Source organism: Xenopus laevis, chromosome 9_10S (genome assembly GCF_017654675.1).
Source record: "Xenopus laevis strain J_2021 chromosome 9_10S, Xenopus_laevis_v10.1, whole genome shotgun sequence".
In the NCBI taxonomy this organism is placed as follows: domain Eukaryota; kingdom Metazoa; phylum Chordata; class Amphibia; order Anura; family Pipidae; genus Xenopus; species Xenopus laevis.
In genome coordinates, this window is record NC_054388.1 from 59,640,009 (window position 1) to 59,775,655 (window position 135,647).

The 135,647-nt window shown below is 38.2% G+C and overlaps 5 protein-coding genes and 1 long non-coding RNA gene across 11 annotated transcripts in view; 4 read left to right on the plus strand and 2 right to left on the minus strand.

Annotated features, from left to right (window-relative positions):
* Window positions 1-43,870: 43,870 nt before the first annotated feature.
* On the minus strand, window positions 43,871-72,124 carry nmi.S (N-myc and STAT interactor S homeolog). Of its 4 annotated transcripts, XM_018238775.2 has the most exons (12): window positions 71,969-72,124; window positions 70,822-70,893; window positions 63,251-63,322; window positions 61,751-61,822; window positions 59,736-59,795; window positions 58,691-58,849; window positions 56,696-56,812; window positions 55,690-55,852; window positions 51,636-51,742; window positions 51,361-51,547; window positions 50,128-50,234; window positions 43,871-46,334 (listed from the first exon to the last, which is right to left on the minus strand). In XM_018238775.2, exons 2-12 carry the CDS (start codon window positions 70,879-70,881, stop codon window positions 46,143-46,145), a joined length of 1,296 nt encoding a protein of 431 aa, XP_018094264.1. In that variant the 5' UTR covers window positions 70,882-70,893; window positions 71,969-72,124; the 3' UTR covers window positions 43,871-46,142. The 4 variants fall into 4 exon arrangements, with proteins under 4 accessions (XP_018094264.1, XP_018094265.1, XP_018094266.1 ...); XM_018238776.2 differs by lacking the exon at window positions 63,251-63,322 and having other exon boundaries at window positions 71,969-72,122; XM_018238777.2 differs by lacking the exon at window positions 61,751-61,822 and having other exon boundaries at window positions 71,969-72,114.
* An 84-nt stretch (window positions 72,125-72,208) lies between these two features.
* On the plus strand, window positions 72,209-93,580 carry LOC108702955 (protein mono-ADP-ribosyltransferase PARP15-like). 3 transcript variants are annotated; one of them, XM_041578011.1, is made up of 13 exons: window positions 72,209-72,262; window positions 77,856-78,016; window positions 78,574-78,636; window positions 79,603-79,779; window positions 80,879-81,051; window positions 82,335-82,455; window positions 83,171-83,233; window positions 83,319-83,495; window positions 86,090-86,262; window positions 89,562-89,700; window positions 90,626-90,771; window positions 91,804-91,978; window positions 92,876-93,580. In XM_041578011.1, the coding sequence occupies exons 2-13, from the start codon at window positions 77,902-77,904 to the stop codon at window positions 93,160-93,162; spliced, it is 1,809 nt and encodes a 602-aa protein (XP_041433945.1). In that variant the 5' UTR covers window positions 72,209-72,262; window positions 77,856-77,901; the 3' UTR covers window positions 93,163-93,580. The 3 variants fall into 3 exon arrangements, with proteins under 3 accessions (XP_041433945.1, XP_041433944.1, XP_018094267.2); XM_041578010.1 differs by lacking the exon at window positions 72,209-72,262 and having other exon boundaries at window positions 77,758-78,016; window positions 90,629-90,771; XM_018238778.2 differs by lacking the exon at window positions 72,209-72,262 and having other exon boundaries at window positions 77,759-78,016.
* On the minus strand, window positions 79,432-111,189 carry LOC121398766. The gene is made up of 2 exons (XR_005964517.1): window positions 110,870-111,189; window positions 79,432-79,646 (listed from the first exon to the last, which is right to left on the minus strand). It is a non-coding gene; the product is annotated as an uncharacterized LOC121398766 (long non-coding RNA).
* On the plus strand, window positions 102,898-114,213 carry LOC121398765 (protein mono-ADP-ribosyltransferase PARP15-like). The gene is made up of 7 exons (XM_041578013.1): window positions 102,898-103,013; window positions 105,761-105,899; window positions 106,902-106,964; window positions 107,213-107,389; window positions 110,757-110,926; window positions 111,749-111,868; window positions 114,064-114,213. Exons 2-7 carry the CDS (start codon window positions 105,785-105,787, stop codon window positions 114,103-114,105), a joined length of 687 nt encoding a protein of 228 aa, XP_041433947.1. The 5' UTR covers window positions 102,898-103,013; window positions 105,761-105,784; the 3' UTR covers window positions 114,106-114,213.
* Window positions 114,070-118,557, plus strand: LOC108702263 (protein mono-ADP-ribosyltransferase PARP15). Its single transcript, XM_018237751.2, has 7 exons — window positions 114,070-114,126; window positions 114,207-114,383; window positions 114,638-114,798; window positions 116,165-116,198; window positions 116,581-116,726; window positions 117,393-117,567; window positions 118,126-118,557. The coding sequence occupies exons 2-7, from the start codon at window positions 114,302-114,304 to the stop codon at window positions 118,407-118,409; spliced, it is 882 nt and encodes a 293-aa protein (XP_018093240.2). The 5' UTR covers window positions 114,070-114,126; window positions 114,207-114,301; the 3' UTR covers window positions 118,410-118,557.
* Window positions 118,558-127,677: 9,120 nt separating this feature from the next.
* The window catches only part of tnfaip6.S (TNF alpha induced protein 6 S homeolog), a 13,169-nt gene continuing 5,199 nt past the window's right edge, over window positions 127,678-135,647 (plus strand). Inside the window, exons 1-2 of the mRNA XM_018238779.2 lie at window positions 127,678-127,920; window positions 131,328-131,465. Coding sequence (XP_018094268.1) covers window positions 127,827-127,920; window positions 131,328-131,465 — 232 coding nt within the window. The 5' untranslated portion in view covers window positions 127,678-127,826. The remainder of the gene's footprint in view (window positions 127,921-131,327; window positions 131,466-135,647) is intronic.

Sequence of the window (135,647 nt, forward strand, 5' to 3'; positions counted from 1 at the left end):
CCATAGGGAAGAAACCACAAAATGTAGAATATATAGTGAATAAAGTACCCCCTCTTGTAAAATATAAGGATATTATAAGTTACCGAGGAGTTTCCTGACCATATAAAAACACCGAGCTAACTTCTGATATCCTCATATTTTGCAACTGGGGGTACTTTATTTATTATAATACACAAATTTCAATGAGTTATGTGACTGAAATGACATCACTACTCACCGTTTATAACTGATGACATCAGAACTCACCGTTTATAAGGATATAATTTACAGGATATTCATGACTTTTGTGTATTATATACTAATAAACATCTAGTTCTTCTAGATTCTAAATACCATCAGAATAAGAATGATCATTACATTGACACATTTCAATTGTTGCGCAGAAAACAAGAATAGCCTATTATAAGGCATCAAGGTTTTGTCTATAAGCAAATGGAAAGTAAAAAGATTAATGTTGGAGATGGAGTAACAAAATAGAGATTGCCAGTACACCCCATTCCATACTTAAAGAAATCCCATTATGTTTATGTCATTTCAATAATTTTGACAAAATACAGAATTGGGGTCAATCATTGTCCAGAAATGCAAGACTGTGTTGTTTTTTGTTCTTTGTCGTTATGTGACAATAAATGCAACTACAAATTGAGAATTTTGTCTTATCTTTTCTTTTCTCACTTTTGTTCATGTCGGGAAGCAAAGGAGCTATTCCTTTCAGAATTGTTCTGATTTTGACATGTTTCCTGACACTGATATTCTGCCGCCTGTCCTAACCCCAGTCTGTTATTGGATATTGCTCTTCAGCTGGCTGCCATGACAATGGCACGGCTACACCTGCTTATTCTAGTCTTCCTGAGTAGTCTGGTGCTGTATTTGAGATTCACGCTGCAGTACAGAAGCTGTCAAACTCAGATCTTCTTTTTCCTGGTACTCTGTTAATTATTGCCTCTTAGATGTGGTCACTCTGTTGGAGGGTTCACTATTATGTGAGAAAGTGAGAGTTACCGAGCACTTCAGGTATCAGCAGCTGACCAGTAAGCCTGACAATTATTCAACAAATACTTGAGTGCTAACATAATAAAGATAACTGTATTTAAAAAAATAATAATAATAAAAGTATCACTTCTCTGCCATTGCCTGGACAAGCAGTTTTAAATAAAATCCTAGACCAAAGCAGGAGAGACTCACATCCACTCTAGATTTCATGGAATAAAAGGGCATATGTTGCATCTTTACTTATTTTCTCCATCATAATTACTCAATCTTTTTGACTGCAACTTTATCAACATTTAGTTAAATAGTTGCATTTAGTGAATCAGTGTACAAATCACATTACAATTGTATCAACATTTCTCTTTGTTAATATGTATAAAAATGATTCTCACCGCCACTCCTTCAGTTCCCCACAGTCCCCCACAGTCCACTGTTGTTTGGCTTAATATCACCATATACCATAAGCATGGAAAAGAAAAATCTCACTCACATATACCATTTACCTAAATGATGAAAGAATGAAACATAAATTGTATTTATGTATTTCTACGTATTTATAAGCATTAACATTTATATCTGTGGCAATTCATAGCATTGTTTGAAGTGCAAAAAGAGGGTTGTTCCTGTTTTTGGACTCTGCACATAATAAGGCAGGGCGGAACTAGGGGTTGGCAGAAGAGGCACCTGTCTAGGGTGCAACGAGAGGGGAGCGCTGGGCAGGTTCCTGTTAAAGGGCCTTCTGCCTACCTCTAGTCCATGTTCCCCTCTGCCGCTTTACCCTCCCTCCCCTTTGTCACTCTCCCCTTCTTCCCCTCTGTCACTCTCCCCTCCCTTCCCCTGTCACTCTCTCCTCCCTTCCCTCTGTCACTCTCCCCTGTCCTCCCCTCTCCCACTCTCCTCTCCCTCCCCTTTGTCACTCTCCCCTACCCTCCCCTCTGTCACTCTCAGCACCCTCCCTTCTGCCACTCTCCACTCCCTCCCCTCAGTCACTTTCCCCTGCCCTCCCCTCTGTTATGGCGCATACATGCGCACACGGGGGGTAGCAAGTTGACCATCCAGGTTGCCTAGAACACCTCCCTGGTTGGCTTGGCCTGGCCCTGTAATAATGTATCTATCATTACACGACACCAGAGGAGTCTTTTACCTCCACACCTCCATTAGCAACTAACAAAGGCTTGAGCAAGATCTGAATAACCAGAAGCCAGCTTGGGTAGGGTGCAGTGGGAGAGAGCAAGTTTTTAGGGGCAAGGAATCAGTGAACGGGTAAATGTGATTGATAGGAAGGGTAACCAATGAAACATTCAAATTACACATTTTTTATAAACCAAGGGTGCAAGTCACATGCTTGCTATCAACTCCAGCGTGATGTGAAGAGAGCACATGTGCGCTTTTGACTCCCGAAGCAGACCTGCCAGCCAGCAAGACTAAAGGTAGGAAGATGCATCTGAGCTGCAGGAGCCTTTACAGTTAGCTCTGGTCAATAGGTGCAGCCAGGGTCAGACTGGAGCATTTGGATTAGCAACCATATTGCAAAAATTACAAACTGAAGAGCTGCTGAATAAAAATCTAAATAACTCAAAAACCATAAACAACAAAAAATGAAAACCAATTGCAAATTGTCTCAGAATATCACTATTTACATAATTCTAAAATTGATTTAAAGGTGAACAACCCCTTTAATGAATGGGGTTTTATGTGTAATAGACAGTGGGAAATTGTGTGGGTCCTCAACTACCCTTTCCCCTATGAACCTGCAAACGTGTACTTTTCAGAAAGGTTTGTTATTTGTCATAGAGAAAATGTTACTGTAAAAATAAATTTTGACCACAACAGCTGTTACCATGATGCCCCTACCTCTTGCATATCCCTAGGAATGTGCCTTCCATGCGTAGTGGGAAAGCAGTTCTTGACAACTGCCGAGAATGAAGACAGGTTAAGAACAGAACAGAAGAATATGATTCCTGCAGGGATTTGCTGAGCTTGAGATTTATACACTATGACTTTTTCATAAAGGATTTATAATGCAAGACATTCATAGAAATAAACATTCCGTTAGTGGTAATTTATAAAATAAAATAACAGAAAAATTGTAATGTAAAGTTTTATGCTGTGATCAGTATTTAATATTGTAGTTTCACATTTAGTATATGGCTAAACATTAGATATTATTAAAAAAAAAAGAAGGTAAGACGTCTGGATATCTTTTGGGGTTTTTTTTGTGGCTACTCGATATTAAAAGAAATTTTTTTTTATTGAACTTGCACCTGGCTATCTTGCTTTTCTTATAAAAAATGAAAGAAATGTGATTCATTGCTTTAAAAAACATTTGGAATAGGAATGGAAATAAATGAAAAACATTTTTTTTTATTATTATTGCTTTTTCCCAGCAGTATACATTAATCAAGAAACAGTGAAATGCTTGGATAACATTAAATCCACATTTTATGTATAATAATGTTCTTGGTAAGGATTTACCTTATGCAAGATGGACTGGTAGATTTAAATAAATAATTACTAGCTACTTCTGGGGGGTTGGGGTTGGATATCATTATTTCTATTTTTCATGTCTCAGTTTGAATATTAGTTTTCGAGAAATATTATCCTAAAAGTCGATTCATCAAAGGGTTATGCAGCAGTAAAAAGTTGTGGGACATATATTACGAGGTATAAAACATTTACTAAAACTGTTATGCATCTTTGCAGTCTTTTTAATTAAAGAGAAGACATTTAAACCCCCTAACACCGGACCTGCCTACAACAAGATTCAAAATTTTCAGCAGGTAAAGAGCAATTGTATTGCTGATAAATAGGGATGAGTGCTTTTTATGTCTGATTCAGATTTCTGATGAAATTGGTGATTTTCAACAATTGTTTGTTGCAAATCTACACCAGACTTAAGCTATACTCTTTGTTTCATTAGAAAAAAAAACCCCATGCATTTGACACAATAAAAAATGTCTATTGACTCCAATGCATTTAGCATGAGAAAAAATAGCCAATGATTCCAAAGCATTTGGTGTAAGAAAAAAAAACATTGACTCCAATATACTTGCCAGGCAGTTTTACTCATAACTAAATATTCATTCAATATTATATTTTGCGGGAATGACTTGTTTCCCAATTTTTAAACAAGTTCTGATGTACTGGGATGTCGCTTATATCAAACTAGTAAAATGCTACAGAAACCATATTACTATTATTCCATATCATCATCTTCAATAACATTTTAAACAATAGAATCATCATTTTTTAACATTTTATAGTAAATGTGCAGAGGAAACACGATTGCATTATAATGTTTTGAAAAAGTAATATTTTTAACAAACTAGGGTTTTTTTAGTCAGCACTGGATATTTTGAAAGACATTTTCCTATTTTGATTGAACTATGTGAAATCTTTTTAGGTGAAGGGGGAGCAGTGTCAAGACTTGAAGCTAATGCTGTTGGGAGATATTCCTATTGGTTCCTACTTAAATTTACACTATCCATATAATTGCTAATGTAAACTAGGTCTCACACCTCTTGGTTTTTGTCTAGTCTTGTCCTAGTCTATGTTCCTATTCTGTCCGGCTTCTCCTCCCACTCAGTCCCACTCTAGTCTGATCTGCTTCTTTTTCTGTTCCCTCCTGCTTCACTCTGCCCCACTCCAGTCACCCTACATCTCCACTCCTTTTATCCCACTACAGACTTTCCTGCTTTTCTACCTAATCCACTCCTCTCCAGTCTGTCCTACTTCTCTACCTGGTGCGTCCCACTTCAGTTTGCCTGTTTACTCCATTCCACTCTAGTCTGTCCTGCTTCTCAGTTTACTCTGTCCTGCTCCAGTTTGTCCTGATTCTTCACCTGCTTCAGCTTACTTTTCCACCTGTTCCTGTCTGTTCTGCTTTTCTGCCCCCTTCCTAGCCTATTCCAATTTTTTCCCTCTACTCTACCTTGTACCTTATTTTTTTCCACATGGTACCAGTCTGAAGGACATGCCACCGTCCTACCAATGTATCTGGGATTTCCTTAGCAAATAATACATATAATTTCTATTCCATAATCAATATGGTATAATTTCTATACCATAATCATTCATGTATGAATATTGTTTTATTTATCTAAAAAGATCTTCTGTAATATATATATATGACATACATAATATATATATATATATATATATATATATATATATATATATATTACATACATATATCTGTTATGTGTGTAGGGATGTGAAAATTTAGACACCCTTACACATTACAGACAGGCACATCCCTAGTAATATGGACACCTTAGTGAGTCCTTATGGGGACCTTGTGCTTATGTAACACCTGTAGTTTTTTACAGTGTACACCAGATGGCACTGTGTCAGAGTATAAAGGTCTTGGGAACCATGAGGTCTGGGTCCATTGCTTTAGCCCAACCAAGCAGGCTGGAAGGGAATGGGTATATGTCGACCCTATGCGCATTGGCCCTAGTAATTAGATAGCATACTCTTTTATAGATCACTCTAGGAGCGAAAGAGAGGTTATTTAGTTGAGCAGCTCAAGGCTCCGCCGAGGAGATTAGAGGGATTAAGATCCCAGGGTATTACTGACCCGGAGTAAGGACTAAAGTGTTGAGACTAGGGATAGGAATTCCCCTAGACTGCCACTGGAAGATACCCTGAAAACTGGGCAATACCACTCACAAGCTGCCACACTCATTGCTGTATATTCCCTGGCCTGCAGGGATTCAGCCTATACTGGTTCTGTGAGTATATGCTACCTTTATGCTGTCTGATTGTTCTATACTACATTGTGGATATCTGATATGTGCTATGTTAAATAAAAAGTTCATTGTTTAAAGAACTACTGGTGCCCATCATTGTGCTATTGCACCTGGTTACAGTTGCACTACACCCTGCCTCCACCCCGCTGCGAGGGCTTACCCCTGAGAGAGAGGGCCTCATATGTGGTATAACCACACACGGATAGTAGCTTAAACTGACCAGAGTAAAGTTAGTTTACTATAGCGCTACATGTGTTTTACAGAAAGGGACTAGTTTAAGGTTGAGCTAGGTTCCTTTAAAAAAAAAAACAAAAAAAACTCGGAACTGTATCTCAACTCCACTGCACTTTTTGGTATTGAAGGAAGAAAAAAATGGAAGCTTAAAAAACTGAACTTTGGATACATCTGTTATCTTTATGGTAATAACCCCAGTTTATTGCATGCAGTGAGTGGTTCCACAACACTGATTTGCTTCACTACACAAAGTTGTTGCCATTTACCCTACTAGTACCATCTTGCTCTAGTATATGTATTAAACTTATACTTGCAGATACCCAAACACACTCTCAACAGCTGCTGCTCTGCACCTCTTAGACCAGCTTTTCCATAATATGTGTTGTGCAGAAACTGACTAATTTAAGGTTAGGTTCACTTTTTTTTTTAGCCCCCAAGTAGTTTTTTTAAAATAGTCCTAAATAAAACTGAATTTTGGACACATCTGGTATCATTTTGTTAGTGAGCACAGTTAAATGTTGTACCATGTTATGTACTATGCATATGGTTGTATCAAATGTAGCATTAAAGTTGAGCTTTTAAGAGCAGAAAACTCCAGAGTGGCAAAGAGCATATTAATTGCAATGGATGCTTGCCAAACAAAAGCTAATAATGTGCCCATGTTCCACTCTCGCAGAGGATGTAACGCTCTATGATACATAAAAAGGTGTTACCCAGGTTGAAATTTAACACAAAACTTCACCACCATGAAATTTGCTATTAAGAAATGTTATTATTATGAGCTTTGCCAATTCTTTCACCACCTCTTCTACCCGCCACCGAGCTCATTTCCTTATTCACAGTGACTATGGGGGAATTTTTACTCATAGAGAAAGTAATTACTTTTTGGTTAAAGGCAAAGTGCATTATAAGATTTTGACCAATATGTAGCATAAGAACCTAACATGTTGTAATCGTTTGGTTTCCTTTAAAAGCGCAAAGAAAAAAATCTACATTTCCTCTCATGTAATGTTTAATGAATCCTTTGAGACTTGACTAAATGGTGAGTTGGTCTCAGAATATTTTAAGTCAAATTAAATAGTTTGTTGAAATTCTATAGACTGTGCCCCAACATGGGACTTAATCTATTCCTTCTGCAACCTATTAAAGTACCAGCTATACCTTAAGATCTGTTTCTAGACTTTTTTCTCTAATCTAAATACTATTCAAAAATCATTACTGTAGATTGTTTTTTTCTTATTTTTCTGGTTTTCAAAGAGAATATATAAAAGAACAAAAACATGCATTAAGCCAGGGAAAATTAGTTTGACTTCTTTATCCTTAACACTGATCTTTGGTTTATGAAGTATAATACAAATATTGACAGCGGCCCCAACTTCCTGAACTTTATTGTTGGTGTAAACTTGATCCCTGCTAGCATATTTGCCTTTTCTCCTCTCCATGGCTACATATCAGCTTGTTTATAACTATTGTAGAATTTCTTAGGCAAATACATCAATTTTACCAATGTAGGGCAACAGATCATAATATTTTCATTACTTTAAACACTTTCATTTTTTGGTGTTCCTCTTCCTTTAAGTTTGCTTTCTTGCTACTTTTTATGCACAAAACCCCCTGATGCTGAGGAGGGGGCACAATTTTGACTAGTGTTTTTCAACTCCATGAAAATGTTTAAATATATGGTATGTGTGTGTGTGTTTGTGTATATATGTATATATATATATATATATATATATATATATATATATATATATATATATATATATATATATATATATATATATATATATATACACACACACAGTAAATATGAAGGACAGAAAATACTCTTGTGTGATATATACAATGACTGCTAGCACTCAGCAGCAACAAAGGTCACTGGCAAATCTAAATTATGACTCATTCATTTTTATTAACAGAAGGTTTTGTTCATGTGATAAACATTTCCTATCGCTCAGCTCTTTTTCTATTTTTCCTCTACAGACTTACAATAACAGGACCATGTGTCCACAAAGTGGATCGTGTTTTTGTTTTTCTTGTTTTGACCTTGTGTAAATATCACTCAGTGTGCACTAAATCCTGATTTTACTTACTCACTTCCTCTGTCCAAATTAAATGTAATAACTCTGACAGGGGCAAAAAGTGTTAATGATAAAAAGTATTTATAGTACTCAAAATACATAAGTAAGACCATTACCTTAGCCCTCTCCCCAACTGCATTATAACATTCCGCCCAAAGTAACTTTCTATTGACCAAAGCTTTGCAGTAATGTTGATGGACACCAGTTTGGCTACATCACTTCCATCCCCCTATTGCATGGCGGCGATTGTGACCAGGAGAATTTGCAATGGAAGCTAATCCACGGTTTTAGCTAAGTGAACAAGTTGTGATTCCATGAGCTGCACATGATGCACTAGTCTAGTGAGTTTATGTCACCACACCCACACCAGAAAACCAGTACTGGACTATGCTGTTCATCATTAACCACTCTGTTCTTGATCCTGTTGCCTGTCTTACCCTGTCTGTTACAGTACCATCCTTCCTGCCTTCTTCATCCTATTTGTGCCTGTAATAAAGTGTGTATCCTATTCTGTTCATGGCCTGTATTGCAGTTACTTTAGGTCCGCACTCCAAACTTTGGACCAGAAGCCTCTAACATTTAAAATACAAAAATCAAGATAATATTTTGTCTGAATCCCATATCTCAGTCAATCTATATGATACTGGCTAACAGAGAATGTGGTGCCTGTCTTTTATATACACAGTGATCACCTTAGACGTATACCCTGTTACTCTAATCCAGTGAATACGCTTGCATCAGCCAACCCCTTAGGCCTTACTTGCCTTAGAAAACAAAGTATTACATTATGTGGCAGGCACCTTGTAGCTAAGCCCCAAAGTGTGAGTGTGTGGGAGGGGGATGCTTTATGTATATAGGACCACTGAGATGTTACTAGATCCATATCAATATTAAATAAATTACTTTGGCATGTGCTGAATAAGAGCTTTGTTCCTTCCTCACAAATAACATGCTGAAATGTACTATACAGCTAGGCATTATAAATAGAACAGAATGTGACATATTGTGTATGTTGACCTGTGAACACAAATAAATGGAAACTATCCAGCTTGCCATGTGAGGTGTCCTGCCTTACTCCCCAAACAACTATCACTCAGCACCTCTACATGGGCCCCTTTATCAAAATGACAGGAAAGTAAAACAAGACTTGATATATCATGATTATTTTGAAAAACCGTTTCTGTTGGTTTGCTTAGCTGTTCTGTTTGCTTAGCTTCTATGTTTTAACCTGAAAAACAAATTTAAATGTAGCACATCATATGTACTTCTTATGATATGTATGAAAATACACTAATATCGATTTCTTTATGCATGGGATTCTTTACTCACTTACACATTGCTTATTTTCTTAAAAAGAGTTTTATCATTTATACCCCCCTCTGTTGTCTCAGCCGTTCCATGGTTACAACTCAACAGAACAAAAGATTCAAGCCGACCTTTTGGATGATATGGTCTATAATATTGTGAAGGAGTCTTGGTGTGCTACGGATCAACTGCTATGGATGTCAACATTAAAGTGGTTGGTGTGGTCAAAGTCCTGACTTGAATCATTTAGAGAGGTATGGGAAGAATTGAAAAGTAGCTTATTATTGAAAAAAGAATGTTATCTAAAATCTAAAGCAGTTCTTCATGGGAGAGTGGGGTAAATGTCCAACAAGTAGAGAAAACCAAGAGCTGTGGTCATTGCAAGTAAGCCTGAAGGGCTGATGTTGGCAGCTTTGCTGAATCCTGTAACGTGACCTTAAGATACAGAACCTAATGTGTACAGCTTGAATTGTAAAGAAATTTTTTGTGAGTCTCAATAAAAAAAACTGTCCACCAACATCAACATCAACAATGACCATCAACATAGCAAATGTACAAACTTGCTCTTGCTCTGACTGCAATAAACAAATGCCAAGATCCACTTTAAAAATGCTGCTATTTCACTGAGCGTGTGAACATAGAAGCATTGTACCGCCATGAAGTTCTACCGTATTATCATAATCCCTGCCTGAACATAAAGCTTTCCTTAGCCAGTACTGTCTAATCCCTGCACAGCTCTGCCATCCCATATGTGTTTTAAAATATAGGTTCATAAAAAAGTGAAATGAGAGTTTTAACAATAAAAGCCAAACTGGTTAACAAATCTTCACTAATGTCTCGCTGTCATATCAGTCTTTATCTATCTTTCATTAGGGAGGTTGTTGCAGATGGTAACGATGAGCAATACTACACAGGCAGTGACCTTTAGGTGAAATATTACAAATATAAAGAATTAATACATAATTCATGTAGGAGGGCCTCTGTTTTCTCACTAAAGTATCTGTGACCTTGAACGTAATGTCTTTAGTAACTCTGTCATTTTTGCATAAGATGTGCTGTATCAGAGATAACTGTAGACCCCGAGGTCACAATAGCCTTGAATATTATACCTGTCCTAGAAGTTATCCAAGCCAAAAGAATCTGTCATCACAACATCACCTAACAGGGTATTCTACAACCTCACTGCCCTTATCTTGAAGGACCATTTTCACCGCTTCAAATGAATGTTCTGTACTTTTCAATATGAAAAAGGATCCCCTGTTATCCGTCTATAATGTGTTCTGATTGTACTCATAAAGAGTAGCTATATCCACTCACAAGAGCCAGATAAAATAACCACAATTGTGACCGTTTTTCCTCATAGTTTCATTATTCCATTCCATATACCAATCAAGTTGCAAGTGTTTGCACCTTTTCCAGCTCATTAATATCCTGCTTAAAGGGATACTGTCATGAGGAAAAACATTTTTTCAAAATGAATCAGTTAATAGTGCTGCTCCAGCAGAATTTTGCACTGAAATTCATTTCTCAAAAGAGCAAACAGATTTTTTTATATTCAGTTTTGAAATCTGACATGGGGCTAGACATTTTGTCAATTTCCCAGCTGCGCCAAGTCATGTGACTTGTGCTCTGATAAACTTCAATCACTCTTTACTGCTGTACTGCAAGTTGGAGTGATATCACCCCCCCCCCAGCAGCCAAACAAAAGAACAATGGGAAGGTAACCAGATAACAGCTCCCTAACACAAGATAACAGCTGCCTGGTAGATCTAAGAACAGCACTCAATAGTAAAAACCCATGTCCCACTGAGACATATTCACTTACATTGAGAAGGAAAAACAGTAGCCTGCCAGAAAGCATTCCTCTCCTAAAGTGCAGGCACAAGTCACATGACCAGGGGCAGCTGGGAAATTGACAAAATGTTTAGCCCCATGTCAGATTTCAAAATTGAATATAAAAAAATCTGTTTGCTCTTTTGAGAAATGGATTTCAGTGCAGAATTCTGCTGGAGCAGCACTATTAACTGATTCATTTTGAAAAAAATGTTTTTTCCCATGACAGTATCCCTTTAAGGTGTGGAGCCAAAAACTGCACTGCATACTCAAGGTAAGGCCCCTTTAAAGAGGACCTATAAAGAGGAAAAACAATGGTTTCATCACTCATGTTAATGCAAGAGAGTACTTTACTCTGCACAGTGACAGCATTTTACTTGGAACTTAGAGCATATCACAATTTCACCATATGTAAAATTTAATTTGGAATATCTTGTATGAATGGATATACCTTAAGTAAAATCTCCTCTTATTACTGGGCTTACCAAACTTTAGCAATGGCTTTGTATATTGTCATAGAACTTTTTGGTGACCTCATCCTTAAATTTTACTGCAGATTGGCATCAAAATGTGCAATATTTTTTCCACCAAGATGGATGAGTCCTTGGGTGATTCCCAAGTTCACAAAATGTTCATTGTTCGTGCAAAAGAAAAATTCCTCTTGTAGCACTTTTTTTTTTTTTTACAAGACTATTATTCTATTCCTCTATAAGTATTACCAGTAGCTTTACATAAATAACCCAGCAGAGTCTCTTCCAGACCTGAGTATTTTCTCAGCACTTGATCCTGTAGAGGCACTTGTTCCCACACTTGCTGTATTATGATGAGAGACAGCAGCTTCACACATAAGTGGACAGTGTTATCTTTGATCCTTAATCCTCTGGCATTTAGTTTGCTTAAACCTCTTTGTTGTGAAATAGACTAGAGAATAGATCCAGATCCTACTGTTTTTTTACACTATTCTGTTCTAGAAATGGAACTGAATTTAAAATGCATTTTGAATTAGATATTAGATAAATATACAAAATAAAATGTAGGAGTCATTTCAGAATGCAAGTGTAGTGTGCAGAGTACAATTTTGAATGTAAACATTTTTGGGGGAATGTAATAAAAGTCGCAAAGTGAAAAACAATTATCACAAATAAGAATGAAAAGTCTAATTTCACAATGTAACACTCTTCCTTAAACATTGCGAATTTTAATTGCGAATTTTAATTTCATATTGCCCACTTTTAAGAAGTGCTTGAAGGTGTTGTAATCTTTTTGAGCAAACATAACTGGGGTCATTTATAAAGTTCGCACAGCACATATTTATTCACAAAAGCTTGTATTGCCCATGTTATTTCCTGAACGCTAAAAAATTGCTCTGCTGTGCCCATCTTTCCGTTTTTTGCGAATTCACATTGAGAATACATTTTTGCAAATGGCTCGCAAATGAGATGGGTGTTTGCGTGGTTGTTGGGTGCGATAATAGTGTTGACAGTAACTTAAATTCGCAATTTGCAAAACTTTTTTGTGAATATTTTCTCCGCCACCAAAGTTGTGGCATAATTATATCGCAGAATGTCCACATAAATATGACATATTTAAAAAGCTCTTATAGACATTTGCATTGTGAAAAAAAATCGCAATTTTGCACCATACTTATTCAGCTTTATAAATATAACCATGCGCAGGGCAAATATATTCACTTTGCAAACCAATCTGCCTTGCGCAAAGTTTATAAATGAGCCCAACGACTTTTTCAGTAAGAAGTTTTATTAAATTCACTGCGCATTGTCGCAAACTATAAAAATTGCAAACAGTCTTCCCCTGTCGGAAGTGGTCGCTAAACAGTTTCTGGGTTCGCAAAAGCTATGTTAAATTCGCACAAAGGCAAATTTGTTTGCAGAGAGGCATAACTTTTCGCATTGCGAATATATATTTCCATTACATACTTTTATTACATTCCCCCACATGTTTTACTAATTCTGCAGTGTTATTTTCCGTATTACCTGCATAAGTACTTTGCATCTACCTAAGTTGCGTCCCATGCTGTGGGAACCCTGTAGCTACAGTCGGATCCAGGGTGGTGGTAGCTTCAAGTTTTCCCTCCATCAATAAGCCCAGTTGCACACCATTCAGCATAAGATACAGGATTTGCTGTAAACATCAAAGGGGCGTGATTTTGAATATTTTTTTTGCATGAACATGGAGCTAATCATTACTATTATCACTATTATTCACTATTAATAATAATCAGTAAGGCCACTGTGCCATTGTCCTTAAAGGGAATATATAACAAATCATTACTATCTTTAGAAATGACACAGAGAGACTCACATAGATCAGTTAATGAAGTTGTTGTAGCTCCCACCTTTCCCAGCTATAGTCAGGTGATCCCACTGGTGTCTAATAAAAGGGCAGCCAAGTTTGGGAGTTTTACTTTGAAAGCAGCATGAAAACATTCCCATTTTTCAATTGTTAAATATTTTTTATTAATGTTAAATATTTATAGTATCCATACTACATTGTGTACCACATTACAGAAAGACCCTTTTTCTGGAAAGAATCATGCCCTAGGTATTTCCAGCTATACATCTTATACACACTACATACAATAATATAGCATAATAAAATACACTGAATATAACGAAAACCCAATATACTTGTGTATGTTACAAACTAATAAAATTCAGTTACCTTTTTACATTCTAAATATTATTAGAAAACAAAAATAGGTGACAGTTTACTTAAAACTGCCCCATTTTCCATTTTTCCATAAACTTCTGCTCACACTCTGTAATCACATTTTACAAAGATGTTTTATGAAGAAATACTGGAGAAATCGGTACTTATTGCCACATGACTTTGTAAGTTTACTGGTCTATCTGAAATTTTGCAGAAACTTAAATTTCCTGAGCTTTTCTTGCACACTCTTGGGATCATCATGCTGTTGAAATATTGGACTGCCTGAAATACAACATCTGGATTTTATAACCTTGTCAAGCACTCCAGCTGGATGATTCTAGTCCAGTCTGAAAACATGAACTTCCTGTTAATTCTATTTTTTTACTTTGTGTTTTTTTGGAGCCAAATACACTAGTTTTCAGTGAAAAACACATTTATAAAGTTCTGAGATGTTTTGTAGGGTTGTATTAAATCATTTTACTTATACTGATCAAATGTTGTGTGAGATGTGTGACTCGCTTGGCTGATTAGTAATAAGAGACTGCACCTCACAATGTACTTGTACTACACATATCCATGTGTTTGCTAAAAATCATAAGTGAATTTGTGAAGAATTAAGCTGTAAGGCCACCTACAGAGTAGCAAAGTTACCTGCAAAGTTACAGAAGGGGAGTATGGCAAGATGGACGCTGGATAAAGTAAGGTAGATGATGCAGTTGGGAAAAATGGATACAGTAGGGAAGATGGAGACAGCAGTGGAAAATGGATAAAGTAGGGCAAGATGGAGACAAAAGAGGAACATAGGCACACTAGGGCAAGTTTCCAGTGGAAAATGGATAAAGTTGAGCAAGATAGAGCTAACAGAGGAATATAGGCACAGTAGGGCAAGATATAGACAGCAGTGAAAAATGGATACAGTATAGCAAGATGGAGACAGCAGTGGAAAATCGATACAGTATGGCAAGATGGAGACAGCAGAGGAAGATAAGTACAGTAGGGCAGGATGGACACAGCAGAAGAAGATAGACACAGTAGAGCAAGAAGGAGGCAGCAGTGAAAGATGGATACAATGGAACAAGATGGATACAGTAAGTCAAGATTGAGAAAGCAATGGAAAATGGATACAGTAGGGCAAGATGGAGACAGGAAGATAGGAACAGTAGAGCAAAAAGGAGGCAGCAGTGGCAGATGGATACAATGGGGCAAGATGGCTACAATAAGTCAAAATTGAGAAAGCAGTGGAAAATGGATACAGTAGGGCAAGATGGAAAGAGCAGAGGAAGGTAGGCACAGTAGGACAAGATGGAGATAGCAGTGGAAGATGGATACAGTAGAGCAAGATGGAGACAGCAGGGTGAGATTGATACCTTAAAGCAAGATGGAGTAAGTCCCAAACATCCCAGATAATAGACCATACCTGCCTTTATTTTCCACTGCTGTTTCCATTTTGACCTACTGTATCCATCTTTCACTGGTGTCTCGATCTTCCATACTGTATCCATCTTCAACTGCTGCAAGAAGAGACTTTACACCAAAGAATGTTTCAACTCCATTTATTATTTTTTTATACAGGTATGTGTGGGACCTGCTATCCAGAATTCTCAGGACCTGGGGTTTTCCAGATAAAGGATCTTTCTGTTATTTGAATCTTCATATCTTGTCTACTAGAAAATCATGTTGCGCTAGCGTTGATTCGCTATATAAAGCGAAGTTACGCTAGCGAAGGCTAATTTGCATACGGCGCGAAATTCAAATTTCAATGGAGGAACACGTATCTGCACTACAAATGCCTAGAAAACCTTCAAATCAGCAAATAAAATTTTTATTTTTCCCTACACATGTGCCCACTGTCTAGGTAAGTTGCCATGAGTCAGGAAATGTAGGGGGGAGGAAGGGGAGCCCCAAAAATTTTTCGATCTTTTTCAGCCTATCAGCCATCATGTAGAAAACACGCCAGCGTTTTTTGGGACTTAGAAAAAAAATTGACTTTTTTTTAAACAATCCCTATCTACTCTATTGCGCTTCGCAAGGTCTGAGGTGGCGAAGGAAGTCTTGCGTAAAAGGTAGCGTTCAGTACACTGCGCAAGTTAGTGAATTTGCGTAGTTTGTCGCTAGCGAAGATTCGCCTGGCGTAAGGTTGCGAAGTAACACTAGCGAAACTACGCCAGCGTTCGTTAGTGAATTTGCGCAATAGCGAAAATGCCAAACGCTAGCGAATTAACGCTAGCGTTCGGCGATTCGCGCCTTAGTGAATTTGCCCCATAGGCCTTAATGTGTGCATTTATTTAAGAGGCATGGAGAGATTTTAAAGAGAGGTGTCTTGAATAATGTGTTTTGGTGCTGAACATTGTAAAAATTGCACATTTTAATAGACTTGTTTTATATTTGACACATATTATTCATCTGAAGCCAATAAGAACTGAAGAAATGAAGCCAAAAGACAATTAGAAAGCTAGACTCAACAAATATATCCCAAATATCAGTTTTCTTACATTCTGTAATTCTGTAAAACATTGGATATGCATACGGGGTTATGTAGTAATAGTCAGAATGGAAAATAAACAGTATAGGAAGATATGCAATAAAAAGTAACAATACAACTGGGGTTATTGACCCTGACAACCATATAGCATTTTCATTTGCACTTTGGAAAGAGGTAAAACAAGAATGCATACATTAAAAAGAATTAAAAATACGACAAATTGCTGAGTTTCTAAGTATAACACAATCTAGAGCACACTTAAATGTTATTTGTAAAGGGTTCAGCCTATCACATACACTGAGCTCAAAATGAATCAACTGGTAGTTATAATAATCCCCCAAAACAGGAATTGGAATGAATCCCAAGAAGATGCATCTCACAGCTGGAGGCAATTATTCTGTCACTGAAGCTGTTTATGTGTCAGCAGTCCTGAATGGTACAAACATCTTGTTTTCCTACAGCTACAGAGTTGCCATTGAACTATATGAACTTTGAGGTCTTCAACTCATTTATTTCTGAGCTGTATTTAACCAATTATGGTAAAGTTGTGCAGCAATTTTTATTTTAAGTAGATTGGCTAGACAAGACATTTGCCAAAGCAATCAGTGTTGTGTGTCTGTTGCACATTCAGGGAAGATGCTGAGCTTAGCCTTTTATTTTTAGTTGAAACTATTTTGAAGAGGTTTCACTGTATTCTGAGATCTTGACAGACCCAAGTCCAACAATCAGTGTCTGCAAAGCATCAATACTTTCAATCTACCTCCCTCCTTCTTTGTTCTAAAGTGTAAATGAGTAGGAAAGTCATTTTGTCTCAGTTTCTCTTTCATTGTTAGAAGAGTTAGTTTTTCTCTGTGCTGCATGTGCTCTCAGACCTATGTAAAAGGAAGCACTCATTAAACAGAGAAAATAAATGGAGAGAGGGTCTTCATTATTCAACTCTACATGTTACTGATTTCTTCTCAATGAGGGAAGGGGAAGAGCAAGTATAATAAGAATTAGGTGCCGTCAATGCTGTGTAATTGAACATATGACTAAGCTGTCAGGGTCTGTTTCAAATGAATAGCTCAATCCAACCCTTTCCTTAGGATTTGTCTATCCAGTGCCTATACAAAGAAAAGTATATGGCTGAAATCTGCTCAATCAATCCATGAGTTGATCTGACTTCTGCCACTCAAAAAAGAGATTTTAATGTTGATGGAACCTCCAAGTTCTTCAATAAATGTTTTGCATCACATACATTATGTTCTAGGTTCTAATTCTCTTCCAACTGAAGACTCAAATTTGAAGTCGAATGTGAGATTTATCACACCTCGACCCTGGAAACAATTCTAATTCAAATATTTACCACCTAAAACCTGCCCAGTTCATTTACAAGTAAATGGCAGATGTCCGTTGAACCATTTGAAGATGTTAATTTTCCCCCTGACATTACAGGTTTTTACTGGAGGAAAACTTGATTCAAATTTGATTTGCAAATGATTTGAATAGTCGGGTCGTTTGTATTTGATAGAACATTTAATTTTCAAGTTTTTTTCATAAATAACCTCCCGTCTGAGTTGTGAGTACATTCGAAGTTATTTGAGTAAAAAAAGATTCACATAAATTCAAAATTCGACCTTTGATAAATAACCCACTAAATAATCCATTTATAACAAAGACAAATATGACACAGTAGATATCCAGTATCATACTGTGAGCTATAAATGGGGGGGCGTTATTAATTCCCAGGAAACCTGATTACGAGTTAAAGGGAAGCTAGTATTTGAAAATAATGTTTGAGTGCATATTTGAAAATAGTGGGGGTAATTAATAAAAGGTTGCATGTGAATGAGATCTAGTAACTCATAACTATGGTTGGTAGCAATTACAGGCTATAGTATGTGACCATAGCACTAGTCAAATGCTTCCAAGTATCTAATTGGTTGCTGGAAATCAGCAGACATGGAAACATATTTATATTTTTACAACATTGATGTTTGTATGTACAACCCCTCGCCCCTCAGTTATGATGGGTGAAACAGCGAGTTAAGTCAGGCGGCAATAACAGACTTAAGTCCAAATGCAAATGGCCATTGTACTCGCCTTTTTAAAGTGTATCACTGAAAGTATGGAGAGTACAGTAAAAATCTTTTTATGGGGATATACAGATTCACAGAATGAGATATACGAGAGTTCATCTTACCCCCACAGGGTCTTGCTCCCAATTTTCTCTCTGAGATGGGCTATGGGTTCTGTAATCTGTAATTTTGACGATAACGATTGCACATCCAGATTATTATCAGACATATGGCTACATAGGTTATAGGCACTTTCATCCTCCCTAGCCAATTCACAAGAAAGAATAATACAAGGACACCTAACACCTTTTTTATATGTTTTTTTATATGTTCACACAGTCCTTCCGTAGTGAATTTTCTACTCGTTTGCTCTTCAAAAGTGCTTTGTTCACAAACTACAGCTAGTATCCTATTGTGATGTCAAAATGATAATCAACCAGCTAATTTGCAGCCAAGCCATGTACTGTAGTTTATGTTTTATTACAGTCGTAAAAGGAGATTAGTTTTAATTGGAAATATTAAATAAACCTTCATAAAAGGGTATTTAACCCATGGAACCTTATTTATAAATACATAAATATGGAGCCTTAGGGGAGTGAGACCTAGTTTGTGAGTTTAACTCTGGATATGCCACAATCCCTATTAGGCAACCTTTGTACTAATTGTCCTTTCAAATACATATATAATGACTGTTCATGGGGAAAGGCTTTTTAAACTACATTTATCAGTATGCATATAACATAGCTGTATATATGCAATACTTATTATTACTCATTGGTAAATAAGTTAAACACTATCACATGCTAGAGCAGTATATATCTGTAGCAAGTATCACACTGTAGTATAAAAGTATTATAACATCACACCCTAGAGCAATATATATATATATCTGTAGTCAGTATCACACAGTAGTATGTAACTATTATAACAACACTCCCTAGAGCAGTACATATCAGTAGCAAGTACCACATAGCAGTATAGAACTATTAAAACATCATATCGCTGAGAAGTATATATATACTGTATATATATATATATATATATATAGAGAGAGAGAGAGAGAGAGAGAGAGAGAGATAACAGGTATAGCATGCACTCCAAGTAGAATAAGTATTTATTGATTATATATATATATATATATACATATATATATATATATATATATATATATATATATATCACACAGTAGTATGACACTATAATACCATCCACACCCTGTAGAAATATAAATCTGTAGGTGTATCAGACAGTAGTATATACAGTGACTACTGTATTATTACATCACACCCTAGAGCTGTATATATCAGTAACCTTAGTACCACATAGCAGTATAGAACTATTACAACATCATATGGCTGAGCAGTATATATCTGTAGCACGTATCACACTGTAGTATAAAAGTATTTAACATCACACTCTAGAGCAGTATATATCTGTAGAGAGTATGACACAGTAGTAGTAGTAGTAGTAGTAGTGTAGTAGTGTAGTGTTTGGGACCTGGGGGTTTCTGGATAATAGATCTTTCTGTAATTTGGATCTTCCTACCTTAAGTAGACTAGAAAATCATTTAAACTTTATATAAACCCAATAGGCTGGTTTTGCTTCCAATAAGGACTAATTCGATTTTAGATGGGATCAAGTACAAGCTGCTGTTTACAGAGAAAAGGAAAGAATTTTGAAACATTTGGATTATTTGATTCTGATGTAGTCTATGGGAGAAGACCTTTCCATAATTCTGAGCTTTCTGGAAAATGGGTTTCCGGATAATGTATCCCATAACTGCAGTAGCATAGAACTATTTTAACATCACAACCTAAAACCTTAAAAAAAAAAAAAAAAAAAAAAAAATATATATATATATATATATAGATAGATAGATAGATAGATAGATAAAGTCCCGCAGTGCCCGCACTCACATAAAGTTGAAGCCAGAGGTGCTCGGTCAATAATCCTTCCTAAACACACACACACACATATATATATATAAACAAAAAATATAATAGGCATCATATCAGAGAGCAGTATATATCGGTAGTGGGTATCACACAATAGCATATACATTTTATAACATCATATTGCAGAACAGTATATATATGTAGCAGGTATCACACAGTAGTATATAACTATCATAACATCACACACTAGTATAGATAGATAATAGAATCACACCCTATAGCAGTATATATCTATCGCAGGTATCACACAGTAGTATATACTATTATACCATCACATCCTAGGGCAGTATATATCTGTAGTGGGTATCTTGCAGTGGTATATAATATGTAGGCACTCTTATATAAATAGAGGCTGCCGGAGGCAGAAGCGGGCAGAGTAAGGTCTTGGGCAGGGAAAGCAGAAGAAAGAGCTCAAACTGAACCTGTTTGCGACACAGCACTCTTGTGTGGCAGTTGACCTGAAACCTGCAGGACAGGCACATCATTAGTGTACAGCCATTCCTCTATGCAGACGTACTCTATATATGAGTGATCTTGCACCCCTGAGTGATCTTGTACTTTTGCCTACTGGCATAGTAAAGGCCCCCATTTGCCTCTGCCACTTTAAATATCCAAGGTTAGCCAATAACAAAAGGGAATGGTAGAGATTTGTTGGCACACAAAGTAATATGATACTCCTGTTATATACTCTAATTTAGTCTAAACAAGAGGATCTGTGAGGAATTCTATGTATATTAAAAAACTACAGAAGGTTCCATAGTGATTAAAAATTACAGAACTATAAAGAAAGGCTGAGAGATCATTGCAGATCAGTGGATGCTTTATGGCCATTATTACTACAGTCTCTCAGTAAATCCTATTTGTCCAAGTCAAATCAGCCTGCTGTTTAATTTGGTCTCTGGAATTTATTGGGAAAATGTTCTTTCTGTAAATGTAGCGTATGAGATAGCAGCACTTGGACATGCTGGCTCCTACAGGTACATAAGACCATTCAAGTACTTTTCGTTTATACTCGGAGTTCTGGCAGCGTTTTCAGAGACTGACATTGTCTGTGTGTTCTCTGGAAGGTATTTGAAAAATTGGGATGATAGTCATCTTGTCAGAGCGCCAGTCACTGTTTGTAGATGAGAACGAGCCAGAATGTATCTGAATAATACAAGAGGGCAGAATCCTCACAATTCCAAGGTCAATGTATTCTTAAAACAATGGTATTAGACTAATCATGTTATCTAAGGTGAAGACTGGCGTTAAGGTTGCAGCCAATAATCCGTTTTATTTCTAATGCTTTCATATAAATGGAGACTAGGGAAAAATGGTTGAGCATTAAAAAGTATTAATTTAGGTCCATACAGCACAATGTAAAGAAGGAATCTCTCTATCATCTCTCTCTCTCTCTCTCTCTCTTTGAAATCTGACATTGGGCTAGACATGTTGTCAGTTTCCCAGTCATGTGACTTGTGCTCTGATAAACTTCAGTCTGACACCTGCACTGCAAAAATGTTCCCATGCCTTACCTAGTGGTAGATACACAGTAAGTACAGTACTCAATAGTAAAAATCCAAGTTCGGCTAACCCAAGTCGTGACTCCATGCGTTATATTGAGTAGGAGAAACAATAGCCTACCTAAAAGTAGTTCCATTGTGAAGTGCTGGCTCTTTCTGAAAGCACATGACCAGGCACAATGACCGGAGATGTCTGCCTACACACCAATATTACTAAATAAAATACATTTATTGGTTCAAGAAATTTAAATGGTAGAATGAATTACTAGCAATGTACTTGCACAGTGTAACTTAGTAACAAAAACTATACCATAAAAATCTCTCCTTACAATTCAGTCCAGGTCACAGAAATGAGGTGCCACATCAGAAGACCATCCTTAATTTTAAGACCAAAACATTTAGTTTGAACATTATGTTTTGGGCTTGTGTACGTTCCTCTGAATATGTCCTTAGTAGCTTTTCTTTTCAGCTGTCACTTACCTGAGCTTAGGGGCTAATAGTATATATACAATATAAAAGTCACAAAAGATCATACATTTGTAATTAATCGGATTCACATTACACGGCAGCTCAGAAACCAGTGTGTTTGCATTATAATTTAATAATCAGAATTTTAAAATGTAGCATCGGTTTCTACAACAAACATACTTCAACATCCCTTAACTTAGAAGCAGCCCAGAGCACTCTAAGCATGTGCAGTTCCACTGATATTCCTAGCAAGACTCAAGATGTGCAGAACTTTAAAAGCTTGGATTAGTATTGTTATAGGGCTGCTGAATCTGTAGGCCAGTGCATTAACTTCAGTATATAAAATACAGCATTTCTAGTCATAGTAATTTTAAGGGTTAAGTTCTCTTTCAACTGATCTGTTTACCCCAAAAACCTGTCTGACTGCTTTGGCATTTTCCTGTACCAATTGGAAGTGTTACAGAAGAATCTGACCAATGTCTCTGCAAAGAGAATTATATTCAAATGAGAACATTGCCCAATACATTTGTTGAACCATGAAAAAGTGTCAATCCAATATCCTAAATATCTGAAATGGTAGTTTTACAATAGGCATAGCTGCAAGATGAGCGGTCGGCAAGTTGCACAAGAGAACACAATTGTTTATCTTGTGAAAATGTATTCCAGGAGATCCAGCTAGGATCTAGCACATAGAAATTGTTTGTTTGTCCCACATTTTTATATTTTCCTTACTTGCTCTGTCTTAACCTTGCACAAATTTTACTCTTGAGTGAATTCCTTTGGTGAATACATGTCACCGGTAAAACAAAATCTTACACAAATTAAGGTACATTGCCTTATAAATTTGTCTTTGCCCAAGCAAATGCAGTGTGTGATATGTGAGATATTGTAATGATAACGCTTTTGACATACGTTTACACATAATATTGGAAGTAGAAGTATAGCATGAAAATGGAAAGGTGGAAACAGATGTTTATAGAAAGCCAATTAGCAGAAACTCATTATTATTAAGAAAGAGTTGTCATCCAGAGCCGCTTCTGGAGGGTATCCCGATTGGACAATTGCTCAGATTGAGTAGAATTTGTTCCACTTGGGATGCCTACCAGAGAGGTGCAATGATTTATGGGACAGACTAGCTACTAGGGGCTATTATACAATTTGCAAAAGAAAAAAAGCTTATAAGTGAGCAGTTGGTAGTGAACGGAAATATCTATTGTGATAAGAAGGAGGAAGAAAGAGAAATAATAGAAACAAAAACTATAAAAATAGAAATGGGAAAAAAGGATGGAGAAAAAGAGAATAAAAAAGAAAGAAAAAAATCAGATATGTATTTTGTGACTGAATTTAGTAGTAAGGCTAATGAAATTAGAAAAATCATACTAAAACACTGGAAATTGATAGATTTGAATCCGTAGTGAATGTTGAAAAACGATGGTTCTCCTATCGGAGAAGTAGAACTATAGCAAACTATGTACAGTATCTCCTAATATGCTTCCAGATAGGGAAGGATCTTCCAAATGGCTTACATTTTATGGAACATATAGATGTGGAGCTAAAATATGCAAAGCATGTAACTTTATGAATGTAAAACCTTTAAAAATACAGGGAGGGAATATAAGTGTAAAACATATGTGAATTGTAGGACAGTAAATGTTACTGTATATATCTAGCCTCCTGTGTGTGTGGACGTCAATGTGTGGAGAAAATATCAAGGAGAATGAAAGATAGAGTCTTAGAACTTGGCATGTATTGGAAGAAAAAATGTCTCTTCTGCAATAGCGGACCATATTTTGAGTGAACACAATGGTAATGAGAAATGTATTTCCTTTCAAGGAATAGAACATGTGAAACTAGGAAAGAGAAGTGTAGATATTGAGAAATTACTGAACAAGAGAGAAGTTTGGTGGATGTTTACCTTAGAAACGGAGCAGCCAATAGGAATGAACAAGGATTGAGAAATCAAATATTCTCTAGATACTTAATAAAAGATAAAAAGGGTATAATTTGTGAGTTTACCTAAAAGAACTTATATAAGTAATGAAAATGTTGTATTGCGGATAGTGAAAGAAATCACAAATATGCATTGCAGAATGTATGTAACCCCATCCAGCCTAGGCTAGACCATTTTTTGGCTACGAAACAGGCAGGGCACCAGTTATATTTTAACCTCTCCCCACCCCACAGGATGGGCCTTTGCTAAGAGAAAGGGTGAAGAGGAGGTGTAAGTTGGAGGTAATAGTGTTGCATTAATGGCTGTGTTGGTACAAGCTATTCATGATAGGGCCTTGTAATGGCTCATATGCAGAATAAGCATTAATTTACCAATTAAAATGTTCTTCTTATTGACATCTGCTATAACATGGGGAAGAGTATTTTTCGTAAATGAACAGTGTGCTTTTGTGTTGTGCAATTCAGGATAATTAAACAGTGAGTCGGAGAACGGGGAAAGGAATGCAGAGCGTGGTTATTTGGAAAAGTTCACTTCTTTAAAAATAGAATTCATTTAAGTGTAAATTTCTTATTTCTTACAGGAAATATCTCTGATTTTACCCCATGGCCATGGAGCGGAGTGGTTGTTTTATAATGAAAGCCCTCAAGGTTCAGATCAAGATGATAGAAAGTGCTGTCTTTAATGGGGTAATTAAACTTGTTTTTCTATAGATACCTTCCCTATCATGTGTTAATGTACAGTGGGAGCTGCAATACTGTTCCATAAAACCAGCTTTAGAGGACGTTCAGGTGGAGATGCCACAGCAGGAAAAGCAACAGCTCTTCAAGCCTGCAATCTTAAGTAAAGTCTCCTCACTCTTCTAAGTAATTTCTTCTGCTCAGAATTCCAGACAAATCCACATAGGAGCCCCAAAATGGCCAATATTGTAAGGCAAGAAGCCAAGAAGTGAAAGGTTTATAGTCCTGTTTGCCCTGGCCACATTTTGCATTAACAATTTCAGATCTTGGTCTTAAAAACAATATTGAAACTGAGTTTAGCATGTTCATCTTGCAAAAATTAAGGGTTAACAGTCATGTGCATACAATTGGAGATGATTAAATGGTTAACACCGTGGATTAGTGGGATCCATTGAAAGGGAAATTATTAAGAATGATTTGTGATGACAATTGTTGAAAGGCTAATTATAAATGTAAGAAATAAAAACAAAAAGAATAGGTGATATATTTGGAATCAATTTATTTTTTAAAAACAATAAAACATTTGAAATAAATTTTGTAGGGATGCACTGAATCCAGGATTCGGTTCGGGATTTGGCCAGAATTCGGCCTTTTTCAGCAGGATTCGGATTCAGCCGAATCCTTCTGCCTGGCCGAACCGAATCCTAATTTGCATATGCAAATTAGGGGCGGGGAGGGAAATTGCATGACTTTTTTCACAAAACAAGGAAGTAAAATGTTTTCCCCTTCCCACCCCTAATTTGCATATGCTTTTAAAAAACAGGTGCGATAAGGCACATGCGTGAGAATAGAAGAGGGCAAAAAGGCTTTAGCTATAGGAGAAAAAGCATTTCCACCAGTTCAAAGTAAAGATAGGTATGATAGGTGTTTAGCGCAATGAATTGCATAACAGACACACCAAAAGTTGCACTTATCACACAAAATGTACCATATCCCATTGAATTGAATTGAGCACATAGTCTGAGTCTAATTTCCATGCATATGAACTAATAAGAAGATGGAAGTGGATTGAAGTAAATAGGATGCTCTCACCTTTGCTTCTGCCAATGCCTCCAACACACTGCAGACAAGAGGCATCCATAAATCATAGTTTCCAATGGACAGACCAAGATAGCAAGATCTGTCCAAGCTGCCTGTAAGAAAATTACCGGAGTCGCGGCGGCGTGGACGGCCGCCACGCCGCCGCGCTCCTTCTCCGTCGGCTTCCGGGTCCTAGTGCGCGCGCGGCGCGCATGCGCATTATTTAAAGGCGCAGGCGCGCTGGCGTAATGACGTCAGCGCGCAATGGCGTGAATTTCAAACGGTATTTAAGCCCATTCATTGGTACTGCTGGTTGCCCGTGATAGGATTTATCCTGTGGTTTTGCCTGAAGCCTTGAGCTGTTTGTTCGTGTTTATTCTGCTAGTTATCCGGTTTTTGACCTCTGCCTGTTTCCTGACGACGCTCCCATCTGAATCCTGACCTGTGCCTGATACCCGACTACTCTATTGCCTGAACCCCTTCTGCTTGATACCCGGTTTTGATCCTTGCCTGCCTGACGATCCTTGCTATCTGCCTGCCTCGACCCAGCCTGTCTGACTATCCTCTCTGCCTCATCCTTGCCTGTAACCGTGATCCTCGGCCCAAAAGACTCTAGATACTTGCCGTGCCCCATTGCCTGCCAGAACTCTAGCCTTGCCCACTCATAAGTCCAGGTGGCACCCCAGTAGGCGGAGGGCCTTCCCGAAGCCCAAAAGTGGTCACACATACTGGTGAAGAGAGCTCTGACCACGGTGCTTGGCTCTAGTTCTGGTACCGGGTGCCGGCCGTGACACTGCCTAACAAAATATCCTTAAATTTGCTGAATTATAATTGCCCAACTACCAGGCCATATCTGTGCACCTTACAGAAAAGTGATTTGGATTGACATTTCACAAATATGTATCTCTGGCAAAAGCAACAAGAAGCAGTTGATGTGTTTTTAGGAGGCACCTGATGTTTGTCTTGTCCCTTCAGTTCATAGGCAGTTAATATTTTGGTATAGTCAAAGTACTGTAAATTGAAATCAACTCAAAAACAATATTTTAAACCCTGAAATCTCTCATATAATATGGTCTAATTATTCTATCTCCAAAAAATGGATTACTTTGGGTACTGGGAAACTGTTGGAAAATTGACATAAACACACACTTGCCATGTAAAAACAAGTAGACCTGTTAGACGTAACCATTGTTCATTACACATATAATCCAATAAATCAAATGAGAGTGTTTAAGTCTAATTTTTAGAATGATCACTATAGATGTAGAAATTGCCACAATGAAACCAATAAACACGACAAATATAGCCATATTATTTTAATCCAACCTTGGGCAAGAGGCCCTCGCAACATTGAAGTCATTCATGTGACCATCTACTTTAATCTTTAAAAACTGGTTATGCTCACTTTCTAGCACTTTTGATTTCGCAATCAAGGTGCTAATGAGGGAATGGTATAGGAATGACATTGGAATAACATGGCATGAGCCATGTTATTTCCTGTTTTTGACATTTTCCTACTGTAGAACTGACATCTAAGGAATACTGATGATTTATACATATTAAAGCACTTACGTATGTATAATAATATTGTTATTTAAAGGGGACCTGTCACCCAGACAAAAAGCTGTGTAATAAAAGTCCTTTTCAAATTAAACATGAAATCCCAATCCTTTTTTTATTACATCATTCATAGCTAGAAACGCGATTTAAAATCTTAACTGTCAATCAACTATTGCCTGCCCCTCCTCTATACCTTATAGAGCATAGAGACGGGGCAGGCAATTTCTTTCACTTTCCATTCAGCACTTACTAGTTGTCACTGCACTCCTAACATCCCCCCTGTCTCTTCCCCATTTAATTGTGTAGACAGTGCATGGGGGTCTCTCATTCTGGTGCACAAACACAATTTTGAGATGATACAAGGCTTGCCTTGATAACAGTATCCACAAAATGGCTCCTGCCTCCTTGCTATAATTATGAGTTCCCAGACTGAAGAAAACAAGATTCAAATAATTTATATACTGTAATTAAAGTACATTTTGCTTGACTAACGTGATAAAATAGGATTTGGAATAATTTTTTCAGGTGACGGGTCCCCTTTAAGAGAGGATGTTTTGAAGTTGTTAAATTTACTGATGTGCAGCACATTACCATTTACAGGTTGTTCATATAATTTCAAGGACTTTGGATAATATTCATTTATTCTATTAAACTGATGTATTACACAGAAGTTAATATTTATTGTTGGAATATTCAGTGAGTAGCATGTGTAGAGGTCTGTGGAACCTAACAGGTAATTTTGTCTGCTCTGTTTTGATTAATCCATGCACAAACATACTCATTATAACATGCCCATGCCTGTTGTTGCAGTGGCCTTCTGCTTGCTTACACAAACTTTTGTGGTCTATTATTAGTGTTTTCACATCAAAACAATCACATGGGCAGAAGTTTTGCCTCAGTCTGCTAGCTAAGTCCTGATGGCTTGTTCCTTCTCCAGGTCCTGTTTCTTTCGAGTTCCTGCAGACGGAGCAAGCTTTGTTTTGACATCATCGTGTATATCATTGCACAACATTTCACAGTATTAAATTAAATGGAAAATGTGTGATAATTGTAGGGACACATAGGGTTAAGTTCCCCTATGGTCTGAAAATCTTCACATGGTTGGACAGCTAAAAGTTGAACCTAAATTGGATCTGGGGGGGAAGGTGAGTCCTTTGTCCCATGTACAGTGAGCCTTGGCAGATTCCAGATTTGGCCAGAAGGTGTTACTGTTGCACAAGGAGTATGAAAAGCTGGGATGCCATGTGCTCAGTGCTTCTTTCAGTTTCACTTAAGCCATGAGCAAATGAACTGTAGTAAAGATATAAAGGGCTTGATGAATTTGAGAGGCCCTGGAGGGCTTGGGATACAGAGCCTCAAGCCTGATGAGCTCAACCCTGGAAGGTTTAGACTTTGGAGGCAGCGGAGACACTGGGACATCAGCTGCCTGTGTATGGATGCTGATTTGAAAGGGGGCTTGTGAGGTGCTCACATTTTGGATGAGTGTTAGAGCTGTGCCCTGAAGAATAAAGCAGGTTTGTCATGCTCGACTACGATTAGCTTGGGAGCCAACCTGATGAATGAGTAGCTGTGGATGCATGACCCATCTGAGTCCCCAGTGAGTTGTGCCTGAGGGAGGGTAGTAAAAGGGTCTAGCTGTTTGAGTACAGGCGTTGTTTGTGTGTCTGTTACGTGGAAGCAAATACCTTTGTCATTTGGAGAGGTATTTGTGCAGGTAGCGCTCCCTGGGGAAAGTTAAAAGCTGTTGGGGAAAAGGGACTGTGACTCTTTTTGTCCACCAGGAGTGGAGTGTGGGACTTTTTCCTTGGGAAAGACTGTGCTAGGGTTGCTGTGGTTCCCCGGGGCAGGTGTGATATTAATATGTGATTGCATTTTATATTCACTTATGTAAAGTTCATTCTTTGATTATTGCAATTAGTGTATTTAATTATTTGTTCCTAGTCGGGCCACCCATAGGCGTATCCACCAATCCCACTAGGTGGAGGCACTGTCATTGAGAAGAATTCCCAGTAACCTTTCATTTAGCAAAGGGGATTCAGAATGGTAAGATATTGATGATGTACATCCTATAATACATGAAGGGGTTAAAAAAGGGTTACATAATAATCTATTTCCATTTCATAGCATGGAAGTAAACACATTATAAAAAAGGAAAATCTAAGTGAAAAGAGCCCCTATAATGTTCCTGGGGATATAAAAACGCAAATGGAGAGGGCTTACAATAAAACAAACCTTCATAACAGTATTTTCCTAAAATTACTGCTCAACGGGATGTTATATTACAAGTGGAACTAATAAAACTATATAAGAACTCTAACAGTTAGTAAATAAGTTTAAAGAAAGCTATTTGATTTATTGTATTGAGTTATTGTTCAACTGCTATCCATTGAATCACGAGAGTTTTATCATCTGAGCCAAATCCCTGCAATGACTTGTAATTTAAACTTTGCGCTGGTTCAAAATAAAGTATTATGCTACATATTTTATGCTGTTGGTTTCATGCTACATTAAAGGAAACCCAGTGCCAAATAGACACCCTCCTTTCTTTCTTTAAAATTGTATAATGTAATATTCTTATGGTTAGAATCAAGTAACATTCTGAGGCTTTACTTGCCCAAAATTATGAATGCAGATGTTACACAAATAATTTAATTCTGTTTTATGGTTATAGTTTGTGCTTCTTTTTCGTACCAATTTATTACTGATTTCTAGACACAGCAACAAATCAATTTAATGTAGCATTGTAGTCAACAAATTTTTATAATACTGTATATGTAAGAACTAGTGTTAGAAATGAAGGGGCCCTTCACAATGCAGGGGGGCAGGGGCACTTTCTCAGAAAGGAGGAAAACTTGAATCAGGTTAGACATCTCTGATGAATTTATAGTAGATACAGTATCTCACAATTGTTATACATAATAATTTATATGACTTTTTGCATCTTTTTCACCCTCTTGTATTTTATGCTATTTGTTATTACGAATAGCACAAAAAGAAGTTACAGGGCCCCACAAGAAACCCTGCATAGGTCATAAACATGGTTTACATGTATGTGACTTGACTGTGTCTTCAAACATCTTACCATTTATTGGATAAAAGGGGTATGTGTGCCAGATGCGCAATTCACAATTGCTCCAAGTTGAAATTAAAAATGACCATTGGTTGGAAACCTCACAGGGTCCTTTACACAACTGAGCAACCTCAGTTGCTAGCAGCTTTTATCATTATGATTTCTGCCTTGCCAGCTCTAAAACCAACACCGCTAGACTGCATTCAATCACTTCATGTTTAGCAAATATTATGATGGGGCCGAGCACAGCTGCTCTCAATTTTTTACTATGCACATCCAGGCTTCTTTCATTCCTTTAGGAGGCACAGGATATTTGACCCACGCCCTTGCATAACATTACGCATGGTATATATTTCAAAAACTCAAGAAATTTTATAAATATGAGCTGTAATTTTTGAAGCAAAATTACTTTTTCAAAGCCCCTCAAGAAAGTCAATCACTCATAATGACTTGAAATATGTACCATGTTGACTGTGTGGCTAACCTCAGACCCAAACCTGCTAATTGCTTTTTCCCTTGGTGGAAGAAAACAAATGTGTATTAAAGTGCCTTAAAGTACAGACTGTGAATCACAGAGGCCCAAAGTTTAGTAAGGCTTGAGAGAAACATGACTTTATACCATAGCACCCTTTCTTGCCCTTGTTGCTCAATGAACTTTGCAAAGTAAGCTCTTCTTGAAGCAGAAAGAAGCAGTTATAAATGATGTACCATGAGTACAGATGATCATGTAAACAAAGGGGAAGCCCACATTGTTAAAATATTAGACTCTCACCAGTATATAAGTGTTGGGTTTGGGTGTCAAGCCGCAAACTATCAGCTGGTAGGGAGTGGAATTACACTGTGTAGCATATAGGCAGGCATTCAAAGTTTTTATATAAATGTTAAAAAAGCAGCCTGGGAGTATAAAGGAAGATTTACTGGCCCCAGTCTTGAAAGGGGTAGCAGAAGACCAATTTTGTTTATTTGAGAAAATTAAATAGGAGATAGGTAAGCACACCTAATAATATACCAACCTCCCCTAACCTTTTTGAATGGTACTCACAGTTCCGACAGTGGGGCAAAAACTGAAGTTAGAGATCGCCACAGTCCTCTAGAGTAAAATTCCGAAATCTCCATTCATTTCTTTTGGATTTTTAAAAGAGTATTTATCAATGGGTGAAAGTTCACCTTTTAATGAATATGCCTTTCATAGTCATATTTATAGTATACTACCTTTTATTGTACTCTCTAGAGGAGTAAGATAGGTAGGTTAGCATAAGCAGTCTGGCCTCCAACTAGGAGGGATAGCAAGGAGGTAGCTCTTCCCTCAGGCAAGACTGGCCTGTAGTATAGGGAATGCAGCCTAATAGGGAATTAGGTTTAGTGAGCTCCCTGATTCAACGTGTGGGGATCCAGGTCACTGTGCTGAGATCCTGAAGGTGTATCTATCTATGTGGTGCGCTATAGCCTAGTTGCACTGTGCACTAAGGGACATGTTGTAGCCATGTCGTGATTATCTACTGGGGCCTCTGTTGATTGTTAGTTCAAAACCTGTGGATTATTTGTCTTGGACAATAAACTGTTCCATTTTTGTTGCAAGAACCTCCTAGCGCCCTTGTATTTTGTTTTACATGCACAGTAGCTTATGGGAGTTGTAGTTGCACTACATCCTGACTTCACTACTTCCATATAGAGAAGGCCAGTGTTCAAGTCCAATGTAACACATGCTTTATATTGTTAGCTGGACATTAAGCCTTTTAATATAAAATAGCCCCAAAAACCCATTACACAATATTTTGGGGGTATAAACCCTTCTTCACATGAAAATAAGAGGCACAAATAACTATAATAATATTTATACCATCCCATTCCTACATAGTCATACCCATTCTCGTTACTTAGCCTATTAGTGAGTGGGGATTGTGACTATACTTGTCTTTTTGTCATAGTCACTTGTTGGCAGGGATAGTTGGCAGCTGGGGACATTACACAAAGCCAGTTTATAATTTCTGGGTTCTCAGAGGCTAGTGTAAACCAGGGAGTCTCTGTTTTCATGCCATTTGCAATCCAGATGGAGGCTGATGCTTGTCTTATTCCTGGGTAACTATCATTATTCCAATAGTAAACTGACATAATCATCTCCTTCTGCTACATGAAGTTTGCCAAAGAATGAGCTCTATATGTTAATTCCTTTAAGTATTTACTTGTAGCTGCCATAAGGGTTAAACATCTGAGCAGATGAAGCCAATGCTGTGTCAATATTTACCAATGACATTATGCTGTGATAATTATATTCATAATTATATAAATTCCTATTGCATTCAGTGTGACTTTTTTTTCCAAAAACGTTAATTTTTCTGATCAACTCTAAGCATTTATATAATCAAATGAATTATATGAGCAGTTCCTGTGTAACTGTCATGTATACTGGGTAATTACACTATTTGCTTGGTGAATGTGACAAACAGATTCTATGGTTAGTTATTATTATTATTGATATTACCAGGAAATATCACTGCACGGAGAGCAAGGTGGAAGTTCTGCTTGGTCAGTTTTGGGTCTTCAGGACATGACTGTCATGTAATCTCATTGGATTTCGATGATTCCTTCTGTAAGTGTGAGCGGCAATTGGTTGATGAGCATGGGAACGACTTCATGCTTCCTGTGTGATCCACTATTATGTCTTGTGTGATGAGATACAGTAAGTACAGTTTGACTAGAGATTGTATACAAATAGTTTGTTGCCCATGTGCTTCTTCTAATAAGGTCTCTCCTTAGGTCAGACCTTTCTAAATTTGGGTACCAATCATCAGTGGAGGATTCAAGGACAGAGATCAGTGGTCTGGTCTGAAAGTGAATTAGTGTGTTAAGTGCCTTTGTTTTATCTTAGACATATATGAAATTAATGCAGTGTTACTGTAACAGCATATCCATGCACTACGGAGCATATCACAAGCTAAAGGCCTGATTATTGGATCTGTACCAGAAGAATGTAACCAAAGTCTTCTACTATGTCTCTAATAAATCTCCCAATAATTACTGTTAAATTAAGTTCAGGATGACACAGGGGGGCCCAGTTGTGACATTTATATGGGGGCTCCCATGATGAAAATGGGTTTCAGATGGCGTGATATTCTTTATAAAGGTTTCCTTGAACCTTTTCTTTTAGTTTCATTGGCATGAACTGCTCTTAATCATTCCTTTTGTTCTATCTCCATTGCAGTAAAAGGTACCATGTCACACTCTTTATTGAGAGCAGTGTAATATGAAAATATAAACTGTTGTTTGTTAGTTGATTATAATGAAACATTTGTGTTATATGCCAAATTGCTTGAGTTCTTTCCTGTAGCTGGCACTCATATATCTGGGCATAGTGTGGCTTTATAGAGATTACTCAGGAACCCTATGTTTTCACTATAACTCTGGGAAAAGCTCTACCTTGCCAAATCCAGCTCCCGAACTCGAGGCAAGGTCCTGGATGGAACGACTTATAACAATGTGTTTTGTGTGCACAGAACCTTTCCTGCTATTTCTGATAGTACAGAAATCTTTCTTTGTTTGAAACACACACACATACACAAAATCAATTACCCTCTAAGCAAATGAAGTAATTACAGCAGGACCTACATGATGTGATTCAGGGTATAGAGCAGCTTTGGAGACAAGAAATGATCAGTGGCCTTGCACCAGGCTTATGCCAGTGCCAAGACAAGGTATCTATCTATCTATCTATCTATCTATCTAAGAAATCTGTCCCGTTTCGCTGCTCAGAAAATTTTCGAAACTGCCAAAAAAATTTGCGAAATGCATTGAAGTCAATAGAAGACAATTTTTACGCACAACAATTTTTTTCCTCACTCCAAATGCATTAATGTCAATGGGCATTTTTTTTTCTTGTGGTGACTTCTTTGTCTATGTGACTTTTTTGTCTCAGCAACTTTTTTGTCTCTGCCGTGTTTTGTCCAAATGCATTAACATCAAAGGGAGTTTTTTCTTATTGCGACTTTTTTATCTCAGTGATAATTATGTCTTGGTGATTTTTTTGTGGCAAACACCAGCGTGTTCATTGTTGTATTCAAACTCTCAAATACTGTGCTGGTTAAAGAAGAAGCTTAAGTCAATCTTTATAGATAAAGATTTATGCTAGAAGCCACACATATTGGCTTAATGCATTAATTCATTATTTGGACTGAGAATTGGACTCAATTGATGTCTTACCTTGATGAGGCTAGTAAACTTAAATACATTTATGGTAATATTGAATATTAATGTTTAAGATGTGCATTAATATTCAAGGACATAGTCATCTGACCACCTGACAGAATTTTGTATTTCCAGTTCTTGCAAACATTACACCATGTATAACAGAGTTAAAATTGCAAAACAAACTAAATTTGCAAAATTAAAGAGAAGTAAACCCTCAGATTTTTTTATCCTTTGCCAGTCAGCACGACAGGCTATGGAAAAAAGAACAAATAACAGAACCTCCTAGTGCAATATTGTTAACATTCATTACAGTCACCAGGGTGTTGCAACACAATTCTGTGTCTTGAACCACAGAAAGTCTAAGCACAAATGTTTCTTACGAATTGTGTTCCAGCACCCTGGTGACTGTACTGGATGTTAACAGTATAGGTTCTCTTATTTATTCTTTTGTGCAGCCTGTGCCACTGACCCATTATGCCACATTTTTAACATAGTACTGCTGTCTGCAATGACAATGGTTGGCAATGGAATTTACACCGAAGATGAAGACTTTAGAACACTCTTGTTGAATTATTTTGGTGGAAATGCTATTTTTTAGAAGAATACATTTTTTATCACTTTCTTTAAAATGCCATCTCAACCTTGGATTCAGTTGATTTTTGAAACAGTTTCCATATAGTGCGTCAGTTATTCATTACGCTACATATTTGTTGGCCAGATTATAATAAACTAATGATGTCATCAAATTAGTCACCAAAGCTCTTGAACAGTCTGGGGTCATTAATATCTCTTTTCATCACAACAGCCCCTGCCATACCAACTGTCATTTTAGGAACTGAGATAAGTCAACCATTTTCCTATATATGAATATGTCACACTTCAGAGACAGGAAATGTGCAAATTCTTACTGTCACTTAGATGTATAAGAAAGCACCAGGGGAAGACCTCATTGGGGGCCTGTGCGTACCACCTGCACTATGGCAAGTTGCAAGGACATGGCTGCCTTGTACCCACTATCAGTGTCCTCTGCATCTTGCATCACATTTTTTATCCAGCAAAAAGGTGCAGTTTGCAGCCACATCCCAGATGTGCCTTTGCATCCCATAACACTCATGCAATTCTGTCTGAAATCTAGGAAATTACTGTGCAATCCATGGAATGGATAAAAACACCAACATGCAAGTGCAGTGTCCAAAGTCATTTTCTAGACAAAATTTGCTATAACTTGAATGAATGCAGTGTTATTTCTTCAGTGTAATTGCTACAAGGGAGAGGTGCTTTTGTCACAATTGCGCCCATCAGTTGAATGTGCACATTCTGACGAAATGGACACCATTCTGTTTAGAAAATACTTGTGTAAAAATGGTGCATGATACTTTAGACACAAGTCTCCTACACCTATTGATGCACCCCACATTGGGAAATTCCTGACAGCATCAAAAAGGTAGCACCAGGGTTCCACCCACAACAAAAGGGGCACTTGGACATAATCGGGGACAGGTGTAAGGTTGGTTGCACTGGTGCTAAGCGCAGTGCAAGTACCTTCAGGCCCAGACTTCCTTCACTGGCCCCAGGGTCCTAGTGCCCTCCCACACCTTCACCTCCCCCTGTGCCAGGGCACAGAGGTACTTAGCATCCCCAGGGCACATTAGATTGCAGCTGGGCAGCTTGCAGCTGCTAAAATTTTTCTGCCCTTAATGGCCTTGCCACAAATCCAGGCCTGAGTACTTTAGTGATCAGCATCAATGCATGCAACAACTGCATCCTTTTGTGTCCATCCATCTACAACTGGGTTGCAGTGGTAAATGAACCCTTTAGTCTTCATACTACAGGATATGATATAATTGGTGAAAAACATTAAGAGAATCCATTAAACCTGTCTTTTTATGGTTAATATGGAACTTCTGTATTTGCATAATCCCCCTTCCCTGTACAGGATCTGCATTACCCACTGACATCAAGTGCAAAATGAAATTATTTCCTTATTTCCTGCTGCCTCTGACGCCTGACAATGAGTTGCACAGAGACAGGTGTTTTCCTTAATTATTTACATCGCTGACATGTTTTTAAACCACAATTTTCAGAAATGGCTGATGGGAACAACCTTCAAGGAGTTAAAAAATGTTTAAAAAAATCATTTTTAAGCCAAAAACATCTTGGAGCAGCTTAAAAAATATTAAGATCATTGCAGGCTGTTAATGCTTAAAGCGAATGCATACATTTATAAATCTTACCCATACAAACAAGGAAATCTTAAGGATGTCACCCAAATGTTAATGAATTTCTTAATAAAAAAAAAAGCCATGAAATCCAATATTTATGCAATATTTTAACTGCAGCGCAAACACCTGCTAATCACATGTCTTGTTTACAGGCCTATTTATTGCTGGAGACATTTATTTCTTTAATTGGCCGTCTATCTAATTAAGATATATTAAAACACTTGCTAGATTTACAAGGCTATTCTGCTGGCAATTTGATACCTATTATAGTTATTTTCTGCTTTCATTTGCTTTAAAGGGATGCTAATGTTACCCAGGAGTGTGTCTGAAATGAAATACGAGATAGGGATGTTATTATCGAAGGTGTTGATCGATGTTATTTTTGTAAGCAACAACTTCTTCACAGATTGAAGGGAAAGTATAGTTCCCAAATATTTTTAACAACAAGCAAGCCTTTGTAACATATATTGCTTCAGTGTTATTTTGTTTGCACTTTTTGCATGCTTAGCACATAGCTGTGCCAGAAGGTAAGTGGGAGTTGAACAGGGATGTATATTTGGTTGGCTTGATAGCCTTGGTAACATCACAGCTGACCTAAGACTGTATATATGTCTAGTACAGTATTACCCTAGGCACCTGCCCTCCTCCTAGGGTTGCCACCTGTCCAGTTTTGTACCAGACATTTCAAAATGCTGAACCCCTGACTGACACAGTATTGGGTCAATCAAAGTGATATGATATTCCCAGCTCTGATGTCACTAACTTGCCCCTACATGTCACTGATCCAACATCACCCATCCTGAGCTTCCAAGATTAGGTATCAACCTTACCCCCCTCCTATCAGGTCTCCTTGATTGGTATGTGTGTAGGGCTGCCTTTGGACATGGATCATGGAATTGAGGGGTATGCAGCCAACCATATAGTTGCAAATGCTGGAGGAAGGCTGAGGTGGGGGGGGTTTAAAGGTTTTTTTTCAGGAGCCTATATGGAAATAGAGACCTGAGCTGGCCTACACCCATAAAGCCAGGCCAAAGCAATAATTGTCCCAGTACCCTGCCTGATATATTCCCAACCCTAGATATAACTTACTCTACACAGCCGCTTCCTTCCCTATGGAGCCTTAAGGCCTTGTTCGCCAAAATGTACTTTCCCAGGATGGTAAGTTTATACATGTCAACACCAGCCTCTGCCATAGAATGCTTCTCATTCTTCTGAAGAGTCTTCACAGATCCATGGTTGAGTTCATCAGTATATGAAGGCATTAAGCTCCAAGTTTTGAAATACTGAAAGGAAGATTCTTAACTAATAATAGCTAATAATAATAAATTGCTATTATAACGAATTGAGTAAAGGTTACATAAATGAATACAAGTAATTATAGTTAGTACAATAAAAATAATCAGTTAAACAGTTGTTTTGGCAAGTCATTAAAACAAAACTGGAAAATGGACTCAAAAAACCTACAGCAAAAAAAAGATTTTTGCTTTAATAGGCCTGACTCCTGAAAGTGGGGTTTCTCTGTCACTCAAATTGTATAGCACTAGGCTACTTTATATTCAGCCCATAGTGCTTCTGTCCAGACAATGCACAAAATGCATGCAAAGTAGTGCAAATTAACTAATTACCCAGGGATTTGCAATTTCTGTGTTCCCAAGTTCATTTAAGTGCATGCAGGATACGGCTGTTTTGCATGCAGACAAAGAGCAATGTAGGGAGAACATAACAGAAAGGAGAAATATCTCCATTAAGTCACAATGATAAGAATTTGTGTAGGGATACACTGGTCCTTGGACTTTCTTGTATGATACCATCATTTTAACATGTCCCAGAAAGAGGTTTGCACTCACAGGTCTTACAAAGAAATAACAGTGTTTATTAGTCAAAAATAAGAACTAACTTTTTGACTAGCCAAAACGTTAGTTCTTATTTTTGACTAATAAACATCACTATTTTATTTGTAAGACCTGTGAGTGCGAGCCTCTTTCTGGTATATACTTATCTTTCTGGGCTTTATTTGCACCCAGGCAACTTACACCTCTACACGAGTTGTGCCGGCATCCAGACAGCTATATATATATATATATATATATATATATATATATATATATATATATATATATATATATATATATATATATATAAATATTATCTCATAAACAAGATAGAGTATGGTTAATGTGGCTTCTATCTGAAGGACCCTTCCTGTTTACCTTATATTCTGTCATTTAAACTATGGTCTAGTTGCTAGGAGTCTGGCTATTGTTAGCTGCATGATTTTTTTTAATATCGTGTGGCAGTGCTGCAAAATACAAAACAAAAGAACAGGCCAGAGGTGGCTGTATTCTGCTATGTAGTACTTGTAATTCTCTGTTCTTGGAAATACTGTGAGGCATAACATTCACCAACAATGGAATACTATGTTGTATGTATTACATAAGCAACAGAGTCATTATTAACTTGGATACAGATACAAATACTTACAACACGCAATACTCTTTAAGTAGTTTAATTAACAAACAAATCAAGTAAGCTGCACCCTCCTCAAAATTAAAGTAAAATTAAAGTAAACTGTAGCTCACCATTGGCATTTTTTTTGGTGGATTCTCCTACAAGGGTGTCCTGTGTCCACACCCCAAAATGACACATCAAAGTATTGTAGTAGAATGCAGGACAAATCCAGAGCAGTAACTTTGACTGCAAAATGCTTTATTGAGGAACATTTTTCCTGATAAAGCATTTTGCAGTCGTAGTTACTGCCTTGGATATGTCCTGCATTCTACTACAATACTTTGAGCAGCACCCTCAGCACCCAGTTTGTTTTCTCGAGATGTAATGCATAGTCTCTAAAAATATTTCTTTATGTATTTTAACTAATGTGAACACTTCAGCATCTTAATAAAACTAGTCTAGAATTGGTTGGGCAGCTATGTGCCACTCAACAAATCAAAAAAGTTGTTATTTGGGTAGTGAGCCATCTCCTACAAAAGCAAATTGGTATTAAAACCACTGAATATGCTCTCCCAAATTACAGAGAGCCAGAGAAGCAGAAGGCAGCAAGGAATAGTGGGTTTCCTTGAGAATACAATGGTATTGGGCAGCCCAGCATGCTGTACTCTGAAAACTTTTTTTTGCTAAAATTGTAACTTGTGTGTGTGTTAAACAATGTGGAAATAAAAAGATATGAAGTAATAGCACATATTTACAGAATGGTATATATTTATAATTTGCAGCTCAGAAGAAGTAGTGGGCCTCGAGGTTTCAGGTCTCACGTCTTCCCCGCAGAGACGCCATGGAGTATCAGGAAGTTGGGATCCTAAAGGCTGGATAACCCGGGGTGTTGAACATACACAGTAGTACTGGGATTAGAAGCCATGATAAATGTTAAAAGAAACTTTTATAAACTTAGGGAAGTGATTATCAGTAATGGTAATTACCAGTAATCGTTTGTATGTACAAACTTGAAATAGTAGTAAGAGGCAGGCAGAGACACAGTCCAGAATCAGGTCAAAGAGTCAAGGCAGGCGGCAGACAAGTGAAGTTGGGGGACAGGCCAGGAGTCAGAACTGGGGAAACCAAGAGCAGGGAAAAGAGGTAGCAGCACTCCCATAATAGAAAACCGCCTGACAACTTTGTCAGCTTGAAAAAGGACCAGGAGGTCCGAAACGTTGCTGTGCCAGATGTAATTCTGAAATAAAGGCGGTTTTATTCTATTATGGGAGTGCTGCTACCTCTTTTCCATGTAGTTTGAAAAATGTGAAGGCGAAGATATTAATTGGCGTGCACCCCTTGAAGTAAGCCTGTTTAAACTTAATGCTGGATGCCTATCTATATGAATCCAAGAGCAGGGTTAGGAGGAACACAGGAGTACTAGAACAAACAGTGCCGGGCCAACGAGGGCAGGCGCCCCAGGCAGCCTGGCCCGGCAAAGCGCCCAATACCTGAGTGCGCATGCGCGAAAAGACAAATGCGCATGCGCAAAAAAATACAAGTGCGCACTTCCGTTTTTCGCACATGCACACTAGTATTTTTCGCGCATGCGCACACACATACGTCGGCCAGTGTAGGGACCGGACTGGGGGATAGCAGAGGCAGAGAAGGTACGTGCCTGGCGCCCCTCCAGCTTTGCGCCCTAGGCACGTGCCTACTCTGCCTACCCCTAGTTCCGGCCCTGAGAACAAGGCAAGAACCTGGAAAATGACTTGGAATCAGGAACAAGGCAGGAATCTAGAACAAGGCAGGAATCAGGAACAAGGCAGGGAATCAGGAACCAGAGGGAGAGTCAAGGTAACAGGATACAAGATCGGAAGTCACAGGAAAGAGAGAGGCTAGATCACAGAAACAGCTTAATGACCAATCACTGGGCAAATGTCAGGGTCAGGCTTTTAAAGGGTCAGGATAGTATAATGAAATACAGATGGGGATAACAAGATGGGTGGAGAGATGAAGCAGAAGACAGTAGTATAACAGGAGAATAACAAGAAGAATAATGAACAAGACAGCACTAAGGACCTCCACTGGCACAAAAAGTAAGTGCACAAGTAACTCAGCACGTCCAGAGTTTGAAACCCAGCAAGTCCTGACACCAGGCACTTGTATGCATTTACATTCCACAACACTGGGGGCTCCTGTAGTTGTGAGTTCCAAGTCAGAAAAAGCAGGAATGCTGAGGGTTCAGTAGACAATATTAGAGACAACAGTCCAAGGTTGTGAAGAGGCAGTGAATATAAGAAGTCAAGACAAGCTGAGTCACAGCAGGCTTGTTCAACAGGAACAAGGTTCAGGAACACATAATCACAAGGGAGAACACCTAGCAATAAATGACCAAGTTCAGCGTTCAGTGCAAGTCAAGATGTACAGCAGCATTAACACTTAGCTGAACCCCTGTGCACAATGACATACATCCCAGGATATGGAGACCAGTAAATTTGAGAAGAAAGTTAAGTGATTTGCTTGAGAATCATAAGGCAAATACAATGGCTGTAAAGCACTCACAAATTAGTAAAATGCTACTCTCTAGTGATGAGCGAATCTGTCCAATTTCACTTTGCAGATTTTTTTTTCAAAACTGTGTTGACTTTTTTTGTCTCAGCAATTTTTTGTTAAAATGCATTAAAGTCAATGGGCATTTTTTTTGTCTTGGCAACACTTTTGTCTTAGCAACTTTTTTGTTGCAGTGAAAGTTTTCATGGTGGATTTTTGCCACTATTTCATGAAAACATTTGCAGATGGTGAAATGCAGAAATTCACCGCAAATCCATGCCTTGGCGAAAAAGTTTGCTCATTACTACTACTACTCTCTCAAAGAAAAAACCCGGTGGGCTCCTGGCTCTTGTGGGCCCCGCTGGCAAGTCAAGTCCAAGACAAAGTCCATCAAGTCCAACCCCTCCAAATGAAAACCCAGCATCCATACACACACCCCTCCATACTTTCACATAAATTCTATATACCCATACCTATACTAACTATAGAGTTTAGTATCACAATAGCCTTTGATATTATGTCTTTCCAAAAATCATCCAAGCCATTCTTAAGAGCATTCAAAGAATCAGCCATCACAACATCACCCGGCAGTGCATTCCACAACCTCACTGTCCTGACTGTGAAGAACCACCTACGTTGCTTCAAATGAAATGTATTTTCTTCTAGTCTAAAGGGGTGGCTTCTAGTCTGGTATGGTGATCCACTTTATGGGTAAAAAGGTCCCCTGCTATTTGTCTATAATGTCCTTTAATGTACTTGTAAAGTGTAATCATGTCCCCTCGCAAGCGCCTTTTTTCCAGAGAAAACAACCCCAACCTTGACAGTCTACCCTAATAAAAATAATATATTTTTTATACCTACATTGTTTAGGGGTATAGTTCTCATTTAAGGAAGGGCAATCCAGGGAAGTCATCACTGTACCAGCAAATCTGACTGTGTCTGGAGCAGCAGTAAATGTAAGAAGCTGTGAGGTATGGGAGGAGTGAGGGGAAGAGATGCATGGAGGAAGCTGTGCTCTGCCTCTTTGGGGGATCAGAACTAGAGATGGGCGACATTTGACCCGTTTTGTTTCACCAAAAATTCACCGCCAGTGAAAAAAATCACCCATCCCTAATCAGAACTGTCTTCATCATAGCATATCAGTGACCACTTACCCTACTGGCAAGCGTGAGATGAAAGTTCTGGAAGGGAAGCTATTTACTGTATATAAAAGCCATTCTAAGGAAAGGGTAGAGTGGACCTAAAGAAGGGCTAGGAGAATAGTTTATATTTATATGGACTCAAACCTTACTTGGTAGCCAAGTATATTGTATGTAGTCAGTGTCTTTAGATATGTGGTAGCAAGACATAAATAGAGGTTAGGGTCCTTAGGTGTCACAGCACCTAGTTTATTATTGCCCCATCTATTTGTAGATCTTGTTTTTGCTGCACAACTAAGCCTAAACGGATGTTGCAATAGAACCTCCACTGTTAACTAAATATTGAGCACAAGTTTTCTAATCTTCTGCTCCTCTTTATAAAATTGTGTTCTTTATGCTGGGGCTTTAGAACTTTAATAGTTCTCTGAAAAAGTCTTGTAAATTCTAAAGGCGCAGGAAATGGATTGGTAATGAAGCATAAATAACTTGCTATGGTTTCTTAGGAAAAATAAATTCATAGCCACCTCCCTCTTTAGTTTCACTTTGGCACACACAGAGGAAAACAAATGATCTAATACAGCAACAAACTTACTTATTAGATTTTGTTATTTGGCCATAAAGTGGTACTATAAAACCAGACTGAATGCAGGCTGAATGAAGTGGGATTGGGCCAAAATATTAATATTTATATTTTTTATTAATTGCAATAAACTGGGTTAATTATACATTTAAAGGTATACATTTAACAAGTTATTAGTTTTCCTAACTGTGATAGAAGAGGGAGGTAGTTAATCCAATAACCAATCTAGAAATAAAGCTTCTGTAAATTGAATAAAATTGAATAATTTATAAGATCCTTATGTAACAGTACTGACTATATGACTCAGGCCCCCAACCATGTAGTGCGTTGAATAATTGGCCCTATACATGGAAACTGTTGGACATCAACGTGCAGAGAAAACAAAAAAAACATGCCATTAGCCTCAAGCAGTTTCCACTCCAGAGAGGAAACACTGAACTGCAGTTTTTTCACAGATTATTAGGACTCCTGGGTGGCCTTTAGTCAATTAGGTAACAAGGCAGTGGGTCCATATAAAGGATTGATCTCAATGTCTTTTCTCTTAGAGCTAAGACCCTTCCTGGTCAACTGCTGGTTGATTAAATGATTTTACCTACCCTCCTCACAGGCACAGACAAATCATCTGTATCAGTTTGAAGAGAAAGGGTTGAATACAAAAGAGAAGTATTTATCATGAGAAAATTTGTATTGTCCTATATTGATCATCCTAGAGGTTTATAATACATTTCATTAATCAGAGAGAAGCATTTGATATTTTCCCCTCAACATTCAGTAAGCCAATGGCACCGTCTTGTGGCAAATCAGATAACTGCATGTTATTGTTTAAAATAAAAAAAACAAAGAGGCAATGCTGCTACGTTACGTACTGGTTTGTAACATAAAAAAAATTGATGGGGCTGTATGTGATAGTCACACTTCAATTGCCTCCATACTTTCTACTTAAGGAGACCTTAATCAAAAATGTCTCACTGCTTGAGAACACTTCATGTACTGAAACACATTTCTGCTTTCCACTGTGTTACTCAATATCCCGCTATACAATGAATAATTATTTTAGTCCAGAGCTTTTTATTATGGAACAATAACTTTGAAACACTTCTGTCTTCTGGAACACAGGTATACACTGGGTAATGGACAATGATACTGTACCTTGGAGCAATTAACTCAACCCTATACAATATAAGGAACAGTAAAAGCAGGAGCAATCATTATTAACCTATGTGGATAATCCTTTATCTTTTATTTAAAATCCAAATATAGTTCGAATACGAGGAAACTTAGGCCACTCCCAAGTTACCCTTTAATGAAATTTTTCTTTTTTTTTTCTTTTTTTTCTCTATTTTTGTTTTAATTTAAGTTTTGACACAAGGTTGATTCAGGTGACGCAATATAGTGTGAATTGCAAAGCACGGTTGTTTTAAAGTCACTAAGGGGGTCAGTCATAAAGTGTTCAAAAAATATTACACTATATAACTTTTTTCTGTTACTCTCCCTCCCCAAATTTTATTTGGAGCAATACAGCGACTTTTTACTTGGAATAATCTTTTATTTAGCAGTTAAATGCAGGTTGTGTATATGGTATCCAAATGAAGAGAAAGAAGGAATGGACATTTTGCACAGGTTACTAATAAAGCATGAACTATATATCATATACTGGTGAATAAGGGTCCTATGTAGGCATATGAGCCTGAACCCACAAGGATACAGAATAATAATATGCACCAAAACCTAGCACAGGGCAGCAGGGTAACTATTTCTGACTTGCTAACCCCAGGGTCCTGCGTCAATCCCAACCACTAAGCTATCTACTAGGAGTTTGGATGTTTCACGTGAGCAGGTACTCCATTTTCCTCCCACAATGCCCGAAAACACAGGCAGGTTTATTGGCTGCTGATAAAACTGACCCTATTGTGTTATGGGATCGGGACGCCACTGTGGCAGGAACCGATATGAATGATGAACAATTTGTTGCATAAACATGTCTATATACAGGATAGTAACAATTTTTTAAGCACAGAGCAGTAAGACAAGACTGCATATTTGTATTTAAGGAAATCAAACAGTAGAGAAGTTGCTATCTAACATAGGGAAATCCATTATTAGCTTGCTAATCAAACATCAGAATGGCACAATGCTGAGTTTACTGGGTGTTTGGTACTAGAACAATGGTAAAGGTAATCATGTAAACAAAGAACCTGGAGTACAGGATTCATTGGATGATCATTTTGCATTAAGTGGGCTGCCCTAAAGAGCTGGGGAAAGTTATATCAATAAAAATACCACCCGGATATTGCAGTACTACAACTCCCTGCCTGCATTAATTCCTGATAATAAGTTGGGAGTTGTAGTCCAGCAACAAATGGGTAACACCTAGTTGAGATCTGGCTCAAATTCAGCCACTCGTTTCCTGTTATGAGAGTGCAAAATATGCTCCACCTCTCCACCCCCATTGGTTGTCTTCTGAAAAAATATCTGTACAATGTCCTGAATGTCATCTTCAGTTTCCTCAACTCCCTTTAGCCCATCCAACAGCACTGACTTCAGGGACTTGCCTGTGAACATCTATACAAGGAAAAAACAGTTAATTCTTAGTTTGGCATTAATGATATAAAGTATCACTGCGTCATCTTCCAATCAACTTCCTATCTCACAGCCACAGTCTCTTCCCAGAGGTTATTATCCCCATTGCTACTATAGGCACCATCTATTCCTATTAGTGATGAGCGAATCTGTCCTGTTTCGCTTCACGGAAAAATTGAAATCTGCTAAATCAGTTATTTTTTTCAGTGTATACAATAGAGGAGTCAGAGTACTCAGATTCACTTTCATCTGCTACGGAAACCTATGTATTGGAGAAAATCTGATGTCATTCCAATATTTAAAAGGGATTACAATCTCAGCCTGGCAATTATAGGCCAGTAAATTTGACATCTGTGGAGGGCAAATTATTTTAAGGCTTGTTAAGGGATCATACAGTATTTTGTCCTATTTAATGGTTTTATGAGTAGCAATCAGCATGGCTTTATGAAGGATAGGTCATGTCAGACAAATTTTATTGCTTTTATGATGAGGTAAGTAAGATGCTGGACAGCGGGGGAGCAGTAGATGTGAAATATTTGGTGTTTGATACCATACCCCACAAACAACTGCTTTGTAAACTAAGGTCTGTTGGGCTTAATGAAGTCGAATGTACATGGATCGGAATGTATGTGGATACAGAGAGTGGTTGTTAATGGTAAATTCTCTACTTGGAGAAAGGTTCTTAGTGGAGTCTCTCAGGGCTCGGTATTGGGTCCACTTTTATTTAACTTGTTCATTAATGACTATGGGGAGGGTATTGTAAATAATGTATTGGTGTTTGCAGATACAACACTATCCAGCCCAATTCATTCCATCCAGGATGTGGCATCCTTGCAACAGGATCTTGACAAACTGGCAATCTGGGCAGCTAAGTGGCAGATGAGATTCATTGTTGATAAATGTAAAGTCATGCACCTGAGATGTAAAAAAATCCAAGCCACTTATACCCTTAATGGGACTGCACTAGGCAAATCCATAATGAAAAATGACCTTGTAGTCCTTGTAAATAATAAGCTAGGCTGTAGCAAGCAATGCCAGTCAGCAGCATCAAGGACAAATAAGGTCTTGAGCTGTATTAAAAGAGGCATAGATTCACAGAAGGAGGGGGTCATTCTTCCACTGTATAGAGCACTGGTAAGACCCCATTTAGAATATGCTGTACAGTTTGGTCTCCATCACTCAAACAGGACATTATTGTATTAGAGAGGCTACAGAGAAGGGCAACTAAGCTGGTAAAAGGTATGGAAAATCTTAGCTACTGTATGAGGGAAGACTGACCAAGTTGGCATTGTTCACACTGGAGAAGAGGCGCTTACAGGAATAGTTCAGTGTGAAAATAAAAACTGGGTAAATAGATAGGATGTGCAAAATAAAAAATGTTTCTAATATAGTTAGTTAGCCAAAAATGTAATATATAAAGACTGGAGTGAACAGATATCTAATAAAACAGCCAGAATCCAACTTCCTGCTTTTCAGCTCTATAACTCTGAGTTAGTGAGCGACTCGAAGGGGGGCCACATGGTACATTTCTGTTCAGTGAGTTTGTAATTGACCCTCAGCATTCAGCTCAGATTCAAAAGCAACAGTTATGACCCATGTGGCCCCCCTCAAGTCTCTGATTGGTTACTGCCTGGTAACCAGGGCAACCAGTCAGTGTAAACCAAGAGAGCTGAAAAGTAGTGTTCTGACTGACATAATATACTTCAAATCACTCCAGCCTTTATACATTACATTTTTGGCTAACTAACTATATTAGAAACATTTTTTATTTTGCACAGTCTATCTATTTACCCAGTTTTTATTTTTACACTGAACAATTCCTTTAAGGGGTGATATGATAACTATGTATGAATATATAAGGGGATCTTCTATTAATCTCTCTAATGCTTTATTTACCAGTAGGTCTGACGCAAGGTCACCCATTCCAATTAGATGAAAGGAGATTCTGTCTAATTATTTGGAAGGGTTTTTTTTACAGTGAGAGCTGTAAAGATGTGGAATTCTCTCCCTGAATCAGTTGTACAGGCTGATACATTAGATAGCTTTAAGAAGGGGTTGGATGGCTTTTTGGCAATGAGGGAATACAGGGTTATGGAAGATAGCTCATAGTACAAGTTCATTCAGGGACTGGTTCGATTGCCATTTTGGAGTCAGGAAGGAATTTTTCACCCTCTGAGGCAAATTGGAGAGGCTTCAAATTGGGTTTTTTTCCTTCCTCTGGATCAGGCAGGTTATATTTAGATTTAATCTGTTGAGCATGATGGACATGTGTCTTTTTTCAACCTAACTTACTATGTTACTATGAAGTCAATGGGTGTCAAAATTTATTTCACGTGCAATGTTAATGAGTGTTTTTTCTTATGGCAACTTTTTTGTCTCAGTGACAATTTTGTCTTGCCAAAATTTCTCACATCGGATTTTCGCTACAGTTTTGTGAAAAAATTTGCACATGGCAAAATGCAGGGTTTCACTGGTAATCCGTGCATGGTGAAAATGTTCAATCGTGGCTACTCCCTACTATACCTGCTATCCCACAGCCACAATCTCTTCCCAGAGACTATTATCTTCACTGCAACTATAGGCACCATCTCTCCCTACTATACCTGCTATCCCACAGTCCCTTCCCAGAGACTATTATCCCTACTGTTACTATAGGCTCCATCTCTCTCTAATATACCTACTATCCCACAGCCACAGTCCCTTCCCAGAGACTATTATCCCACTGCTACTATAGGCACCATCTCTTCCTAATATACCTACTATCCCACAGCCCTACTCCCTTCCCAGAGATTATTATCCCCACTGCTACTATAGTCACCATCTCTCCCTACTATACCTGATATCCCATAGCCACAGTCCCTTCCCATAGACTATTATCCCACTGCTAATATAGGCACATCTCTCCCAACTATACCTGCTATCCCACAGCCCTAGTCCCTTCCCAGAGATTATTATTCCCACTGCTATTATAGTCTCCATCTATCCATAGTATACCTGCTATCCCATAGCCACAGTCCCTTCCCAAAGACTGTTTTCTCCACTGCTAATATAGACACCACCTCTCCCTACTAGCCCACAGCCACAGTGACTTTCCAAAGGCTATCATCTGCAATTCCTCACATAGTCAACAGGTGAATAAGGATTGTGTAGCAGAATCTTCTCACAATCTTTTTGTCTATACATGTGCATCTGCTTTATTGCTCCCAAAAGACCACTCTGTGCTAATTTTTTTAAAATGTCTGTGAAATGGTTTATTTACTTTGCCTTGTCTGTTTTTGTCTTGGTTAAAAATGCATACACTGCAGTTTTCCTTTGATCCTCCATGACACAAAAAAGACAACGGGGTTCATTATATAAAGTTTGTGCAGTGCATATTTATTTATTAATGATTGTATTGCTCATGTTTTTTCCGGAACGCTAAAATATTGCACTGCTATGCCATCTTTCTGTTTTTGCATATTCGCATTGCGTGAGTACGGCCACTGTGCAAGATTGTTGTAAACGAATATAGCGTTGACAGCAATTTTAATTCACAATTTTTTTTTGCAATTTTTGCCATATTTAAAAAGCTTTTATGGACATTCACAGTGCAAAAAACATTTCACAATACACCACTCTTATTTAGCTTTATAAATATAAGCATGTGTAGGGCAAATATAATCACTGTGTGAATCATTCTGAGCGGCACAAAGTTTATAAGTGAGCCCCAATATGCAGTTTATAAAGCGTTTGAATATGAGGAATCCCTTCTGAGAAAGAACGGGATAATGCTCACCTGCAGCTTGTTCAGTTTGATGTCTAAATGTGGTTCCACTGTAATCTGGTGAAGAGCATTATCAGCAGAAAACTCAAAGTGTTTCTGTTTTACCAGCCGTTCCACCACTATGGAAAGAAATATATGATCACACTGCATTACATAGTCCCCTCCAAATCACTTGCTTAAATAGGAAGGGATCTGCAAGGAGCAGACAATAGGCACAAGCTACCATGTTTCTTGGCTCTTTGCACCATGGGTGAGCACCCACAGACTTAGGTCTTTGCAGTTCTTAAGTTTATTGCAGTGCTGTATTTGTGCCTCTGCTTGCCCCCAACCCTAACTTGTGCGTCATTCAGTATTTTTAATCCAAAGCAAAGTGCAAAAATCAATATGGCCCTGGACATTCTTCTTGAACAGTAATGACTGCAGTATTGTGCCCCTTTAGTTAGTGCTCTAGCACTTGCACCTCATAAATAACCTTCATATCTTCAGAAAGGCAGTAAAGTATAAGAAAACCTTTAAAATAATTGAATGTAAAATTGATGAGCGTTCAATGCTAAGCACTTTTGACATTAACTCTCATTATTGTTTTTATTAATTCCAAGTTTTTAAAGGATATATGAATTTTGTTACAAAAGAACTGACCACCAAGTAGTCGAGGAAGTTGTCAGGAGAAAAAAGAGGACTGGTCTGATGTTTTCTGGTTAGGAGAGATGTGAGAAAGGTTATCTGAGGTTTCTAATGTTTTTCCTAATAAGAAGAACATCAGAGCAACCCTTTTTCTTTCTCCTGAAAACTTCCTCAACTTCTTGGTGGTTAGAACGGTCAGAAACTGACCAGAAGTTGGCGCTGTTGTAATAAGATTCCTTCATTTAATCAGTACACAAATTCCCATATTGGAACTATAAAAAAAACAATTAATGTAAATTGCAAATTGCCTAAAATGGCACTCTCATCAATTTTACATTAACTTATTTTAAAGGTTTACTTATCTTTTAATAAGTGTAACACTAAAGTTGCATCAAGGATGTATTATAAACAAAATATTGCTTCATGATACACCCAGCATGCTAGCTTAAAAATAACAGAGGTTCTTTATTATTAAATCGAAAATAGCCCACATTACTCTTGACACTTCTATCTCTTGTCTTTTGCCTATTACTCTGCCTCTCTTACCTTTAAGCTCTTTGTCTATGCATCCACAAATGGCTGTGAAAGTATTATTGTGCATAATTAATTTAAGGTACAAACCTCCAGACTGACGGAAATCAATGAAGGCCAAGTTCCTGCTTCTGTCAAACTGCACTCCCTCTATCTCGCCCCCTCCTATGCTTGGTTTGTAGAAGGTCAGCTCCAATCTGTCTCTCAAGTACTCATCAGAAAGCTCAACGGGAAGATAGTGAACACACAGACGTTTCTTAGATAAATTCATGTTAATCTATGGAAAGAATCATAAACGGGATATATTGTCAAGGAAAATCTTGCTATCTCTTAGAAAATGAATGGTCTGTCGTAATTTCTTTTACCTCAAATTGGGTTGTCCTGTTAAAGTTGATTGGTTTTGCAGTCACCTTAACTGACGTACCTTCAAAGTCAAGTTTGTAATTTCCTTTCTTAATAATTGTTTTAGCAACTGCAATGGGAGAAAACTTCCATTATTATCTAAGTGTCCAAGGAGGAAAAATGATCAAACGTTGTCAATTTTGCACACAACTTAAAATGTTATGTTTTGTTCCAATACTAGCACAAATCAACTTTTTTTTTATTTTTTTAAAGATTTTATTTCTGCTTTTAACATACAAGTGGATAAAACCAATAAAGAAGAACCATCACATTCTACATTAGGCAAGACTGTAAAAATTGTTCATAAACTGACAATAATTATATGCAATAGAACTATAATTCTATAGCTCAGTGGGCGCTTTGTATATCCGCTATGAATTGTGGGGTCAATTAATTTCGCTACTCAGGGCTTTGAATCTCCCTAACAGGGCTAAACCAGTTGTTCCTCTGGATTCGCCTCCAACCACGGGGTCCAAACTTTCTCGATTTCTGAGGACCAGCTCAAATAAGGGTGTGACATAGTGTATTGTCAGGCTCGAAAATTGTGAATGGAATGCATGCCGTAATTGCATGTATCTGTAGAGCTGTAGATCTTGATGTCCTGTCCGATCTTTAATTTGTTGGAGTGTAGGGAACTGGTTTTCTATCAATAGGTCTCCCAGTACTTTTACACCTCTCGCCGGGCAGTATTTAAAGTCCTGCAGCTCTCGGAGTTGGGTGAGGTTGCTATTCATCCACAGCGGTAGAGATGGGGAGATAATTGGAGGGGAAGAACTCATCACTCTACAAGCGGCTCTCCATGCCTTAAAGGGAGATATTATTGTTGAAGGTTGTCTGGTGTAATCTGACAGTCTTCTGTACGGGAGGTTACTGATGCCCGCCCAAGAGCCCACTAAAGCTGCCAGTAGCACCACTCCAGGATCTTCCTCCCTCTCATGGAACCAGGTATGAATGTGACTAAGCTGACTTGCCAAGAAGTATAGGTAGAGGTGCGGTAGGGCCAGGCCTCCTTGGTCTACTGGTGCCGTCAGAGTTTTCCAGGAAAGATGGGGCGCTTTATTAGCCCATAAAAATGGAATAAGGACGGAGGTGATCCGATTAAAAATCTTTTGGGGAATCCAGACTGGAGAGTTAAGTAGTCGGTACAGGAACTTAGGTAAGTAAAGCATTTTGTACAGATTCACTCTCCCCCACAGGTTGATCGGCAAGGAAGTCCATATGGACAGTGCGGATTTAAACTGCTGAATAAGAGGTTCCAAATTATGTGTTATGTAATTAGAGATCTGGAGAGTAATCACAATACCAAGATATTTGATGCTTGTGACCCATGGAATTTCACATGTTTCAGGCGATGGAGCCGGTATTAGGTCCAATGATAGTAAGGCAGATTTGGTTTTATTAATGGTGAGGCCCCGAAAATGAGCCAAATTGATCCAGTATCGCCATAGCAGACTTAAGTGAGTCACACGGATCCGCCAAGAATAGGAGGAGGTCGTCCGCATAAAGAGCCAGCTTGTCTTCTAGCTGTCCCCTTCGGAGACCCGTGACTTGTTAAGATTGTCGTAAGCTGGACTTGCTGGGTATGAAGCCAGATTGTTCTGGGTGGACCAGTGAGCTGATCACTTTCGCCAATCTTGTGGCTAGAATCTTGGCAAATACTTTCATGTGCTACCCATGGGTTTCTTGGAGTAGTAACATTGCTGGACTATACTTTTTGAGGTAGTTAAATAAGAGAGCCCTCGAATTTAACCCCCTAACGTTCCAGGAGATGATCGATAGGCTTTGCATATTGGGGGTCTTGGAATTGCTGGGGAGGCCCCGCTACATTTGAGAAAGTCGCCCACTGAGCTGCAACATGCATTATCTTGTAATATACACAGGCTTGCTGATATTCAAACAGTAGATAAGTCCACATAAACATGACAGTTCGGTATATATGAAAATAGAGGAATTGGTAGAGAAAGAAGAGAGTAGAAAAGTGGTGAGAACAGAGGTATGAATCACAGAGATCCCCACAAAAACCCAAAATCCCTCCCTTGTCCACCCACCCACTGGGATGGACCTTAGCCCCGAACTAGGTTAACTTTAACTGAGGGGGAGAATTGGTGCTTGGACTAAGTAGGGTGACTTGTCCCTTTGTGAGCTCCGCCAATGCAAACAACTTGCCTATTCCCACATGCCCGGGTGAGCCGGGAAGGTTCTCAAAAGGAATGGGTAGCACTGTCAGTAAAAGTGAAGGGGGCCTCCTCGGGTCTGGCCTAGAGTTTAGCAAAGTCACAGTTCACAGTTGGTAAGGATTCTGCTTATATATGGACACATGTTAAGCCATGGGCCGTGATGTCTGACAGGTTATTCCATGACCCTGTAACTTTGGAAGTGGCTGTAGACCCCTTCAGATAGCAAAAGGCCCCCTGACACAGACCCAAGGGGAGTCGCATGCCCCTTGATTACGATAGTCTAATGAGATGCATGTGCTCACAGGGCTTATACTCACAGGGACAATGGCCCACTATCTTCTGCTGGGGCTATTGTGCCGTCTGGTGCGGCGCTGCCTAGCCTCCAGCCACTTGTCAGCTTCTTCCGGTGTGGCAAAGAATCTGGACTGGTCGTCCTCCACCACGCGCAGTTTCGCTGGAAATAGGACCGAGTAGACCAGGCCTGCTGCTTTCAGACGCCGCTTGACTCCCATGAATGATGCGCGCTGTTCTTGCACGTGGGCCGAGTAGTCCGGGAACAGCGAAATCGGAGCCCCGTTGTGCAGGATCTGGCCCTTCCGTCTGGCAGCCGCCAACGCCGCATCCCTGTCGCGATAATTGAGAAACCTCATTATAAAGGATCGTGGGTTTGCTCCCGGAGGTAAGGGACTGGTAGGTACTCGGTGAGAAATTCTCAGGGCCTAGGGTAGTTTTTAGCCATTCTTCGGCAAACAGCTCAGGATTTTTCCCCTCGATATTTTCAGGAAGGCCTACCAGGCGCAGATTGTTGAGTTGGAGTCTATTCTCGAGATCCTCCGCTTTTGTGGTTACTTCTGTTAGTTGCTTGGCCAATTTTGATATATCTGCTGGTATGGGCCTAGCGGTGTCCTCCAGTGTGGAGACCCGCTGCTCAATCTCCGTGGTCCGCTCTCTTAGTTGTTGTGTGTCTTGCCTGAGATGGGAAATATCCACTTTAATATTCTCCAGTTGGGAAGACATGCTGGAGTGGACCTTATTAATAGCCGCCAGGAGATCCTTGTTGGTCGATTCCGGGGGAATCTGCTCGGCGCCATCAGAAGTGGCTGGGTGTGCTGCTGCGGCCTGTTCTGGCGTGCACACTGTCTCGGGCGCTGGCGGTGGAGGAGATAGGTATTTCTCCATCTTAGATGTCGCACTTTTCACCCCGTGCTTGCCCATGTTATGGCACGAGAGTTATTCTATCTTCCTGTGTGTAATACAGTGTCGGAATGGCAGGATTTTTGAGAGGATTATAGTCTCTCGGCGGAGCTCAGCAGCAATGCGTGCTCTCAGTTCGCCATCTTGACTCCGCCCCCCACAAATCAACTTTTTTATAACTGGTCCTTCTCATGTCCAATTTTTAAGAAACTATTTCATGTGACTGTGTTTTACACCTCTTGTCTGATTTTTTATGCAGCACAAGCTGCAGAGTGCACCAATAACCAATGAAGAAGTACTGCGTGAACGAGCACTAAGCACATACTTGCAACCCTTAGTGCCATTGCACATCTTCCTTGGGTGTAAAAGACCCCCAATGTGTTTTTTTTTTCAACCACCCCAGGCAAAATTGCGGGTCACCAGCGGTACAAAAAAAAACACCAACAGAGAAAGCCGACCTGCCCCAATCCACCTCCATCCCTAATGTGAGCACTACTGCTCATGGGTCAAGAATTCACCATTTAGGCAAGCAAGATACTGCGATAAGCAAAAAATTCAAAGAGCATTTTGCGGTGTAAAGTTTAGGGGGTAAAACGGGTTCCAAGGTAACTTGGATTCTGGTATTCTCAGCTTTGTATCTTATTACCTTCACTGTCTTCAAATGTCACAAAAGTCTGCCCACTTTGCAGGATAGCACCACCATTTATTGTTACAAAGTACTTGTAGGATATGTCTGGAAAAGATTCTGCATCCTCGTGGGCTTCACCAGACTTAAAATTAATGTTTTTTCGTGGTAACTTGTTTTCAACCTGGTTGATAAAAATAATTGTTAGGCAATTTACAAATAAACATTTGCATGGGGTCTTAGAAAAGAGATGCTACCTCCTAACATTTTGTGCTTTAAACAGGGAAAATACCTATAAGTACAGTTTTAAGGTTTTATGTATGTTTAGATCTTTAGCAGACTGTTTTTGCAGAATTGTACCTAATACAGGAAAATACGTTTTGGTGCCATAATTTACCAAACTGGTCATGCAGTAAGTTTCTATTAAACAGTCGTCCCTGGCTGCTAGTGATGTGTGGACCAGCCCGAAACCTGTGGTCGGACGGGTTCACGCCGGCGACCTTATACGTCCGGCTTCTCCATTTATAGGCATAGATTCATGCCTGCCCAGCCCCTTTCATGACATCACTGTGGGGGGGGGCACAGGTCTTTAAATGGAGGAGCCGAGACCCGGTCGGGCTGGGTGCCGGATGGGTGAGGGCGGGTTAGGGTCAGGTGAACATCACTTCTGGCTGCTATACACGCTCCCTGCTGGGAAGATCTGTGAACATGGAGAATGCTGCAACACAGCCAGCAAAGAAGGAAAGATCTGAAATCTAAAACTGTTAACAAACGCAGTTAAGACCTTCATTCATGTTAGATAGAATACAGCAACAGTTAAAACTCATATTCAAGTCTTTATATATTATTTAGACAAATACATATCAGAAAATGATGGACAGATTATGCAGTTCTAGAAATTCTATACTGTACATAAAGACTTTTGCTTTAAAATAAATAAAATATGAAATAAAATAGAATACAATTTCTCTTAAAAGAAAACTTATTTCAATCCCTTAAGGATTAACAGAAGGGAGAACTATTTTACCTGTAGCTCCTTTTTCATATCTTCCAAAACATGTTCCTCTTTTTTTAAGGTTTTTTTGAGTTCCTGAATCTGCTTCTGTAATTCTAAATTTACCATTTTCAACTTCTCCGATTCCCTCTAAAATATTGGAGATTAGAAAACAATTGTCAGGGGCACATTCTTTTAATGTTTATTTTTATTTGTACACCTGCTGGGAGAATAATGCAGGCAAGGTGTGTGTGTATGTGTGTGCACCCAGAAGTGTACAGATCCAGTGCACACTGAACCGAACCCAGCATAGAGAACTTGGGTGCACATGTGCCTGGTTCTGCATGCATCTGGACCCAGCAGTAGTCCAGAAGGAGGCTCTGTGAGGGGCTTCATGTCATTAATTCATCCCTGATACAGGACTCTCTTGTGCACAAAGCATGTGATTTGAACTAGGCTCCATTTCTAAGGTGGAACAAGCAAGCGGTACTAGCAAGAAAAGCAGAGCTTCTCCACACTGGAGCAAGTGTAAACACTCTGGGCACTGCCTGGGTATTGCCCCTTCATGTACTTAGAGCTCCTGCTGGCAAAAGATTAATATGCCCTAAATATATATTTAACAAAAGAGTTAATCCCAGTTTTCCAAAAAGCAGAAATCCACAGCTGCTGTAACTTATACTGAGTTTTTAAGGTACTGTATATGTTGCAAACTTGCAAATAATGAACTCTGGTTCCACACTTAAACATGCTCCTAAAATATTAAAGTCCACTCTCTGTTGAACTAGGGTTTTACCTTTTAAAGGAGAAGGAAAGGCTAAAATTAAGTAAGCTTTATTAGAAAGGTCTATATAAATACACCAGTAAAGCCTCAAAGTAATGCTGCTCTGAGTCCTCTATCAAAAGAAACACAACATTTCTATCCTTCTATTGTGTACACATGGACTTCTGTATCAGACTTCCTGTTTTCAGCTTAAACCTCCAGGGCTTGGGTTTGAGCATGCTCAGTTTGCTCCTCTCCCCCTCCCTGCTGTAATCTGAGCCCATATCTATGAGCCAGCAGGGAGAGACTCAGGCAGGAAGTGATGTCAAACCAAGCCAATATGGCAGCTGCTATCCTAAACAAACAGAGAGAGTTCTAGAGCTGTTTACTCAAGTATGGTAAACATTCTGCAGAATAAATATAGTGTTATAGCTTGCACTATTGTGCCTAATCTATTGGCAATAAACTGCTTCAGTAGCTTTCCTTCTCCTTTAAAAAATATGCCCTTAAACATTAGAAAAAAGTTCACTCATTAAGCAATCGTACCAATAAACAAACAGACCTAGGGTAGTTGAATCATAGTTTATCATTTATTCCATTTAATTATGGTGGGGCACAGGTTAAAGCAATCCTTTTCCAGCCACACAGTGGTAATCGCCAGGCTTACAGATGTCGGCAGCTCTTATATTTAAATTTACATTATTATTAACATGTATTTATAAAGTGTCAACATATTCCACAACGCTGTACAATAACTGGGAGTCTTCTTTTAACAGACAGATTTACATACAGCGAAACCAATAACTGATACAAGAAATAAAAAGGGCCGTGGCCAAAAGCTATTAATATGGCAGGCTTTCCAGGGGCCACACACCCTCCAATATTTCTCATTTACCATTTCCATTAAGACAAAACAGGCTGCATAAACACAGGTAACAGCATTTTCTCTTTGTGCTAACATGTTCATGTGCACATTACAGGTTCGATTTCAGTTTAGTTTCCGCCCAATTCTTTAGTGGAGGATTCAGCCCTTCCCTAAATATATGGTTTTCATAATGTATAGTTGGTACCTAGGGAGCCACAGCTGTGCGGAACATTTCTAAATATTATACTTACACACTTTATGGTAATTTACTGCGCCCATTATGTCCAAAAGCTATAAATCTGTGAACAATATCTGCCATTTCCATGATGTATGATACAGGTTGGGACAAGGCATCAACAATGGCAACTAAAAAAGTCAACAATTAAGAATAGGTTTTTTTTACCTTAAACTGATTACTTTTATCCAATTTTTCTTCTGCCATATTCTCTTGCTTAGTGCTGAGTTCTTCCAACAGACGCTGAAGTTCCATTTTTGTATCAGTTGCATCCAGTTTCTCCACAAGAAAGAAAGACTTACGGTGGTCTGCCGTGTCCTGTTGTTTCTTAAATACAGAAAATAAATCATAGAAGATCAAGGTAATCAGATAATCTATTACTATATTATTTTGTTTCTGCAATTGTATAAAAGAAAAGAAAATGTTTAGAGTGCAACTATGACGGACTTCATTTTTTTTACATGTTAGTCACAAGGCCACAGCTTTTGGAAAAACATTCGGCTAAAAATTTTATATAGTTTCCCCAAGAACAGCAGTTGCATTCTTCACTCCACTCACTGCTAGGGCTACAGCAGATTTCTTTTAAAGCATTGGGTCCTCTATAGTTACATCTTTAAGTGATGTTGAGAAAAAAAACAAAGCCCATCAAGTTCAATCCCTCTAAATGAACCCCAGTGCACATCCATCACATATTGATCTGTGTATACACTCACATATGTAAACAATATATACACCAATATCTATACTAACTGTACATCACAACGGCCTTTGATATTATGCTTGTTCAAAAATCATCTAATCCTCTCTTTAAGCATTAATAGAGTATGCCTCGTGGTAGTTTGACTCTGGCTAATATCAAAGCAAGGGGATTTTTTGTGGGAATTCAGAGTAGGGTACTGCTACATTTAGCCTATTATAAGTGTGTCCTAGATCCAGATCCAGGTAGGACAGGCTTTATTCGAAATAAGGTAAAGACGGCCCATGTTTTACAAGTTCTACCAATAGATAAATCTGTGCCAGTTAGCCCTGCATCTCTAGAAAACAAGGAGTAATAACCAGTAACCAGGATATGACTATTACGGGAGCCTTTAAAGATGCACTATAATATTGAGATATGGTTACCTTCAGCAAATTAATGGTCTCATGTTCCTCAACCTTAATATATATAAAGTGTATATTGAGATAAATATTATATGTTAAGTGAAAATCGTACCTTCCAGTGGTTGTATTCTGCAAGGAGACCCTCACGGTTTTCCTTGTCTGTATTTGGAGACTAAAAACAAATATAAAAACATAGTCACAAACTGTAAACTCTTTCACCTGTTAGGGGCATATTTATTATGCTGTATAAAAAACGGTGGATTATACACCATGCATTGCCATCCATTGCTGTGTAAAAAATGGCATAAAATTTTAATGCATTTTTTCTTTTGTGACTTCGGCTGGAAGCAATGTAAAATAACGGCAGCAAATCCGGCATTTGCACACACCTTGATAAACAGCATTTTACACCACTTTTTTTTTTTGGCTGGTTTACACAGCATAATAAATATGCCCCTTAATCTCTTACAACAAACAACGTTTCAGGTCTGAACACAGCCTTTTTTTTTTAAAAGTTACTTGAAAAAAGGCAGCATTCAAACCTGAAACGCTTGTTTGCTGTCAGAGATCTGAGCAATGTGATACCAATAAAGGCTTTTTAAATTTGGAATCTTGGATGGTGCTGTGACTTTAACTATTACTACTTAAGCCAGCTGATGAGTAGGAGACTTGAAATGGACACCTAGTTTACTCAGGTACTTAGAAGCTTGGTGAGTGCTGACCAATTGCTTAGTGACCTCGTGCAGATGCCACAGTTCATTGGTCGCTCTGTAATTAAGTGTGGGTTGTTCACTATGGAAAGCTGTAATATGAGATTTACTTCCCTTTTGGTGTTAATGAAATAAAAATGAAAGCCTGTGTTCCCCTTAAAGTCATTTTTGTGTGCATTTTTTATCCAGGTAGGGACTCTGGTTTGATAGCTAAAGACTCAGAACTGACAACCACTCTCAAATGATGAGCAAAGCAACAAGGAGAGATGGATCAGTCCCACTGGGATTGTGGCAGTTTAATGCTCCTCTAGGCTGGAGCAGTGATTATATTTGTATGCCACCCTATTAAAGATAACAGCAACCCATCTCAGCCAGACAGATCCATATCACTTTAGATTGCAGCATTCAAATGTCAGCATTTTGCCCTTTAGCCTGTCATTTAATTAAAGGTTGGCAATAAAATGCACAATTGGAGTAACACTTTGGGGCCCATTCACTAAGGGTCGAATAGCGAGGGTTAATTAACCCTCGATATTCGACTGGGAATTAAAATCCTTCGACTTTGAATATCGAAGTCGAAGGATTTAGCGCAGATAGTACGATCGAACGATCGAAGGATTATTCCTTCGATCGAACGATCAAAAAAACGTAGGAAAGCCTATGGGGACCTTCCCCATAGGCTAACATTGAGTTCGGTAGGTTTTAGATGGCGAACTAGGGGGTCGAAGTTTTTTTTTAAAGAGACAGTACTTCGATTATCGAATGGTCGAATAGTCGAACGATTTTTAGTTCGAATCCTTCGATTCGAAGTCGTAGTCGAAGGTCGAAGTAGCCCATTCGATGGTCGAAGTAGCCCACAAAACACTTCGAAATTCGAAGTTTTTTTTACTTCGAATCCTTCACTCGAAGTTAGTGAATCGGCCCCTCTGTGTCTCTTCTCTCTAAGTCATATCTATGTAGCAAACAGAGAAAAGATACACAAACTAAGGGGGTGATTTTTTTTTTTTTTTTTATAAAATCTGAATTTTTCGGAATTTATTAAACTCCAATGATGGAAAAGTCCGAATTAGAAAATCCGGCATCTCGGACCTGTCGAGGTTGCATATGAGTCAATGGGAGAAGTTCCAATGATTTTTTGATGTGCGCTGGGTTTGTGCAAAACCCCGAAGTTTACGGGCAAAAAAAACATAAGAAATCGGAGTTTTCGGGTGAAAAATCTGAAAAAATCGTGAAAATCTGATTTTTTTTTCCTGCAAAGCAAATTTTCTGGAAAATGTAATAATAAATCAGCATAAAAATTGGAGTGAATTTGATCAGCGTTTGTAGCAGAAAATGTTGAAATAAAATCGGACTTTGATAAATCCCCCTTAGAGTCTTCTCCAAACATATTAAATGGCAGGTACATGTGGAATTTTACCTCAGAGTTGCACAAATCCTCCCTCAAGTGATTACCAGAACAATCCAAGCTTGTATCCATGGTTCTGACAATCTGAAGAGAAATAAAAACACAAACTGCAAACTCTTTTATCATAAAACATATGATCGGTAAAAGCAGTACATAGGGATATCTGAAGAGGGTGACAGCGCTAGGTGGAAATGTTTTGGCAGAAACAAGGTTGGTGCTTTATAGCAGGGTTGTTAAATTGAAGGCAACAGGCTGGATGTGACCCTCTAATTTATTATTTATGGCCCCCAGCCTAATATAATCTTTTTACTATAATCCAACCCCTAAACATAAAGTAAAAGGAATACTTAAGCCTACAAGAATGTGGTTTGTGGGTAAAAATCTGAATTTCATGATTTTTTTCGGATTTTCTACCTGAAACACAGCACACATCAAAAAATCATTGGGACTTCTCCCATTGACTTTATATGCAACCTTGACAGGTCTGAGATTCAGATTCTGACTTTTCCATCCTCTGGGTTCAATAAATTCCGAAAAATGTGGGATTTTTTAAAAGTCAGATTTTATGCTAAAAAATCACAAATTTTTCGGGATGCTTGACATCTGCATCTAGGCGCAAGTGTGAGCGCAACTATATGAAAGTGCAGGAAGCGCATTTTGCAAGTCTTTTTAAAGGGGACCCGTCACCCAAAAAAAGTATTCCAAATCCTAATTTATCACATTAGTCAAGAAAAATGAATTTTAATTACACTGTATACATTATTTGAATCTTGTTTCCTTCAGTCTGGGAATTCATAATTATAACAAGCAGGCAGGAGCCATTTTGTGGACACTGTTATTAAGACAAGCCTTGCATCATCTCAGAATCTTGTTTGTGAACCAGAATGGGGGACCTGATGTCCATCCCCATGCCCTGGCTACACAATTAAATGGTAAAGAGATCGCGGGAATGTGGGGAGAGCAATGATATCTAAGAAGTGCTGAATGTAAAGTGAAAGTAATTTCCTGCCCCGCCTCTATGCCTAGGCATAGAGGAGTGACAGCCAATATTTGATTGACAGCTGAGATTTTTAAATGAGTTTACAACAGTTATTAATGCTTTAATTAAAAAAAAGAATTTGAATGTCATGTTTAATTTGAAAAGGACTTTTATTAAACTCCAAGGATGGAACAGTCCGAATTAGAAAATCCGGCATCTCGGACCTGTCGAGGTTGTATATGAGTCAATGGGAGAAGTCCCAATGATTTTTTGATGTGCGCTGGGTTTCCGGCAAAAAAAGCATAATTAATCTGAGTTTTCGGGTGAAAAATCTGAAAAAATCGTGAAAATCTGATTTTTTTTCCTGCAAGGCAAATTATCTGGAAAATTTAATAATAAATAAGCATAAAAATTGGAGTGAATTTGATCAGCGTTTGTAGCAGAAAATATTGAGATAAAATCGGACTTTGATAAATAACCCCCTTAGAGTCTTCTCCAAACATATTAAATGGCAGGTTCATGTGGAATTTTACCTCAGAGTTGCACAAATCCTCCCTCAAGTGATTATCAGAACAATCCAAGCTTGTATCCATGGTTCTGACAATCTGAAGAGAAATAAAAACATAAACTGCAAACTCTTTTATCATAAAACATATGATCGGTAAAAGCAGTACATAGGGATATCTGAAGAGGGTGACGGCGCTAGGTGGAAATGTTTTGGCAGAAACAAGGTTGGTGCTTTATAGCAGGGTTGTTAAATTGAAGGCAACAGGCTGGATTTGACCCTATGATTTATTATTTATGGCCCCCAGCCTAATATAATCTTTTTTACTATAATCCAACCCCTAAACATAAAGTAAAAGGAATACTTAAGCCTACAAGAATATGGTTTGTGGGTAAAAATCTGAATTTCAGATTTTCTACCTGAAAACTCAGATTTTGTATGCTTTTTTTCCAGAAAATTCTGAAATCTTTGGGGTATTGCACGAAACACAGCACACATCAAAAAATCATTGGGACTTCTCCCATTGACTTTATATGCAACAGGTCTGAGATTCAGATTCTGACTTTTCCATCCTCTGGGTTCAATAAATTCCGAAAAATTTAGGATTTTTTAAAAGTTCAATTTTATGCTAAAAAATCACAAATTTTTCGGGATGTGTGCTTGACATCTGCGTCTAGGCGCAAGTGTGAGGAAAATGCAGGAAGCACATTTTGCAAGTCTTTTTAATGAAAGTGGTTTAAAGCACAAGTGACTGAAGGAAAATGTCAGGGCTACAACTGCACTTGTAGACTCAAATTTGGAAGTCCTTTCTCTTTTCAGTTTAAAATGAAATACATTGCAAGAAGCTTTACTTTAGATTTAACCCCAGTATGGATTGCAGCGTGACTTTTTGAGCCTTCTACAACCCTTGTAGAGACCTGGGACATTCCCAACCAGTCAGCAGGTATTTTTAAACATTTTATAATATTTTAAGTTTCTTATAATGTTTACAATCCCTGGCCATACATACATGCCTTTCACAAGCTCACTAAGAACGCAACAAGGAAGTGAGTAAAAATGATTATAGCCATAATGCCCATCTATATATACTGTACATGTTCATATTCACTCACTCAGCACATACAGGAAAGGGAGAGGCAGTTCCTTACCCAGTGTAGCAAAGTCTGTTTTTAGGAGTCACAACAATCCCGAATGTCCAAAAATATTCTCAGCACTAACTGTAAATTCTATCTAAATAATCTAATATATTAACTTTGTGCTTCTGGGTAACGATCTCTGGCTAATAAAAGAGAGCAGATGTAAATACCAGTGTCCTCCCTTTCTCTGGAATAGAAAGTGAATGTAACAGGCAATGCTCTTTCACTTTCTCTTGTTACGTTATAAACTTTTATAAATCGCCTGTCTTTGGTCTGTGCAGCTGAGGATCCTGCGCGTCAGGTGGGTGCTTTCTATTTGCTACAATGTCACAAGGTCCTGTTTAATAGGAAAATAGGAAAGATGGAGGAAAAAGTCTATGGAAATAATGAGAGAGAGATTTGCAACGCTGTAACTAGAAAGAGCGAGGTGGAACTAACAAGATTCAGGAGAATATAAGAAATATGTGGGAAAATTAGGATTTTGTAAATCAGAAACAGAATACCATAAATTAGATACATGTTTCATTTTATAGAAGGTAGCTGCTTGGGGTATGAATGTTGGGGTAAACCCCCGTAAATATGAAACTATCCTTATAGCATCAGTATTACAGGATTAAGTAATTACTGCACCCAGTTAGACTTTAAGCTCTACAGGGCAGGGGCCTCCTTCCCACTCTTTCTTACCACAAAGCACTTAAACTGTCAGGATTTACCCTGGTGGTCTAGTGGGCAGCAGGGTCCACCGCAGCTCCTTCGGCATGGACGCCCGCTGCGCAGCTCCTCTCTCTTCAGTGTTCTGTCCCCCTATGGCGCTTCCTGGTTTATGCGCCAGCATGATGACGTCACGTCAAATTCTGGTTTACACAGCATAATAAATATGCCCCTTAATCTCTTACAACAAACAACGTTTCAGGTCTGAACACAGCCTTCTTTTTTTTAAAGTTACTTGAAAAAAGGCAGCATTCAGACCTGAAACGCTTGTTTGTTGTCAGAGATCGGAGCAATGTGATACCAATAAATGCTTTTTAAATTTGGAATCTTGGATGGTGCTGTGACTTTAACTATTACTACTTAAGCCAGCCGATGAGTGAAATGGACACCTATTTTACTCAGGTACTTAGAAGCTTGGTGAGTGCTGAGCAATTGCTTAGTGACCTCGTGCAGATGCCACAGTTCATTGGTCGCTCTGTAATTAAGTGTGGGTTGTTCACTATGGAAAGCTGTAATATGAGATTTGCTTCCCTTTTGGTGTTAATGAAATAAAAATGAAAGCCTGTGTTCCCCTTAAAGTCATTTTTGTGTGCATTTTCTATCCAGGTAGGGACTCTGGTTTGATAGCTAGAGACTCAGAACTGAAAATGTTCTGAGTTATTTAAAAGGAAGCCTATTCGACTTCAACTGGCCTTGTAGCTAGGGAACTCTGAAAGTGTACAACAATTAAAAAAAGAGGCCTGAAAGAGCTGGCCTTTGCTCATATCATATCTTTGTCACTAATTAAAAACTGCCCCAACCACTCTCAAATGATGAGCAGAGCAGGAAGGAGAGATGGATCACCCACACTGGGATTGTGGCAGTTTAATGCTCCTCTAGGCTGGAGCAGTGATTATATTTGTATGCCGCTCTATTAAAGATAACAGCAACCCATCTCAGCCAGACAGATCCATATCACTTTAGATTGCAGCATTGAAATGTCAGCATTTTGCCCCTCAGCCTGTCATTTATAGGGATGTAGCGAACGGCGGAAAAAATGTTCGCGAACATATTCGCGAACTTGTGTCCAAAAATGCGAACGGTTCGCGAACGTCGCGAACCCCATAGACTTCAATGGGAAGGCGAATTTTAAAAGCTAGAAAAGACATTTCTGGCCAGAAAAATGATTTTAAAGTTGTTTAAAGGGTGCAACGACCTGGACAGTGGCATGCCAGAGGGGGATCAAGGGCAAAAATGTATCTGAAAAATACATTGTTGACACAGCGCTGCGTTTTGTGCTGTAAAGGGCAGAAATCACACTACGTCACTCAGGTGATGTTTCTGGACACGGAATGTGAAAAAGCTCACACAGCTAGGTGGCACTTGGTTAAAGACTGGGCAAACAATGCCTGCAAGGGCAACGTATACAGTAGTGGATACGGAATATATTATTGCTGCTGTAAAAACATCACTCAGGTGATGTTTACGGACACGGAATTATTATTGTTATTTAGACAGAATGTGAAAAAGCTCACACAGCTAGGTGGCACTTGCATACCTCCCAACTGTCCCTCTTTTGACCACTCAACCCCCTGTCACTCTTTTGTACTGGAAAGTCCCTCTTTTCTCTGCACTGAACAGCCAGAAAAAAAACAGTTTCTAACTTAATTGGCTTTTGGCAGAGAGCTCAGAACAGCTAACAGGTGCAAATAAGATACTTTGTAACAATTTTGACTCTGGTTGGTGCTGGTAGTGGTGAACTACTAGGAGGAGCAGCACACCAGTCCCTCTTTTCTCTGAACTGAACAGCCAGAAAAAAAACAGTTTCTAACTTAATTAGCTTTTGGCAGAGAGCTCAGAACAGCTAACAGGTGCAAATAAGATACTTTGTAACAATTTTGACTCTGGTTGGTGCTGGTAGTGGTGAACTACTAGGAGGAGCAGCACACCAGTCCCTCTTTTCTCTGAACTGAACAGCCAGAAAAAAACCAGTTTCTAACTTAATTAGCTTTTGGCAGAGAGCTCAGAACAGCTAACAGGTGCAAATAAGATACTTTGTAACAATTTTGACTCTGGTTGGTGCTGGTAGTGGTGAACTACTAGGAGGAGCAGCACACCAGTCCCTCTTTTCTCTGAACTGAACAGCCAGAAAAAAACCAGTTTCTAACTTAATTAGCTTTTGGCAGAGAGCTCAGAACAGCTAACAGGTGCAAATAAGATACTTTGTAACAATTTTGACTCTGGTTGGTGCTGGTAGTGGTGAACTACTAGGAGGAGCAGCACACCAGTCCCTCCTTTCTCTGAACTGAACAGCCAGAAAAAAAACAGTTTCTAACTTAATTAGCTTTTGGCAGAGAGCTCAGAACAGCTAACAGGTGCAAATAAGATACTTTGTAACAATTTTGACTCTGGTTGGTGCTGGTGGTGGTGAACTACTAGGAGGAGCAGCACACCAGTCCCTCTTTTCTCTGCACTGAACAGCCAGAAAAAAACCAGTTTCTAACTTAATTAGCTTTTGGCAGAGAGCTCAGAACAGCTAACAGGTGCAAATAAGATACTTTGTAACAATTTTGACTCTGGTTGGTGCTGGTAGTGGTGAACTACTAGGAGGAGCAGCACACCAGTCCCTCTTTTCTCTGAACTGAACAGCCAGAAAAAAAACAGTTTCTAACTTAATTAGCTTTTGTCAGAGAGCTCAGAACAGCTAACAGGTGCAAATAAGATAATTTGTAACAATTTTGACTCTGGTTGGTGCTGGTGGTGGTGAACTACTAGGAGGAGCAGCACACCAGTCCCTCTTTTCTCTGCACTGAACAGCCAGAAAAAAAACAGTTTCTAACTTAATTGGCTTTTGGCAGAGAGCTCAGAACAGCTAACAGGTGCAAATAAGATACTTTGTAACAATTTTGACTCTGGTTGGTGCTGGTAGTGGTGAACTACTAAGAGGAGCAGCACACCAGTCCCTCTTTTCTCTGAACTGAACAGCCAGAAAAAAAACAGTTTCTAACTTAATTAGCTTTTGGCAGAGAGCTCAGAACAGCTAACAGGTGCAAATAAGATACTTTGTAACAATTTTGACTCTGGTTGGTGCTGGTAGTGGTGAACTACTAGGAGGAGCAGCACACCAGTCCCTCTTTTCTCTGAACTGAACAGCCAGAAAAAAACCAGTTTCTAACTTAATTAGCTTTTGGCAGAGAGCTCAGAACAGCTAACAGGTGCAAATAAGATACTTTGTAACAATTTTGACTCTGGTTGGTGCTGGTAGTGGTGAACTACTAGGAGGAGCAGCACACCAGTCCCACTCCCCAACACAGCTAGACTAATAGCACTGGGCTCTTACAGTAGCAAAGTAAAAAAAACAAAAAAGAAAATAAAAGCAGTCCTTACAAGGACTATTGGGTTATTACAGCAGTCAGCAGATGAGATCAGAAGCAGTGCCCACAGCAGCTACATACAGAGCACTGCAGTAGAAGGTAGATTACTAGTCAGCAAAGCTAACTAACCTAAACTCACTGTCCCTCAAATCCCTGCAGAGTTCTGTCCCTACAATACAGAGCAGTATCAAGTAGATTACTAGCCAGCAAAGTTACTATCAACTGTCCCTCAAATCACTAAACAGCTCTCTCCCTACACTAGCTCTTCCAAGCACACACAGGCAGAATGAAAAAACGCTGCAGGGCTTCAGTTTATATATGGAAGGGGAGTGGTCCAGGGGGTGTGGGGGTGGTCCAGGAGGGAGAGCTTCCTGATTGGCTGCCATGTATCTGCTGGTCTGGGGTGAGAGGTCAAAAATAAGCGCCAGCTAAGGCGAACCCAAATTGGCGAACGTCGCGCGACGTTCGCGAACATTCGGCAGACGCGAACAGCCGATGTTCGCGCGAATTAGTTCGCGGGCGAACAGTCTGCGACATCCCTAGTCATTTAATTAAAGGTTGGCTATAAAATGCACAATTGGAGTAGCACTTTGTGTCTCTTCTCTCTAAGTCAGGGATCCCCAACCTTTAGAACCCGTGAGCAACATTCAGAAGTAAAAGGAGTTGGGGAGCAACTTAAGCATGAAAAATGTTCCTGGATGGTGCCAAATAAAGGCTATGATTGGCCATTTAGTAGCCCCTATTTGGATTGTCAGACTCAGCCTACATTGAGGCTCTGTTGGGCAGTGCACCTGGTTTTTATACAATCAAAACTTGCCTCCAAGCCTGGAATTCGATAATAAGCTCCTGCTTTGAGGCCACTGGGAGCAACATCCAAGGGGTTGGGGAGCAACATGTTGCTCACGAGCTACTGGTTGGGGATCACTGCTCTAAGTCATAACTATGTAGCATACAGAGAAAAGATAGACTAAGGGGGTTGGTTATTTACTAAACTCCGAATGCAAAAATCCCGAAAAATTTGTGATTTTTTTTTTATAAAGTCAGAATTTTTCGGAATTTATTAAACTCCAAGGATGGAAAAGTCTGAATTAGAAAATCCGGTATCTTGGTCCTGTCGAGGTTGCATATGAGTCAATGGGAGAAGTCCCAATGATTTTTTGATGTGCGATGGGTTTCGTGCAAAACCCAGAAGTTCACGGGCAAAAAAAAGCATAAGAAATCAGAGTTTTCAAGTGAAAAATCTGAAACAAAATCACTTGCAGCATTCAAATGTCAGCATTTTGCCCGTCAGCCTGTCATTTAATTAAAGGTTGGCTATAAAATGCACAATTGGAGTAACACTTTGGGGGCGATTTACTAACTTCGAGTGAAGGATTCGAAGGTAAAAAGCTTCGAATTTCGAAGTTTTTTTTGGGCTACTTCGACCATCGAATGGGCTACTTCGACCTTCGACTACGACTTCGAATCGAAGGATTCGAAGTAAAAATCGTTCGACTATTTGACCATTCGATAGTCGAAGTACTGTCTCTTTAAAAAAAACTTCGACCCCCTAGTTCGGCAGCTAAAAGCTACCGAAGTCAATGTTAGCCTATGGGGAAGGTCCCCATAGGCTTTCCTAAGTTTTTTTGATCTAAGGATATTCCTTCGATCGTTGGATTTAAATCCTTCGAATCGTTCGATTCGAAGGATTTAATCGTTCGATCGAAGGATTTAATCGTTCGATCAAAGGAATAATCCTTCGATCCTTTGATCATACTATCTGCGCTAAATCCTTCGACTTCGATATTCGAAGTCGAAGGATTTTAGTTCCTAGTCGAATATTGAGGGTTAATTAACCCTCGATATTCGACCCTTGATGAATCGGCCCCCATGTGTCTCTTCTCTCTAAGTCATATCTATGTAGCATACAGAGAAAAGATACACAAACTAAGGGGGTTATTTACTAAACTCCGAATGCAAAAATCCCAAAAAAATTGTGATTTTTTTTTTATAAAATCAGAATTTTTCGGAATTTATTAAACTCCAAGGATGAAAAAGTCCGAATTAGAAAATCCGGCATCTCGGACCTGTCGAGGTTGCATAGGAGTCAATGGGAGAAGTCCCAATGATTTTTTTGATGTGCGCTGGGTTTTGTCCAAATCTCCGAAGTTTACGGGTAAAAAAAGCATAAGAAATCTGAGTTTTCGGGTGAAAAATCTGAAAAAAAATCGTGAAAATCTGATTTTTTTCATGCAAAGCAAATTTTCGGGAAAATGTAATAATAAATAAGCATAAAAAATTGGAGTGAATTTGATCAGCGTTTGTAGCAGAAAATGTTGAAATAAAATCGGACTTTGATAAATAACCCCCTTAGAGTTTTCTCCAAACATATTAAATGGCAGGTTTATGTGGAATTTTACCTCAGAGTTGCACAAATCCTCCCTCAAGTGATTACCAGAACAATCCAAGCTTGTATCCATGGTTCTGACAATCTGAAGAGAAATAAAAACACAAACTGCAAACTCTTTTATCATAAAACATATGATCGGTAAAAGCAGTACATAGGGATATCTGAAGAGGGTGACAGCGCTAGGTGGAAATGTTTTGGCAGAAACAAAGTTGGTGCTTTATAGCAGGGTTGTTAAATTGAAGGCAACAGGCTGGATGTGACCTTCTAATTTATTATTTATGGCCCCCAGCCTAATATAATCTTTTTTACTATAATCCAACCCCTAAACTTAAAGGTAAAGGAATACTTAAGCCTACAAGAATGTGGTTTGTGGGTAAAAATCTGAATTTCATGATTTTTTTCGGATTTTCTACCTGAAAACTCCGATTTTGTATGCTTTTTTCCCGAAAATTCAGAAATCTTTGGGGTATTGCACGAAACACAGCACACATAAAAAATCATTGGGACTTCTCCCATTGACTTTATATGCAACCTTGACAGGTCTGAGATTCAGATTCTGACTTTTCCATCCTCTGGGTTCAATGAATTCAGAAAAATTTATGATTTTTTAAAAGTCAGATTTTATGCTAAAAAATAACAAATTTTTCGGGATGTGTGCTTGACATCTGCGTCTAGGCGCAAGTGTGAGCGCAACTATATGAAAGTGCAGGAAGCGCATTTAATGAAAGTGGTTTAAAGCACAAATGACTGAAGGAAAATGTCAGGGGCTACAACTGCACTTGTAGACTCAAATGAGCCTTATAATTTGGAAGTCCTTTCTCTTTTCAGTTTAAAATGAAATACATTGCAAGAAGCTTTACTTTAGATTTAACCCCAGTATGGATTGCAGCGTGACTTTTTGAGCCTTCTACAACCCTTGTAGAGACCTGGGACATTCCCAACCAGTCAGCAGGTATTTTTAAACATTTTATAATATTTTAAGTTTCTTATAATGTTTACAATCCCTGGCCATACATACATGCCTTTCACAAGCTCACTAGGAATGCAACAAGGAAGTGAGTAAAAATGATTATAGCCATATTGCCCATCTATATATACTGTACATGTTCATATTCACTCACTCAGCACATACAGGAAAGGGAGAGGCAGTTCCTTACCCAGTGTAGCAAAGTCTGTTTATAGGAGTCACAACAATCCCGAATGTCCAAAAATATTCTCAGCACTAACTGTAAATTCTATCTAAATAATCTAATATATTAACTTTGTGCTTCTGGGTAACGATCTCTGGATAATAAAAGAGAGCAGATGTAAATACCAGTGTCCTCCCTTTCTCTGGAATAGAAAGTGAATGTAACAGGCAATGAATGCTCTTTCACTTTCTCTTGTTACGTTATAAACTTTTATAAATCGCCTGTCTTTGGTCTGTGCAGCTGAGGATCTGGCGGTGTCAGGTGGGTGCTTTCTATTTGCTACAATGTCGCAAGGTCCTGTTTAATAGGAAAATAGGAAAGATGGAGGAAAAAGTCTATGGAAATAATGAGAGAGAGATTTGCAACGCTGTAACTAGAAAGAGCGAGGTGGAACTAACAAGATTCAGGAGAATATAAGAAATATGTGGGAAAATTAGGATTTTGTAAATCATAAACAGAATACCATATAAATTAGATACATGTTTCATTTTATAGAAGGTAGCTGCTTGGGGTATGAATGTTGGGGTAAACCCCCGTAAATATGACACTATCCTTATAGCATCAGTATTACAGGATTAAGTAATTACTGCACCCAGTTAGACTTTAAGCTCTACAGGGCAGGGGCCTCCTTCTCACTGTTTCTTACCACAAAGCACTTAAGCTGTCAGGATTTACCCTGGTGGTCTAGTGGGCAGCAGGGTCCACCGCAGCTCCTTCGGCGTGGACGCCCGCTGCGCAGCTCCTCTCTCTTCAGTGTTCTGTCCCCCTATGGCGCTTCCTGGTTTATGCGCCGGCATGATGACGGCACGTGCAACGATGCGAAATTCAAAAGGTTTAAAAGGGGAATTCAGTGTATTTGAGATTGCCAGTTGTTAAGTTCAATTAGTTGTTCCTGGTGCTAGAATATTGTATCCTGCTGGTTTCTTCTGGTTTTGACCCTTGCTTTACCTGACTACTCTGTAATCTCCAACCCTAATCCTTGCCTGTCTGTAACAACTCCAAACTCTCCAATCCTGACCTTTTGCCTGTCCACTGACTATTCTACGCTTTATATCCTGATTCCGGCCTGTCTGACGATTCTCTGCTTGTGCTGGCCCGGCATGCCTGTTCCTGGTGGTTTTCTTCCTTCCAGTATCCTGGTGAGACGATCGTGCCCCTTTGCTCGTCCAGAACCGTTAGCTTTGCTCCTCTCTCAAATAAGACCTGGCGGCATCCGATTAGCCGAGGTCTCCTCCCGAGGTGAAAGGCGGCGGTTAAAGGCAGAAGTGAGAGCCAAGACCAGGGACCTTAGCTTGGGTTCTGGATATAGGGTGCAGAATGTGACATAAGCTCTGTGTCCTTATCTGAGCTCTGTGTATATTTATTGTGTGACTTGTCCTCCCTGTGTGTACTTTTATATATTGTACTTTTATTTATATTGTACTTTTATGCGTTGTACGGCACTGCAACTCCTTAACAGCACTTTACAAATAAAGTTATACGTACATACATACATTTGCTTATTGTGATACATAGAATGGGACCCACTATTGCAATTGGAAGGATATCAGAGCTTAGAAATCATTTAACAGTGACAGGATCTAAGCAAAGGGACCTAGCTATTTTGTATATGCATACAGACACTGCATTAATTCATGCTTATGGTTAGGTATAGGTTGCTGCATATAATGTACCATACAGCACTGCATTTAAAAGGAGAGGTATATAAATAATCATGTACATGCATCATGTGCAGTGTGGGTTGTTTTCACACAGGTTAGGAGATGTGTTTGTATCACTTTCAGTCTGTTTTAAAATACTGTATATTAATTGCAGAAGAGAAAAATACATGGATAGATATACACCTATCCTGTTATACCACCAGAAGTACATAGGGGCACAATAGAATCGCTGACATTGGAGCACTAGAAGTGGTATTGCCATGCCATTACCAGCTGAGGCTCTCCAATGCACACAGCCATATTGGGTCTATTGCCATAGCCTTAAAAATTGCAGAATAGGGTATAGTAAGTAGATATAAAAGTCTAGGAGAATAAAGAGGTTAAGTGAGGAAAGGAGGAATAATAGTTTGGAAAGTGGGCCCACGGTCTAAGGTTTTCTGGTGGCATACCTCCCAACATTTTGGATATAAAAAGAGGGACAAAAAAGTTGGCGTGCGTAGCCACGCCTCCTAATTACCGTGTTCATTTTACAAGATTTCACAGGTTATAAAGGTTTGAACATATTTCTTTGTTTTTTTTCCAGTTATTACAGTTTAGCTAATGAAGGTCAATTGCCCTTTAAGCTGTGAGTCTAACTTTTCCCAAGGGACCTGTTATGTTATATTGTTACAATTACTTATTTGCTTATCTAGATTGCTTATCTAGATACATTGAATTGTTACAAATGTATCTTATCTTCTGTTGTGGCTGTTCTGTGCTCTCTGCCAAAAGCCAATCAAGTTTTTTTTTTCTGGCTGTTCAGTGCAGAGAAAAATGGGACTTTCCAGTACAAATGAGGGACTGCAGGTTGAGCTGTCAAAAGAAGGACTGTCCCTCTAAAAATGGGACACTTGGGAGGTATGTGGTGGGCCTCTGGCATCCCAGACTGACACTGATGAGACGTACCTGCCGTTATATAAGATATGTGTATGTATTTGAACCTGTGCATTCAATAAGGAAGGCGCGTGTGAAAGACCCAATATGGCTGTGTTTACCCCACTCGGTGAAATCTGTGCCAGCTCACAGTTCTGGCTAGAAAGCAAAGAGACCTGGACAAAAAGACTTAAAGGAACATGACTATGAAGATTTTCATTCATCCAGATCATGGTATATCTAATACAAGTAATTCAAAAATAAACAAATGGACTTGCTGAGTAATTATTGAAGACGTTTCACTGCTCATCCAAGCAGCTTCTTCAGTTCAACTGACTGGTGTGGGAAATTCTCGGCATATAAACTCTTCCACTAATCCAATCACAACGGTTCACTGCAACTCTTCAGAGAGGTGACATCTGAAATTCATAGAGGTGTTGATTCTGTGTAGTTACTGTGATAGGATTACCAATGTGTCATGCAACTCCTAGAAACAGGTGTTACTTGTGAGAGTTGCATGAATGGATGTGTGCATTCATGCAACTCTCACAAGTAAAACTTTAAAACACCTTAATTTTTTGTTGTTACTGTTTCTTTAAAGGAGGGACAAATTGACCAATAGCAACAAGACCGTCTAATAGTAATTAGAAAATTAAAAGAAAGATCTGATAGGTTGGTATGTGGTGTAATTTATCATTTGTGTTCATAAGTCAACCCCCTATGTGCTTGTGGATTCCATTTGGGTGCTCACCCCAAAACATACAGGGTAGTTGGCTCTTGTGGGACTGAGTTTGTACTGCTCCACTGAGGCCGGTGCTATAAAGTGCTTAAAACTGTAATGGCTAAAAATTGGGAAACTCCCCTGTTGCATGCTACGCATTGTTTCTAATATATTTTTAAGCAGTGGTCATGCAATTACACTTCATCGGTTTGTTGTTATGTGGTCAGGTACTTTTTATAATAGAAAAAACAAATCTAATAGAAGTTTTTACTGGAAAGGTAGTAGGTAGGAGAGAAAACCCGGTGATCATTAAATTCAACCTTACAGGGATCTATTTGCTGGGCTACTGCTCTGACCTGTCTCATAAGAAACAGAGTAGGAATGGCCTGTCAAAGTACCCAAAGATTTTATGGTGATTTCGTACCATGCCTATTGATTCCCATAACCTCATCCTTATGTCCAAGTTGCACCTGTATTCGAACCCATAACATTTAGCACTATCTATATCTAATAGCTGTGAGAACAGGCCTAGAATAGGTTTAGTTTTCTTGTGGGCCCTATAAGATCCCATCTAACACTGATTAAGACCATTTAGTTCTGCTACTGTAGGTAGGAAGAATAAGAGCTAAAAATCATGGTAGATCAAAGTGGCACTAGCTCATCAGCCATGCCAGTTCTATAACCCAGGGACAGTGTAATCTGTTTTAAAAAGTTAGAAACCATATATATATATATATATATATATATATATATATATATATATATATATATATATATATATATATATATATATATATATATATATATATATATATATATATATATATATATATATATATATATAGAAGCCAACAGGTATGAACTTATAAATAGCATAGTAAAGCATCCAAAAAAATGAATGTATAAACTATGAACTTCTGTGATTTGTTTAGTGGAGCAAAAAGTATATGTTTTGGAACAAAATTTGCAGAGCCCCATTATTTATATCAATTAGCAAAGTCCACCCTATGGTGCCCAAGTTGTTATTGTACTTCAACAAAAGCTGTTGTTATCTTGGTCTAATTTTGACATCATGCTCTTCTTTTTTTATTTTTCTACTGCTGTAGATGAATGTGTTGTAAACAACTTGTATTTCTGTTTCCATACTTCAAAATTATACATTAGGAATATATTGGGTATATATTATGCAAGTTACATTGGCCATTTCTATCAATTTCTGGGAATTCAGGCTTTTACAGTAAACAAAAAGAGAACTGAGTTGGCTGGCAGAACCGGTTGGTTTGACCTGATCTTATCACTGCAAAGTGTGCTTTGAAAGATTTCAGCTGCACCCATTTATGACACATTTTTTCATGTTTGTTAAAGGTCAGCTTGTACAGTATCCCTTTCGAAATTCATTGCCATCCTTTTAAAAAATGTTTTCATTTTTTGTTCAAATCTGGTGCTCCCTAACTTGTGCATCTGAATGACACTTGCTCCTGTGAGGGAGTTCATTACAGAGTAATAGGGAATATTAAGGTTGCCAGATCATTTGAAAAAATCAGGGACATTTCTAAGTGAAAGTTGGGTTCCACTGATTGCATTTTATTTAAATGTCAGAGTAAGGTGGGATAACCTATGTAATATTCTTAATATTAGAAGTTTTAGAGGTAGCTGCCCAGGGCCCCCCTATTATTTTGCCCTAGGCAGCTACCTCTTCTGCCTACACCTATTCCGGCCCTGAATTCTACCCAGGGGCACTAACTCAAGAACTCAAATGATGTTGCATGAAAACATGCCTCTGACAGCACAGCTCAGAGAACTGAGTTGGAGATAGAAATGTGTGATATGGTTTAGGAAGCTCCAGACTCACATAGAACATAGTCCAAGTCCTTAAACCCAGGGGTCTGTATTGTTCCCCACAACTATCAACCCCCATCTAATTCCAAATGTCAGAAATAATATTAACATTTTGAATGTAGGATGATAATATACAGTAAAATTGTAAACCAAATTAACTGACTTTCTTCAAGTTGTTTTTCTGCAGTTTTACAGTATATAGTCAGGTATAGAATATCTTATCTGGAAGCCTGATATCCAGAAATAAGAATTATGGGAACACCACAGCATCCATTTGAAACATTTTATTTTTAAAATTGTTTCTCTTTTCTCTGTTACAATAAAACACTACCTTATACTTGATGGTAACGAAACTGCATGAATCCAAAATGGTGGCAAATAATGGTGAACACATTTTTTGCCAGGTTTCACTGCATAAAAGACGCCCCCAGAGACTCAAATGGGTGAAAAAAATTGTTGCCCGTCAAAAAATTTGTCGCCTATTTACTTTAGTGCATTTGTGAATTTTTCTCTGTTTCATGGATTTTCAGGGAAGCAAAATCAGGTCAGATTCGCCCATTACTAATTTCATGATATTTCTGCCATGGAAGGCTTATCGCCATAATCTTTTGCAGTTATCAGTGCTCTCGCCATTTACACTTTATCAATCTTAATGCATTGTTTATATGCACCGAGTGGGCACAGCAGACACAATGTCATTTGCTTTTCTTCATTACTTTAGGTGTTTCCATCTGCACCTCCCAAACAACCAAAGGAAGGCGATCGTCATGAGTCAGCTGGTGATATGTGATGTACCTATACAATTAAAACAAGGGGACATAACCAAAGAAGTTGGAGATGCCATAGTAAATGTAAATAATAAAACACTGAATCAAAACTTTGGTAAGTATTATGGTTTGGGAATTATTATAACCACACAGCAGTTTCTAGTATCTCAAAAAGATAAAGGGGCTTATTTTTAAACCAAAGTCTCCTAACAAGGAACTCTTATGAACTTATTTATCAAAAATCTAATTTGTGAGGTTTGTGATATTTCTTCTTAGTTAGCCTATGATTAAGGGATCTTATCCCGAAACGCGTTAGGCCTCTTTTGTCCAGCAACCTGCTGCAATAAATCCTGCCCAGAAGTGCCGTCTATGTCAAGTTTGTCGTGAGATTTTTTCTACTTCAAATAAATTCACAATTTAAAAACTCGAATGTTTGCTTATTTATGAAAATATCTGAATGTAAAAAAACAATACCTTGAATTTTTCATATTTATAGGCTTAAAAAACTCAATTTTTTTTTGCTTAATAAATACCAGACATTTGAGTCGAATTTGTAAGTTTTTGTGCAAAAAAAATTTGAATAATGGAAAAAATTTAAATTTGAACCTTGATAAATCACCTCCTTGATCATTGCTGTTGTGGTGTACTTTCATCTTCTTCTTCTATTAACAGGGGTGTGCCAAGCCGTTCTAGCAGCAGCTGGGAAGTCTGTTGTAGACGAATGCCAGCGTTTAGGTATAAATGACTACAACTGTTTCGCAATTCCTAGATTGTTAAAGGAGTTGTTCCCCTTTAAAGGAACAGTAATGCCAAAAAATGAAAGTGTTTTAAAGTAATGAAAATATCATGTAGTGTTACCCTGCACTGGTAAAACTGATCTGTTTGCTTCAGAAACACTACTATAGTTCATATAAACAAGCTGCTTAGTAGCAATGGCGGAAATTGAAAAACGGCTATACGGCACAGGATTATTAGTGGATAACAGATAACATTATGTTCTACAGAGCTTATCTGCTATCTGCTGTGTAACTTGAGCCTTTCTCCTTTGAATGGCTGCCTCCATGGCTACACAGTAAGCTTATTTATATAAAAAATAGTAGTGTTTCTGAAGCAAACACAGCAGTTTTACTAGTGCAGGGCAACACTGCACTGTATTTTTATTACTTTAAAATAATTTCATTTTTTGATGTTACTGGTCCTTTAAGTTAACTTTTAGTCTTGATATAGAGAGTGATATTCTGAGACAATTTGCAATTGGTTTTCATTTTGTATTATTTGTGGTTTTTGAGTTATGTAGCTTTTTATTCAGCAGCTATGCAGTTAGCAACCATGCATTGATTGTATATGAATAGGAGAAGGTCTAAATAGAAAGATGAGTAATATATAGTAGCAATAACAATACATGTGTAGCCTTACAGATCATTTGTTTTTAGATGGGGTCAGTGATCTCCATTTGAAAGCTGGAAAGAGTCAGAAGAAGGCAAATAATTAAAAACTCAAAAGACAAAGGAAAAGTTGCTCAGAATTAGCCATTCTAGAACATAATGAAATTTATCTTAAAGGTTACTCAAGGGACTCTTCTATATATTTTGATAAGCTTATTAAACTAAATAGGGAGCATGGTGATGTAGTTATTCATAGCACAACTCTTGGGTCAGATGATAGTGGTGTCTTATTCAATGGTGGTGTGTTTTTTCCCAGTCAAAAAGCCTCATGGTGACGTTGTTGTAACTGAAGCTGGAAATCTGAAATGCAAAAAAATCATTCATGTTATTAATGCAACGCAGGCAGCTAAGATTGTGGCTAGTGTGAAGGAAGCACTCAAAGAATGTGACCAACATAAACTAGAAACTGTGTCTTTTCCTGCACTCGGAACAGGTAAATGTTGCCATGTATATGAAACTGCTAATGTAGAACCAAAAAATGGACTTTATTTAACTGGTTGCTGCATTTGCCTAATATACATACCTCTTGGGCAGAGTGAAGGGTAAAGATAGATCTTAATTTGCATTCATATCAATACCATATAGGTGTTAGTACCATGTCACTGCAACATGCCAGTTTATAGATTCTAGATTTTTAGATTAAGTCTAAAAATGTGTGCCAAATGGGCCCTTATGTCTAAAACCACTGTAAGCTCTGCAGGTATGAAAGTACACGCTATGAAGATACAAATGCAAAGGCCTGTGGTGAACAAAAGGAAGCTATTGACCTAGCAGTAGTAATATAGCTGATCACAAGAAAAGTAGAGTTTTCTGTTGAACCAGCCCCAGAATTTTTACACTGTGATTACTTATTCAGAAGGTAGCAGGGAATTTCATGCAGACTGCTCTTCACTTGTGCTCTGGCACATGTTCTCACGTTAGTTCTTGTAACAAACTAGTAGTATAGACTATGTACTCTACAATTACAAAAATAGATATGGTAACCTATAGACTAGTGCAGGTTTGTCCATCTGGAGATCCATGGAGAAGTGGTGACTTTAATGTATCTTAAAGTGTAAAAATAAAAACTGGGTAAATAGATAGTATGTGCAAAATAAAACGTTTGCTTTTGAATCTAAACTGAATGCTGAGGATCAATTACGAACTCACTGAACAGTTATGTCCTATGTGGCCCCCCTTCAAGTTGCTGACTAACTCATAGTGAGCTGAAAAGCAGGAATTAGTGTTCTGTTCTGTTATGTTACACACCAAGTCACTCCAGCCTTTATAATGTACATTACATTTTTGGCTAACTAACTATATTAGAAACATTTTTTTATTTTGCACAGTCTTTCTATTTACCCAGTTTTTATTTTCACATTGAACTGTTCCTTTAAAGTCTCTGCCTGCCCAAGGGACCCAGAGAAATATTATGGAATATATCAAGATATTCAGATAATAATAAATTATACTCAGTACCTTCTCTCATATTTTATTACCATAAGATAAACTCTACAAATTGTATTGTTTACCATCAATTTGAATTATTACAGGTGCTGCCAGTTTAGACACTCTGACTTCCTCAGATGCAATCTTTACTGGCATTGAGCAGTATTTATCAGAGTCCAAAGAATCCTGCGTTACACAAATTTCTATTGTGGTTCTTACTCAGGAAGCTTACGACCAATTTTTGCTGTTTTTCCAAAACAAAATTTCCAGTCTCCAGGTAAATTAACCAATTCATCTCATGCTGAGTATTCTATTCTCAGGTTATTTTTTATACAGGAGAGTTGGATGTTTTTAAATGAAATACAAATACCTAAACAAAGTCTTCAGTATAAGGGACAGATGGCCTTTGCCCTGGGCCCTTTGCATCACTAAGGTTCTTTAGCGAGGAAAATGTATGTAAAAGTGCAAAAGGTACAATATACTGTGCAATTGCTAGATATGTTTACTATTGTTCAGCTTGCTGCCCATTTGACATTGGTGAACTGCAGCTCCCCAGCGTCCCAGTGACAAGAGGAAACATCCTCTTGCATTGCCAGGGGGGCAACCCTCTCAGCCGTGGCATTTTCAAAAGTATTTAGAGGGGCTGATTTACGAAAATTCAGATTTCTGTTTTTTTCACTGAATATTATTTTTTCTCTAAAAATGTGTTTTTTCTGTATTTCTCTAAAACTCTATAAATTCTAGATTTATTAAGTGTAAAAACCATGAAAACCATTTAGAACTGTGCCAAGTAAAAGCTGTCGGGTCCCATAGAAGTCAATTACAGCTGTACTGATCCTATTGGCCATTTGTAATCAATTCAGACTTTTAGATGTTTTCAGGGGATTTTTTGAAAACTACAATTTTTGTTGGTTTTAGAGGTTTTTGTTTTTTTAAGCGCATTCGTTCGTACTCTATATACTCGGATCCTTTAATAACTTTAATGGCATTGTTGGTTTTAGAGAAATAGAGTTTAATTTGAATTGTGTTTTCTTTCATAGAAAGGTTTGAATGGTTATTTTGAATTTTTTTGGTTTGGGGGAATTTAAAAGCATGAGATTTATCACAGCTCGACCCTGGAAACAGTTCTAATTTGAATATTCGGCGGCAAAAACCTCAATGGCAGAGGTCCCTTGAACTATTTGAAAATGTTAATTGTAGTGATGAGCCAAATTTTTGCCAAGTTTCACTGCAAACATTTCACCCCATAGACTCTTTTGGGGAAAAAATGTCTCGCAAAAATCTATTTTTTTTCAGAGAAAAACTGGACTTGAATTTGATTCAAGTTTTGGGTCAGGACTTTTCAAAAGAATTTTAGACGTTCAAAATTTTTCATAAATAACATACCATATGAATTGTAAATAGAAACTATTTACTATATTTTTAAAAAATTCACGTAACTCTAAAATTTGACCTTTGATAAATAACCCCTTAGGTGTTCTAAAGGGTTCTTGTTTGGTCAGGTAAAAAACTGTGCTTATCTTTGATGTTTCCATACTAATTTCTTATGTTTTCATTCAGAAAAGTGATTGCCATCTCATGCTTTGTGGGAAATATGTTGAATTAATTAAGGGTGACATCACAGATCAAACTGTTGTCTGTATAATCAATGTGACAAACCAAACTCTGGACCAAAGTCATGGTAAATATAAATAAAACAAATGTTTTACTATTTTCAGTCATCTGGGCATTATCTAAACTGAATTTTGAAGTTTTCCATTTTTCATTTCATTTTTCTAGCTTTCGTTACCATATTTGTCATATGTATTTGAGCATATACCCAAAGCAAATGAACAAAATATTTTTTGAAGAAACCAGATGAAATTTAGAAAACAATATTAATCATATACTGTATGTGACATGTGTGCATGGAAAGATTTGTCCCTGATTTTTCATCTCTTGATTCATTTCTATTGTATTCCACTGCATAGTCATATAAGTGTATTATTGAACAGTACATGGAGACACTCTGGGCATCTGGGCATTTTTCCTGCTCTTTTCTCCAAACATGTGGGGTAAAACTACAGCCCATGAAACACGTGAAGGATAACTGTACATTATCTGATACAAAGGGCAATAATAGAATTCAGATAAAGGAAAATTCTTCAAATTTCTTATTTAATGAAGAGTGCTAGACCCCAGAGGCTTCAGGAGACCACCCAGGCCAGGAAATATATGTGTCCACTAATGCAGAATATGAGACCGGACCAGTAATTTGCATTGGGCCTTGCTGCACACCTGTTCCAAATCGACCATACACAACAACATTTTCCAAATGTTTATATAATGTTGATGCACGGCAAAACAAACAAACATAGGCATTTCTCTGATTTTATCCAACCAACTCTTATTTGCAGGTGTTTCTGGGGCTATATTTTCAAAAGCTGGAGATACTGTCAAACAAGAATGCAAACAAAATGGTATGTCCAATTAAAAAAAAAATGCAAAAGTTTTATTTTATATAAAAGTTTTTTGTCCTTTTCTAAACATCATATTTGTGTCCAGGTAAATTGGCCCCCAATGGAATTGCAGTAACAAGTAGTGGAAATCTGAAATGCAAGAAAATCATGCACCTGGTTGGTCCAGCAATGTTGACTTTAATTGTGCCTTTCCTTGAACAAGTACTACAAGAATGCAACAAATATTCATTCAGGAGTATAGCACTGCCTGCCATTGGAACAGGTAAACTGTGGTTTACCTATATCTGTAACCTTGGCTCTGTCTTATATGGCAAATTACACTCTTATTTTTCATTGCTAACCTGCTGGCAGTCAGACAACACTGGGAACTCTCCATGGTAGTTGTGCGAGAGACTGGGAATACTAAACTTTAAAAAAAAACTGGATTTCAAATTCTAATTTTTTTAATTTAATAAATGGGAACTATCAGAGTGTTTAAAAATTATACTTGAATATATGAATGAACGTGTTATTGATGTCACATTTTTTCTCAAATTTCTAATGATAAAAAATCTACTGCAGGGCTGTCCAACTGGGCCCACGGGCCGCATGCGGACCGCGACCCCCCCTTCTGTGGCCCCCCAGATGCTGTGTCTGCTTACCATATGTAAGCTTTAAAAGGTATCACTACAGAGATGCATTGTTGAAACCTCAAATTCAGACTCTGAGGGTAGGGGCACACGGCGCGATTTCGCCGCGATTCTGCGCTAAGCGAGTTGTCGCTGCGTTTTTTAAGCCGAAATAGCTTTGCTAACTTTGGCGCTGGCGTCAATGCAAATCGCGGCGAAATCGCTGCGCTAATTCACACGCGGCGATTCGTTTTCTATTGTCGTCCGAAGTTGCCTCGCTGAGCGTTTCCGGGCGACAGTAGAAAAAGAATCGCCGCGTGTGAATTAGCGCAGAATCGCGGCGAAATCGCGCCGTGTGCCCCTACCCTAAACCTCCTGTATTGTTCACACCTGTGAAACCCCCTGTATTGTTCACACTTGTGACACCTCTATTGTTTGTATATCCTAAAGTCCTGTACTGTTCACACCTGAGACCCAGACTGAAACTGCCCACATTGTTCACCTGTTCACACCTTATTCAAAATGCTAATGGAGCACCAGCACTGTGTCACTGTATGTAGTACATATTAGAATGATAGCTTTCCTTGTCTCCTGAGCTGTTCTGCCATCCCTCCCTGCAGGGCGGGAACTAGGGACAGGCAGAGTAAGCGCCCGTCTAGGGCACAATCAGGGGGGGCACACTTTTAAGGGGAATTTCTTTCTTTTGTAAACCCTGATTTGATTGGCCTTTAATAGTTTTTCAACTTTATAAACCCCCTGTTCCAGACAGAATCACTCCCCAGTTCCCTTTTGGCAGCTGCTGGCACAGGTACATATTTGTGTGCAATATCTTGGCTGCTATTTGCACAGGTAAACAGATGATATGATGGATATTTGGCTGCTGCTGGCACAAGTACATATATGGAGGCAATAGTGTGTATTTTTTGACTGATGCTGGCACAGGTACAGATTGGGGGCAATATAAGGGATTGGCTGCTCCTGGTTTAGGTACATGGGACAATATGGTGGCTGCTGGCACAGGTACACAGATGTTTGAGGGCAATATGATGGATTTTTGGCTACTGCTGGAACAGATACAAATTGGGGCAATATGATGGATTCTTTTGGTTGTCACTGGCATAGGTACAGATTGGGGGTGAAAATATGATGGATGTTTTGGCTTATGCTGGCACAGGTACAGATTGGGGCCTGGGGGCAATCTGAAGTATTGACTGCCATTGGCATAGGTACAAATGGAGGCAATATGATAGGTGCTGGCACAGGTACAGGGGGCTATATGGTAAGGTGGGAAATGGTAATGCAGGACTGGGTGGGGGGGCACTGATTGAAGCCCTTGCCTAGGGTGCAAAAATACCTTGTCCTGGCCCTGCCTCCCTGTGTGTGCCATTCTCTACTTGCCCAGTGCTGCTTGGATGTGCCATTTTCTGCTTGCCCAGTGCTGCTGGTGTATGCCATTCTCTGCTTGCCCAGTGATGCTTGTGTGTGCCATTCTCTGCTTGCCCAGTGCTACCTGTGGAATGTAAGCCTGTTAAGGGTTTGTTCTTGTGGTTTGTTAGCATTTGGAAATTGTCGTTAAGGGCCCCTAAGGTGTTTAATCATGTGTTGGGGGGTTGCTGTATTATCCACATGGGAGGATAAGGGATATTGATTTAAGGGTATGTTTTTAACATGACTTCAATTTTTCACATATGAGTGATGAGCACCAAACATTTGGTGAGCACCAACCATTTGGTTTTTTGGTGTGCTTCCACCGTTAATGTGGATATGATCTTAAAAGTTCTTGTGGTAATATGGGTGTGGTTTACAGTGGGTGTGGTTTAAAAGGGGCCAACACTAACTTCCATTATCGGCCTCCTCCACATAGGCCAGTAAAATTTTGGCCCTCTGTACCACAGAAGTTGGACAGCACTGATCTACTCCATATGGTCTATCACAAGAAGTGTTGCACAAAACTGACCCATTTCACTGCTGAAAAGTGCGCTAAACTGTGGGAAAATGCTTAACTTGTACATGTTCGTAACAAAACTGCAAAATTGCTTCATTTTTATCTCTACATTGCCTTACATTATTTGAGCAACTCATTTTTCACTGTGCTGCAACTTTGTAGGAAGAAATGCCTCCCAATTTACAAATTTCTTCCAAACACGGCAGCCGAACAGCTCCTTACATAGACAGGGGAAGGCAAGGGATTACATAATAGTGTATGCATTTTTTCCTGTTTTTTGAAACTATTTTTTATGCTTTACAGGAATAGCAAAACTTGACCCCAAAAAGTCAGCTGAAGAAATTCTAAAAGGCATAAGAACCTATTTTGAGAAAGTCACAGTCTCAAGCCTCCTCCAGGTCTACATAATTGCCTACAGTGATGATGTTTTTCAGTCCTTCTCAGAGGTTTTTAAGTCACAAACTCCTAAAACTGAGGTAAAAAGTAATACTGATGATCCATTCCTTAATTGAGTGTGGCGTGTGTTAAAGGAACACTTCAGTGTAACAATAAAAACTGGGTAAATAGATAGGCTGTGCAAAATAAAAATGTTTCTAATACAGGTATAGCTAATTAGCTATAAATATAATCTATAAAGGCACCTTATAAATTTTAAAAAAAACCTTGGCGCCAGGGCCCTCCATAAAAGTTTTTTTAAAAAAGCATTGGTGCCAGGGCCCCCTTTACAAGTAGAAAAAAAAATTGGGGCCCCAAAGAATATTTTCTAAAATAAACATTTTTGCCAGGGCCCCCCTTACAAGTTAAAAAAAATTGGGGCCCCAAAAAAAAATTTTTTTTTTAAAAAAACATTGGTGGCAGGGGCCTATAAAATATTAAAATAATACATTGGCGGCCAGGGGATTAAACAAAAAAAAACACAAATTGGTGTTCAGTAGAATTGAACTCATGGCTTCAGGACTTCAACTTTGTCTCCTTTCGTAACTTCGGGTCCTTTCGCCGCTTCGAGACTTCGGCTATTTTCATGGCTTTAGTCCTTTTCACCGCTTTGGGAGTTCGGCTTCAGCTGTTTTCATGGCTTCGGGACTTTTCGACGCTTCGGGACTTCGTCTGTTCGGCACTTCCGCATTTCGGCTGTTCGGGACTTCAAAAGTGCCGCACTGCCAGGCCCCCCTTCATGCCCGGGCCTGAGATACTTGTTCCCTCCTGTCCCCCCCTGATGACGGCCCTGATCAGATGTCTAACAGAACAGAACACTACTTCCTGCTTATCAGCTCTCTAACTCTGAGATAGTCAGCGACTTTAAGGGGGGTCACATGGGACATAACTGGACGAACTGGATAACTGCAGTTAGTAGTGTTCTGGCTATTATGTTATATATCCAGTGACTCCAGCCTTAATACATTACATTTTTGCCTAACTAACTATATATTTAAAACATTTTTTATTTTGCACAGTCTATCTATTTACCCAGTTTTTATTTTTATAAAGAACAATTCCTTTAAAGCACATTAAAAAACAATGACTAGAGTGATTCATAATTTAGTATCACAAAGGATAGAGCAGCAGAGATACCAGTTTACTGTGTGTGCAGCATACAAGCCAAGTAAATAAGAGGTTTGTTTGGTATCATTTCCAGCAATGTATATTTAACTAAGGAGGCTATTTATTAACAATAATATTTATTTGTTTTCCCGATTTGCTAAAAATCGTGTAATTACTCTAAACTACTAAACTCTAATACCAAACTTTGCCATCTAAAAGCTGATGATGTCATGTAGAAGTCAATGGGAGCAGTTCTTAGCAAATTGTAAAATATTTATTTACTTTGAGACTTTGGAGGTTCTTGGATTTAGAAACATTTGTTCTTTTTTACAATAGCTTTATTATATATATATATATATATATATATATATATATATATATATATATATATATATATATATATAACATTACCCTATGAAAATTCGGACCAAATGCATATTTTTTTGACATTCTGTCAAAGATTGAATCCTCCACCAAAAATTTGGCTGGATACTGAATATAATCTAAACCCTATGCATATATTCACAGCTGAGTAAAATAGATACGTTTTATCAGTTAACAAAAAATGTCTTATGCTCACTAGATTAAGATGACACTGGTTTAGCCATTTATGTGTATATAAAATAGGCAGGATCTTGGACTTTATTCCATAATATCGTGTATATATAAGACCTTTAGGCCAGATTTATCAAGGGTCAAATTTCGAAGTGGAAAATTCGTAGGATTTCTTGCATCATACGATCGTATTCCAATCGTAGTACGATCGTACTTCGAATTGTACGATTCAAACGATTTTATCGTACGATTCTACGATTTTCCTTCGAATACAAAAAACTTAGAAATATGCTCTCGAAGGTCCCCATAGGCTAACATAGCACTTCGGCAGGTTTAAGTTGGCGAAGTATTAAAGTTGAAGTTTTTTTAAAGAGACAGTACTTCAATTATGGAAGTGAATTGAAGGTCGAAGTCGAAGTTGTAGTAGCCTATTCGATAGTCGAAGTATCCGAAAATTACTTTGAATTTAGAATTTTTTAACTTCGAAAATTCCCTCGATCTCACTTCGACCCTTGATAAATCTGCCCTTTAGTGTTCCTTTCATTTGGAATTCCTGCTTGATACCCTCTTTAATCACATTCTCAGATTTACTTCTTTTTAAAAAGATAGGAAACCAAAAATGATTTAGGGGCATATTTATCAAGGGTCGAATTTTAAATTGAAAAAACGTCGAAATTCAAATTCAAAAAGAATTCAAAAAGACCAACCAAAATTAAATCAAAGTTTTTTTTGGTCGAATAGGTCCGGTTTTAATTGCATAGGTCCTTCTTTGGTAGAATTTGAATTGTATGAATCGAAGGAATAGCGCATTCGATTCAAAATTCCCCCCCTCCAAAAAAAAGTCCACCAATTGACAATCAGCAATTTGGCAGGTTTTAGATGGTGAATAGTATAATTTTTAAAGAGACAGTACATGATAAATTTCGATGTTTGAATTTTCAAATTTTTTTCAAATTCAAATCGAATTTGGATTATTCCCTAGTTGAAGTACACAAAAAATAGCTCGAAATTCGAATTTTTTTCATTTGAAAATTCACTTCGACCTTTGATAAATCTGCCCCTTAAAGGAGAAGGAAAGGTTAAAACTAAGTAAGCCTTATCAGAAAGGTCCATCTAAATATACCAGTAAACCCCCAAAGTAATGTTGCTCTAAGTCCCTTGTCAAAAGAAACACAGCATTTCTTTCCTTCTATTGTGTACACTTGGGCTTCAGTATCAGACTTCCTGCCTTCAGCTTAAACCTCATTGCCCTGGGCAAGAGCATGCTCAGTTTGCTCCTCTCCCCCCACCCTCCCTTCTCTACTGTAATCTGAGCCAAGAGCAGGGACAGACTCAGGCAGGAAGTGATGTCACACCACATTAATGCTGCAGCTCCTAGTCTAAACAAACAGAGAGTTTCTAGAGCGTTTTACTCAGGTATGGTAAAACATTCTACAGAATAAATATAGCATTCTAGCTTGCACTATTGCAGCTAATCTATTGGCAATAAAATGCCTCCTTAGCTTTCCTTCTCCTTTAATGTGTACAAGGGCCATTTCAACTTGATGATAATAAATGCACACCACATAGCTGGGTTTGGGAGCACACAAACTGTTTAGGTCACTGTATAATGAATACCACAACTAGTAACATTTATGTTTTAATGTATAAACATGAGACAAAGTATATTATTTTTTAGGAAAATGAGGAAGAAGATGAGGAAGAAAATAAAACAGAAAATGAGGAAGAAAATGAGACAGAAGATGAGGAAGAGTACATATTTCAGTATTCCTCAGAGGAAGAAGAAACTGAAGATTTGTCATTAAACCAAATGCAATGTAATTCTGTTTTTATGCTGTACTTACTTTATACATTCTAGACCTCATTTACATATGTACACACAAGTGCAAAGCTCTGAAACAGATGCAAAATTGAGTGCAAATTGACATACATGTTGTGTTGCATATTTATCACAGCTTTATCATGTGTTAGTTACAATATACAGAATACTACAGTTCCCAGAATTCATCTGTTTCATGTTACCAGGGGCGATTCTGGCTATAATGCCGCCTGAGGCGGCCTTCTTTCGCCGCCCCCACCCCTCCCCACGGCACTAACCTTTATAGCGCCGGAGAGGGCAGGGGCGGTCCACGACGCTTAGTGCAGAGAGCGCAATAGCGCTCTCTGCACTAGAAGAGCCGAATTTCCGGTTTGAAAACCGGAAATTCGGCTCTTAGTTACCAGGAGTGGCATTTTTGCCGCCCCTGGCAACCAGGGGGGCGCTGCCGCCTGAGGCGAGTGTCTCAACTCGCCTCATTGGTGGAGCGCCCCTGCATGTTACGATGTAATTTCCTGCGTGTGTGATGGAAGTGTCACTTACTGATATACTTCTCCTGTTCCTGTGATAGTGTGTGTTAGAGATCTCTCGCTCTGAAGCTGCATGTTCCTGCATTAAACTGAATAGCAGATCTGATATGCATCGCATCTAAATAAAAGTTATAAGCAGCAAAGAATTGCGTGGAACTACACCACTCTGTGCCAGATAATTCCAACACAATTTCTGGTGCTGAAACCCGGGAAGATGGCAGAAAGAATTGATTTGGTGCAGTTAGAAGTTCCACTACAAAAATGCTGCGTATAGCTTATGTATATCAGCTCTGTCCATATATATGGAGCTGTCATATTGTGCAATATTGTTACTAGGCTTACTTTTTATCTTGTTACTTATACGCTTATTTTACTTTTTTTTTTTTTTTTTTTTAGCAGTAATTGATACTCCAGCCACATGGAGTGACATGACTAATAAAAGCCACATAACTGTTGAGCTAAAAACAGACTCTGATGAACATCGAACAATTGAGAAGGATTTTCTCACATCAGCGGGGAAAAGCACCACTAAAGTGATAAAAGTATGACAAAAAAGCATGAGTTGGATATAGGTTGGATATAGATTTGCTACTTACAGTTAATACAGTACTTAATAACAAGAGAAATGAGAATGGAGTGGCATTTTTTAAAAATAAATGGATTAATGAGAATTTCAGTGCAATGGATGTATTTTCTGTATATAAACGCAATCAAACTTTCCTTAGATTTTTTTTTAAAAAAAACCTTGATGATGGAAAAAAATATCTAGGGGCAGATTTATCAAGGGTCGAAATGAATTCGAGGGAATTTTCGAAGTAAAAAAATTCGAAATTCGAAGTAATTTTTTGCATACTACGACTTCGAATTCGATTCGAAGTAAAATCATTTGAATATTCGACCATTCGATAATCAAAGTACTGTCTCTTTAAAAAAACTTAGACTTCAATACTTCGCCAAATTAAACCTGTCAAAGTGCTATGTTAGCCTATGGGGACCTTCTAGAGCATTTTTCTAAGTTTTTGGAAGTCGAAGTAAAATCAATTGTTCGATCACTGAAATCCTTTGAATCGTTCGATTCGATGGATTTAATCGTTCGATCGAACGATTTTACTTTGACCGCAGGATACCCAAATTCGATGAAAAAAAACGTCGATTTCGATATTCGAAGTCTAAGTATTTCAATTCAATGGTCGAATTTCTAAGTATTTTTATCTTCGAAATTCGACCCTTGATAAATCTGAACTCTAATGTTTATTTGAGATTTATGGCCAGATGAAATATTGAAAAAAGTAAATTTCAAAATTATAGTGCTGAGTTTTCATTTGGAGGGGTTGAACTTGATGGACTTTGTCTTTTTTCAACCCAATTTAACTATGTAACTATAGTTTATTTTTATTAATCTTATCTTTATTCAGGTAACATTTTTACTTGATTGTTTTTTTACTCTCCCTCACCATCAACTGCAGGTATCTGAAATCCCCCCACAAGTTAAGATAATTCGATTTCTAAAGATTTCTTACAAACAAATACGTCAGATAGCAGGTATAATATCATTTTTTCTGTTTTCTACAAAGATTGAAAGGATTCAGAATATAAAGCTATGGAGAAGTTACTCAGTTAAAAGGGATTATGTTCTGACTCTGTACCCAAACCAGGAAATTGAAAATGATCTCTATCATGGAACAACCACTGAAACGGCAAAGAAGATCAGTTTGCATGGATTTAACCGGAGTTTCTGTGGGAAAAATGGTAAGTTCCCTTTGTATATAGTCATGATGAGAAAGAGTTTACTTACCACTCAAAACAATGTGAAGAGTTCAGCTATAAGATATAGCTCTATCTTATAATGTCAAAAACTGCCCATAGAAATTGAGATATGCTGCCCAATTTGCCCAGCGATGCACTGAGACAATTCAGCCTGATTCAATTATTGGCTTGGGGGACAAAGATCGGATCATACTACTGGCTTAGTTTGGTGGCACGCGATGTGTTCCGGGGAGATTAGTCACCCAGTAACGAATCTCCTCTCCTTTGGGCGACTAATCTTCCCAAAATGCCTTCCCACCGGCTAGAATGTGAATCACTGGTGGGATGGCACTCAGATCACTTTGGTTTTCAGAGGTTGCCCTAGGTTTCCTCGTTAGGCGACTTCGGGCGACTTTGGAAAACGAAGCGATCTGAGTGCAATCCTACCGGCGATTCACACTCTAGCGGGCGGGAAGGCATTTCGGGGAGATTAGTCACCCGAAGAAGAGGAGATTTGTTGCTGGGCGACTAATGGATGAAGGGATGTCAGATGTTTTATTCATCCCAGTTAGGGGCATACAGTATGTATCAAAATTCTGATTAAAATCACAGTTTGTTTCAATGTGAAAATGATCTTGTTGTTCCCCCCAAGTAATTTTGAGCATATTGATGACATTTTCATGGCAAAAACCATGGACAAATTTAATTTTTACATTCACCCACAAGCAAGCTGATCACTACTTGCTCTCATGATGAAAATGTAAGAAAAGAGGAATTCTGCATTTATGACATTATTTTCATTTGACAAATTGTCTGACTCATACAAGACATGAGTTTTTATTTAGTTTAATTTATAAAAACAATTGCTAATTACAAATACTGGTGTATTTTCTTCACTAGCTGTATGTTATGGGAAAGGAACCTATTTTGCTAAAGACGCCTCATACTCTTGTCAAGAACAATATGCTGCTACGGACAGAGACGGGTATAAGCATGTCTTCCAAGCAAAAGTCATAACTGGAAAATGGTGTTTGGGGCGACCAGCATTTGTGGAGCCACCATCAACCTCTTCAGATTCAGACATCATGTACGACAGTGTAGTTAATGATGTTAATAATCCAGCAATCTATGTTATCTTCTGTGATGATGGTGCTTACCCTGAATATTTAATAACATTCAAACAGTAGATAAAAAAAAACAACATTCACACGTTGCACTGTCACTTTGCAGCCTTTATGGAGAATTGAACTGCCCCTAGAACCTAGCACTGATCAACTGACCTCAACTGGACCTCCACCCTGCTACCTCTATGCAAAATGTATTCCATTTAAAAGTGTTGCTGAATCTGCCATAAACATGCAGAGGTGCCCAGCCTGTTTGTATCCCCTTTATTCAATCCTCTTACATGGAGCCTGCATAACATGCCTAGTTGAAGCTACTCCCGGACCTAGCTACAACTGCGCATGCTCAGACAGGCTCTGTGTTAGCTAACTTACAGAAGATGATCCAAGCAAGCAGAAGGTGGCGCCTATGAACTTTGTTGCGCACTTCTGCATATTTATGATAGATTCACTTGTAGGAACACGCTTGAAAGGAAGATACTGTGCTGAGAGTTAGTAGGGAGGGGGTCCAGTGAAGACCAGTTGAGGGGATCATGGGGGGGGGATTAGTTTTAATGTAGTAATCATGAACTTTTTTGCTTTCATTAATAAGAAATTGGTTGACCACACATCAACCACAAACTGCCACTATACCATATCCCATAATCAGAAATGAAGTTATAGCTACAGAATGACATATTTCAAGCTGTGTAGACAGGCTGAAGTTTATATACTGGGTAACTCTGGTAGACAGTGTCATAGACATTGCACTGAAATAGGAAAGTGAAAAAACCATGACTGTGCTGACAAACAGGATAGTCCTATTACTGCCAGGTGGCAGGCAAAGTCCATGAATCAGCAGTGGTAGCTACAGACAGGCTTATATAATCCTTTAATTACTATATGACTGGCATCTTACCTAAACAAGATTCACGGAGTAGACAACTAACACATCCAAGAAAAAAATGCTTCTTAATATTACAGTACTTCAATAGCCTCAACTGGCTAAAATTCTACAGCTTGAGCACATTGTTTGACAAGCCAGGGTTCCAATCTGGACAGGTCCTGACACATATAGAAGCTACTCTGATTAGTTACCAGAGCTGATCCATGCCAATTTTGCAGCTGTTATTCGATTTTCCTATTGAGTTGTAGCGCTAAATTATCAATACTGGCCTCTATGTGAAGTTAGGTTGCCATGATTTTTCTGTTATGACCTTCTGATGAGCTATTTAAATCTCATTTGCCACATGACTTAAACTATGTGCAAATTCCTTATTGAAGGATAGCTCAACTAGCAAACTCTGAATTTTTTAGCCAAACGTTTAAATGTATGATTTTTAAAAAGCATCTTTTGTTGTAATCAAACTAATGGAAAGCTTGGCCCCTATTCGTAAAGCATCAAAAGCATATTTTGCCGTTTGATGGTTTCTGTCAGTGATGGACTCACCTATTTATAAGATCTAAACTGTATATGTTGGAGGGAGATCAAAGTAGTAAATTAAATGTTGTTGAAATAGAAAAATGTAATTTTATCCTCTTATTTCATAGCAATCTCAATTATTCAGACGAGATTATTTTACTAATAGAAGCTGTGGGCATAAGTCAACCATAGCTACAGGGAAACAAGTTGGCCATTCTTGAAATGAATACTAAAACACAGTCATGGGTGCCTCATATCAAGTGATGAGCCATGGGAAAAACTCATGTTTGCTCCACCACAAAACTGCCTTATCTACAGGAGTATTTATTAATACACTGCCTTTTGTCTTTTCTTACTACTACTTTCAAAAAGTACCTGCCATTCCATCATGATGACCCTCCCAATACCTTCTCCCTTCCTTCTCTCTCTTTCAATTCCTACTTTCTTCTTTTTATTTGCCCATTGCAATGAACACTGTGTAATTTCCTTTAAGAAATGTTATTTGTACTTTTTCTATAAAATGTAAATATAATGAAAAATAAAAGAAACAAATAAAATTGTAAAATTATTAGGCACATGGTTGCAGTTCAGGAGTGTCTAGGAAGAAATGTACCTGAAATGCAAGCACTTTGAAGGCTCAGTGGTATTAGGCAAAAATACAGAAAATATAATAAGATTAAGCAAACTGTCCCTGAAAGATAAACCAGAGAGAGCCTAAGTATGAGTTACTGTATATCCTAAATGACTGCTAAATAAGAATGATGTTTATGTATCCACGCAGATTAAGTGTAAAAAAAATCGATATAAATAATGTGTCCCTTTTGCTTGCAAAATTAACAATGTAGTCTCTGGATAAAAAAACTAAATATTTAGATTGATCTTGCAAACACCACATGAACCCAATGTCAAATGATGTTACACAAATGAATAGTAAATTTGGCGGGGGGAAGCGTATATGAAGCTAGAAACACAAGAACACCAGAGTGAATAATATAATCTGAGTGCTGTCGAGTATACTTTCATCTGAATATATGCCTTGTCTATCTGTTAGCTGATGCTACATATTATGGTACCACTACAACCATTTATAGTTAGTTTTGCTTAAATTGCCACTAACTAGTGTGTTGCACAATCATCCCCAATGGTTTTTCTTCCTTGTTTTCATCTGTTTACATGTATTTTTTGCCAACATCGGTTCCTCGAGATCTGTCTCGCTTTACCACACTGAGTTTGTGCCTAGTTATTAATTTAAAGGGGACCCATCGCCCAAAAAATTATTCAAAATCTTATTTTATCACATTAGTCATTCAAAATTAGCTTTAATTACGCTATATAAATTATTTGAATCTTGTTTCCTTCAGTCTGGAAATTCATAATCATAGCAAGCAGACAGGAGCCATTTTGTGGACACTGTTATTAAGACAAGCCTTGAATCATCTCAGAATCTTGTTTGTGCACCAGAATGGGGGACCTGATGTCCATCCCCATGCACTGGCTACACAATTAAACGGTGAAGAGAGAGGGGAATGTGTGGAGAGCAGTGACATCTAGGAAGTGCTGAATGGAAAGTGAAAGTAATTGTCTGACCTGCCTCTATGCCTAAGGCATAGAGGAGGGGCAGACAATATTTGATTGACAGCTGAGATTTTTAAATGAGCTTACAACAGCTATGAATGTGTTAATAAAATATAGAAATTGGATTTCATGTTTAATTTGAAAAGGACTTTTATTATACAGATTTTTGTGTCTGGGTGACAGGTCCACTTTAAAAGGCTTAGCACACAGTTTTCAAATTTTTACTTTGTTTGTGGGTGCCCATCTCAACAGCTAGTTGGATTCAATGGGGATAATTGAATGCAAAATGTGCCAAAGTTTTAAATATATAAAGAGGAGTTCACATTGTTGAGCAAATGAGGCCTGTTGCTCTAAAACCAAAAGCTTGCATTTATACTCTATTGTTGGTGTTACTCTTAGGGTAGAGACAGATGCTCATTTTGTAATGTTAAACTTCAGACATTGTTAAAAAAATATTTATTAGAAAAAAAATCTTGACATAGACTGAAATTAGTCATATACATTGTTGCATTATACTGTTCAAATACTTTGCTTACAGGACATGTAGATCGGTTTTACAGAACCTGTTTTGATGTTATTGTTGTGTTTCTGCTGTGTTCTCTTAAGTAAAAGTACTCCCATTGACTCCATTATAATCAAATAATCCAAATTATTTCCTTTTTCTGTGTAATAATAAAACAGCAGCTTGTACTTGATCCAAACTAACTGTTATTATCCTTCTTGGAAGCATAACCAGACTTTTGGGTTTATTTAATACAGTATTTACATGATTTTCTAGTAGATTGAAGGTATGCAGATACAAATTACGAAAAGATCTGTTATCTGTAAAACCCCAGGTCCCAAGCATTCTGGATAACAGGTCCCATATTGTATATTAAAGAGTGTGTGGGTGCTGCCTCCCCATAAATACACTGCATTATTTATAGCAAGGTGTTTAGGTGAGATGGGAATGGAGGAGCTTTGTTCATTTTGTCAGTTGTAAGATTAGGAAAAGGAGTCATGTGAAGGGAAAGAGCAAGTGGAAGTGTCCATTCTATGTCAGAGGTTTCTGCTGGCAGAATAATTCTAAACGTTGGTCCTAAGATATCTTAGGAAAAGCCCAAATATAAACCTTCTTTATTATAGTCCATAGATTACAATGTCCACAAAGCACCCAACAGTCCAGTACATACATTACATCCAAATACATTTATTAAATAATATACAAACTCCCCATATCCCAAAAATGTTCCATCTTAGATAAAACATATATCTTCCCTTTTAACTATACAACCTATTTGGCAAATGTAGTGCCCACAAAAGCCTATTGTGTTCAAACACAAAGCCTTATAAGCCTCACATGCCCCCATCTGACAATGTCCCACACCCCATAATGTTGTTCCAAAGCCTTATGATTTTTAGAAAGTAGTAGGCCAATTATATAAATGACAATGTCTCTAAGCTGGGTTATTTTAAAATGATGATGTTGTACACACAGAAGATCCCAGGTACGTGGTGAGAGCCTTATAATGCCTTTATAGACTGCATGTTGCCTGTGTGCCAGAATTTTAACCATGATCCAGTAAATTCCAGGATTTACATAGGTACAGTAAGGGATGTCTACCTGCAGCCCTACTATATCTGTCAGCATTAATGGAATGCTATTGGGGATTTCAGGGACATGCTTTGAGTTGAAGGTTGCACATGCCCTGATATATATACTCTGAATATATATATATATATATATATATATATATATATATATATATATATATATATATATATATATATCTATATATATATATATATATATATATATATATATATATATATATATATATATATATATATATATAGAAAATTATACAATGGGTGCCCCAGCACTCTTAGAAGTATACTTGCTGTGTTGGTCGGTGCTCGCTCCAATAGGAGACGCCGTCACATCCCCACATCAAATAGAGTATGTAAAGAAGAAGCAGCACTCGTCAATTGCAAAAAAGTGTATTAAAAGATCAGAGCATCACTCAAGGCAACGTTTCGGACAACATATGTGCCCTTTGTCAAGCCCAAAAAGAGTTCTCTCAGCTTATCACAGGTCTCACATTATATAGGCAAAAAACAGGAAATGACCTCAAAATTTGCATATACACAGGTACAGAGCATTATCATATACATGTATCTATAGAAACAAAAACAGGTCATAATCACGATTTAAACCCCGAGGATATAAAGATTTGAGCATATTAATCCACCATACCTCTCTTCTTTTAAGTTTCAATTCTCGATCCCCCCCTCTTTTCATGGGCGGTACTACTTCCAAAACCATAAATTTAAGCTGATCTGCCGTTGACTCCCTACAGCGGTTCCATGGTAGGATTAATGGGGTACATCCCTCAATCTCATTTACGCTGGTCTATGATCTCCAAAAAATCCACTTTCTTGATGTTCTAGTATACAAAGATTTAGAAGGTTCTATATGTACTTCTTTATTTACAAAGCCTACTGATAGGAATCAAATTCTTCATTTTACCAGTCAGCACCCCCCACATACGAAGAAATCAATCCCCATTAGCCAACTCTCAAGGGTACAGAGGTTAGTGAGTGAAGGGAAGGAAAAAGAGAAGCAGGAACAAATTATGTGCCACAAGTTTAGAGAGAGGGGATACCCAGAAAAGGTGATTCAACAAGCCCAGCAAAGGGTCAGACATCCTAAGGGGAAAACTAAACAGACACAACGTGTGCCATTTGTCACCCAGTTTCATAACAACAGCGAAGCTATTGGTAAATTACTACGCAAGCATTGGTACATTTTACGAAATGCCTATCCTACCATACCAGAATTTAGAGCACCTCCGCTTATCTCCTATAGGAGAGGCAAAACTATTGGGGCACATGTCACTTCCACTTTAGTGAGAACTAAACCTAAGGAGACTTATACATTTTGGGGAGGTAGATCTAAGGGTATGTATCCTTGCCTTAGCTGCGTACAATGTCCCTTCGTATTGAAAGGTAGAGAGTTTATTCACCCCCAGACTGGCCAACGGATACAGCTAAGAGGACACTTCACGTGTATTTCAAAATTTGCGATTTACGTGTTGACATGTCCGTGTGGTCTCATCTACGTGGGTGAGACCACCCAGATGGTCAAATCACGTATATCGCAACATCGGTCTAGCATTAATTTGGGCAATACCACATTACCTGTCTCAAAGCATTTTGTTGATTTGGGACACACGGCAGATCAGCTTAAATTTATGGTTTTGGAAGTAGTACCGCCCATGAAAAGAGGGGGGGATCGAGAATTGAAACTTAAAAGAAGAGAGGTATGGTGGATTAATATGCTCAAATCTTTATATCCTCGGGGTTTAAATCGTGATTATGACCTGTTTTTGTTTCTATAGATACATGTATATGATAATGCTCTGTACCTGTGTATATGCAAATTTTGAGGTCATTTCCTGTTTTTTGCCTATATAATGTGAGACCTGTGATAAGCTGAGAGAACTCTTTTTGGGCTTGACAAAGGGCACATATGTTGTCCGAAACGTTGCCTTGAGTGATGCTCTGATCTTTTAATACACTTTTTTGCAATTGACGAGTGCTGCTTCTTCTTTACATACTCTATATATATATATATATATATATATATATATATATATATATTCATAATCTATATATCTTATGCTGGGACCCAGGGCAGATTCCTCTCTACCTTGCCCTGGGCTACATGGAACTATCACCAACAAACAAAACACAGACACACTCTAATACTGAATAGCCCATACTCTTTGATTTCTTGCAGTTTGGTTTTTATTTCAACCTATAGAATTCAGAAATGAAGTCTGTGTAACATGAAACAACAATAACAACACTGGCCTAGAACGACAGAGCAATGTTGTAGGAACAAGCATAAAACTACATTTTGGAGGCCCTTTAGCTATGTGAAATAGGACTGCAATGCCTTTCGACTGTGTGAAGACCCTGGGACCCCTGAATGTCAGCTCTTAGCATGAACCAACACGTATTTTTGTCACTTATCTGTGCTTGTATTGAGTCAATATTCACTGCCACTGTGAATGAGGGGTTGGTATGTAGGTGTACTACCCCCATGATGGTGTGTCAGAGACAGAAGTTGGATTACTGTACACAATAAATGGTTCAAAGTTTGCCATTTCACCTATAGCAACATAACAGTTCATTATTAGTGCCCTAACATATGCTGTCCCCTAACAGTGTGGGCCCAAGGTCCTAATAATGATGCTAAAATAACTACAAAGATGACAGCAATTGCTGCTACCCATTTCATTTTCATCCAATGACTGAGCCCCAGCCTGAGAAAGGAAGTGAGTCAGAGTCAGACTAGTTCCACTTTAGTAAGGGTTAGAAAGGCTGAATCTGCTTATCTGTGTGAAAGATGTAGTGTGTCTGCTTCTACTTGTGGCTATGCATACATGCAAGCTCTTTGGTATATATATATGACTTTTATATTAGTTTCTTGCAGCATAGCCACATGCAGTCGATTAATTTTGATTTAGAGAAAGGGAAGTTAAACTCCCTTTGCTGTATTCATTTGTAGGGATGTGAAAATCTTAGACACCCTTACACTTTACAGACAGGCACATCCCTAGTAATATGGACACCTCAGTGGGTCCTTGTGGGGACCTTGTGCTTATGTAACCCCTGTAGTTCAGTGTACACCAGATGGCACTGTGCCAGAGTATAAAAGGTTTAGGAACCAAAGAGGTCAGATGTCACCTCTTTGAAGAGTTACAATGTGCCATTGTAACTGGATTAGTGTAAGAGTTTATATGCCGAAAACTTCCCACACCAATCAGTTGAACTGAAGAAGCTGCTTGATTACTCAGCAAGTCCAGTTGTTTTTATTTTTTTTCAGATTGACCTATACTAGATATATCTGGGTCCATTGCTTTAGCCCAACCAAGCAGGCTGGAAGGGAATGGGTAGTGTCGACCCTAGGCGCCTTGGCCCTAGTAATTAGACAGCTATACTCAAATATAGATCACTCTAGGAGTGATAGAGAGGTTATTTAGTTGAGCAGCTCAAGGTTCCGCCGAGGAGATTAGAGGGATTAAGATCCCAGGGTATTACTGACCCGAAGTAAGGAAACAAGTGTTGAGATAGGGATGTCAGGAGTTCCCCTAGTCTGCCACTGGAAGATATCCTGAAAACTGGGCAATACCCATCACATGCTGTCAACATACTCTCTGCTGTATATTCCCTAGCCTGTGGGGATTCAGCCTATACGTGCTGTGGGTATATGCTTCCTTTATGCTGCTGTGTATGTTCTATGCTCCATTGTGGATCAATGTGCTGAATGATCTATGTGCTCTTGTTCAATAAATACAGTTCTATGTTAAACCGTTAAAGAACTACTGGCGCCGATCATTGTGCTATTGCACCCGGTTACAGTTACACTACACCCTGCCTCCACCGCGTTGCTACGGCTTGCCCCTGAGAAAGAGAGCTCATCTGTGGTCTCAGCCCACAAAGGAAAGTAGCTAAAACTGCCCTCACGCAAAGCAGTTTACTATAGCGCTACACATTCAGAAAATGTTCTGAGGGTTGCTAGGTCTTAGCACAAATTTAGAGGTGAAAACATTTTAGGGAACCACAGTTATTGAAGGGATGCAAGCAGGCATGGGTTAAGGATGGTTATTATTACACTATTAGGAGTAGTATGGCATACAGTATTCATAGTATTATTCATTATTTACATAACACGAACATATTCTGTGAGTTTTACAGAGCGTACAAGTCAATCCCAGACAACAGTGGAACATTTTAGGCTTTGTCAGCTAAAATAATGGGGCAATCTCTGTTGTCCTTGGAGCAAAATGAATAGAATATATAGGAGTGACATGCCGGCTTTTTTTTTCACAGAATCCCAGAGTCATTACGGCTGTGCATGTGTAGTCCACTGCAGTTGCTTTTAGTGCATCTAAACAGATACTATTGAGAGTGCATATTTTGGGGAGTTGGGTATAACTTGCAACTAGTATTTTAGGATTTTGTTCATTTTAGCACACTTGCTGGTGAAGAAAAAGAATGCAGAGAAGGAAAGAGAAGCCGGGTTTGTCTGTCTCAAATAAGAAATTGGGCAGGAATGGAAGAGAGACACTGATTGGCTTGGGACAGAGTATAGAGAAAATATAGAAACCCAGAAAAATAAATAAAGGTTTATATGGAGCAATCCTTTTGATATGCCAGCCAAAGCAGTGGTCTCTTCTATCCCTGCCTAGTTCCATGAAATGAAGCTAAAACCCCAGGAATGTCACTGCCAACTACTACACCACCGTACTGCTTTTACTATATAATTATGCTTTTTATTGACTTTATAGAATGATTTGCAAACTTGGGTTTGTTGGGTCCTTTTATCATGCAGGCATCCATGATGCAGGTCCTGCTGCGAACCACATTCTTTAGAAAGCTTAAAATTTGTTCATGACAGTTTGCTCAATTCCATCTTAGGAATTATCACAAGGGACCACACCCAGATTTGATTGGACACTCCCCCAGTCCACCCAAATTCACCCACACTGCTCCGTCCCATTTCAGATCTGCAAAGCGGGACTTTCCATTCCTAAAAGGACCATTGAATGGTATGGAAACACCCTTATTTCACTTATATCAACAGCTACCTGTCCCATGGCTAGACATAGACAGGAATGTGAGTGGTATGAAATATATTCTCCAATTCATGCAGAAAATGATCCTATGACTTTAATGAAAAGGCAAAATGTATTATTAACATTAAAATTGAACACCTAAACATTACGCAATGTTATTATTTATATATATTCACAACGCTTTTTGTTCCAGTAAGGGTGGATCTGCCCAATGATTCTGAAAAAATTCACATACTTTCAGTTTCTCTTCAGAGCAACTAATAGACAGAAATTCTGATACGCGGTCGTTTTGCCAGCTGCATTGCTTGGAGCAGGTAGGGTGCTGTTTACTGTATGTTATAGAATATATATCTGTTAGAGGTGGGCAGCATCTAGGGCAGAGATACAATTATATATACAAGTGCAACAATCATTTTTATGTGACTTGTGCTTATATTTGGAAATTTAGAATGTACATTTCCTAATGGAAATGCTATGAAGAAAGAGTAGTCAGCACATGGATTCTCAATATTCTTTAGGGATGGTGCACGTTCTGCAATGGCCACTTCCCATTGGCAAACAATGTAATGCGAAATTGAACAGCACCATCGACTCTTGAAGTATTTAAAAAGCCTTTATTTATGCTTTTGTGGGTGATGCCCACAAAAGCATAAATAAAGGCTTTTTAAATACTTCAAGAGTCAATGGCTCTGTTCAATTTCGCATTACTAATGGAAACGCTAGAAATGGAGCCCAAAAAATACAATGCTTTAGAGCACCAGTGACTAAATAATAATGGAGTAACAAATAGATCTACCCCAAATGTGCCCATTGTCACAGTCAGGGGCTTTCGGATAGTTCCTTCAAAATAGAAAACTTCTGAAAATCCTTTATGGATTTTTTTAGCTCAATCTAACTCTAAATTATTTTGTATTAATATTAGTAGCATTGCTTTGTATTTGTCTAAAATGTATTGTAGAGTTGAGGGTACCAATTTCTTAGAACCTGTAAAAAAATGAATATGGTAACGCAATATCTGACATGGTATATATATCTTTATCTAAAATGTTATAATTACTTTTATATAATGCTGAAAACAAGTGTATTATCTGTAATGTTTGGGACATGGTTTTTACTGAATACAGAGTCTTTCTTTAATTTAGCACATTAAATATTAAGGGGCAGAGGATTTTACTGTGTGTTCTCAGTTTAGGATTGAACTATGAAGGATTGTATAGTCAGGTTGTGCTGGACTGGTGTATGTTGATGAGAGTACTGAGCATAGAAGAGATGCAGACCAACTAGGAGTAACCCTCCACCATCCAACAGTAGGGCTCCTTTCTTCTATGGGTCATACTGCTGCAATCATGCTGCACCAAAAGTGACCCCTCTTGGATCATATTTTCACATTTCTACCTGTATTGTTTCTTACATTAATATTGTACAGTATGTCTATGTATAATATTGTGAGATTAAATGCCCCTCTTGCTTTTGTTTGCCTTAGTTTTTAAGGTAGGACTTGTATTTTTAGTATTGTCTTAGGCAGTCTAACAAGTTTTCCAGAATTCTACAAATATTGTTTGCGTGTCCATACTGAAGGGCGGTGCCTTGTCTGTTATTTTTTCTTAATCCCACAGCAGGAGTATCGTTTTCAAAGTGTACCAGAAAAACAGAAGCTGCTGCTGGTTTAAAAGAGTCACAGAACAGAGAAGGATAATGCAGCTAAAGGAAAACTAAGAGGCATATTTATTATGATGTTTAAAACGAAATTCGCTGAAAAAATGGTGTACAAAAACTGTGTAAAATAAATGACGAATTTCTCAAGGTGTGTACGAACGCCAGATTTTACACTACAAAGCCTGGCGAAATGTGGTGTATTATCACGCTGTTGTTTTACACAACATAATAAATATGCCCCTAAATCTCAACAAATTTGCCTATAAATGATACAGCATATGTACCAGCCACATAAGGCCATCGTATTCCATTAGCACTAAAGACAATTGTATCCCTAGTAGCTCTCCATCTACTTTTCTGCTGATTCACAGCACATATTCTGTGCTGTTGTTCTTTACTTGAGCTTATGGACTGACGCAGTGTATATATATATATATATATATATATATATATATATATATATATATATATATATATATATATATATAATATGAAAGTCACAATACAAGGCTGAATAGTATTTAATTCAGATTTAAATAAGTAGACAGCACATAATTCTGCATCCGGATTAAGTAATAATCAGCTCTGTTGCGCTGTTGTGCTGGTGCTCCAGCTTCTATGTCAAATCTAACCTCACTAATTTGTCACGTACAGCTCCCTAAATTCAGAACAATCGCTAGGCTCCCTGTTCTCGGCTCAATCTTCTGCCTGTAGCAAGTGCTCGGAGGAGCCCTCAGCTTCTCAGATGCCGCCAGGTCTTAACTTGAGAGAAGCATAGCAGATGTTCTGAACGAGCAAAGAAGCAGGTGTGTTTCCAAGGTTTTGGACTAGACTATAAGCGTAGTCAGGCAGGCCGGGGTCGCTATATTGCTGTGCTTAAAATGACCCTATCTGGAGTACTCTATCATAGTGCATTTTAGACTTGATGGGTGTTAAAGGCATGCACATTGGAACTTAGGGGGCCAAAGTGGCCTTGGTCCCCCAAAATTTCTATCCCTGGTTCCAAATCCATGTATAATCTCACAACCACCTGGCCTCCCACGGATCCAGTGTGCCTATCTCACTAAAAATAGAAAAGCATTTAGAAGCATCTGATTTTCTTATCTCGTCTTGTGCAAGGTTGGCCGCACAGTGCAACTGAACACTTTGCTTGTCCAATTGCACCACATTGCCTATGTTTTGCACCTAGTGAAGTAATTTAAATTATTTTAAATGCTTTTCCAATAAACGCTTTAAAACATAAGTGATCAAATTGCAAGCACTACCTATATGGTGTCACCAATATTTTTCTATTTCTGACCTATGTAAAGGAACTATCTTTGGAGATGTTGTTTTAAGGCAGCCAAAAATGCAACAAACTCTCCTCATTTTACTTACTCTGTCAGTTTACTGTCATTTTATATAGGAATCAATCAATCAAAGGATAATCATGTATACGGTAGAGATTGGCAATTCGATTGTACATGTGAAAAAGGGGGACATAACTAAGGAAACTACAGATGCCATAGTAAACCTAAATGATCATACGCTGAAACACAACTCTGGTAAGAGCCACATTCAGGCCCGGACTGGCAATCTGTGGGTTCTGGCAAATGCCAGAGGGGCTGCTGTATGGTTCCATAGAAAGTTACCATATAGTGGGCTGGTAGGAGGCTGTGTGGGCTGGTAGGGGGCTGTTTGGGCCTCTGTGTACTTGGAATGGCAGGGCCTATTTTGACTCCCAGTCCAGGCCTGGCCACATTTCATAAAATATTAAATGATGCAATTCAGCCTTTCTTTGCATTTATTTAGTCTTAAACAACTCTTTTGCCTGCCGCCTAGTGGCAAACTATTTTCTCTTCCTTATTTTCTTTTTTCTAACCGCAAAAAGATGTGCTCAGTGTATTTTCTGTTGTAAAAAGTTCTATAACTATCAAGAATGTACATAATATAAGCACAAACTCCACCACTCATGCACTGCACACATTTTTAAACCATTTTATTGGGTGAGAACCCTGGAGATGTTTTGGGGACTAACTCCTTCATCAAGTGTCCACACACTCAATTAAATGTTTTGGTTTTTTTTGCAGAGCTTAAACAGCAGAGTCTGCTTATGATATTTACAGTACATTTTGCTTGCCACATGCCTAGAAATAGTGATTTGTCAGTTTTTATGTGCATACTCCAAGTTTCAGCATTGACATTATTTCTGTGACATATAAGTTATTTAAATTCTTATGAATTGCTCCATCCCTTCTATTTATTTTGTTGCTTATATCTTCACTTTTTCAGAAAAACAGGATAAGCCATATCCTTTCTGTAAAATAGCATTCCAAAATTGCACTGTAAACTGTATGCTATGCTTATATAACTTCAATGATTGGCTATGCTAACAACCCCCCTAACATTATGAGGCTAAGAATTACATTATGCTGATTTTATATTCATATACTATTTCACGAACAGAAAACAAAACAAATGTTTTTTAAACTGAGACCTGTATGGTCTCAATTTGTTTCACCTCTATTTTGTGTATCCTGATAACTCATATAATTTTCTTTTTACAGGGGTATCGAAAGCCATTCTTGAAGCTGCAGGGAGGAATGTTTATGAAGAATTTAGTCACTTTGGTATGGGGAATCACTGTTAAAGAAAAATGTGTCATTATTAGGCATGCACTATTGTAAATCCTTTACAAAAGATTGGGCCTAATGCCAAATGGAATCTGAATAATAATTTTCATAAGCTTAGAGACCAACCCACAACATAATGTATATATACATATGCAATAATATTCAAAGCCATTTAGGGCTATATGCAAAAGAGTTTTAGCATAAACCTTTTTTGGAATGTGTACACATGGCTTACTATGTTTCAGCTAAAACACCTCAAGGTGATGTTGTTGTAACTGATGCTGGAGATTTGAGATGCAGAAAAATAATCCATCTGATTTCTGTTGTAAGTGAAGAGAAGATTGTGGCTGGAGTAACAGGGGTTCTAAGGGAATGTGAACAACATAACCTACAATCTGTCACGTTTCCTGCAATTGCAACAGGTAAGTGCAGAAGGGAACTCAATAATGTTTTGCTTTAACTACTTCATCCTGTTTCAAAAGCAGTGGTGATGCATAGGTGGCACCCAAGCAACACATTTAAAATGAAGTAGAACTGTATAGTAATGAGCAGCATGTATGTACTTGCAAACTACAATTTGAAGAAGAGTCAATCGGACAAACCAACGTTTCCCACAACTGCACTCCACTACACTGCCAGCTGTTGACCTATTGTCGTCTGCCTGCTACAGGCTTCTTGGAGTGCTGCTCAATGCCACTAGTCAGAAATGAACATCTGCAAAAAGCACTGTAGCGCTATACCAGACAAAAGCAAAGAATGCTAAGGGCAGAATAGAGAACTATCAGGAACGGGGAGCTCTATACTTAAAGTGGACCTGTCACCCAGACACAAAAATCTGTATAATGAAATTCCTTTTCAAATTAAACATGAAATCCAATTTCTATTTTTTATTAAAGCATTCATAGCTGTTGTGAGCTCATTTAAAAACCTCAGCTATCAATCAAATATTGTCTGCCCCTCCTCTATGCCTAGGCATAGAGAAGGGGCAGAAATTACTTTCACTTTTCATTCAGCACTTCCTAGATGTCACTGCTCTCCCCACATTCCCGTTCTCTTCACTGTTTAATTGTGTAGCCAGGGCATGGGGATGGACACCAGGTCCCCCATTCTGGTGCACAAACAAGATTCTGAGATGATACAAGGCTTGCCTTAATAACAGTGTCCACAAAATGGCTCCTGCCTGCTTGTTATAATTATGAATTCCTAGACTGAAGGAAACAAGATTCAAATAATTGATATAGTGTAATTAAAGGAGAAGGAAAGCTATGGAGGCATTTTATTGCCAATAGATTAGCTGCAATAGTGCAAGCTAGAATGCTATATTTATTCTGTAGAATGTTTTACCATACCTGAGTAAAAAGCTCTAGAAACTCTCTGTTTGTTTAGGATAGGAGCTGCAGTTTTAATGTGGTGTGACATCACTTCCTGCCTGAGTCTCTCCCTGCTCTGGGCTCAGATTACAGTAGAGAAGGGAGGGGGCGGGGGGGAGAGGAGCAAACTGAGCATGCTCTTGCCCAGGGCAATGAGGTTTAAGCTGAAGGCAGGAAGTCTGATACAGAAGCCCATGTGTACACAATAGAAGGAAAGAAATGCTGTGTTTCTTTTGACAGGGGACTCAGAGCAACATTACTTTGGGGGTTTACTGGTATATTTAGATGGACCTTTCTGATAAGGCTTACTTAGTTTTAACCTTTCCTTCTCCTTTAAAGTTAATTTTGACTAATGTGCTAACATTTTTTTGGGTGACGGGTCCGCTTTAAAGCCTGTCATACACAAGTACAGGGCTCTCTAGGTGCTCCATAGCCTGAATATCTGCTGAATACACTGGCTAGGAAGCATTCCAGGGGATGTATATGTGCTGACCCTCAGCACACCACTACCTACAGAACAAGACATATCTCTTTGCATTCCATTCTATAAGAAGAGTGCATTCAGTTTTTGTATTTAGCATTATGCAGGTAGCATTAATATATGCAGTGGTATGTGTTAATGAAGTGGGTTGATTGTGGTATTATTTTAACTGTCTAGGCTAGAAATACTATTCATCATGCTTTGGAGACAACTAGGGAACTACAGCTTAAAAAACTTTTCCCACCGTAGTTTGCAATCTTATAACATATGCTCTGGGCTGCTGTCAGTCACCTCAGCTTAGGGACCAACCCACAACATACTGTATATATACAATGACATTTGTAACATGAAACTGATTAATTCAGATTAACATTACATGGCATTATTAGCCAATTCATCCCCCAATTCAGCATCAGAATGTATTCATTAGTCCTGTAGCATCATCACAGATGAACCTCATTTTCTGCTTGATGATTTTCTAACCCTAAACTTCTCAACAGCAGCCTACAGCACAGTAGGCATGTATAGAGCCACTGACAACTAAAGATGGCCAAAAAAGTTCCAAGATGGTAAGGGGCCTGGATAAATACTGTTATAAGGCTGAGGACTTGCAAAGTTCTGTATATACAGTAAAGGACAGCATTTCTACCCTTTATTAACTTTAGGCTTTAGTTCTCCTTAAATGTTTAATACTATGGGGCCCATTTACTTAGCTCGAGTGAAGGAATAGAATAAAAAAAACTTTGAATTTCTAATGATTTTTTTTTCCGGCTACTTCGACCATCGAATTGGCTACTTCGACCTCCGACTTCGAATCAAACGATTGGAACTAAAACTCGTTCGACTATTGGACCATTCAATAGTCGAAGTACTGTCTCTTTAAAAAAACTTTGACCCCCCTACTTCACCACCTAAAATCTACCGAACCTCAATGTTAGCCTATGGGGAAGGTCACCATAGGCTTTGCAAGCTTTTTATGATCGAAGAAAAATCGTTCGATCGATGGATTAAAATACTTCGAATCAAGCGATTCGAAGGATTTAATCGTTCGATCAAACGATTTTTCGCTCAATCGCTCGATCGAACTACTTGCGGTAAATCCTTCGACTTCGATATTCGAAGGATTTTACTTCGACGGTCGAATATCGTAGGGTTAATTAACCCTCGATATTCGACCTAAGTAAATGTGCCCCTATGTGTGGTTAATGAGTTAAAATTTAATAAATAATCTATGCCTTTTTACATTTACCTCCTTTGGCTTATGGTACGAAATGAGATGAGGTTTTTCGCTAGCAAATTGTCTAACTCACCTTTTAGTAAATTTGGGAATTCACTGTGAATTGTCATTTTGGTGAATTTTGCCAACAAAAACACAATTTGCTCTTTAGTAAATGTGCCACTATATAAGGGAAACACAAATACTGATGCTCCAAATTCTGGAGCATTGATTGATGCATAAAATGGAGTGTAAGGGAGGGAGACAGACAAAAGCAGAGGTATTAGGGCACTGAGACTGAGTTTTAAAATGTATACACATCCATGATATGGGTCTGATTTAAGAGGATGATGAGATCTTCAGCATCTTGCCAAATTTTACAAGTTGACAGAATTTTAAAAAATCAGTTTGAGAAAAAGTAGCTATGTACTGTATATTCCTTATACTGTATGTAATAAAAGGCACAAGGTTTGCGCAAGTGCATTAATCATAACAACCAATAAGATGTTAAACATTTAGCCAATTAATATCACCCACTGACTAGCTGCTATAGGTGGCTAGACATAGAAAACTTTACATATTTTATTACATAAATCATGGGTCTGGCATTGCTGCATTGCTGCATTCATTGGCACCGCATTCGATTTCCCTACTCATCCTGATACTTGTCAAATACATTGCCTCAAACATTCATATATCTTCTGTAACCTACTGCATTACAGGAAATGCTTGTATTAAGGCAAAGAATTCCCTTGAATCCATTCTGACCGGCATTAAAGAGCATATGTTATGCACAACCACCAGCTGCATTGCAAATATTTACATTATTGCTTACCCGAAAAATGTCTACCAACAATATGTAAAGGCTTTTGATGAAATCTCAGTTGAACAGGTAATAATGGGTTGCTCTGTTATTTGCTTTCTCATACTTAAAAAGGGAAGTTCGTGTTTTTCAACATTTGATGTGTTAGGCCTGAACTGCATTGTGCGCCTTTGTCCGACACGTTCCTATGCGATGACGCTCTGCGTGCAGCGTTTCCATCTGACAGTCGGATACATGTAGTTTGTGCGTGCGATTTTCTGTTCTGTGCCCTTATTTTCTGCACAACCAGCATGTTGCATGCGTATCATCGCATGGCGACGTGCCGGACACCGGCGCACCATGTAGTTCTTATTCTAAGTCGTTTTCTAGGTGGTCATTAGTTGGCCATTTTAAGTTTATCCAGCATGCCACTTAAAATGTATTCACTGTATTGCTTCAATTTTTATTGCTATTCTATTTTTTATTGCTTATTTTTTTGTTTCAGACTCTCCCATTTTGAGTTGGGAGCTCTAGCAACCAAAAATGGTTCAATTTTCAAAAAGAAAGCTACAGATAAATATTGTAAATAATATTTTATAAATAATGTAACTACCTGTAAATATTCCAAAAATTACAATAAAGGCCAAGTACATTTTTTTATGGAATTCTGCTTTCTACACCATAATAAAAGCTAATTGTAAGTTGAACAGTCCCTTTTTATTAAGATGCCCTCCAGTGTTTTTATTTGAGAGTAGGATGCCCTATCTGCATATAAACTGGCCAAACACAGGCTGCCAATGAGCAATGAGCCTGTTTTTGGCTATTTTCCATTTAATACATTTTAAAATAGTGTTTATGTACAATAGTATTAAATTAAATATGAATTTTTACATCTTTTCTTTTTCAATTTAGACATACAACCTTAATATCAAACTTTATGGGAAAAGGGTGACCTTAATTAAAGGAGACATTACCCAACAAGGAACTGACTGCATTGTGAATCTAACAACCGAACACTGGATCGAAATTGGGGTAAAAAAATATATATATATATATATATATATATATATATATATATATATATATACATTTAAATAGCAGAGAGGGCATTTGTACATGAGTATCAGTATTGCATTAGGGCTCCTGAGGGAGAACATACAGCTCTTTGTGCACCTAGCTGTGAAAGCATTGACCAGCACTACATAGGGCAGTAGCTAGAGAGCAGAAAGTGATCTCCAGAAATGAGAGACAAACTGAACCTATGCCAGAGACAAATGATTTAGGTAGAAGATCACAGAAGGAACAATACGTTGAATGAAACACTGAGAGAGTATAACAGATGATGAGAGCTTGTGTAGACTGAAAAAAATAGCCATTTTACTGAAACCAATAAAATCAACCAAATAACAGTGTTACCCAGGGATGGTGGTCAATCAACAGTAACAAATCCATCACAAGGTAGGTCTAAGGACAAGAGGTGCATGAAAGACGACGAAACCATAAGAGTTATAATTTAATGAGTCCTTTGTATTCCCAAAGTCCAGATTTTCTGGAACTATGGGTTTCTTGAAGGATAAACAGGCATAACTCAGGACATTTTAAAGGTAATCCAGCAGGAGTGTCAGCAAGAGGACTTGTTCAATATAGAACAGTTGAGGGAAGGAAGAAGTGATGATTTGGGCCCACTGAGCCTGCTTAGATGCAGACTTCTAAAAGCTTAAATGTGTTTCAGATTTTTATGATTTGAGGATTATGGGTTGTCCCTTCCAACTGATGATACTACCCCCAATTAACTACTTAGGTTTAGAAACTTTTTTTCACAAGGCACTGGCCCAATATCTAATGCATTGACAACAATGAAGTAGATTAGAGGTGCAGGATATATAAGGATGGTAGCAGAAACAAGTATTTCTTTTGAGAAATTAAAGGTTTCCATGGTGTGATAAGACTAAGAATTGTTTTTTCTATCTTTACAAGTGAGAGTCAAAATAGGGTTTAAACACAAGGACAATCACTTGATAAACTGGCAAAGACAATACATTTACCTTAGGATTGCAGATACAGTACTTTACTGAGGTCATATTCAAAGCTATTGTTGGAAATGATTTAGTCCAGGAAGAAGGTGGACTGGCCGTTCTGAACATGTATATGTCCAGCAGTAGCTTACTTTAGGCTTGAACAACTCTGCCCTCACAATAGAGGGAACAGTAATCTCTGTCTATGAAGCACTGGTCAGCCAGCTCTATGAAGGCCTCCCCTAACTATGTAACTTAACCACCCCATGTCAACCACAATCAAGTCCTTCTCAAAACATAAACCTACATTACAGAAAAAGCTCATTCTTTTTCCCCTCTGACAGCATTTAGGGAACAAACACCTTCTGTCTATCCAAAAAGTAAGTGTTTGCGATGATTTTTGAAATGAAAAGCATTGGAAACCTTTAAGAAAAACTATACCCCCCGAACAATGTCGGTCTCTATAAAAAGGTATTGAGTAAAACAGCTCATGTGTAAAACTCTGCTTCATGTAAATAAACCATTTTCGTAATAATATACTTTTTGGTAGTATGTGCCATTGGGTAATCATAAATAGAAAATTGCCATTTTAAAAAATAAGGGCCGCCCCCTGGGATCGTAGGATTCAAGGTGCACACAAAGAAACCACATGTTAGGTCACATGAGCCAATTAACAGTCAGAGTTCTGTCGTTTGATCCCACACTTCTTCCTGTTACAGTTAGAGTTGTAGTATTTCTGGTCAGGTGATCTCCGAGGCAGCACACAGACCATCATGAAATGGTGGTTCAAGGCAAGAGATTTAAAAGGACAATATTTACTTAAATATATATGTCACTTAATTTGATATAAACTATCTGTTGCTTAAGTATTCATTTTGTGGGTATAGTTTTCCTTTAAAACATTCCTGTCTCCTGTCATACCTATAATGTTGGAAAAGACCTGTGAGAGACTTTAGGAGGTCCTGAAAAGCTACCGGTTTATTCACACTACTCACCAGACAAAAATAGAACAGTATAGATAAACTGCATCTAAAATGGGGCTGTAATATAACTACACTAAAGGCCAGGACGACATTCTAGATCAGGTTCCTGAAACCTACATGCAGAGAGTTTTATTTGATGGTTTTTCATTGTCTTTATCTTAAATGCTGTGTTAATGGATTTATCATTTTAACTTGCAATTCATATTCCTTAACTTTCATCCATTTTCAGGTGTCTCTGGAAAAATATTATCAGCAGCTGGAAGAAGTGTGAAGGACGAATGTAAAAACTTGGGTATTGTATTCAGACAATTCTATGTCATTTTTTATTTGAAATAAAGGTACCTGATCTGTGAGTAATGTTTCCTTTTCCAGGTCCTATAACCATAGATACGATTGTACTGACAAATAGCGGGAATTTGAAATGCAATAAAATCCTGCATCTGATTGGTCCAACAACCTCAGACGCCATGGTGCCTGCACTCGAAAAAATATTAGAAGAATGTGGAAAACACTCCATTAAGACAGTAGCACTGCCAGCCATCGGAACAGGTACAGTTTTTTTGTATACCTTATTACTATGCACCAAATAATTGTATTCATTGACTCCTACACAACTGTACTTGCTGGCAATAAAGACTGCTGGTACTATGTTTTTCATACGTTGCACCCTTCCGGGTGTGTGAGAACCCACAGGTGCAAGGGCCTATGCTTTCTGCATGAATATATCACCATCCATATTCATGAGTTGTTGTGGGGGGGGCCTTCTACAACCACAACCAATCATTTTTTTTAATGTATTACAGGAAATGCTGGCATCGACCTCAATGAGTCAGTTAGTAGAACAATAGAAGGTCTTATTCAACATTTTGAGAAGGTTGCACTTACGAGTCTCACAAAGATCTGCATCGTTGCTTTTAAAGACAAGGTTTACCAAGCATATTCTCAGGCATTTAAAAACATACAGGTACAAACTTTTTTAATTCAAGAATATCATGTCTCCCAGAATTCTTTATGAGACCCAGCACATGAAAAGAATAATAGAGCCATAAGTGATGTGTTGTAAATCATGTCACCACCTGGCGGAGGGGAGCTCTCTGGGACAGGAAGTAAGAGAGGCTGTGAGGCTTTCTGAAGCAAGTAAATTTGAAAAACCAAGGCTGTGTAAACTGAGGTATGGACTAACAACCTAAGTGGGGTTAAAACCTTGCTGTAAAGTGCAAGTGGAACAGGTTGTTCAAGCTAATGAACTGTAAGTTACTGTTACTTTTGTCACATTGTTACTCAGTACTGGAATTGGGGAGGAATGTGCAGGGATGCCATCTTCCCATTCTTTATTTCTATAAAATTAGCATCCCCGTGGGTTTGAATAAGGGTGGAGAACAGTAGCAGATTGAGAAATAGTGAGATGATGATATGTATTAAATAATGTGGGGTAATAAAGAATATGCTGGGGCTGTGTCCTACTATGACACACAATAAAAAGGCAAGATGCTCTGTTTGCAGAAGTGGAACTGGTAGCCAAGAAAAGTCATGGGCACAATTTTCATTTTGGGGTCCCTACAGGCCACATGCTTAGGGAAATCTATGCATACAGGGCATCAAACTGTTCATTAGAAAGAAATACCAAAATGAAAATAGTAAAATGGCTTTACTTTAAAGTGGCTGAAACCAGCCACCCTGGAAACAGTTCTAATTCGATACTTTGCCACCTAAAACCTGCCGAGTTCATATAGAAGTCAATGGCACAGGTCAGTTGAACCGTTTGTAGATATTAATTGCCTTCCTGACATTCAAGTTTTTTTTTTTGGAGGAAAACTCGATTTGAATTTGATTCCGATTCTATTCGAATTTTCCGGTTGTTGCAATTCAATCGAACTTTAAACATTCGAGTTTCCTCATAAATAACCACCCATTCGAGTTGTGAGCATATTCGAATTTATTAGGATTCACATAACTTCGTAATTCAACCTTTGATAAATAACCCCTAGGGGTAGCCTATAATTGTGGCAGTGACTTACTTTTAGCACACTGCTCTATATATTATAGTGTATGGAATGAGAGAGGCACAGTCTGCAAGTTGTTGGGGTAATTTTATTTTCTCTGATGCTAGGGGATAACTGGGTTTACATATACTGTATATAAATAACTCTCTGTGGGACCATTACAAATCCTATGCCTGAGCTGACAAATAGTTTTTTTCCATATCCATTTCATGTGGCATCTGACCTATACCTAAAATAAACCACATGAAATTGTATGTTTTTTTGTTATATAAAGGGGACATTTGCTTATCATCTCTATTTATTCTCTATTTATTTTTATTTGTTCAGCAATCAGATCCATATTCTGAAGACAACGAAGAAGGTAATTTTTTTGTTTTATTCTGTAACAGACAGACTTGGTTAAAGGACTACTGTTATTGTATGCTGATTATATGACACATTACACATCCATGGGCAAAAATGCAGTATAATAAAACAATCATGTCCCAGAAAGAACATTTGCAGTTTTCCAGCCTGTCCTTTAGGATAACAATCTCTAGCAATTTCATGTTTAACAACAGTTGGTAAGACTGCATCTTTAACTGCAGTAAGTATGCATAGTGTACATTCATTCTGTTTGTATGGCTAAAATAGTATTTAAATCAGTAGCTCTGAGAGCTCTGAATGGACATGCAAACATGCTAAATGATAACAGGCATACTGTAATATTATAATTCTTTTTTTTTTTATATCTGTTACTTTAGAAATGCCTAATAACCCATCGACATGGACTGACATGGGCACTGATGAATTTCAGACAGTTGAGCTTTCAAGGGATTCAATAGAATTCAAGGATGTTGAAAATAAATTCCTTGAATCAATTCATACTTCAAATTTTAAAGTGATTAAGGTAAGAACTGTCTATCCTCCCAAACAGTGGAAGCAACTGTATTATGGTATTGGCATTTGCACTGTGTAGACACTGTTAAACTTTAATATATAGAGGGTGCTGAAATAAACTCAATGGTTATCTTTTTTTCCCTTTAAATATACTTGCCCAATACTAGTATGCTATAGCAACGAATCAAAAACTTTTGTTATTCAAACAAAAGTAAATGCTAACTGTTGGCTGGTTGTATATATAGATTTCTAGAATGGGGCATAATGGGGCATATTTTGCAATTATTTCCACTTCTCAAATTGTGCTTTCTTCAAAGTGGCTATGTTGCTGTTCTGCAATTCTAGTGAGTTACTGTAATGCAATTTGCAAAAAAAGGGGAGATGCGCTTGATGTAAAAAATGTGTTCAGTTGTGTGTGTTTATATAAATTGGATGCAATTGCACAAGAACATGAAAGTAGACATGCCGTGTGCATATATACCACGCCCAGAGGTTTTACATAGGAATTTGCACTAAAAGGACTTGGAATTATTATTAGCTCAGCCGCTTAATAAATAGGTATTTCATTTTGCATTAAACTATACACTTTTTTTTGCTTCAAAATAAATGCACCCTTTTATTAATATGGCTCCCAATTGGTTGAGTTCCACTATGTTAAAATTTGAATTTGCCTTAGATCAAAAGGGTGCAGAATGTGAAACTGTGGAGAAGTTACTGTGTTCGACAAGCGTCTGTTAGAATGCGTCTTCAGTATGAGAAAAATGAAAGACTCCTTTTTCATGGCACCTGTCTGGAATTTATCCCACAGATAATCCAATATGGGTTTAACAGGAGTTATTCTGGTAGAAATGGTAAGTTCCTTTAGTTGTTATTGTTCTGCTGTTATTATTATTGTCATTACTTTGAAAATACTGAAACATTCCAATACTAGAAATTAACTAATTAAGAAAAAAGGAGGTATACCAATATGAAATAATAGAGATGCAATCATTTTAGTTGAACTCTCTTATAAGTTTTACCCGCCTGACTGCTGTTGTATACGCAACCTTAGATGTTATAGCGATGGTAGTGTAGGTATAATAGGAGCATGGTGCTCCCCTGAAGCTACTTCTACACGGGTTTGCTTAACGTCTGGGTTTCAAGCCTAGGGAGCACACACTATGACTCCAACAGTTTACTGTAAGCTCTGACCTTTGTAACTGTGGCTTTGTACTGATCCAACTAAACCAAACTGTTTGGCTAGCTGCCCTGTTTCTGACTCTCACCCAAAGAATTTGTATGTGGGTGCCTAGCTACTAAAGTAATGATTGGCCCCAAAACAAAATAAATTTAAGACTCCTGTATTTTTTGTCCAATCCCCTCTCTGTGTAGCTGCACTACCAATACATATACAATTACTTTTCCCTTAGGTTTGGCTTATGGACGTGGAACATACTTTGCCCTAAATGCATCGTATTCTTGTTGTGACACATACTCTGCTCGTGATAAAGATGGGAACAAACATGTCATCCTGGCTGCTGTAATCACTGGAACGTGGAGAAAGGGGAAACGCAACTATATAGATGCACCACCAACTAAGGAAGACCCAGAAACACGTTGTGATTGTGTAGTGGATAATGTCAATAACCCCACAGTCTTTGTAATCTTCTGTGATGATGGTGCCTATCCCAAATACATAATCACCTTTAAATAGGCTACTGAGACTACTTAAAAGACCTTCTTCCACACTGCAGTGATAAGTTATATTTAGGGGGGAGGTTTTAGGGGGGAAAAACCTTGTCAGTTAAAGGAACAGTAACACCAATAAATGAAAATGTTTTAAATGAATGAAAATATATTGTACAGTTGCTCTGCACTGGTACAGCTGGTGTTTGCTTCAACTCTAATATAGTTTATATAAACCAACTGCTGTGTAGCCATGGGGGCAGCTATTTAAAGCTGAAAAAGGAGAAAAGGCTCAGGATACACAGCAGATTACAGAGAAGCTCTATAGCATACAACAGTATTCTTCAGAATTTATTTGTTATCTATTGTGTATCCTGTGTTTGAATGGCTGCCCCCATGGATACACATCAGCGTGTTTATAATATAATAGTTGTGTTTCTAAAGCAAATACGCCAGTTTTACCACTTCAGGGCAACAGTACATTATATTATCATTCCTTCAACCCACTTCCATTTGTTGGTGTTATTGATCCCTTAAAGGAACAGTAACACCAACAAATGAAAGTGTTTCAAAGTAATGAGAATATAATGTAATGTTGTGCTGCAATGGAACAACTGGTGTGTTTGTTTCAGAAACTCGAAGCTGCTGTGTGGCCATGGGGGCAACCATTTAAAGCTGGAAAAAGAGAAAAGGCACAGGATACACAACAGATAACAGATAAGCTACTGTTTGTAGTATACAATGGGATTCTTCAGAATTTATCTGTTATCTACTGTGTATCCTGTGCTTTAATAGCTGCCCAATGGCTACACAGCAGCTTGTTCTATAGTTACCTTTTTTTAACAAAACCAAAAAAAATGTTATTTAGAGATCCTGCACTCATACACTAGGTGGAACATGCAGTTAAAGCCACAAACACTAGATTAAAGCCTTGGAAAATGGCATTGCTAGTGCTTTGGGCACTGACAAAGCCAACCCATCTGGCATTCTTATGACTGCATCCACATACTTCTTCGGATATGGCGACACATACATGACGTGACACATCATTCACATTTATCCCTGCCCCAGTGAAGTTTACAAGCTAAGGTCCCTATTACATTCACACACAGTAGGGCCAATTTTATCAGGAGCTAATTAACCCGCTATGTTTTGGAGTGTGGGAGTAAACTAGAGTCTCTGAAGGAAACACACTCAAGCACGGGGACAAAAAACAAACTCCTTACAGATAGTGACCTGGGCCTGGCTATAATCAAACCCAGAACACCTGTGCTGCAAGGCAGCATTGCAAGCCACTGAGCCACCATACTGCCCAATTGTTCCACTTTTTGGAACAATTCTGGAACATTTTTCATGATTTGGGAGAAACAGAGTATGGTCCCTCATTTGATAATTCAAATATTAGAAGGTATGTAACTGGGCTTGGTCATGGCCTGAACTGTCACATTTTTCAAAACTCAAATTTTGGGAAGCACGCAGTTCTGAAAATGATGCTTTAATGGTAACCCCCTTCTGCTTTTTGGTTATATTAATCGCTAGAATCCCATTCACTCTACTCCAGTAATGTGCCCTGGCCTCCAGTTTTTATTACCAGCTGCCCAACATGGTGCATGACCTACAGTTAATTGTAATGAAACCTGAAGGATGTATCTGGCTACTGTCAGCTTTACTAGCGTCCTATCAAGAGACCACTGACTGTAAAATAGATTGGAATATGATATATATTTTAAGCAGGAAAGTTGCCTGTTTTCTGTACTAATCTAATAAAATAAATATTAAACATTGTTTCAAGTATAAAAACACTGTCTTGTTTTTATAATAGGTTTCCTTTTATGGGTGGGTGTGCCATAGGCATCTGCAAATCCCATATTTTCATTTTCTCGTTTAATGAATTGACAGGGGCTCTGTTAGTGGATTTGCATTTCTTGGAGCTGGTCTTTTGCTATGAACTTCATGTTTTTTCATGATTGCTTATTCATAACTGCAGTAACTGTAATTCTTTTGTTTTAATTTCAGATGTGTTTTTATATATATTAAATGCACTTGCACTTAATTGGGCCAGTTAAACCTTCTAAGAATCTACAGCACTGTTGCAAGAGTACTATGTGCCATCGCTGTAGATTCTGTTTCTGAGTTTCTCTTTGACTCATGCTGCACTGTGGTTTTTCTGGCCACATGGGGCAGAGCAAGATAAAAATGTACCAGCACAGAAAATGGTGAGATTGCTACTTATCTGTTTTGAAAATAGAGACCCAACCAGTGACTAACTAATAGCATGAAAGTACATGGTAATTTTGTCTTTTTAACCTTACCATCATTATGTTTAATCTGTACTTGTGTGTATCTGATGAGCTAAAAGTGTCATTGTTTTTCTGCTCTATGTGTGGATTTATTTTTGTAGGTCTTAGGTACTGTTAGTGTGCACATTTACTATTTTGGCACAGCTTTATCCCCCTCCAAAACACGTGTAGTACAATAAAACGCTATAAGTCTCAGCTCTTTACTGTAACACAATGTCTGCCATGGATACTATGTTTCTCCACATTAAGGGGGTCATTTACTAAGTTCCAAATTTTTATTCTGTAGAAATGTTGTCCACGAAGCCTGAATGCAAGGTTTCACAGTACACAGTCTCTCAAGTTTTCTTTCTTCAGAGAGCCTGTGTCAACACTTTACTTACTTATATAACTTTGCATTGTTACCCCTTCCATCTCATTGACACAGGAGGACCAAGTCATATTAGAACAAAGTTGTAGGAATTTTGGGACTCACAACCTGTTAGTACTATATGTCCTTGTGCACAACTTACTGTATGTGTACAAAACATTGAAGACTGCACAACCCCTGTAAAGGTACATGCTGTATTCGCATAACATTGGTGCATTGCTCTGTGCCAATGAAAATACCAACATACTCAGTTTGCTCTTATTTAATACAGGAAATTGAGCCAGAACAAATCAAGAAATCAATATTAGGCGATCATTAGAGATGGGTGAATAAATTCGGCAGGCATGGATTTGTGTCAAATGTCCGCACTTAGCCGCCTGCAAATACATTTGCGAAACTGCGGAAAAAATTTACTTTTTGGATAGTATAATTTTGTAGCTTTGTTGTGTGCCTAGAGATCTTGCTAAAGATTTGCCACTTTTTATGATTAGTGCATAATGGAAATGTTGCCTATCCCTGGATTCAGAACGCTTTGCTACTATGTGAGTTTGTAGTCTGTTTAACTAATTCTGCTTCTGTTACCTTCAAGTGAGGTTATTCAGACTCTTGCATTTGCTTGATACTTGTTAGCCCTGTTCTATGGCTGCTTCCTCTCTCTTGCAGTAAGACGCAGTGATGACTATTATGAAGGAGTTTTTTCTTTAAGCTCTGGGCCTAGGCTTTAAAGGCCAGTTCTACTGGCCATCTGCTGTGGAACAGAAGGGGGCTTGGTACGTTTCCGGTTGGGTTAGTAATGGAAATTTCAAAATATGAGGATCTTACTCCTCTTAGTTGTTGATTAAGGTTGGCTGAATAAAGTTGCTACTACAAAATGTGTCAGTGTATTATATTGGGGGGTAAGCACAATTACATGCAGCATTAACTTCCCATGAGGGTAGGAGGGAGGGGAGAGCAATGGAGGGGGGGGGATGGAGGAGAGAGCAGGAAGGGGAGAAACATGGACTAGGGGTAGGTAGAAAACACTTTCACAGGTACCTGCCCATCGCCCCCCCCCTATTGTTGCACCTTACGCAAATGCCTCTTCTGTCTACCCCTAATTCCTGCCCTGTTTCCCAGTGTATGTGTGTGCAGTTGAGTGCATCAGAGCAGGCACTAGCACATTGCATTGCAAATATCCCCTTATATCATTGTTACTTTTTTAAAGTGATTATTGATTTGTTCTACCCAGAGTTGCTTAAAATCATTCATATATTTTAACCAAGTCTAAAACTAAGTTCTGCATTATGTCATTAGATTTCTTTCCCTCAGTCTATTAATTAAGGTTAGGAAATATTTAGGTAAATTCTCACCAGGTTTTTCAGCATTTTAGAGAGGCAGTGGTAGTGGCAGATAAGTGGCAGTAGATTAGCATTACATTTAACAAAGGGTGAGCTGAAGTGTTTTTTGGCACACAGTGCAGATTTCAGGGCGAAAATGCATATTTTTCACATATTAGTCTGATTGTGCCTGCCGTGCACTTATAGCAAGGAGTAGGAGTGGATGGCAGAGAAACTGACTTTATACCATTAGCCTTAAGGTTTATGACAACAGTAAAAAAAAAACAACTGCAGTGGAATAACAAAGTTGATACAATATGGCTGAGCAAATCATAATTTATTTTTATTAATTGTTTGCATTAAAATCATTTGGCCAGTGTGCCAGCAGGAACAGTAAGAATTTTGGGGGTATTCTGGGGCTGAAGTTCAATTTATAAAGCCTGAAGATGACAAAGGCATTTATATTGTACAGTCAGTGGAAGCAGGACAGAAAGAGGGTGCTCTATTACTGTATTTTCAAGCAGAGGGAATTCTGAACATATGTGAAAAAAAAACTTTTGATGCTGATTTAATTATACATCATCTATATTGCAAAAGCAGGGCAACATGACCCTATCTGATGTATATTGCTGTATATAGGTGCTAAACAGAATGCAGAAGACGGAGGTCAGCCCCTGAGATATCAAAGAATGCTCAAAGTGACTGGCCATCAGTTATTATGATGAAAACGTTTGGTATTCAGCTCTGCCCGTAGGCCAGTAATGCACATTAGTAATCGACATTTCACAAACATCACTAGTGTCTCACACATAGGAAATACCCCTTTTGTTGTTAATTAACCAACAGACTCCTGTATATAATTTTACCTTTATCTATGTTAGTATTGTAACACTGTGCTGGCATTACATGCCTTTCAAATTTAATAAATGAAAATACACTTTGCTGCTAATCCATCTAGACCAAAACACCAGCTTTGTATCTTTTCTTCAGGCCTGAGGTGTTTTATAATAACAGCAAAACATTTGGTATTTAACAATTAGATATCTAAAGTTAGATACATTGCACACCTTTATACCATAAATGCATGGTTTAGACTTAATATAAGACTTAATACAATAGTTTATGCATGTCGATATTCACTATGGTTAAAATGTATAACATGTAAACACAAAACACAGCTTTATAAATACGTTTTTTTATGGTGTAAACGTTCTGGTGTAAAATATTTTTTATGTACAGTAATTTAAAACATTTGCAGCATTGCTAAATAACAATAACAGTTGGCTAATTATAATATAACAAAATTTTTAGCTTCCTACATGGAGCTCTAACATTTTTGCAGTGCTTAATGTTCCTACTGTTGCAGTTAGCCCTCTCCACAGTGTAGTTACAGATTGCTGCTGGTTTGGGATTGAGTGAAGGTAGATCCATATAGCCTATGGGCCAATTTGAAATTATCCCTTTACTTTTCCCTTTATAATTGTTGTATTTCCTGGGCCACGCTACTGTGGTAGTATCAGATCACGCTTCAGAGAATAGCTACATATTGTGGATCAGTCCTGGGCAGGGCTGTAAGTAGGTGGTTAGAGGTGGGTTCTGTATTTCCGACCACCTCATTGCTACTCTTTTAGGCTATCCTTCCCAGAGATTGCTGGGGTAAGTTTTGTGAGCAGGGAGTTAAAGTTCTTGACCCAGTTACCCATGACACAAAACTAATATTATTACTTTTTGCAGTTACTTATACTGAAATCCCATCGCATGGGTATAGTACTGCTGAACTATTCATTTGCAGCTTGTTCTTGAGGTAAACATATAAGAGGTTTAAAAGGAAAATTGTGTAGCAAATGTCACTTAAAATATCAGAACATACAGAACAAATTCAATTGCTATTTTGTGAGATTTCTAGGCGTTATTTTGTCCTATACAATTTGCTTAATTTCCTTGCTTCTTAATATCTTTCCTTCTCAGCAGGTTTTTGAATTCTATTGCAGAAAATGTTTTATGATTATACAGTAATTCCAAGGGTTACAGGTCTGTGACAAATTATCTTTTTGGGGAAAGGGTGGATTTTGTTCCTATAAATATTATGTCATCAACAAGTCACCTTAACCCCCATCCTCTTTCATTTACCAAGCTGACATTATGTTATACAGATCTCCTTGGTAAGGGTGTGAGTGCATGGAAATTGTGCATACATCTTAACACAGTGGAAGGGTTAGTCTAGCAATCAGTAACTATAGACATACTGATGAATTTTACTAGAAAAACAGAACCCCACCATGTAAAGCCAAGGTTGTTACTTGTCTGGCCTCCCCCACATATGCAGTGACTATTATTCTGTCTGTAAATTGCTCATTCAACTGACTCATAGACATTCCACTCATGTAGCTGCTACTGTATCTGCTCAATTCTACTGTAAGTGAGTAACTGTAATATTAGCCAAGGGAATAGAAAAGGTTAGTTACTGTCATGTTATTTCTCTGAAAGGAAAGGCAAGTGGCTTCTATTATAACTATGCTGCATAATACAAATATTAAAAAGGAAAAGACTGTTCTGATGAACTTAACAATCACTGTTCATGTAAAAAAAAAAAAGCTACCCTTTTTTTTATTATAACTGTAATTTAAAAATAACATAAATTATAAATAAAGGGAGATTTAGCATCTACCCAATATATACTGTATATTATATAAAAAATGATATATTTACTATCTTTTTAAAAATGAATAGCAGCCATTTTTCCAAATGAAATCAGCCAACCATGTCACCTACAGGTAGTATGGGGGGGATCTAAAGCTGTTAATGTCTGCATCAGGTTTTTTATTATGCTTGCAGTGAACTGACTATGTAACCATTATGGGGCAGATTTACTAAAGGATGAAGTGGCTGTCGCTAGCAAAAATTTGCCAGCAATCTCATCCGCAGGGACATCGCCAATTTAATAACAGGCGTAGACGCCAATACACTTTCACACCCTATCGCCAGGTGCATTTTCGTTTACGCCCTAAATTCACTGAAGTGCGAATTTTACAGAATGTTCCCTCTTTCGGCAGAGTTTCCTTCACCACCTTAGACCAGGCAAACTGATAAGATGATCCTCCTTAATCTTATGTCAATGACATCATATCCTGAATGCTGGAAAGTCATAAAAGTTGTAAAAACGCTGGCGTCTTTTCATTTTTTAAAGCTGGATTGCCTTCAAAAGTCTGAACTATTAAAGATATTTGTGTTAACATTTTTTTCCAACCATTTGAGGGGCATGCCACATATGTTTTAGGGTGGGCTCATGTCTAGGGCATTAGATGATCTCTTTCGCCCTTATGTTGCTTCCTTGGACATTTATAATAAAAAGTGGCCACTTCAAGCATTTGCACCAACATCTCTAATAAAGACTGTCATGAAAATTACATAACTGAAACACGTAGAACACACAGGAGAGTAAGGTGTCAGGTTTTGTCAGGATCTCATCCCAAAACAGCCTACCCTTACTAAGCTTTCTTGCACTATATTTACCAATTATCTAAATTTGTTGCAATATTAAGACTTATCTCGAAAATAGATAAAAGTTTTGTCGGGACCCCTGATCTCAAGACAGCTTTATCTAGTTCCTGATTCATTGCAACCTATTTATACTGTAATTCTGTGAAATTTTCCCATCATGGGAAGTAAAGGTTCTAAAGGTCTCCAAGGACGTACAGACGCGCTGTGAAGGTGACCCCGGGCGTCAGTAGCTGGTTACCCCAACACAGACATGTACCAATTTTGGATTCAGGGAAATGGCTTTCTGGGGTGAATGTAGCTATACCCCTCATAAAATGCTGGAAATGTGTTGATTTTGCAGTACCTAAAATGATAGATCATATGGGAGTGTCGTCATTTTGGGGCCCCCACATGCCACAAACACAACAAAACACATTGGGCATCAAGCTGTTCAGTGGACCCCAGCGGTCATATTTAGGGTTTTTTACCTTGGAACCTAATGATACAAGGGAGATAAGATGCTGTAAATTGGAAGCTTTGAGGTGATTTTTTGGAAATGTTTCCAAAATTTCCAAATTTAGGAAAGCTTTGTGGCTTGGTTCTTTGGAGAAAACAAATATACCCATTTTGGATACTTTGCAAATATATTTGGTTTTCTGGGGTGCACATACTTTTTGTACTTTTGACCCTCATAAAATTCTGTAAATGTATTGTTTACTGTATCTGGAATTACAGAACTGATAGATAGTATGGGGCCCCAATATGCCACATACTTGGGTAAACCTATGCATATTGGGCCTTAATCTGTTCAGTGGACCCCAGGTGTTCATATTTAGGGTGTTTTATCTTGGTACCTAATGACTGTGGGAGATAAGATTGGAAATATGACCTGTAAACAAATGATATATTGTTTTCCTGGGTAAACTAAAAGACACCCCCCAGGCAAGGTGCTTAAAGTGAGCACAAAATATTGAAAAATGTTCTGTCAGTAAAAGTACCAAATCAACCAAATTGGCTGAAATGTTACCTGAAAACTCCTGTTTCAGATACACTATTGTGAAATATACTGTAAAGGGTATATTTGGTCAGAATCATGGTCAAGTACAGGCAAGGGTAAACAAGAAGAAACTTGGGCACCATCTAAGAACTAGAAGCCAGCTTGGGCAAAGTGACAAACAGGAAATGGAAATTTACAATTAAAAAGTCACCAAAATCTGACTGACAGGCTTTTTCGTTAAAGTTCAGATTTTCACTCTACTGCACATGCACAGCTGCGTGAAGACCAAGGAAGTAGGAAGAGTCTTGCTCCGTAGTGCTCAATGGAAGAACCCCTGGGTCATTGCAGATTTCTGCTGATAGAAGCACGGGCCCATGGTTTTGTGTAAGTAAATATAATCACTTGGGGGTGCCTAACTTTTGGCACCCCCAAGTGTAATTGCCATTTGTTTTCCTTTAATAAGGGGCCCAACACATGTACAGTATATTAGCTAAATAAACCACTTATTGCACAGCATGAACTTTTGGAGTGCTGCTGGATTTTTTGTTGACCCTTGTGCAGGAGAGGGGTCTTGTGTGCGTGTGTCTAAAGTAGGTGTAAAATTCCCAAATTGTCCCTCTGTATGAAACAGTTCTCCACATAATCTTACTCTTTTAAGAATCATAAATGACATTAATCGCCACTGAAAAATGCAAATCAGCCTTGATGGATCCCTCCCACGGTGTCTGGTGTGCTATGACCACAAGGCTAGCCAGACAGATGGAGGATAGTATCATTATCTCCTAACGCCCATATTCAGACGTCACTGTAATTGTGAAATGTTACAGCTGCCTGTTTAATTGGACCAAGCTCACTGAACTCACAGTCGCAGAAAAAAAAAAAATCTTTCTTAAAAAAAGGTCTGGTGGCCAGATGTTTTAGAAGAATTCAAGTCCGATGCAGGAGTGGTTTCCCCTGGAAGACGTTCTATTTAAATTGTTGGAAGATGAAAACAATGATATTCTTAGTTTTAGTGTTCTTAGACGAAACGTTTGGATGGGGATTTAAGAACGGAGTCTTCCACAATTCTATATGGTTGGGTGAGTTATTCTTATTTTCTATGCATATTCTGTTGTAAAAAATAATAGTTTCATGTACTGTAATACAGGATTTAGCTTTAGATTCAGACCAAAGAAGGATGTGTAGTTACAGAATGTTGTCTAGTTAGTTATATAGACACAGCCTTTGTTATACAGTTTCTCAGAATAATCAATAAAACCATAAAATGATTGCATACAGTACATTTCAGCTACAGTGTAAAGTGTAAAGTCCAGTAGTGGGGAAATGTACAGTATGTTCATTTCATTCTATTAAATGAACAATTCCATTGTGGGTGCTTACACTTCTTTATTGCATTACACACTAAGTCAGAGTGTGATCTTCTCCCATCGGCTGTTTCTCCACAAGCAGAGGAACAGCCTAAGTGGACATATTAGCAACTACTATGATCTTTCCTGCACACACTTGTAGAGCTGAATCGTCAGATATACAGGTGGAAACTATAGAATTCTAAAGTTGACGATTTAGCACTAATAGTGGTCGAAGTTTGGGTGCCTCAAAATCAATGAGTTGTCCGATATCCATGCTGTCTGCTGATATCGGTCGGCTCGTCTCCCGCTGTATACGCACCGAATGTTGTATGAAATATTGGTGTGTATATGGCCTCTAAGTCTTATTAACACTTCAAAGTACATTAAGAGTTATCACGCTAGAGATCCGTTCACAATTCTATGCAGAATATATACTGTTAAGTGACTACACTACCAGGAATGGGACCTGTTATTCAGAATTCTCTGGACCTGGGAGTTTTCAGATAGGAGTCTTTAAGTAAAAGTGGGTTACCATACCTTATATCTGCTAAAAATAATTTAAATATTAATTAAACCCCAAAGGACTGTTTTCCATCGAATAAGGATTCCTAGTTGGGCTCAAATACAAGGTACTGTTATGAAATATGTATGCTTTAAAGGAGCTTTATGGATAATGGGTTTCCTGATAATGGATGCCATACCTGTACAGGCAAAACTACTGGCATATTCTTTTAATGCCATAACAATATTCCCATAGACATAAACCTCTCTTCCAGTTTGCTTTGGTTATTAGATTACTACTTTTGTTATAGCGTACCCTAGCAACCATACATTGGTTTGAATAAGGGAATGGGATATGAATAGGAGAGGATCTACACTGAAAGATGAGTAATAAAATGTGAAGCCTTACAGAACATTTGTTTTTTGATGAGGTCAGTGACCCCCATTTAAAAGCTGGAAAGAGCTAGAAGAAACTATAAAAAAGAAAGAATGAAAGCTTACGGAAATGTTGTTTAGAATTAACCATTCTATAACATACTAAAAGTTAACCACCCCTTTAAGTAACATTCTATTCAGCCAGAGGTTCATGTGGGGACAGAAAAATTCACAAGCAAAAGAAAAAGGAATTAATGTATAAAACCTGATATGATATATACCAATCCATTGACTTGTGTTGATCTCATCCTTACTGATACTTTAACTAATGTGGAACACATGTCTGCACACCAATCAAACATTTTAGAACTACATTTTTTTGATGATGATGATGATGGGAAAGCATAACCCTCTTATTGGCAGTGTGATCATTATTGGCAGAAACACCCATGTTACAAAAGACTTAAGACCTTCCTTAAATGACAGCTGGTAGGGACCTGGGGATTTCCAGATAAGTAATATTTCTTGTAATTTGGATCTTCTTTCCTTAAGTCTACTAAAGATCATTTAACTTTCAAATACATCCAATAGGATTGTATTGCCGCCAATATGGATTCATGCAGCTAAGTAACAATCAAGTACATGGCACTGTTTTTATTACAGAGATAAAGGATATTATTTAAAGCAAGTTTTAGTTAAGCAAGCATTAAAACGTGTCCTGATTTATATTCCAGATACATAATGTTCCATCTTGACATTATTCCTTCCAAGAAGGGAATCCTAGGCTGAAACCTCAAAGAATCTGGCAGGGTTTCTGTTTGATGATCAGAGGATATGATTCAATCTGTCAAAAATGTAGCACGCTGTAGAAGGGGAAAGAGAAAGGCTTGACAGGATTTCAAACCATTTGTACTGCCAAAGATTTGCATTGTTTTCCAAAGAAATATATGACTTTGTATATAAAACATTTACACCCCCTAGTGCTTGGAAAGGGCATGGGAAGCAACCCTGACTACATTATTTTAACTCATTAAATAAGTGTAAGAGTGCTCTTCTGAGCTCTTTTGCAATTTACTTTTTTCTAGTTTCCAACATAGCAGTTTTTTACATTACGAATATAATCTAGTTGAAATAGCGCCTCCTGCTGTTTCTCTGCTCATTGACTAGAGTGATGCTAATCATTTATACCCCAAACCTCCTATACACATAAGGGCAAGTGCAGTCTGCAAATTGCAATTTTGGATCCCAAGTTTTTACCTATAATTCCATTATAATTGCATTCTTGCTCCGGGTTGCATTTGTCAAAGTTGCATGCAGTGTGTCAAAACAGATGCAATTGTGTTTAGGATTAGACGCAAATAGGGAACAATCTGCATCTAGCATTTTCAGAGTAGGGGATGTGTCACTTTTGATATGCACATTTATAACTACATTCGCCTCTGATCCCTGAACACAAGTCTGGTTCACCTAAACCCTAAAACTATTGCCAGGTTCCAGGTGGCAGCAGCTCAAGGGTCCGCTAGTTCATTAGGTGTAGTTGTGCATCACTCATTAGAATTGCGGAAAAATCCACTTTCATCACCTGGCGGTGCATTCTAGTGGTGTGCGGGTCGAGAAATTCTCGACTTGCACCAAACCCTAACACATCACTAGTGCATTCGTAAATAACCCCTATAGTGTACAGCAGTTTGCTGCACCTCTTTTGTGCCCATCTGAACCACATATTTAGGCAGAGTGTCTTTTACAGGAAAAGGTGAAAGTGTGATATGGCAAGTTGGTCTGAGCTGATGTCACAAGAATAAACTGAACTGGAATTAAAACAAATGAATACATTTTTTAACAGCCCCCTATGTTTCTTCACTGGGCCTAGTGAGAAGTAAGAAGAAAACAAGGAGAACATTTGTATTCACTAATTTGAAATTTGCATGTAAATTGCTTTCTCAACATGTATGGGAAAAACATTTTTCATTATCATGTCAAGAGCTGGGAAAACTGTCCATTAACATATTATGCCATATGAAAACTTGAGTTTACAAAGCCTGAAAGTTAAATTCTGGGAGGTGGAAATAAAACAAGATGTGTATATGGAACATGTTGTTTTCTGCCAGGCATTTGCTAACTACCCCACAGCTACTAAAAGCAATCCCTTGGCCTGGAACGACCACTAAATTATGCTTTTTACTGAGTTGGATGTAACTGAGTTCTTGTTCTCTATGATCTGACAAAACAATACTCAGATTGTTCCCTGGTCTATTCTACAGAACAAGCAGCTGGAGTCTATCACAGGGAATCACGGAATGGAAAGTATAAACTTACCTATAAGGAGGCCAAAGCTGTATGTGGATATGAGGGAGGAAGTCTGGCTACGTATGACCAATTGGAAGCAGCAAGACAAATAGGTAACACATGCTGTATATTAACACAGTGTAAGGTTTGTTTCCATTGGTTAATGCACTGGTAAATTGTAAGTAAAGTGGATATCAATGGAAAGGCCATCCATATCTATCTATCTATCTATATATCTATCTGTTCCTATTCATCATATATCAATTGTTCCTTATATATCTACTATCATCTATCTATCTATCTATCTATCTATCTATCCTTTATCTGACTATACATTATTATTTATATTATCTATCTATTCATTGATCTCCATATCTAGACAGTGATCACCAATAGAAGTGCCTAAATGTATGTGCCATTATCTACTGAAGATTATCCTATAAACAATGTTTTTCCTGTTTGTTTTATTTAGTTTACTTATGAAGCCATTAGTTTGGAGGTTAGTGACCTTTAACTTTATTGGTGGTCTGAACGGGAGGAGCAGATTTTGAAATTCTGTTACAGTTAATTCAGGTTAAAAAAAACTCAAAGTCTCATCAACCCCCGGCTGTATTTAAGGCAAGGCCAATCATGTAACACTATTTATTTAATGATAAATGATGTCCCTCATTTGCAGTACACAGAACTGATGTAGTTGTTCACGTGAAAGATACAAATCAGTTTCACTCCACGTTTAGATTGTAAGCTGTATTGAACAAAAGTCTCTCTGCTATGGGAAACAGCAAAAATATTAGAAAGATTGTAAGCTTTCATAGCCAGTGACCTCTGCCGTCATGTCTAGATCTATGCTTGTTCGATGGTTACTGTCTGTTGTGCTGTTTGTGTTCTCCCCAATTTAATGTACAGGATCACCTTTGACTAAGCATCGTTCTGGGGGTGAAATGTGTGTTGTAACTACAGTATATGGTCTTTTCCCCTAACTTTCTTTTGTAGTTTAAGGGGACTGTATGCATCAAATCCATTGCAAACGACTCACTTCTTTACCATTTTACCTACTTTTATGTAGTGGGGCTGAGCCCCATCATACTTTATATTTTATGATGATAGGACTTTCTATTGTGGAGTTCTAACAATTTATACATAACACTACAGTAAGTTACTCCATACTTATCACATTTAATTAAATAACAATGGTGTCACACTGTAAGGGGAGGATAAGATGGCTCTCCCTGTGTGACATTACAGTCTTGAGACTTTGAGAATAATGAATGTGTTCAATAGGCATCTGAAGGTCCAAGGACATTGAAGGTATGGTCAGAGCTTACAAATAAGATAAATTTGGAATTTGTGAAAGGCACAATATCCTGGAAAGTGAAAGAGCCAAAGGGCAGAGAATTCCAGCCAGAAACAGAGAGCCAGTAAAAAGGATCTGCACATAGAAAGCAGCAGCTGTGGATAAGTCCAGTGACACCACTTAAAACAGACTGAGGTGGAGAAAGACTGTTAAGTGGATCACAGAAAGAGGTTGCCTATATGAATTAGTAAGATAATTTCTCCATCTGAGCCAAATTATAAACAGTTTTTTTCTCTCTTGCTCCAAGATCAGCTAAGGGCAGAGACACATGGTCAGATTCGGGAAGATTAGTCGCCCGGCGACAAATCTCCTCTTCTTCGGGGCGACTAATCTCCCTGAACTGCCTTCCCGCTGGCTAGAATGAAAATCGCTGGCGGGATGGCACTCAGAGCGATTTGATTTCTGAAGTTGCCCGATGTTGCCTCACGAGGAAACTTCGGACGACTTCAAAAAACGAAGCGCTCCAATTGCCATCCCGCCAACGATTTTCATTCTAGCTGGTGGGAAGGCAGGGGAAGGCAGTTCGGTAGAATTAGTCGCCCTGAAGAAGAGAAGATTTGTCGCCGTGCAACTAATCTCCCCGAATCGGACCGTGTGTCTGTGCCCTTAAAGTAATTACTTGAGGAAATGTTTGAATTTGGAAACACTGATACATGCTCTGATCCCCACACATTCCTCTAGTGTCCCCTACATTGAGTTCTGCCTCAGAGCAATTTAGACTTGTGCAGATCAGCAGTTGGCAGTGTGCTAGCATTAGCAAAACAAAGGCAGTTCACAAAGGGGAATCTGGGGACCTATGGACAAGCACCAAAATGACTATGTTTGCTGTTATATGTGGATACTAAATTACAATAGTTTCATGAACTGCAATTAAAACTAGGGCAAATATATCTGTATGCTCTGTTGAATAATATTTGCCTATTCATTCTTGAATCAGCAGGCTGATTTACTAATGTGCCACATATTCTGCAGTGTGGTTTTTTTGCCAGTAACATTGTTCTTATTCATTCTTGACCTCCTTTTAGACTAAATGTCCTACTGCTAACAATATGTTTTGAATAACTGATTCATAATTATGTAAATGGGATATACAGTAGGCAGCAGGACCATAGGTTATTCTAGTATCATAACTATAAGAGAGCACCCCCTTGTGGGCTACAATTGCCCTTTCATTCCCCCCCCCTCCTGGAGCCGTTAATTACTGTTCAGGCCCCCAGGCCTATGATTTCCATTATGGTCACAAACCAGGCCTTTACATTAATCGCTGGGGGTAAGGGGTGCCCCATGGATAGGTAGGAAAGAGGCCAGGTGGTTACACCACTTGTATGAAAAAACATTTTCCCACAGTGAGTTGTGTCATTTTGCTAAAGATACTTGTGTCAATATGAGCTCCTTGCACTTCCATATAGTTGAGGTTGGTGTCTCTGCCTTACTTCTGCCTCTGGTTCCAAACTGAGCATAGATACTTCTACTAATGCAGGGAACACCTCAGAACCAGCATCCTACATCAGTCAGCATGGTGCAGTTGCCCCAGACGAATTAAGTGCATGGAACACAGCCAATGGACTTTAAATTAAAGGAAAACTATACCCCCCAAACAATGTAGGTCTCTATAAAAAGATATTGCATAAAACAGCTCATATGTAAAATCCTGCTTCATGTAAATAAACCATTTTCATTATAATATACTTTTCTAGTAGTATGTGCCATTGGGTAATCATAAATAGACAATTGCCATTTTAAAAAATAAGGGCCGCCCCCTGGGATCGTAGGATTCACTGTACTCACAAACATGCCAACAAATCATACATGTTAGGTCACATGAGCCAATTAACAGACAGAGTTGTGTCTTTTGCTTCCACACTTCTTCCTGTTACAGTTAGAGTTGTAGTATTTCTGGTCAGGTGATCTCTGAGGCAGCACACAGACCATCACGAAATGGTGGCTCAAGGCAAGAGATGTAAAAGGGCAATATTTACTTAAATATATATTCCAGTTTGGTGAAATTCTTTAATATGTCACTTAATATGATATGAACTATCTGTTGCTTAAGTGTTCATTTTGGGGGTATAGTTTTCCTTTAAAGGGATTCTGTCATAATTTTAATTGTGTTATTTTTATTTCTAAAATACACTGTTTATATTAAAAAAAATCGCTTTACCATATACAATGTTATTTCTGAACCAATGAGTATAATTTTTTTAGTTGCAATACGGGTGAGTAGGCAGCCATCTCCGGTCATTGTGCCTGATCCCCTGTCTTCAGAATGAGCCAACACTTAAAATGGAACTGCTTTCAGATAAGCTATTATTTCTGCTACTCAATGTACTTGGAGGAGTCGCAGTGGGAATTTTTACAAATGAGTGTTATACTGTATAAACCAGTTATCTGGTTACATACCCATTGTTCTGCTGATGGGCTGCTGAGGGTTAGGAAAAGTAGGGGGAGGATATCAGTCCAACTTACAGTGCAGCAGTAAAGGGCAACTGAAGTTTATCAGAGCACCTGGGCACCTAACAACATGTCTAGCCCCATGTCAGATTTCAAAATAATAAAAAAAAAATCTGTTTACTCTTTTGAAAGACGGATCTCAGTGAATTCTTCTGCAGAATATGCATTTTGAAAAAAAACATATTTTCCCATGACACAATTGCATCTGATACAAGTCAAAATGCAAGAGCAACTAAGTCAATTTAAAATGAAATCATCTGTATTTACATCAGGCATATCTGCCCCTTGGGACCGCAGTTATTCTGAAATCAGTGGAAAAAACATTGCAATGTGGGTAAAAAATTTGGCAATTGTATCAGAAATGTGCACTTTGCACACTGAGGTGTTTGGGTAAATGACTTAACCTAAAAGAGACTAGCAACAATACACCATCAGATGCACAAAAGATTCAAACTTTATATTGCATAAATGATGCAATGAAATGGCTTCA

What these genes read in the sequence shown, in the direction of transcription:
- LOC121398765 (XM_041578013.1), top strand. Translation starts at nt 105,785, where the DNA reads ATGTATACGGTAGAGATTGGCAATTCGATTGTACATGTGAAAAAGGGG. An exon ending in TACGCTGAAACACAACTCTG is followed by an intron (nt 105,900 to 106,901) that starts GTAAGAGCCACA and finishes TTCTTTTTACAG; the next exon opens with GGGTATCGAAAGCCATTCTT. An exon ending in TGAAGAATTTAGTCACTTTG is followed by an intron (nt 106,965 to 107,212) that starts GTATGGGGAATC and finishes ACTATGTTTCAG; the next exon opens with CTAAAACACCTCAAGGTGAT.
- nmi.S (XM_018238775.2), bottom strand. Translation starts at nt 70,881, where the DNA reads ATGGATACAAGCTTGGATTGTTCTGGTAATCACTTGAGGGAGGATTTG. An exon ending in ACAGGACAACCCAATTTGAG is followed by an intron (nt 51,548 to 51,635) that starts GTAAAAGAAATT and finishes TTCTTTCCATAG; the next exon opens with ATTAACATGAATTTATCTAA. An exon ending in TCAAACTGAACAAGCTGCAG is followed by an intron (nt 46,335 to 50,127) that starts GTGAGCATTATC and finishes TTCCTTGTATAG; the next exon opens with ATGTTCACAGGCAAGTCCCT.
- LOC108702263 (XM_018237751.2), top strand. Translation starts at nt 114,302, where the DNA reads ATGGTGCCTGCACTCGAAAAAATATTAGAAGAATGTGGAAAACACTCC. An exon ending in TTCTGAAGACAACGAAGAAG is followed by an intron (nt 116,199 to 116,580) that starts GTAATTTTTTTG and finishes CTGTTACTTTAG; the next exon opens with AAATGCCTAATAACCCATCG. An exon ending in CAAATTTTAAAGTGATTAAG is followed by an intron (nt 116,727 to 117,392) that starts GTAAGAACTGTC and finishes AATTTGCCTTAG; the next exon opens with ATCAAAAGGGTGCAGAATGT.
- LOC108702955 (XM_018238778.2), top strand. Translation starts at nt 77,800, where the DNA reads ATGCACCGAGTGGGCACAGCAGACACAATGTCATTTGCTTTTCTTCAT. An exon ending in AACACTGAATCAAAACTTTG is followed by an intron (nt 78,017 to 78,573) that starts GTAAGTATTATG and finishes TTCTATTAACAG; the next exon opens with GGGTGTGCCAAGCCGTTCTA. An exon ending in CACAAACTCCTAAAACTGAG is followed by an intron (nt 86,263 to 89,561) that starts GTAAAAAGTAAT and finishes ATTATTTTTTAG; the next exon opens with GAAAATGAGGAAGAAGATGA.